General features: G+C 32.6%; 1 long non-coding RNA gene and 1 pseudogene across 1 annotated transcript; one reads left to right on the top strand and one right to left on the bottom strand.

The window, feature by feature from the left end:
- Window positions 1-36,210: 36,210 nt before the first annotated feature.
- Window positions 36,211-117,646, bottom strand: LOC142874784 (uncharacterized). The gene is made up of 3 exons (XR_012922413.1): window positions 117,451-117,646; window positions 38,289-38,368; window positions 36,211-36,294 (listed from the first exon to the last, which is right to left on the bottom strand). It is a non-coding gene; the product is annotated as an uncharacterized LOC142874784 (long non-coding RNA).
- LOC105864349 (chromobox protein homolog 1 pseudogene) lies at window positions 100,641-101,199 on the top strand (annotated as a pseudogene).
- Window positions 117,647-144,179: the final 26,533 nt, after the last annotated feature.

The following is a 144,179-nucleotide window of genomic DNA, read 5'->3' as shown; positions in this document are numbered from 1 at the left end:
AAATAAAATCATGATATTTTGTTAATCAAATTACACTCAGAAATATAAAATTCATGAATTAGAATTTAAAATTTCCAAGACAAAAAGAGATGTAGTTCATCATTTTTAATATAATAATTTAAATACTTTCTAAACTTTCTTATCTCAAATAGTAAAGTTACTCCAATTGAGCTTCTAAACAATTTATCTGTGGCTTTCAAATTTTATCCTATTTTTCTCATCTTAAACATCTGCATTACAGGTCACCCTCTTTGGCGATGCCTATTATTTTCATCTCTTTGTGGAACAATTCATTATAATGAACTCATGCTATTATTTCACCTTCAACCCACAAGGACTTTCTGCTTTATGAACTCTGCTTTAAAGCTAACACCTTCATTTTCCTTGCAGTTTTTTTTTTTTTGATCAAATTCTAAACCTCATTTAAAGTAGCAAAGAAGACTAAGCCATTTGCATTTCAATTTTAATTCTCATTAATATTTTCATTTTAAAAAGAGTTAGTCAAAGTAGCTGAAATTTTGGATGACAATATTTTGTGGGGAGAAATGTATCCTTTTCCATTAATTTCCATTTTTTCATCTCTGTCTCTTCATACTTATGCCACATCATTGTGTAGTCTGATTAGTAATGTTATAGCTAATATGCATTTTAAGGTATGTATTCTGAAAGAGTTACCTTTGAGTTAAATATATCTTAAAATATATTCTTCTATGCAATATTTAAAGAGCTCCAAAAGTATATTTTCAAGTTATTCCTTTAATCACAATCACAAATTTTGTATTTTGAAATAATTTTTCTTCCTCTCATATATTTCAATTCAATGTAATCAATCAAACATGTGATAAATTCACCATAAGTATTGTCACATACTTCTCTAGGTGCTGAGATATCAGAAACAATTAAATTTATTGTTGCCTATAAGGGCCTCAAGGCTATGAAAACCAGACTGATGTGTAAATAAATAATTAAAATTTGATGTAATGAATTCTAAAGCAGGCATGTAAATTTTATATAGGATAACTGAATTAGAAAACCCAATACCATTTTTGTTCAGAAATAGTTTTCAAGAAGAGGTCATGATAGAAGTAGGCTTTGAAGAAAGTTTAATCTTACTTACATTCATCTTCTGCCTCATTTCAAATGTTTTGCAAAGTGTTGACCCACTATAACATTACTCGTGTTGGTGGACACAGATGGCACTCAGTGGAAACCTTAGCTTATGTTTCAGAAGAACAGAAACAGATAATAAAAGACGACTCACTCAGAGCATAAGAGCAAACAATTTATACAACCAGTAATTAAAAAAATACCATTTCCCTCTAAATGTTTAAAATAAAAATTTCAGTTTTATATTTCACATTTTAAAATTACATCTATTACTTTCAAACATTATGTCAAAGTCTTAGCTCACTTCTAACTTAGAGAAGAAAGTTTAATTATCTGAATCATCAGTATGATTGTCATCATAATTGCAAATCAAGTGCCTTCCATTGTTTGGTTTTATTTGATTGGATGATGAGACAATTTTCATTGATTTGACTGATTATCATAGCTTTATAAACACATGTAAACCCATTATAACTTTTTATTCAAAAATGTTTTATTGATAAAATAAAAATATACTTTATCATAAATTTTAAATGAACTAAAACAAAATAAGCATAATGCATATTTCATAATGCTGGTCTTCAGAAACACTACCTTTGAGCCAAATTCATGAGAATTATGGTTGTGCTCAATTATTTATTGTACCCAAACACATCATCCTGATTTATTAATCCTTAGTATCTTTAGATATTCTCTTCTGTATTTTGCAAAAGCTCTCACCATCAATCCATCAGCTAAAGCCCTATCTATCATCTATCAAGTTCTGATTGAATGCAGTTTCATTTGGAAAACTAAACACGTGAACTTTTACTCTTTCCAATTTTTAAAAAAAATTCAGAATATTATAGGGGTACCAATGCTTTGGTTACATGGATTGCTTTTGTATTGCTTGAGACAAAGTTATAAGTGCCCATCACCTGGATAGCATGTATTGTACCCATTAGGTATGATTTCACCCCACATTTCCTCACCCCTCCCACCTGATTGATTTCTATTGAGTTTTACTTTCATCTGTGCTCATGAGTGCTGTTCGGTTATTTCCAATTTAACAGTGAGTATATGTGGTGTTTGTTTTTCCATTTTTGCAATACTTCATTAAGAAGAATGGTCCTGTTCACTGTTAATTACCACCTCTGTAATGTTGCCTCTCAATCTTGTTCATATTTCTTATTTCTCTCTTCTTACTCTTTGTACTGCAATTTTCTTATATTTACCTTATCTTATTTTGTGTGTCTAGTCCTATCAACTGACACAATATTGGTGCATTACAAGTACTAATATTTTGATAAAGGAGTGGAGTACAAAGTAGAGAACACAAAGAATAGAAGTCAAATATGAGAAGTATCAATGTAGGGGCTGTTTAGATTAGAATCTATTGTAACTCAATGATCGGATTTTTTTCAAATACCAGTCACTTGTATATATTTAAATTATGACATATCACTCTATGCTAGCTTTATATTCTTCATTTGTTGAATCACAGAACTTATTTTTCTTGTCCTAATTTCATGGTTATAAAGCATCCTATTGATCCAATTTGGTTTCTGATATCTTTACTTAAAATGAAAACATGTATGTTAACTTGACAAGCTGAGTCCAGTTCCATTAACAGCTAGAAATTTAGAGTAAATTAATCTATCTGTATTGTGTTATTAGAAATAAAACTCACAATTCTTGCTTGTGTAGTGGAAACATGCAGTTTTTGTCTCACACTTTCAGAAAGTGATACTTGTTTATATGTGCTATAGTAAAAAAAGTAATATAATTAAACATATCAGGAGTTTCAGTTCTCCATTGTTAGGGACTTCTCATCTCCTTATGTTTTCTCCACCTGGACTCTCACTCAACATCGATGCCAAATTGCCAGCAAAGCAGGATCCAGAAAAGCAAAAGCTTTCAAGTATAACCCCACTTAGCTACACCCTTGTGTTGCCCCATTCATTTACTCACTCACTCACTTATTCCTTCATTCATCTACCCACTACACAATCATTTATATGAAGTGACAGTGCTAATTAAATATATAAATAAAAATAAGATACTATCACTATCTCAAGGAAGTTACAATTTAGTAGCATAAAAAACTAAAATATGGTGGATGCTTATTAGGAATATGTATGTGGTATGGTGAGGGTACAAGGGAAAGTAATCACTTTTATTTGTTGAAGTTGAGATAAGTGCAAGTAAATATTAGCAGCAATGGCAGTTTGATAATTGTTTAGAATGGAGGTAAGAAGACAAACTCAGTAGCTCCATCATGGAGTATAATCTGTAATCATGATGCTATAACTACATGACTTCAGGGAACTCATTGTAAATTATACCATGTTTTTGGTAACATATTTCAAGATAATGTTGCTACATCTATAATTACTGCTCTCTAGAGGTGTTCTAACATTCTTAGCATTGCAGGTCTATATATAGAGGAAAAGAATCCTCTTTTTCATTGGGCTTCTTTTCTCTTACAGAATGGTAGTGCTGCTGCCTAACCAGATTCATTTGCCTGCTGCCCAAGAGGAAGCCAATATGCTGAGACAGCAGGGTTTATGGCAGAGAAAGAGTTTATTCTCCATAGCACTAAGAAGGAAGATGAGAGAAATTTTTCAATTTTGCATCCCTGAAAATTTGGGAGACAGGGTTTTAAAAACATTTTGGCATAAGCAATTGAGTCCGCTAGTTGCCTGTGTTTGGGCTGGAACCATAGGGGTGTAGAAATTGTCTTCTTTGCTGACTGGGTTTTTGGGTAGGGGTTACAATACCAGTTGAGTCAGTTCCTCAGTATGGTCCACTGGATTGGGTGGGTCAGCTGTTCCACTGGAATTCAGGACTTGGAAGGTATCTCAGAAACTATCCCTAGGTTTCAAAAAGGTGATGCTATCTATGGAGAAAGCTAAGAATCTTTATGACCACCAGCTACATGGCTCCAGAATGGCAATTATAGAGAAGCAAACAGGGGACAGTGACTAACTATATCATTATTTTTAGCTAGGCCTGTGCCTTACATTTAGCTAGGCCCTTACCACAGTTCTCACTTTGCACCCCATTATTAGTTTGTGTAAAGGGCAGTTTCAGTAGAATATAATTTTCAAAATGAACTTTACTTAGAAACTAAGAAAGAATAAAATAGAATTAACACACACACATATATAAGTGTATGATTCACTTGCTGCTACATATTAGTACATGTAACTTCTTGTCAATGGAAAAGAGGCAAAAGTCTGTAAAACAATTTAAAAATATTTATTCTGAGACAAGTTTGAGGACCATGGTCCAGAGCCACTTCCAAGAAGTCTTGAGCAAGTGGACTTACAGTGGTTGGCTTACAGTTTGGTTTTATGCATTTCAAGGGTACAGGAATTACATGTAAAGTCATAAATTAATACAAACAAGGCATACATTGGTTTGACCTGGAAAGGTAGAACATCTTGAAGTGGGGCTTATTAGTCATAGGTGGGTTTAGGGATTCTAGAACTGACAATTGGCTGAAAGAGTTAAGCTTTGTCTGAAAGACCTGGAATCAGTGGAAAGGAATGCTTGAGTTATGAGAAGGATTTGCTAGATTGCTTGAGTTAAGATAAGGGAATCTGTTAATCAGAGGCAAAACACAGACATATACCCAGACTCCAGTGATCTGCTAGTAAACTAAGGACCTGAAGGTGTGGTTTAAACTTTGCCTTGCATAGCCTTAGTCCCATTAATGAGTTAGAAAGGGTATCTCCAAGAAGGGAGGGAGGGCATAATGAGGCATGTCTAACCTCCATTCTCATGACCAGCAACTCAACTTTAGAGTATTTCTGGTGTTCCCTTGACCAAGAGGGGGTCCATTCAGTAAACTGGGGAGAGCTTAATATTTTATTTTAGTTCTCATACTGAACAATTCTATTTGGTTGTCTAATCATAATTTTAAGTCACAAATTTCCACAGCAGAAATCTTAATTTTCAAAGCAAACCTACCAGTTTTAAGTAACAAATCTAAAAATCATCTTTTATTCTCCCTTTTCTGGAGCCCACATGTAAGCCATCAACAAGTGTACTAGTTCTTTCTCCAAAACATCTTAAATTCCTTCTATTTCTGTCTAGCTCCATGACCCTAACCTTAGGGAGATATCATCTGAATAACTGTATTATCTTCCTAATCATCCCCAATTGATTCAACTTCCAATCACCATTCCCTAAAATCCATCCACCACACAGGAGTTAGAGAGATTATTTTAGTTATTATTTAGTTATTAGCAATGTCAACTCATCAACTATACTGTACACACTGACCTCCAGGTTCCTTCAGTAGCTAAGCTGTGATTTTACACTTTCTCTTTTTGTCTTTTTGGATCCTCCTTTTTCAGTTTCATCCTTGACTAATTTATTGTCAAAAATCACTATTACCTTATCCTATTTATTCTGTTTATAGAACTTAGCACATTCTGGAACCATCTTGTTTGTATGTTTGTTTAATTATGTTCCTCATAAAATATAAGCTGCCTGAGGAAAATGTAGTATATTTTTTGCTTACCACCAGGTCCCTAGAAATCTCCATGGTATCTGGGAAATACTAAGGATAAAATAATATTTGCTGAGTGAAGTTATGTATTAAAGATGCTCAAATAATTAAGTCTGGGCTGTCTCCTATCTGACATGTCTTATCGAGTATAGTTTTATGTTTTTTGCTTTCTTATCCACAGATGTCTATTTTATAAGCAAGATTCATCTACCTAGGCACCCAATATAATACTGTTTCATGTAGAAAAAGTAGATTCCAGTGGTAAGATTCTCATTTTCTTCTTAAAGCTTTATTCATGTCTGCTTCCTAGGAGTGGACACTAGACTGCCTCCTCTAGCATCAGGCTTTGCTTCACTACTGCTCTGACTTGACTTATGAAGTCCTTCCTAATCCTTGGCCAACTCAGGAAGAGGAGTCTCTACCACTTGGAGCCAGGATCCTTCTTGACGCAGTCCAGCTAAATCTTTGTGCACAGCTCAACTCCCTTCTTCCTTTCAGGCCCCTTACTAACTGAGAATTTCCAGACATTTAACTTTTACCCCTAATTGCTTCAAGGTGCAATACGCGGAAGTTTCTTTTTTGGTTCTACTTATCAGAACAAAATCATTTGACAGACACTCACATAATGGTCAATATAATTTCAAATCTGATTTTCAAACCCACCTACTTCTCAAACATTCTAAATAACTTTTCCACAAATGATAATGTATTGAAGTCAGAATAAAATAGACAGATCTTTAAATTTAACATTTCATTTGAGAATTACAGAACTGCAATTTGGGACATGCACCCAGACTTGAGGTCTTTTATTGAATGCCCAAAGAACAGAGAAAAAGTTGGAAGTTAAATTTTTACAAAAAGAAATGTCATGCATTGCTTTGAAAGAAAGCCTGTTGACACTATAGAAGCCTTTGGGAGACACCAAGCTAAGATTGTTGAGTGTGATGGTGGGTAAAACTAGTCTTAGAGTCACAGTAGACAATTTCAGCACCACTAGATAAAACCAGTTGTAGGGTTACAGCAGGTAATTTTAGCAGCTGGGCTTGCAGAGATTTCAATTCACGAAGTAGTACTACATGCCCTGAGTGTTTTTTCCCTTGGTCTTTGGGCTCTGATTTAGTTGGGTGTAACATGATTGATCCAATTCATATAATCACTTTCACAAATTTAAAACTGAATTAAAAATAAAACAAACATGTTCTCATTATAGGCGAAGACATGCTAAGGGATCAACTTCCATAAAATATTGGCCACTGAGTAAGGCTAACTTTTGAGCAATAATATACACTAGAAGAAGCTGATTTGTTAGAAATGCTGACAAGTAAAAGATTGTCAGTAAAGCTTGGCTGCAGTAGAAACAAACTCTTAGACATACTTTCTCATTTAAGAGGAGGTACTGAATCACATGGAATGAAAATTATTTCTCCTTCTCTATCCCTTGTAGACTGCATTTGAAATGCACAACAAAAATATTTTCAGTAAAATAATTGATTTACTACTTGAGAATTTCCATATTAGCATACATTTTAGAAATTTGATGACTACTAATATTGGGCTATTATCTACCTATAATAATTTAATAAGGACTCTTAAAGTGATGTGGATATTATTCCAAAACCTCAGAATAATTTTAAATCAGGAGATACTAGGTATACACAATAATAGACCTCTTTTTTGTTTGTTTGTTTTTTAAAAGTTTGTGATTATAAAATCTTAACACATTACTTTAAGATGATTCACCATGAACTGGACATCTGACATGCCTACACTTTTAAAAAAATTTTGCGGATTTTTTTTCAGTGAATAAAAGATTCAAGAAATAATAGTTTGAAAAATAAAAGTCTGTTTTCAGTAAGGAAAGGAATAGAGAAACTCTTCTTGAAAAACATTACATGACTCAGAATGATATAAATTGATTCTTTTACATTGGCAACATGTACTTCATTGTTTTCTTTTCTCATATTAACTGTGAAAATCTGTTTGGAAAATGTGTGGCATATACGTATTTATATTTAAATATAAATATATATATTTCATAGAGCATATAAATGTAGAAAAATTCAGAAAAGTTTTTCAAAATGAAAGTCTTTTAAGTATGTCATTTACCATTATTTTTCTAAGATAAAAAAAATATTTTATCTGTTTCTGCAACAACAGATGTAAATACTAATGAAGATCTTCCCAGTCAAATTCCAGCTAATGCATTTAGAAATTTATCTAAGAAAAAACATGCATCAGCAGAAGGGAGAAGTATTTGATTTTTCAATCATTTTGTTGAAATCTCCCTCATCTAGCTTTTAGCTCTTGAATCAGTGTTTAAATATAATGAACAGATTTAAATGCTCAAGTATGCCAGAGGCAATAAGCAATAAATATATTTAAAACTGAAAAAAATATAATCAACTGACTATGAAGTTAGCTCTTCACCCTCCCAATTTTCACTTATTCTTTAAATAGAGGTAGTCATTTGATGCATCTTTTGCCTGTTGAGCGAAAGCATACTGCAATATATTGGCAAATACAAAGAATAAACACTGAGAAAGTGATCCTTTTTCCTTTGTATATATTACAAATTTTTGTAATGATTTTATAAATACATTTACTAAATTGCTAAATTTTCTTGAACATTTACTAAATGACCACTAGCAAGCTTAGATACATTTGGAAGAAAGCACATATTTAATTATATCAAAATATCTAAGAGATGAATATTATCACTGTCTACATTTGTATAAAAATTTTAAAAACTGAATCTTGGTCAAATTGAGTAACTTTAATATCAATTAGTTTACTTAATTACAAATTGCCAATAGTCCACCATTATAATCCTCAATTGAAATGTGGCACATATTTTTTTCATAATTTTACATAATTTTATTCTATACACTTCCTCTTGGTGATATATTCTGTTACTTATATTTTTATGCAAGTATTTACTAAGTACGTAGGTACCTAACTATCTATGCAAGTATTTACTAAGTGTTCTGGGCATATTCTAGATGCTCATGATAAAGCAACATAAAAGGAATGCAGAGTTTGCCACCTTATATGTCTTCTGTCATCTATACAACTAATCTTCCAGATTAAAATTAAATACCCCATCCTTTTGATAAATTAACTCAATTACAACTCATAATTCAATTATAGCATCATGTTCTGCTACCCATTCCTGTTAAATTCTGAGTTATTGCAAACAAGAAATGTAAGTCCATCAATACATCTCTATCCCAGATCTTGTTAACGCTCTAGGCCTTTACAGCCAACAAAATGGATAAGAGTATTATCCATGGCTCCATTCAATGCATATCCTAAATTCAGGTTTTCTTTCTATTGAAAGTGTATGACCAATCACCACTCATGTTTCTCTTCATTGGGAAGATTTCTTCATTTCTTCCCAATGAAGAGAATCTACATTGGGAAGATTTCTTCTTGCTATAGGCTCTATTAAAATCAACACATTCATGAACCAAGCTATGAACTCTTCTTTTTCCACTAACTTGTCATAGGTAACCTTCATGTGGCATAAATATAAGCACCCTCAGAATGCTCTACATTCCATTCAAAGCTGACAGTCATCCAGTCTACAGATCATAACACTATTTATGGCATGGCATATTCTTCCTTCAGAATCCAGAGGTCCACTAAGCATTGTATGATTTTCCTTATATTTGGAGGAGCGATATAAATAGTATGTCCTCTACTTTAGATGGGACATCACAGCATACTTCAAACCACTGGAATATAAACTTAATACTGATCCCCTAAACCCCTAAATGCCCTTGTGACTTATTTCCCAATCTTTGAAGGGCATGTGTCCACACAGGCCACTAATATACTAGCGATTTCTTTTTCACTTGGCATTATTAGCTTAATGCAATTGATAGAGTGGCCCATGTGAACAGGATATCCAGTTGCTCCATGTTGTTTTAAATTATATTATAACAAAGGAATGAGAGTTATATAGCCCTGAGGAAAGGCTATAAATACATACCATTGAGCTTTTCATGTGAATGCAAAGTGTTTCCCTGTTTTGGGACAAGAAATGCTACAAACATATTTACTAGGTCAGTGACTCAATATCCTCCATGTGTGGCAGTGTTAACTGCTCTACTGGTTATCCATCATCAGGCTCAGAAGCTACAGTGGGGACTACTATTTGCTTGAGATTACAGGAGTCCACTGTTATCTTCAAGTTCAGATGATTTTTGCACAGGCCAGGGTGGTGAATTAATTGGAGATGAAATGAGATGAAATTCCACCCACATTACTTAGCTTAGGTCTTTAGGAATAGCAATTATTTCCAGGATGTGATATTTTTATATTTACTATATTACTTGATAGGAGGACAGTTTTAAAGACTTTCATCTGGCCTTCCACACAAAGATAGCTTTCACACCACACAAGCCAAATAACAAATGTGGAACTTGCATCAGTATCAAGTATGTTAGTTCCAACTATACATTTAGCAGTCAAAAATGACCACTGGGTGTGGCCTTAGAAACTTTGTACCAATTGTGAGTTAGACCTAGGTCAGACTCAATTATTACCTAGCCCACACGTATTCCCACTCTAACTAGAAATTCATGATGACATGTTGAGCCTCTGTGTAACAATATGAGTTCAGGGCCTTGTGTAACAATTTTCAAAATATTTTGTTAAGTCCGTTTCTCAATATGTAATTATTCAAGTAAAATGATCATCAGATCTGAAGGACTGAGGAATCATTACTGTGCACAATTTCTGTTGGTCCTTCTTCCAGGGGTTCTGACTGTTCCTTCAGTTAATGTGTTTTGGGTCCAAAAATTTGTTAGATAATGGAAACTGCACAAGTAATTGTGGCTATCTTTCAAACTGTCTACCTTGATCATCTATTCCTGATGGATCAATTAACTGATTGATTAAATAAGTTCTTTCTTTCTTGATTATAAAGTATAAGTACTATAACCGTAATGGCTGCTCATCTGTCTTGCTGTTAGGAAGATTGTGTTCTATCATAACTCTCTGCAACTTTAGGCTCCTATGGCTGCCACTGTATTATGACTTCTCATAATCATAATTGAGTCTGTCTAATTTCTGATGCTTAAATGACAGCAGATAACATCATTTATTAATGTTTGTTTTTTGGTCAAATGATGGCACTTAACCTTTGCTCTCAGAGAGCAAAGTTCTTTCCCAGGATTTATTTTTTAACATAAGGAAAGCCTTAAAAAGAGCAATGAGTAAACTTCTTAGTGAGGTTGCTCATACCAACATACAGACATGCATTATTTGATTGTGCTTCCCTTTGTGCTTCACAGATATCATTTTTTATTGTTGTTGTTGTTACAAATTGAAAGTTCATGGCAATGCTGTATTGAGCAAGTCTATCAGCACCATTTTTAAGAGCCTATGCTCACTTTGTGTCTCTGTGTCACATTTTGGCAATTCTTGCAATATATCAAGCTTTTTTATTTCTATTATGATATGCATTATGGTGATCAATGATCTTTGATGTTATTATCATTGTTTTAAGACACCATGGAAAGTGCCCACATATGACAATGAACCAAATCAATAAAGGTTGTGTGTATTCTGACTGCTCCACTGGCTGGCCATTCCTGATCTCTCTCCCTTTCCTCTGACTTCCCTATTCTCAGAGATAAAACAATATTGAAATTAAGCCAAGTAATTGCTATACAATTGCCCTTAAGTGTTCAAGTAAAAGGAAGGTCACATGTTTCTCACTTTAAATAAAAAGCAGAAATGATTAAACTTAGTGAGGAAGGTGCATTGAAAGCTGAACTAGGCTGAAAGCTAGACTTCTTGCACCAGATAGCTAACTTGTAAAGGCGAGAGGAAAGTTCTCAAAAAAAAAATGAAAAATGCTACTTCAGTGAACATGTGAATGATAAGAAACAAAAATAGGCGGGGCGCGGTGGCTCACGCCTGTAATCCTAGCACTCTGGGAGGCTGAGGCGGGCGGATTGCTCGAGGTCAGGAGTTCGAGACCAGCCTGAGCAAGAGTGAGACCCTGTCTCTACTATAAATAGAAAGAAATTAATTGGCCAACTAATATACATAGAAGAAAATTAGCCAGGCATGGTGGCTCATGCCTGTAATCCCAGCCACTCGGGAGGCTGAGGCAGTAGGATTGCTTGAGTCCAGGAGTTTGAGGTTGCTGTGAGCTAGGCTGATGCCATGGCACTCACTCTAGCCTGGGCAACAAAGTGAGACTCTGTCTCAAAAAAAAAAAGAAACAAAAACAGTCTTACTGCTGGCATAAAGTTTTAGTGACCTAGATAATAGATCAAACCAGTCACACCATTCCCTTAAGCCCAAGCACAATCCAAAGCAAGACTCAAACTCTCCTCAGTTCTATAAAGGCTGAGAGAGGTGAAGAAACTGAAGAAGAAAAGCTGGAAGCTTGCATAGGCTGGTTAATGAGGTTAAGGAAAGTCATTTCCATAATATAAAAGTACAAGGTGAAGCAGCAAGCGCTGATGTAGAAACTACACCAAGTTACCCAGAAGATCTAGATTAGGTGGCTACACTAACAACAGACTTTCAATGTAGACAAATCAGCCTTATGTTGGAAGATGATGCCATCTAGGACTTTCGTAGCTAAGGAGAAGTCAATGTATGGTTTTAAAGCATGGCCTGCCTGCAATTAAATATTGGGTCTAGTTCTCAGCTTTCTCTGTTCTCCCACTGTAGGAGATGAGATATGAGATATGCTTTGTACAATACCTAAGAGACCTTTTGGCTTTCACTCTTATAGTTAGCATTAGTTGCCAATTAATCACTCTCAGTCTTTTATTGTCTATTCCCAAAGCAATCAAATGTAGCAATTCTACATTATTATAACCTTGTTTGAACATGAGAAGGAAATGAAATAAATACAGGCAGGAGACCTAAATTAATATCCACAGTTATCTGCCATATATAAGTTTCTAATCCAGTTTATATTGCAGGTAGAAAATTGAAATTTCCTTACACTAAACAGAGTTGAACTACTTATCTATATTTTCAGGTACAATGTTCCCGGGAATTTTAGATAATTAATTTATTCATTAATTATTTAATTAAAATAATTGACCACCTATTATCTGACTAGCTCTGTACTAGGTGCTAAGGATTAAAAAATGTGTAACTGAAAAAGGGATCTGCATATGACAATTTATTTCCCATGTGGAGGGAAAAGTAAGCAATACAATAAAAATGTAAACAAAAATTCCATAATTTCAAATTACTATAAATAGTTTGACATAAATAAACTGTGTGATGTGATAAAGGATAACTTTGGAAGGTATTTTAAATAATTTTTCAATATGAGTCAGGTTACTAATAATTAATGTTATAATTTTAGCACATTAAACATTCTTGAGGTCAATTGTCTAGTTTGATCTATATTTCTTCACATTTCCTCCATTCCATTTATAATCCCTTGCTGAAATTCCCATTTTCATGAGTTCTTACCACAGTTACTAAGAAAATAGTAATATAGCACATGGTTACATTAACTCATAGTTTTAAAATATCCTAATCGAAATTAATGCGTCTATTGCTTTTTTCATAGGATCTAAATGCCTGATTTAGGCAATACATTGTTTCTGTATTTCTATAGTCCATTTTGATTCCACTTTCAATATTAATGAAAATCATTGACATATTGTTATTACTTAAAGGATTGTAAGCAATGGTAATTAACAACCAAAGGAAGTAGAGATGAATAATATTTATAAAAATACATAAAGTTGTTTGTGCCTTGTATGTTTATTATTTTTGCTTTGTTGTTTTTCAGTGGCCACTCCCAAGTCATTTTGATTATGTTCCATATTTATTCCTTATAATCCTGTCATTGCTATGGATTAAAACAAAAGGAATCCTTCAGTGTAGCCAAGAAGAGTAATTTGACATACATGGATGATATAAATTCCAAGATATAGAAAGTAGTGTTGGTGGTCACCGCTTCTACCCTTAAACTTTTTCTTAATAAATGAAAGTCAATAACAATGGGCATAATCCAGCAAGAGATATATGACAAAAACAAAAGCCAAAAATTAGTGATACAATTTTTTGAATGTTTTGAGAATGTGTTCATAGTTCTCCCAGATGGAGAAGAAATTCTCCTGAATATTTACATAAATTAATATTTAAGTCAAAATAAAATTTGTGTTTTAACAAAACAAAAATGAAATGGGCTTCATTTCATTTTTTTCTGTAAAAAAAAACTAAGTTATTTGGTTTGTGTGACAATACCATGTAATGGGCCTTCTTTAACATTTGGGGAAAAAATAGCACTTAATTAATAAGTCACAGATTTTAACATGTAATAATTGGCCCATTATTACTTTATCAATTTTAGGCATGTTACTTACCATAAATTTATTTAAAGTTTAAAGAAAAATAGCTTTATTAACATATTTTATTATTAAATTAATATATTAATCTTCACAGGCTTTTTACCTTAATAATTTTTAGAGAAATTTTCTTCTAGTACACTTGTTTTATTATAGAAGTGTGCATACAGTAATAGGGGAACTACTAAAGATTTAATATAAAACTAAATTATTTAAACTTATGTCTACATTAGTAATGTGATTATTTGTTTAGAAAAGAAGATAGTGAAAATAAGATGATTATTTTTGTAAAGAGAGATTTCCTTATATGTATATGGAAAAAATTTTTTTTAAAAAACAACTGTCTACATTTAGATATATGGATAAATATACATTTTAAAATAAATACTTTCAACTTATAGAACTTCTTCCTCCAAAATTCTAGAAAATATTTCAAAACAATATAAAAGTTATAATTACCAAATAATATGAAATATTTCTATACCATGTAGTGATTGATACAAAGTTGCTTTGTTTGCTATATAACATAGTATCATTTTACCTCTTTTTTAAGGAGTGTCCACATTATATTTTATCAATTTTGTGTATCTGTTTCTCTCACCAATCTGTAATATCTAGATTAGATAGAACAATATTTATGTAATAGCAAGGATCAATATTTTAGAAATGTTGGAACATGTTTTGTTCCCAGTTGTACTCTAAAATCTAAAAGAATTACTAACATGAAAATACAATCTTGCTCATTTACTTTGATAAACTCAAAAGTTAGTGAAACTGTGTCTTTAGATATAATTTTATTTTAAAAATTGTCCAAATTAATTTTACCTTAATAATCCCAAGCATATGGACATTTTAATAGGTTTTCTTGAAGGTCTCTCTCTCTCAAGTTTTTTTAGTGATGTTCAAATTAAATCACACGTTTTCTTGGCTACCTTTTTAAAAACAGGTAATTTATTTTGTTAGGACTGTTTGGACTGCTGTAACAAAAAGTCATAGATTGAGGGTGTGGTGGGGGCGTTAAACAATGGATATTTATTTCTCACAGTCCTGGAGGCAAGAAGTCCAAGATCAAGGTGCCAATAGATACTAGATACCGTTCCTGGAAAAGGCTTCTTGATGGCTTGCAGACTGACTGCCTTCTCACCGTGTCTTCACTAGTGGAGAAAGAGAGATGTCTGATTTCTCTTCTTTTTCTTATAAAGACAGCAATCTCATCATGGGGGTGCCACCCTCAGAACCTCATCTATACCTAATTAGCTCCCAAAAGCCTCACCTCCAAATATTATCACATTGTTTGTCAAGGGTTCAACATATGAATTTCAGGGGGAAACAAATATTCAGCCCCTAAGAGTAGGCATCTACTAAAACTCACAGATTTTTTGCTGTTGTGTAGAAAAATTCTTACAATTGGAAGAAACTAATATGGAGATATTTACTGACACCTTAGAGTTACTTCCTTACATATAGCAAGAAGAGATTGTTCTATCTAGGTGGTCTACTTGACCATATAAACAGGAAAAACAGCAGATCAAAGCACTTGATCTACTATATACTAACTTGTAATCTTATGCAGATTAGGTAACTATTTTAGGCTTCAATTTTTTAGTCCCTTAAATGGGTATAAAATGCCCTCTTCCTTCCAATTGTTTCAGTGAGCAAATATAATTAAAAAGGTTAAATCAATTTAAAAAGCAAAGTACTGTAAAATTATCAGTTTAAATTGTTAGTACTTAAATTATTTGGAAGCAATAATTGAAAAGATCAAGATTCATGCATTTATATATACGCATATGTGTGTGTTTAGCTAGCAGTTTATTTTTTACTTACATAACAACATTCACTATTGAACAACAGTATTTATCATATATACATATCCATATTAGGATTAAGTATAATTGTATAATTTCAATTCAAAATAAAAATTCACTTTAAGGTAAGTCATATCTTTAAATCAGTGAGCAAGAAAGTTTCTTTAAATCAGAGAATTTTATCAGTCAAACACAAACTACAAATGAAAATCACCTGTGAATTTTAGGGTATGACAGACACGTGATAAAGTTATTTTTTAAATGACTATATATGTATGTCTTTTGATAATCCACATGGGATTTCCAGTTTCATTATATACTTGAAAAATTCTATGAAAAAAGACCAAAGAGGAAGACGGCTGGACCATAACTTAGCTATACTCACTACATCCATATTGTTACATGAATTTTACCATAGAAACCTCTGAATGTGATAAACTTTCTTTAAAAATAGAAGAGAAGATACCCACCCCTCAATATAAACTTTTTTAAATTGAAAAATCCATTTAATCCTCTCAGGCAAAACATAGTTTAACACAGTATTCTATTTCAATAATTATTTTATCTAATAAAATGGATATATGTGAGACTTTGCTTTACACCTTTTCAATCATGAAACTGCTGGGCTTGATGACATAGGAATGTAGAGGCAACTGACAGGTAGATGAGCTCTCAGAGGCAATTTGTAGAAAGAAAGAAAGGTCACATCACATTTTCATTGCATTTGTTCTAAAAAAGAATCCAGGTTTCCTGAGTGTCTGCACCCCAGCATTCAGTTTAAAGTGAGGTTATTATTTCAGGCAAATAAATTTCCAGTGGAAGTGTTCAGTGTTTCAATGTAAAACAAGAATCTTGCACTGTACCCTCAAGGCTTTGATTTCAGCTGTGTCAGCTGAGAGGATTCTGATTTTGAATATAAAAATCTGATTCATCACAAGTTTGACAAAAGCTGCTTCAAAGGAGCTTCCAAGTCTCATTCAGAGCTGCAGCCTGGCAGCAATTTCATTTTTGTCTTCTGAGTTGTTTTCCTTTCATCCTTTTACTGAGCAGAAACGGGAAAATGATTCTGAGAGGAGCTGCACACTGCGAAAGATGTGTTACACATAAGTATACAGAAACATACAGAGAACCCTAGAAAATTAAGCTAGTGGTAGCCACAAAATCTGTCAATTAACTAGAATTCAATGAGTAAAACAAAAAATAAATATTACATTGATCTTGTTAATCATTATTGGAAAAAGATCTTTACCTCCCAAGAAATACTAAAATCTGTGAAATAAAAAGAAAATACAGTCTATAAGCAGACTATTCTTATTCAATACCAAAAGAATCAGTAGAACATTTTTTTTTAAGTTGAAAGTTTCCCACTCAACTCCCCCTGTAGAGGCATCTGAATTCTTCTTTATACTAAATTTAGAAATTACTTAAATATCTCAATAAAATGAGTACTGTTAACTTCAACTCATCCTGGTTTTATGTATAGTTCATTTCCCTTAGCTCTGTTTACCCACTTAAGCACAATGTTTCAAGGGTGGGGTGAGAGCAAATATGTTAATTACACACAGTCTTTCTTTATCCATAGTTTATTTTTTCAGTACCTTTCCAGTTCCTGCATTTATAATTTTAAAAACTCACATCAATATCCTGTGATCACAAAAATAGACATGTCAAACTAATTATACTTTACCATAAATACCAGTCATTATTTTATTTTTCCCAAGAATATTTTCACTTTAAGGCTTATGAAATATTATCTAATAAGGATTCTGCCTCAATTAAAGAAATGTTAAGCTCCCATATGTATAGAAAGCTCCCATATGTTTCATGAGGTAGGAATTTCCTTCAATAAGAACATAACTTATCTATTCTGACTATAAATTATATCTTCCCCAGTGTTTGGACTTTTAGTAGACTGTTATTTAAACTCTAGCTGAAATTAAAACGATTAAGTTTTATTTTATTAATAAACAGTAAAATATGGCTTTCAAATGTTAGTTTCAGTAATCTAAAAAATGAATTAACCCAAGTTCTTTATTTCCTAGTGAATAGAAATACATGTGTGTGCATATACATATATACACAAATATATACCTTTATATAAAACTAAAATTGTATCCTAATTGTTTTAAGATGCTGACTCAATAAAAGTCAATATGTCACCAGCGAAATGCCTAAAAGTCTCCATGCAATCCAAAGAGAAATTGCATATAACAGAGCCCCAGCATGAAAATATTAAGCTATGTGAATTATAGCTTTGACTTGCACTATGATTAAAATAAGCAAAAGTGATTGACTATACAGAAATAAGGAGTTAAAATTAATGATCTTTACTAAAATAAGTAAAACAATGGTTTTAAACTTGATAAATACTCAATTCTGAGACCCGCACTTTACTTATACCTGATAAGTATTAGAGGCAAATTTTTGAAAAACTGTGTGCTGTACACACTTAAATTTCTTATATTGTGAGATGTTTTGCTCATGTCTGTGTCTTTTTTATTCTATTTCACGTTTCTCTATATTACACTTCTTTAGTTCTTATTTCTTTTTATTTTATTAGTATGGTAATATAATTCATGCTATGATTTATTGACCATTAGACTGTATATTTTGTGATGCAAAACTCTTCTGAGACTCGATTTTGGCAGCCTATATCCCACCTCCACTCCCATATGAAAAAAAAAAAATCAAACCAAAATAAAAGGACATGATAGAATCTAATCTTAATTTAGGAAAAAATGTTATCCACTGAAGCATTTGGAAATTATAGAAGAGAAGACAACTGTAGGACATAGGACAGAGGGTATCTACTTGAAAATTAGTCCCTGAGTAATGAAATATAACTCATTGATATTTGGCTTTCAGTGGTCTGAATGATTCCTTGATGTTCTAGTGATGTCATTACTGTAGAATTAACACCATGGTCAAGGAGGCTGTTCTGTTCTTTCCTCTATGTCAGCTACAAAGAGGGATCCCACAGATGAAAGATATAGCTACTAAATGGATTTAATGTCATGTCATCATCATTATAGTAATACCACTTAAGAAAGAAGAAATAGATGACAGAAACATGGATGACTATGGTCATTTAAAACTCTAATAGGTTTTCAAAACTTAGCCCTATTTACTGCAAAGGTAAAACAAAATACCCAGTATTTAAACCTTAATTCTCAAAAGTTTACTTCTAGAGAAAAAATGCTATATGTATCATGCTAATTGTCATTAAGTTATATGGATAAAAGCAAAAATGTAACTGAAATTTATCAGAATTAATGTTATTATCTACCTAACAAACACTTGAATTATTTTTGTTATTTCTTTTAACAACTCCTTAATCTATCATCATTATACATATTCTGGCTGACAGTCAAGAGAGTGTCATAGCATTTGTAGGTTGGGTGTTTTGGCTGTATTGTGATAAAGAATGCAATAATAAATGTAATTACTTTGAGACACACATTTTCTTAAGTAAAACATCCATTAGTTGGGGGATTGCATAAGATCTTCCCTCTAGTCCAAGTATGTTGGGAACACAGCTTTCCATGGTCCTATACACACACTTTACAAGGTGTCCAAAACAATTCACTGAGGTAAATAAATAAAATAGTAGAGTCTATATTTATATTTTTGAATCTAGAATTTCTTTAAAAAAACCTTCATGGATATTTAATATACAGGTTGTCTTTATGCCATTCATTCACTTGGTCTGTGTCTGGGATCTCACATATCATGTAGGGTGTGCAAAGTATCTAGAAGTTACGGTGGAAGTCCTAGGGCAGAAGACTTGACAGCTGCACTTTCACTGTTCAGCTCCTTCTCTGTATTGTAACTTATTGAAGGTTTCCTATGCCTGGTTAAGTAGATTTAGAAAGTATACTACTGAGTTTTAGCTAAACTAACACTCACAAAACAAGCACATGGGTAAGAAAAGATTTCTTTAAGGAAATCACAAATTGAATACATCTGAAAATACAAATGTGAGTGAACAAAAATATTTGGATGATCTGACATTAGCTATAATTCTAGTATAAGTGTGCTTATAACACTAGTATAGTGTGCTTCAGGCACACAATGTGGTTAAAAAATAATGTATTTAGATGTGATCAGAATTCAGTCATTAAATTAGAAATGTCCATGGAAACTATCTCAAATATGGATTTACAATCACTATTTTTAACAATAAATTTCACCTTACATTCATATTGTACCTTGAAATATCAGTAAATGATATTTAAAGCTCTTATATACACAAACCACTGAAAAACGACTCATTTGTATCTAATACTTTTAAAATAATTTCTGTCATTAAGCAAATGGGTTATAATAAATAAATCTATGTATATTGCAAACATGCTTTCTTTAAGTAAATAGACCTATAGAATTATAGTAAATTGAAAAGAGCACTGTCTCAGAAGTCAGTATACAAGATTTTTTTCATGTATTAGTACTAAGTATTGAGGTCTGAGCTCAAATGTCGAAACAGGTAAACTCAAGAGGATTCCTTGGATCATTCCAGTTAGAAAACATCCTAATCAAGCTTGTCTGTTTATCAGTATCACCTTTTCCTCCTTCGTAACCTATGCTTATCTGAAATTATCTTACTTATTCATTCATTTTGAAGAATGTATGTTTCGGCTTTATGTTGTTATCAATGTGCTTTCTCAAATGCAAGCACTCCACAAAAGAAACTATGTTTTAAATGAATGATATTTTTTTTTTCAAAAAAAGCATGAGTTTTGTGTAATGTCTGCCAATATTATGAGCTGGAGAAATCCTAAGAAAGCAACACATTTTTGTGCCACAGCTTACTTGTCAGTTAAAGAAAAGGTTGTCCTAGAATGTGTCTAAAATAATTCTGGTTCTGAATTTCAAGTAATAAAATATGATGGCTATTTTCAATCATTGAGTTATCTCATTCACTTCTTATTTGCTGCTTGCCCGGATTCCAGATTCTTAGCTGATCCCTTTAGTAAAATGAATTTCTAGCAAAGGGCTCACATATCTATATAATGCAGAAGTCTACATCTCACAGTTCCCACATCTTCAACACATTTATCTATAATGGTCTTCCTCTAGAGTGAGAAATTATTAGGTCATTCATGTAGGAAAAGTTGTAATACATTACAACTTTGTGAACCAAAACTTTCCTCAAAGAAATAAAGATATAATAAGCTCCCTGTTTTTATTATTACAGAATAAAAACCACTTCTGGTTTTCTACCTTCATGTTTCCTGTGACATGGCTGTCATCCAAAATGACTGACCAGTTTTAACAACTCCCTGACTTTCCACAAGGAGTGTTCAGTCAATTGAGCAGGAATTGAAGAATAAAAGCAAATGAATTTTACTAGCTCAACAAATCTATTTTGATATTTTAAATTAACCTTTAAGCTACAGATAGCTAATATAATTAGAATCTACCAATTTCAATAATCTACTCTAAAGGCTAACAAAAATAAGATAACAAATACAAGAATATTTTTGCTCATCAAAATGATTTAAAACAAAACAAGTAAGCTTACTGTTTGAATATCTTATCAACAGAATTGAAATAGAAAGTTGGAAATAAGGCTCATGTAATGTTGTTATTAGAATATATTTAAGGAACTGATTTGTATCTCTTCATCTCAGATGAAGTGGTTCTTTTCCTTACTACTCTCCATAATCATTATTGCTGTCCTAACAACAATAATGAAATACTTGATCCATTATTTCTATTTATATTAAAATAATATATTTTAGAGGCAAACATTTTGTTTGGGCATCACTTACATATTCACCTATTAATTGAAAAGATAAATAGGATTAAATTGTAATATAATGACAGTTCTGCCTTTAAAAAAGAACAAAGAATTGAGTCTCCATATGCTTTCTGAGTCTAAATAACTCTAATTTCTACTCTTTTGTGAATGAATGTGAGGAATTGTGTCTTTTTTTGCAGTCACTGTTCAAAAATTTATCTTGGATTTGTAGAAAGATTTTAGTTTATAATCAATAAATAATATCCATCAGTGTCCTTTCAAGTATAAAAATTCATAATCACTAATACTGAAAAATCTAGATTTACCTGAGTAAATCAGCTTGATAAAGTTGATACACAATGGACAAGGTATGCCTAGTCGAGATAATCATTATAAGAATTCTAAAATGGACCTTTTCCATTGATTAAATCCTAAATAATTTTGGAAATTATTTTCTAATGTAAGTGTTAATTTCAGAAATTCACCAGTACTTTATCTATAAAAATATAGGAAATATTAATCATGAGGCACATATTCCGAGAACTGTGATCATGGTAATTATATAATATCATTATCATCATCACCATCTTCATCATATTAATAAACATATTAATGATTTTCAATCTCTAATCAGTCAATATTTTGAGGACCATTCTCTAATGTTATTAATAGCTTAAAGAGATACAAGTAAATCTACCATTTGATCCAGCAATTCCATTACTGGGAATCTCCTGAAAAGAACAAAGACCTTCTATAAAAAAGAAATATGCACTCTAATGTTTATTATGGCAGCACAATTCACGACTGCAAAGATGTAGAAACAACCCAAGTGGCCATCAATACATGAGTGGATTAATAAAATGTGGTATATATATACCATGGAGTACTATTCAGCTCTAAGAAACAATGGAGACATAGCACCTCTTGTATTTTCTTGGAAGAGCTGGAACCAATTCTACTAAATGAAGTATCTTAAGAAGCACCACATGTACTCACCAGCAAATTGGTTTCACTGATCAACACCTACCAGTTTTATATTTATTTCTCCTCAAGAAGACACCCTAGGGTTTATTTTCAGCAGATGTGTTATTTTTTTTAAGTATGGTACATCAATCTACATTTATTCAAATATAGTTAAGTCGTCTTTTTCTGGAATTCATCATAACTCTCCAAACTTCGAATTCCATCCTGAATTTCTTGTGACTCTATTCCCTTTAGAATCATTGGCCCCAATCTCTTATGTTGAGCAATAGAGCTCTCATGGGGCAGATGAGAAGGGCTGCTCATCTTCTTTACCGATCCCTAACGAAAGGCATGGATTGTGAAGATACACTGTAGTAGCCATGTTTATCACTAAATCTCATTTTCAGGTTAGGGCTTATATTGCGCAAATGCTTAGAAATCCTGCTAGGGCTTATTTTATGGGTAGGTCTTATTTTTGGGGAAACATGGTACCCGCACATATAGGAATAACATTTGTCGGGTGCCTGGCAGATGGGGAGGGAGAAGAGGAGGATGGGTATTTACATACATAATGAATGCCATGCGCACCATCTGGGGGATGGACATACTTGAAGCTCTGACTCTGGTGGGGGATGGCAACATATTTAACCTAAACATTTGTACCCCCAAAATATGCTGAAATAAAAAATTACTTCTTTCAAAATTTCTGTAGCAATTTTATACATTTAGTGACACTAGGCTTATAATTGTTACTATTTATATTATTTTTACAATAAGTTTGTAATATATATAGATTATATATAGTATAGAATTATAACTGTAGCTACACCTGACTTTTAAAATTTTAGTTTTATATTTATATTAATTCAGTTCTTAGTATGTAACTTTTAATTTTCTCATTCAATTACTTCTTTATTTCGATTGATTACTTGGATGAATGTCATTTCTTCTCCCCAATAAAGACTATTTTTGAAGTTCATTTATTTTGGAGAATATATATATATATATACATATACATACATATATATATACATATACATACATATATATATATATATACATATATATATAGAGAGAGAGAGAGAGAGAGACCATTTAAATGATTTAAGAATAAAAACTTTCCAGACATTGATTCACTATCTCTGAGAACTCAAATATTGCTGAAGTTACAAGAATGTTGTTTTAGATCACAATGTCCAAGAAGACACCACAATACTGTTGGATGTGCAAGAGATTTATAGAGAAAAATAAAAGGCAGAGAGGAAGCCAAAGAAGGCGGGGTGATCAGGTCTGAATACTTTGAAAGAGAAAGTGAGGGAAGAAAGTTTAGATAGGAAGACTCTCAGATTGCAAAGCAGTTCAAAGAATGTTTTGGTCAGGCCAGTGGGGTGTTATCAAGCAAATGTCTTTCATTAGAGGAATACCCACCTCACAGGAATAGACCTACTTTTTTATTCCTGCCACATCTTGTCATTGTTTGGAAGCATCTCATGGAAAGCAGAGCTTCTGAGCTAATGTGATGGTGGGTTCAGAGCACATAACTGGGGCTGTCCATCAGTTATGGTATCTGTAGCTAAGGTCTGAGACACACATTTCCATGGTCACTGCAGTCCACCCAGCTTCTCCACCCCACATTGAGGAGCAGCTCCTATAATGGGCTTCTCTTTCTGAGGGGAATCTTAGACAAGAGAAGTTAGTGGGATGAACTATAGCTTCAAGTGCTATAGTTGGTCTCAGGGCTACCCTAGTACTGATTATCTTTCTCCTAAAATATGGTTTTTAAATTTCCCACTTCCTCAACTACCATTTGGGTATGTCTTAGTGGCTTAGCTGATGATATAGACCAAACTTTTATCCCTAAGGAGTCTGAACACTTGATAATTATCTCTTTCATGGGCCCAGATTGCTGTATTTATCCATTCACATTTACTTAAGGGGATGCTAGAAAGCACTCAACCAGATCACCTTTGTTCCAAATGTATTCCTCCCTGTCCCACTTTAGTAAAAGCAACTTTACCTCTTCCTGATGATCAGGATCAATTTCTCCTGAATGTGTGGTGACTCCTCTGTTTTCCTGGTTACACAGTGTTCAAAGTAGGTACACACCAGTAGCAGGACCCTGGCAAGGGAGCACCCTCTTTAACTAACAGAACCTCTAACCCTGCAGAATCGAAAACTGTAAGAGTGAGAGACACAAAATGCTTCAGTGGATCATGGGAATGATAGAAAGTGGGCCTACTGCTGCTTCTACCCTTGGACTCATAGACCCATGCATTTTGTTTTTCTTTTGGGAATACAGCACTACATCAAGGCTTCTTATTTAATATATATATTTACTACATCCTGAAGGATAGCCCCTTCACTCACGCCATTCTTTTGGAGTATTTCTTCCAAGCTGATGCTTCAGATATGTCTTTTGAAAGCTTTTCCAGAATTATATGGGGCCAGCTGCACTGGAATGGTGTGATATACAAACAGTGTATTCCATAGTCATGAGGTCATATCCATCCACACTTCCATCCTCTGGTCAGATGCTATGGTATGTGGGCATTCAAAGGTAGCACTAGCTAGTTATGAGTGATGCATTCCTACACATACATACATATACACACACTTATAATAGGCAATTAATTTTTCATGTTTGAATGCCTAAAGAATTATCTCTTTCTTCCTTGAAATTTAAAAAATTTAACAAAATATTTTTCAAATTGATAACTATATATAAAATTTTCAAGTAGTATAAAATCTTTCAATGTATAAACTCACTTTTTTCCATAATTCAAGAAAATATATTTTCTACTCTAATTTTAAACTTTTTTGGCATCATTTTTTATTGTTTCTTCCCTTTCATATACATTATTTCTTCTTGTTTTAATCTATTTGGACTTTCCCTCTGAATTCTATAAAACAACTTCCACTTATATAGGTAAAGGTAGATGTAAATAAACCTAAATATAGATGTATGCACAGAGATATATAGATATAGATACTCATACACATACATATATAAATTTTGTTGGCATTTTGTTAGGCTATACCATCAGAATGTGTATAGTTTCTAACTCAGGATATGGCTTGTATACTTTATGTTTGAAAGAAAAAATAAGATTTATTTTCCACAATTTACCTAAATCTTTATAGCATTTACCACTGAATTCCTTTCCAAAAAAAAGGTAAAAATAGACAGAACTTCCAATTTTTGAGTACAGGTTTTTAGCAAGAAATGAAGAATTAAATTTGAATTTCCAGTGGCCCTTCTCTTTGGGCCAAAAGCAACATCAATGAAACATAGTATTTTTTTAATTGATTTAAAAAAATTTTTTTAAGATTTTTTTATTATTAAAAATATCTTTTGATAATCATGATACAATATTTTTAGCACCTTTAGAATTCTTGTATCGATAGCAAAATGCTAAGTCCTACTAGATTCTGCGTGCCCCTTCGCCCCTGATTACTATTCTCAGAAAGATCCTGGAATTTTTCTTAGAAGGAAAGTATAATATGTGAAGCACTTAAAAATATGTAAACATTGAGTTTTGCATAATTTCTGCTTCTTTTCTGTGTATATCTAGGTAAAAGCTACACGCAGATTTTTATAATATTTTCTTTTTCCTTTTTGAATGCTTTTGAAATAATATGGCTATGTTTCAAAGGGTTTCCTTTCTTCAAGGTGAGTACTGTTGCTATTTGCCTTTCTTGTTTTAATTATTTTGTTCATTTACCTAGGCTTGGAGTGAAAGGAATACATTGTGGTATAGATGAATATTTCATTATAAGCTGAAAGTCTTCATAGAATCTTAAATGTCATAAAATAAAGAGGATTTGATTCCATGTTAAGGATTTTACATGACATATTAAGTAGTTTTCTGTAAGTAATTAGTTTCATTTAACAAAGTAATTACTTCAAGAAAATCACTAAAATTGTCATAATTTAGGTAGACTGAAGTTACTAGGTTATTGAATAAAAACAAATTTACTTACACTTCTTATGATTTTGAGAGTAAAACATTTTGTAGAACTATTTTGTCTTGAATTTTACCATTAGGAATATGTATTAAGAATAGTAATATAATGCCATCTACTTGTTACTTTGGAAAATGACTTGGTAAAACTTTGCCATGAAAGTCATAATAGACCAAATTATGTGCAATTAGCATGACTACTAAATAACAAAATAATATTATATTAATAATAAACAAATGAGAAATAATTATTTTTTAATAATTCTTTCCTCCTAAAATTTCATGAATCCAGTATTTCTGGTGCTGATATAAATATTAGAATATCTGTAATATCAATTCCCATCTTCTGACAATGGAAATGCTTTTCAGTTTATACTTTTTCTTCATAATGTTTGAATGTTTTGCTTAAGAATACTACCAGACTTAAATCTTCAAATGTAGACAAGGCACAAATGTTTTTATAGGCTCATTCCTTTGTGTTTTATTGGCAAAAATAATTCAAAACAGAAATCTTTTTAAGAAAAATATTACTAATTAAATAGAGTTTAAGATAAATACACATGGATCTGACTTAAATTACATCAATTTATTTATATTCTCCTGTTTAGCTATCATAGATTTCAAGAATAAAAATATTATTCAAAAATAAAAATAACTATATACTCTTCATATAAAGGCTAATCTTTTCCACCATAAGAAAAACCTGTTGAGGACTATGACAATGTATTTCCACCACCTGTTATGCATTCTACATGATTTTTGAGTTCATAGCCTTATTTTCAATGCCTCAAATCTTTGTTGCTTCAAACGTAGGCTTTTCTTTTTCTTTCTTTATATAACTTCTAATGCTCTAATTCTGTCTATATTTTTTAGCTTCTTGAGTAATGAATATGAAAAATAAGATAAATAAGATCCAAATTAAGAATGAGAAATAAAAAGAATATTCCCAAATTTTATGTGCAAATATGTTGCCTAAAACCTAAAATGAGAGAAGTGTAGTCCAACTGAACCTTGCCTAGAGTTAGAGATGGAGGATAAGGACAGGAATACAGCAGCATTTTAGAGGCACACATGGCTAAAATTTGTTGCTATGTAAAATGAGACTATCACTCAAATTCTGTAAACAGTTATTACTAAGTAATATGTTACATGTTTTTTTGTGTATTGTTTCACTTAAGTCTCACAACCCACTTATGTAGTAGGAAATATTATCCTCATGCCACATATAGAGAAACTAAGCTTCAGAAAACCTTAAAACTAACGGTGTGTTCCATTAGAATTCTAACCAAATAATTTTACAAGAAATGCTATACAACAGGAAAAAAATGGGCACTTGGAATCTTAGTTTTCAATGTAGTCAGGAATAAGTGATGAAAAAGTTTAATTACTTTATACAAAGTCCTAAGTCTAATGATATTATACAGAGATATATTGGTCTAAAAATTCTAGAATGAGAAGACAGAGCTCAAATTATTCTTGAGACTGACTCTTCCAAAAATAAATCTTAAAGGTAATGGAATTTGGGCACAAAGAGTCCAGTGTGCATGCCTCTTGGTTAATGGTCCCCTGAAATGCTGTCAAGTAAAGGTCTTAAAAATGATCTTGGTGTAACCCTGAGGACTGTCAAAAGATGCAACCATATTCAATATCTAAAATGAGAACACAACCCTAAATGTACTGTTTAACACAATTAGGGATAGTTTTGCTGATCAAGCAGAGTTTCTTGAAATAGAGCAGGTCACTAATTTTTTACAGAAATTTTTGACAGTGTGGCATCCAAGGATTGGTGGAATTTTACAGGTCAATGGTTTGACATCGTTTGTATAGAGTGAGACTGCTGTTGAGAGGTTGGCATTCATAAGATAGTCCATTTTTAATTGCTTGACTTTTAGAAGCGAGGATCCCTCATTGATTGTCTGGCATGCAAAAGCGTGTTCACTGAGGTGAGTTATTGTTACTTATTGATTAAATTGTATTAAAAATGGTTCCAGTGGCTGTATTTTATCACAAAAATAAAACTTCCATTTATTTATTAAGCATGTTAAAACTGGTTTCGGTAGTTGTCATGAACATGGCTACAGAACAGTCCATCTTTTTCTAGGAACATGGAATATTTATAGTATAGATTAACATTTACTGCTGTTATATTATTAATCTAGGTGCTCCACAAGCTATACTATTATCTGTATGTTTTAACATGTAAAATATGTACTCTTTTAAGAAGGATGCCAGCTGGTTTTAGATATTTCATTTAAAACAAGACTTGTATTTATCTGCTTGAGACTGGTTTCTGAGGATATATTGTATCTTTAACCTGTGTCTTGAGTGAGTGCTTATAGCATAGTTTTATTACTCTCAAGAACATTGTATAAATTTCATTAAGTTAATGAAGATTTCTAAGCCACTATACAGATATTATGAAGTCATATCATGGTGTGTAATGATTAAAAGAATAAAATCTTCCTGAATTGATGTACTTTTTCAGTTTCCAAGTAGGACAATTTTGTTTTCCAATATATCTACAGAATAAGAGCAACTTCTTTTCGTAAAGCTCATTAATTTGAGAATATTGATAACATGAAAAAAACCAATGAAAACCTATGCAATTTATAAAAATTTTTATACTTTAAATTAGAAATATAAACAAGATTAGGCAATATTTATTTTAGTTGACATCAACGACCTTTCAAAGATAAGAGTTTCATGTAAGCCATCAATTAGCACTAATAATTTTTAGTTTTGGCAATTAAAAATCTAAATGGGAGACTTCATTATCCTTCTTAGAGTTAGTCTTCATGAAAATAAATCACATTAACAATATAGTAAAGCTTTTAAAAAATGCAAATAGATCTACATCCAGGTAGTCTAAATTAGTAGTTTTAATGATCATGCTCTCAGAATTAATACAGAAAAAACATTTTAGAATTAGATGCCAAAAGGTCTTGAATCTAATCTCAGCACTGATACTCCCACTTACTTGATTTTTCACAAACCAGCTCATCTTTCTGGGCCTTCAAGTTTTAACCAGTACTATAAATGATTTTTACAATAAAAAAATCAATCTCATACCATTTATTAAATATATATATATATATATATACACACATATACATATATAAACACATAATAATAATCAAACATATAACTCTTTTACATATATCTATATATAATGATATCTCATACTGTTAATATATTTATAGCAAAAGTATTGATTGGATAATTTTGATGTGTGCAATAAAAATAGAATATTCAGCTGATTTAAAATGGCAAAAAGATTATAATTTTTCTCAAAAAAATTCTTACTTTCCATTTATTCTAGCAAATGAAAGGATTAATTATAGAGTCCTGGATTAATAGGCAGAAGAGCTCTGATGTTTGAGAACATTATTTAATATATAAGATGTATTTATCACAATAGCAGATTCCATAGATGCTCAATTACTGCTAACTGATCTTCAGAATAAAATCCAAATTCCTTAGAACTTTATTATCTAATGTGATTCCAACCTATATTTCCTGTATTATTTCTTACTCTTCTTTCCATTACACACTGTGTTTCAGACAAATAAATAATCCATAATTGCTCATTTGTAAGTGCTTCAGTCACATAATTTTTTTCCTCCATGTTTTAGGCATACAGTGTTTTTCCGCTGAAACAACCTTTATCTATCCTCTTCTGTATTTGTCAAGTCTAAAGCATACTTTTCATGAGGCTCTCTTCTTTCTCCAAATCAAAGTAATAGCACTTTTCTCTTCCTGACTAGTATTAAAATTATTTATAGCTAACTCATATAATTTTGATAAAGAGAGGAGATATTAATAAATAAATAACATAATTTGTATATGATTTACTTACAAGCTTATATCTAAGCTTCCTGACTATATGTAAATAGTTACAGTACTCAACTTAGAATAAAGGCAGAAGTATTTTCACATAATAATCAAATTTGGGGAAATTAACTTAATCTATGACTATATGTTAATTATCCACTTCTATTTCTCTGTAGGAAATATTCTTAATATAAAAAACAGCTTAGGAGAATCCACTGGGAGTAAGTGGCTATAAACATAATTATATACAGGATTTGCTAAGGGCAGAGTGAAATAACAAGTGATGCTGGAAAGGGAGATATAAGGTACTAATTATTAATCAGAATGATATTTTGTAGAGAAAAGTCAAAAGATGATCATTAATTTAAATTTTAAATAACAGATTTATTGATCAAGTACAGGGACAAGTTAATACAGCTGAGATAATGAAAAAGTTTAATTTAATTAATTCTTATGTGAATATATCACATTTGCTAAAGCTGCATTTTTTCCTCAGATAAAAACTACCTGAATCATTCCACACTAGGCTTGCGAAAGTCCTAAATGCTGATTAAAAAGCAATGACACAATACATCTCAAAGTACTTTAGGTAGAATGTTCTGTAAATGTCAGTCAGGCCTGTTTGCTATAGAGTTCTGTTTATGTTCATTGTTTCTTTAAGTTCATTGTTTCTTTGTTTTCTTTGTTTTGTTTTTGTTGTTTCTTTGAAGAATCTGTCGTGTTCTGTCAAAGGAGTGTTGAAGCCCTGGTTATTACAGCATTGCTGTTTATCACTTTGTTTATATCAAATAGGATTTGCTTTATAAATCTGGGTGCAGCTAAATTAGGTGCATAAATATTTAGAATTGCTCTATCTTCTTGTTGAATTGTACCCTTCACCATTATATACTGACCATCTTTGTTTTTCATTACTTTTATTGATTTGAAGACTAAGTTATCTGAAATTAAACCTACCATGGAAGCTTTCTTTTGGCTTCCATTTACATTGAATATTATTTTCCATCTTTTCACCTTGAGTCTGAATGCATCCTTGTGGTTTGGATGTGTTTCCTGAAGACAATAGACACTTACTTGTCTTGTGTATACTTATCCATTCAGCCAGCCTATGTCTCTTTAGTGGGCAGTTCAAGCCATTCAAATTTATTGAAGGAACTGATAAATAGGCAGATTTCTGTTCATCCTGTTGAGCTAAACTTTGATGCTTTGTTTTCTCTCTTGAGCCATTGTGGTATCTGACATAGGACCTTTAGATTTTGGGTGATTTTACACTGGTGAGTATTTGTTTTGCTGATCCATGTGTAACACTGTTCTGAGTACTTCCTGGAGGGCACATATTGTCTTGATGAATTTCCTCAGTCTTTGCTTTTCTGAGAAAGTCTTTATTTCTCCTTCATATAAGAAACTTAGCTTTGCAAGGGACAATATTCTAAGCTGGGCATTATTCTGTTTGAGAAGAGTCAGATGGGGCCTCAGTCTCTTCTGGCTTGTAAGGTCTCAGTTGAGAAGTGTGCAGCTAATCTGATGTGTTTTCTTTTGTAGGTTACCTGCTTCTTTTGCCTTACAGTTCATGAGAGGGACTCTTTTGTGTTTATTTTATCCAGTCTGATGACTGTGTGTCGTGGCATCTTTCTGTTTGCAATGAATCTCCCAGAAGTCCTTCGAGCTTCTTATACCTGGATATCTGGATTTTCAGCAAGGCCAGGGAAATTTTTCTCCATTATATCCTCAAATAGCTTATCCGACCCTTGTGCATTATCTTCTTCACCCTCAGAAATGCCTAAAATTCGCATGTTAGGCCTCTTTACTTAATCCTACATTTCTTGTAGGCTTTGCTGTTTTCTCTTATTTCTTTGCTCTATCTCTGCATCTGACTTATTTAATTGAAAGGTGTTATCTTTAATCCCTGAGGTTCTTTCTTCTGTTTGATATATCCTGTTCTTGAGGCTTTCCACTTTGCTATGTAATTCCTTGAATAAATTCTTCATTTCCAGAAATTCTGTTTGATGATTTTTTTAATATTTCAATTTCTTTAGTGAATTTTTCTTCCAAGTCTTGGATTGTGTGTGTATGTGTGTGTGTGTGTGTGTGTGTGTGTGTATGTGTTTGTGTGTGATATTTTTGTATTGGGTATCCATTTTCTCTTGCATATCATTGAGTTTTCTTACAATGTTCAAAATTCTTCTGTCATTTTAGTGTTTTGAATTTGGTTGATAGAGAGATGGTGTTCCCCTTGGGGGGTGTACTTTCAGTTTGATTATTCATACTTCCTGAGTACTTTTGCTGATTCCTTTCCACCTGGAATGGCTGTTGCTCCTTATATATAGCACCTTGTGTATTATTCTGGATAGAGCTGGAGTCCATTCTACTAAATGAAGTGTCACAAGAATGGAAAAGCAAGCACCACATGTACTCACCATCAAATTGGTATTAACTTATCAACACGTATGTGCACATATAGTAGTAACATTCATCAGGTGTTGGGGAGGTGGGAGGGGGAGGAAGGGATGGGTATATTTACACCTAATGGGTGCAGTGCGCATTATCTGTTGGGTGAGCATGCTTGAAGCTTTTACCCTGGTGGGGCAAAGACATTATATGTAACCTAAACACTTGTACCCCAGTAATATGCTGAAATAAGAAATAAATTAATAAATAAATAATAAAGCACTTTAATATCAAAAATAGCTGGCGTAATGGCTAAAATTTTATAGTTTGTGGCCTCCTTCAAGATTTTCTGGTGTTTTTTTTTTTGTATGTTTGTTTTGACTTAAGATCTTGATAGTGAAATCTGTGATGACAGAAATATTATTTTGGTAATTATGTTAAACATAAATAGGATCTTCTTTTTGAATACAAAAAAGCATCATAAGTTTTAATTCTTCTCATCTATTTTGTATTTCAGATATAAGTTCTATGTTAAAGAACAATATGCAAAGTGAAAAACTTAAGCACACATAAAGAATTACCTGAGGTACAAATAAAATGCAGATTCCCAGTCCTTGCTTCCACTTGATCTAATTCATTAGGCCTAGATTGGAGTCCAGAAATCTGCTCCATGGGTGATATGATATCTCTAAGGGTTAATCACCCAGTCTGTTATGAAAACTGTGCTTTATTGCAGATGTTAGCTAGAGACTCAGCACCAACAAGCCAGAGCTCTGGAAAAATAAATCATATTGTGAGAATATATTGTTAGCTTGAAGTGATTAACTGAGCATCTCTGGCTATTCGGTGATTAGATGGATTGTATTTGCCTGCAGGGATGGCCAATCCCATCAACTGAGTAGTTGGGGTGAATAGGGTGGAGACACTCTTGGTAATCATAAATAAACAAAGGAGGCATTTCTAGCCACAAGTCAAGATTCACAACAATTAAATGCATTGAAATTTCTTATAACTAAATCTCATTTATCACTTGAGTATGGTGAGACAGAATATCTACCATGAAAAATGTAAATTATGATAAATTTATGATTTATCTGTAAATTATATTGGTTTTGTTCATTCTTTTCTTTTCCTGGAATAGATTCAATTACAAGGCACCATGAACTAGGAAGAGGAGCCTGACCCATAGTTATTCTCACTATATACTTCCCAATGAGGTCTACAGTCCTCCAGGTTAACTTTTGATCATCTGATCTCCTAGCACTGCTGATATCAGCTAAGGTAGCTATAAGCTCCTACTTTTATCTGCACTTAGGCAAACGTGTCTCCATTTGACCTCTGGTACACAGGATCTTCTTATCACTATCTGAGGCACATGACATTGCTCTGTCAGCCAACATTTGAACCCCTCCATAAGGCTCAGGATCTGGTTTACCCCACTTGATTCTGAGTCTGTAGGTGTAGGTGAGACTGCTTTTTGGTCCATTCACTAGATGACTTATATAGCCATTGCTTTAGGAAGAGAAAGGAACTATGCTGAACCTGAGCTTAGCTGTTGTGATTACCTCTCCTCAAAAGTCAGGGGCATGTGCCTACTATTACAACAAGCAGCTCAAACTGTCTGAGCCTTCTTTTAGATACCACCATCAGAACATTCTCTGATTTAGGGAACTGATCTTCACTTGGTCTTTGAGACACAAATGACTTCTATTTATTTGTCCATTGTTTATTTCTATTTATTCATCTCTCTTTTCCACTGACCTCTACCAAGACAGGGCAAGCATTCACTTCCTCTGTAGAATACTCCATGATGTGCCAGTATAGGGAAAATCTCAAAAAAATAAACATTTCATGTAGTCTTATATTCTGATATACCTGTTGATTATATCAGGACCTTGCCTTAGGAATGCTAAAAAGCCTTTTTCATAAGGTGTCTCTTTATTGCCTTGGTCTTGAATTTCCACAGCTTGTTGGAAAACTGAAAAACTGAGTTTATTTTTCTTTATTTCTCTAATATCAATCCTCTCCTCAACTATCTGTCTTCCTACATCACATAAACTTTAAGACATAAGTTCCAGCTAACCCTACCCTAGTTCAAAGCTTAGAACAGGAAAAATGTCCGCATTAATTGCTCTCTTACCCTACATAATGATGGGCTGCTTGTAAGTAATTTGATTTTATTTAACAATTTGTTTTTACAATAATTAAAAGAGAAAGATAGGGAAAATGATGATGAATGAAATAGCAATGCAGAACAATAATAAAGAGGCAATAATAGTGGCAATGGCTAAAATGTTAATATATTGAGTACTCACATGTGCTAAGCATTTTTCTAAGTGATTTACATGAATTAACACTTAGAATTTATTACAACAACATTATGAGATAGTCATTGTCAAAATTGCCTTTTAACACATTGACTGCCACACAAAATTCAGGAACTTTTCTTTAGGGGCATAATGTTTTATTACAAAAATAGAATAAAAACTTCAAGTATAACTTAAAGGTAAACATAAATAAAAAATGAAATTTATTGGCTTCTATTTATTTTATCTATGTTTTTAGAATTAACTGGTCAATATTAATTGTATCCATAAGAACATCAACAAGATTTTATATATGCTTCACACAGCTCTGGGGTCAAAACTAGAGTGAGCTAAATACAACAATTATTTATTAATTATTAATTAATTAACACAGTTAATGTGCTAAAAATGATGAAATTAAATCAAAATGGTTAAGTAACTTGCCCAACATCAGGCAGGTAGCAAGTGAAATTAGCAGAACTAAGCCTGGCATTCTGGCTCCAGCACCTGTGGATTTAATTCATCAGGTTATACTTCTTACATCCTAATCATCCAGTCTCACATTATGCAATTACATATACATGATTTTTGTTTCCATTTTATCACTTACTAACTGTATGACTTTGGGCAAGCTACTAATTATACTCTGCTTCAGTTCTCATCTGTAAAGTGGGAATAATAGTACCATCTTCAAAAACTTTATTGAAATTCTCCAAGCCTGAATTTATTCATTTATAAAATAGAAAGGACAGAACAATTGTCAAAGATAAACAAAGCCAAATGCTAAAGCAATAAGGAGAGATTTTGATCAGTAATATGTTATTGCAATACACAAGAAAGTCCAGTGTGAACTGAACCCAACTTCAGTTTGTACAGTGGTGACTCGGCCTCTTAAAGAGAGGATCAGGGGAGAAGAGTAGGGGTGAGCAGGAGCTCAGTAGAGTCAAGGAAGTGAAAAATTACAAAGGATAGTCCCAGTCTAAAGGCAATTAGGCCAGCTTTTCCATTATCTGGCAATTATCTGAGTTAGGATACTATCTTCCCACAGAGATTGAGTCAGAAGCCATATTCTTCCTGATGATTACATTTCAAAGGAATGGCTTTCAGATCTTTGAGAAAGACACTTTTGAGTTGTAGGATTTACCTATACACCTTGGGACAGAGAAAGGATTCACAATGATAACCCTTTTAGTAAATGCTCTATAAAGGGAGGTCAATGGCCACTGCTCTTGGCTAGAACAAATAGTAAATAAATTTGACAAACCTAAGCATTTTTAGACAGGAACTCAAAAGGTGTTGGGTCCCAGGGATGTGGCCTTAGGCTGCTGGAAGTGTTTGGTAGAGTCTGTTAATGTCTGTATGGAGACAAGGAGAATATTCTTTAACAACATACATAAAGTGATCAGAATAGTATAGTACCTTCATATTCTAATTGATTTTTAAATTGTATTTCATAACCATCAATTTTTGATAGCTTAGCTTGAGTTAGGTACTGGGTTAACTACTTTATATACACATATTTATTCAACTCCACCTACAAATCTATGAATGATGACAAAGATTCTCTCCTTGACCAAACTCTCCTCAGGCTCTTCTGAGCCCTTTTCTTAACCAGGCCTCAATGTTGGCCTATAAAAACTGCAAATATTCAGCACATAATATTTTGTTTCATTCCCTCCTCCATGTCTGGTATGTTAGACATTTGAAGGCAGGGGCTCACCCAACAGTCACTATTTCTCTAATTTGGGTTTAGGGAGGCAGTCAGCTTGAGAAATAAGCAGTTGAATAGGGCAATAACCACTGGAAAAAATAGTCATGTCATAGACTCGGGAATATGGAGAAAGTTCATTTTCAAAAGCAGTTCAATTTCAATAATCCTGATTAATTATTGTTTCTTCATTTAATATAGGTTCAACTTTTAGTAAGTTTCTTTGAATTTGCTATTTAAAATATGTTTTTTTCAAATTTAAGCTTGAGGATTAACTCTTACTAACAGAAATACAAGTCTGAGGATATGTTTCTACTGACAAATTAGAATAAAATTTAGATGCTAGAGTAATAGTTTTGAATTTTTAGGAGTTTCTGCAAAGAGTGGGTTTCTTTAATACTCATTCTTGGCATATCAACAAGAATAAAGATGCTTCTTTCCTGTAGCTATTGTTCAGAAAGTCGAGAAGGCATGAGATATACTTTAAAGATTCACTGAAGCACAGCTTCAAACAACATAACTACTTGGGGCCTGCTGGGAAACAAGGTCTCTGACAAACCAGCCTGGCAGGTGGCAGTGAGGAGCCACATAAGTGTTTCCAAGTGCAACCTTCAGGAAGAATACAAGGGTCATAGGTGCAGTATCAAACTCTGTGGTGACAAACCAATGGCCACTCTTCATAAACACACAGAGTACAGAAGTAGTGTTGCTTCCACATTGAATTATTTAAAATAATGTTTTACCCCAACATACACTGATATTTATATATGTAAGTATCACATATATGTAAGCAATGTACAATCTACTTTTAACCATATGGACAAAATGGTGGGAGAGGAGAAAACATTCCCCTAGGAATTAGACCAAAAAATATAATAGTCTCACAGATATGGCTGGAAATTTCACTCCTCAGAAAAGTTCCTAACTACTTTAAGTCAATTTAAAATTCATGTATATAAAGAGGGCTTTTTTCTCCAAAAAAGAAATGTCTGTTGTGAAAAGGGAGACATTTTTTCTTCAGAATTCTATCATGAGGTAACTAGGCTTTTGTTTACTATTACCATCTTTCAGGGGCCCAGCATTTAATCTTTGACATCTTTTTCTAATGGAGCATCTTCTCACTGTGACCTGAGTCAATTAAAATCTGACCCAGATTATATATTCCCAGAGCATCACCAGTTCTTTATCTCTCTTTCTTCCTCATTTTCCTCTGACTTTGTTAATGGACCAACTTTGAGCCTTTTTCCAGATCCTAGTGATCAAGGTCTCAAGCTCCCATAAAAAGAGGATATTTTTCAGTGACTTATCTAACTTGCTTTGTATTCCACTGCTCATAGCACACTTCCTTTATAAAATATAAATTAAAATAATACAATTTAATAATTTTCATACCATCGCCCAATTTCTTACTTCTAGATCTGTTTTCATTATGTCTCCCTGGGTTAGTAAATAAAACTAGTCACTGTTCCTTAACACTTTGCTACATTTTTCTTCTCCATGATTTTGTGTGTATCACTAATCTGACATAGAAAATTTACTCTGAAGTGCCACTTACAATAGACTTACCACACTACAAGGACTATCTTAAAGGCCCTCCTCTCTACTGAAATGTCTGATTCTTTTAACCATGTATGATCTTACCTTTATTCATTTATGTAGTGAGTCTTATACTGGTGGCTTTCTTGAGGGTCAACTCTTTCTTGCATGTCCTACATAGTGTTCTAAACACAGAAAAGGCATAATACTTTTTTATTGACAATTATTTTTAGAACAAATCATAAAGTGTTATTAGAAGTTGTCCTGTCTCTGAGTCATCATGGAGACCACACTGTTTACAGAGGGAAAAATTCAAAACTTGTCGTAGAAACATTTCCAATGTTGGCCAGCTGTAGTTGTTAGAAAATAAATTATTAAAAATTTTCAAATACTTGAATAAAACTGTGACACATGAGACATAACTAGTCCTTCACCGTGCAAATTGCTTTCTCTTAAACAAATTCTATAATACTTGTCTATATCTAGAGAGGGCCCATAATCCATCATTATAAACAGAATACTTTGGAGAATAAAAAGGGCCACTGCTAGTAATTATTTCACAAAACAGGTATAAGGTAGGACTGTCACAAGCAAACCAGTATCTGTATCTCTCTTAAAATGATATGCTTGGAATTCAACATGATACCCATTGTCCCATTATGAAGGTAAAATGTGTCATCTTTATGTCAATATCACATGATATGGACTTAGAATTTTGGCCATAATAGTACAACATTTGCTTTATTCATTAAATCATTCATTCACTCATAACTATTCAGTGAGTATTCATCAAATAAAATTACTAGATAATTTTTTATGGGTTTCTGCTAGACTCATCTTTTACTTACAAATTTGGCTTCTTAGACTCAAGTGATCTTCCAAAACATGTATTTGTAAAAGTTTGAAACAGAACAAGATCAAAGAAACTATCCCCCATCATTTCACTGTAAAACTTATACCAAGAGGCCAATAATTAAACAGACAGGTTAATTTTGTAAGCAGGTATACAAATTGTCCAGAGTCACATGGACATGATTGAGATAAAAACAAAGGATAACAAATTCTCATCATAGTTTTCATTCCTTCCATTTTATTAGCTATTATGATACAGGCTATGAAAGGCAATTTCTCAGCAATAATCTGAGCAAACACACGTGATTGGATTTTCAAATGAGACCACACAAACATGAAATCTTATTTCCTAAGAAACTTTACTAATAAGTCCATGCACACATGTAACCTGAATGAGGGAGATATCTGAGATCATTCATTCAGCAGCTTTCTAGGTCCTTTCCTGCCACATTAGCACAAACTCTAATCGAGATTTAATAATCAATAACTGTAAGAGATGCATGCATCCATCACTTGAATAAAAGGAAGCTGCATGACCACAAAACTTCTTTTTATACTCTACTAGTTTAAGATTATTTGACATTTCTTATGAAGCAGTCATGTCCCACAAAATGATAGATTCCAGGTTTCATCACCATAAGCAATTCTCAGCAGACCAGGTTAATCTTTCTAAATCATTCTGTACACAGACACTCTCACCAAATCATACCAACAATACATTTGGCAGAAGGTCTCTCATTAGCATGTTTTCAAGGAGATTTAATGGGGTCATGGGCTCTCTCTCTTTGCCAGGAAATTTCCCAGTAAATGGAAAGACTATACTGACGACCAACTGCTTATCCTTCTCTATCCAATGGTGGTTGATATCATTCAAAAACAGATTTTTGTGTTAGATTTTGAGCAGGGAATCTTTTCCAGAGCAGGTGTGAGCTTCCTGGTTAGATTTCTGTTTAGTGTACAAGAATACACCTCAGCTATACAGGCCTTTGACAAGTGACACCTTAATTTGGATTCAGGATCTGGGATATAAGAAAAAATGATCATTAGGTCTTCATGTTTCTCAATTAGGTAGACACACTACAAATCAGTAAAACTAGTTTTCTCATTAAATTTATTAATACTCTTAATTATTCTTAATTTCTTCCACCTTCAATAATGGATAAGAACTTAGGTTGTTTTCTCAACAAAATTCATATTTGAAGGGAAGTCATTTCCTCTTCCCAAATGTATATTTATTGTACCTTGTTGTTCTGAGTACAACAATCAATGAATTACGCTTCTCTTGTTCCATATAAAGCATAAAATTATTTTTTTCTATATCTGTGAAAAATGATGATGGTATTTTGATAGGGATTGCATTGAATCTGTAGGTCACTTTGGGTAGCATAGACATTTTAACAATGTTCATTCTGCTGACCCATGAGCAGAGAAGACCCCGCATAGCACAATCAATCCTAGGCAATAAAAACAAAATAGGAGGTATCAATTTACCAGACTTCAAACTATACTACAAGGCTATAGTCATTCAAACAGCTTTCCACTGGTACAAGAACAAGAACACTGACCAGTGGAACAGAACAGAGAACCCAGATATAAAACCATCCTCATATAGCCAACTAATCTTCGACAAAGCAGACAAAAACATACACTGGGGAAAATAATTCTTATTCAATAAATGGTGCTGGGAATACTGGATAGCCACATGCAGAAGACTGAAACAAGACCCACACCTTTGTCCTCTCACAAAAATCAACTCATGCTGGGTAACAGATTTGAACCTTAGGTGTGAAACTATTAGAATTCTAGAGGAAAATGTTGGAAATACCCTTCTAGACATTGGCCTAGGCAAATAATTTATGAAGACCCTAACGGCAATCACAACAGCAACAAAAATAAACAAATGGGACCTGATCATATTAAAAAGCTTCTGCACAGCCAAAGAAACTGTTAAGAGAGCAAACAGACAACCCACAGAATGGGAGAAAATGTTTGCAAGCTACACATCTGATAAAGGGCTGATAACTAGAATCTATTTGGAACTCAGGAAAATCAGCAAGAAAAAAATCGAACAACCCTATCAAAAAATGGGCAAAGAATATGAGCAGAAACTTCTCAAAAGAAGACAGAATAATGGCCAACAAACATATGAAAAGATGTTCAACATCTCTAATCATCAGGGAAATGCAAATCAAAACCACAATGAGATATCACTTAACTCTTGTGAGAATGGCCTTTATCAAAAAGTCCCCAAACAATAAATGCTGGCATGGATGTGGAGAGAGAGGAACACTCCTACACTGCTGGTGGGAATGCAAACTAGTTCAACCTCTGTGGAAAGCAATATGGAGATACCTCAAAGTGATACAAGTAGATCTACCATTTGATCCAACAATTCCACTACTGGGCATCTACCCAAAAGATCAAAAGTCACTTTAGGAAAAAGACACATGCACTTGAATGTTTATAGCACCACAATTCACAATTGCAAAGCTGTGGAAACAACCCAAGTGCCCATCAATTCATGAGTGGATTAATAAAATGTGGTATATGTATACTATGAAGTACTACTCAGCTTTAAGAAACAATGGTGATATAGCACCTCTTGTATATTCCTGGATAGAGCTGGAACCTATTCTACCAAGTTAAGTATCTCTAGAATAGAAAAACCAGCACCACATGTACTCACCAGCAAACTGGTATTAACGGATCAACACCTAAGTGGACATATAGGACTAACATTTATCAGGTGTCAGGAGGATGGGAGGGGGGAGGAAGCGATGGGTGTATACAACCAAATGAGTAGGATGTGCAATGTTTGGGGGATGGACATGCTTGAAGCTCTTACTCGAGGGGGAAGGGGGCATGGGCAATATATGTAACCTTAACACTTGTACCACCATAATACACTAAAATAAAAATAAAAAAAAAAAGAATTACGCTTCCAATTTGGAACTGTGTTTAAAGTTCAGTATATATGTGATCCAAATAAACATGACCTCCAAGAGCATTTTAAAATTTCCTAAGAAAAGTAATTCAAGTGAAATTTTGAGAAACTTATTTTAATTGAAATTAATTTTGTAACTGACTGGACACAATATTCACAATTAATAAAATGGTAACATGTTACATTTGTTAGTATGTTGCCTGTAGTAATTTCCACCTATTTGAAGATGAAAACCAATGAACAGTCTACAAATCATACCATTCAAATTGTTCTAACCTGTATTGTATTTCATGGAATGACCCTCTTTGAGAACAAAGAATCTGGCCTTTAGAAATATTATATGTTTTTCTTCTTATCATCTTAAAGGAATGTTTATGGATGATTTCATTTTTTCACTGTAAGTCACTAACTAGAATGTCAAAATATTGCCTATCTAATATAAAGAAGGCTAAACTTTCTTTGAAATACTGATATACAATTTTGGTCTCTCTGCAGTTAGAATTATCATGGAAACCACTCTTATTTTGACTATGTATTTTTAATTTGAAAAATCATTTTTATAATTATACAGAGATCATGACAAAAATACAAATGCAAATTAAAAATCCCTACCTATTCTGCCAGTTATTATCTTCCTTTCCTCCCTTCTTATACTTCTACAAAAAAACACAAAACTTACATTTTCTTTATACCAATTCATACACATATAACTCACCTCTGAGATTTTAAGATACTGGTACAGTGATATAAATTTGTCTTACCATGGATATACTACATCCTACCATCCAAAGAAAGAATTGCTATTATGGAATTTTTTAAATTAATTTTCATTAGAATATGAGTAATATAAAATACTTAATGATTTATAATACACATTTTCAAATCACTTTTCTATCTTTGCTCTGTAACATCAGTATCATCTTGACAGTCTATATAAGTAAACATACTAAATTACATGAATCTACCTGAAGCAAGAGGATATGATATTTATAAAAATTTTCCTAATGACAAACAATTATAAAAAGTATTGTTACACTTTTGACAACAAAATTAAGAATGATGATGCAATTTTTCAAAAACTTCTGACCAACATAATAACTGGCCCCAAACTCAATTCATCAAAATTTATATTTTGTGGAGAACATATCAAGTTGTTAACTCTACTTTTTCATAAACATTAAATTGCAAGTTTTGTTATCTAGATGAGAACAAGCCTTGCAAGAAAAAAAAATATTTTACTAACATATAACATGAAGTGGCAGCTAATAGGCTTCAAGAAAGAAGGGAGAGAGAGAGAGAGAGAGAGAGAGAGAGAGAGAGAGAGAGAGAGAGAGAGAGAATGTGAGAGAGAGAGAGGAAGGAAGGAAGGAAGGAAGGAAGGAAGGAAGGAAGGAAGGAAGGAAGGAAGGAAGGAAGGAAGGAAGAGAGAGAGAGAGAGAGAGAGAAAGAAAGAAAGAAAGAAAGAAAGAAAGAAAGAAAGAAAGAAAGAAAGAAAGAAAGAAGGAGGGAAGGAGGGAAGAAGGAAGGAAGGAAGGAAGGAAAGAAGAAAGGTATGAAGGAAGGAAGGAAAGAAGGAAGGAAGGAAAGAAGGAAAGAACGAAGGAAGGAAGGAAGGAAGGAAGGAAGGAAGGAAGGAAGGAAGGAAGGAAGGAAGGAAAAAACAATACTTTCTAGCACAATACAAAGTGAAAACCATCATGGTATGATTAATCATAGGGAAAAAAACCCACTACCCAATAGTTTGTAACCTACATTGCCAATATTGAATTACTGATAATAACACTGATTTATCAAAAATGATTCATGTATTTTTTATATAATTTATTCATAAGGAAATATGGATACATATGCTGTATGGCATATGTACTATAAATATTACAGCATAAACATATCTTATTCAAAAGGATCATAGTGTTAACACTAGAGAAGAGTGATTAATACAGTAGGGTCTCTGTCAGTTTGAGTTATAATTTTAGATCTAACACTTACGGAGTCTTTACTACTAAACATGTTGCCTAACTTCTATGTGCCTCCTTTTCTCATATGCAAAATTTGGATTAAAAGTAACACATCATAGATGTGTTTTGAGGAATAAAAGAGTCAGTCAATGTATCTAAAGTTCTTAGGCTGATACCTACTACAAATTAATTATCAGCAAATCTTTTAAAAATATTATAATCTATGTGAATAACATAATTTAGTAAATATAAATGTAATGGTTTTACAAATAATAAAACTGAGCTTCTAAAAGACGAATTATATTTGCAAAGTCACATTAAAGTGAAGATTTTAATTTGAACCCTGTTTGAAGCTTGATTCCAAAACCCATAAACTTACCTGGTACAAATGCTTCCCAATTTATATAAATTATTGAATGCATATGAAGAAAATGCATAAACACAAACATAAATAGATTAAAAATACTAATTCACTGATGTTCATATATGATAAAAAGTATGGATTAAGGAACTTTTTCTTTGTACAGGCATTCAATTGTTTTAGCACCACTAATTAAAAAGGCCTTCCTTTTTGCGTTGATTTTCCTTTGCATCTTTGTCAATGTAAGTTAACTGTCTATAACGGGACTCCCTTATGCTGTTGCATGTATGTATGTATCTAATTTAATAAATTTCACATTGCTTTTATTATTTAACTTAATTATAAGTGTTAAATCAGGTAGTAGATTCCTCAAATTCTTCTTTGTCAAAATTATTTTGGGCATTCTAATTTCTTTATTTATTTTATGACAGAGTTTTACTTTGTTGCCCAGAACGGAGTGTACTGGCACAATAATAGCTTGCTACAGCCTCAAACTCATGAGCTTCAAGTGATCCTCCTGCCTCCACCCTCTGAGTTATGAGGACTACAGGTACATGCTACCATATCCAGCTAATTGTGTTTTTTGTTTTTGTTTTTTTTTTTCCAGAGATGGGAGTCTCACTATGTTGCTCAGGCTGGTCTCACACTCCTGGTGTCAAGTGAGCCTCCTGCCTCAGCCTTTCAAAGTGCTGGAATTATAGGTGCTGTTTTTCTAGGCAAATTTTAGGAAGTATGTTGACTTCTAAAATGCACCCTGCTAGGATATTAATTGGGATAGCAATGAATCCATATAATCAATTTGGAGAGAGCTGTTAACAAATTTGAGTCTTCTAATTTATAGACACAACATCCCTCTGTTTATACCTTCCTTGATTTATTTCATTAATATTTCATAGAATTCTGTGTACAAATCTTGAATGTATTAGGTTAGACTTGTCCCTATGTACATATTGTTAGATAGACACAGAGCTAGATTGATAGAGATAAATTAAAATTCTACTTTCTCATTGATACTATGTAGAAATACAATGCAATTTAGGTTCACAGACCTTGTCTCCTGTCAACTTGCTCAACTGAATTATTAGTTCTAGTAGTTTTTTTTTTTTTTTTTGGTAGAATCTTTGAGATTTCCAATGTGGTTATATATGTTTTTAATGAATACATACAGTTTTGCCTACTACTCACCTACTGTCTTAGCCCATTTGGGCTTTAAGAACAAAATACCATAATCTGGGTTCCTTACAAACAATAAAAATTTATTTTTTCACATTTTTGAGGCTGGAACATCCATTATCAAAGTAACAACAGATTCTGTGTCTGGTGAGATCCTGCTTTCTGATCCATAGATAGCACCTTTCCACTGTCTTCACATACTGGAAGTGACAAGGCAGCTCTCTGAAGCCACTTTTAAAAGGGCACAAATGTCATTCATGAGGCTCTGCCTTTATGATCTAGTTACATTTCAAAGGCCTCACCTATTCATACCATCACATTGGAGATTAGGTTCCAACATATGAATTTTGGGGAGACACAAACATTCAGAGCATAGCATTTACGTATCCTCCTTTCTAGAAAGAGATATCTTATTTTTACTGTGGATGTTAATCAATCTTCTGTAAGAAGGTTAAGGAGAAGACTTTATCTTCATTACATTAGAATGTTTCTAGAAAAGGAGGTGTCCTTAATCATTACTATTCTGGAAAGTCTCATACAAATGTTGATCATGAACATGATAATAAGGCTGTAAAAAATAATAATAACAATAATAAAGTCTGTCTCCAAATTGTCTGCATCATTTTCTGAACCTGTTGACATATTATAAAATATGAATAAGTATACTCCCCCTAGTATTTGTGGTAGGGATTAAATGGGAAAAAATTCAGAAATGATCTCTTAGAGTTGCAATTTTCCACAAAATTTTAGAGAATTTTCTTGAACAATTGAGTGGCCCTTTCTGGATCTGTAATATATTTAGAAATTTTTAGTTCTACATTGTCTAAATACCATTAAATTTTGTAGGTCATCTTCATACAACTAAAAAAAGCTGTGAAAATATTAAGTATACAATTTTTCAGGGACAGAAATCAGAATAGCAAGCTGACTTCACTGCTGACCACAATAAAACAAAAACAAATATACAGTGTTGAGATTATCACCAGGAATATCTCAGAACTTAAATATGAGGATGAGACAGTTCCTAGGGCCACAGAGAAGTGAAAAATCTTTGTGCAGATGGTGAAAGAATCAAACTCTTATATCCATGACACTCTTTTCAATCTGCCAGGCACCAAGTGTGTAAAATTTTCCCCTGGCCAGACTTGCAGTTACTACGCTGGAAAGAGTAAGATTGAACTTCTTTACCATCTTGGGTTTCCTGCCAGGATACCTGTCTTTGCCACAAACCAAGGGAAGTACTCTGAGTGCACGAAGGAAGAGAAACTCCTAAAAACAGCCAGAGACAAAAGGGAGGAGGCAGGACTAGCAACCTCAGACTGGGAAATTCTGATGTGTATATCAGCCAAAGCGGTGACAAGTCAAAGTGGCTATTCAGCACCATCACATTGTATGTTCTACAGGTATGTTCTACAGGTCTCCTAAGTGTGAACCCCTAGCCAGCTTTCTCATACTGCTGATATATCCCTTATTTTAATTGTATTTTTTCATCATATTATGGGGGTACAAATGTTGTTAAGGTTACATATATTGCCCTTGCCACCACCTCCCCCACCCCCTTCTGCTGAGTCAGAGCTTCAAGCATGTCCATCCTCCAGGTGGTGCACATCACACTCATTATTTAAGTATATCCCTTTTGAACCCCCCCCATATGGGAAGGGCTGTGTTCCGAGTTTTCTAGAGCTGAGACAAATCTGGACCTAAGGCTCCATCTAGTGCTGAAAATAAATCAGTGACCCAGATACATAAGTGTAATCAAGAGGCATATTGGAAAAAAATCTGAGCAAATGTACTCAATAAAAAAACAAAACAAGCCAGATGAAGAATACAGTAATAACTAACTAATCTTTAAATGAGAAGACATAGATATATATCCATAAGAAATAATGTCAAATAGGAAAACGTCTCCTTCCCAACAGACAAAATAAGGACTCAATGAGTGAGACCAATGAGATGGTGATATGCAAGCTCTCTGATAAATAATTCATAATAGTATCTTAAAGAAAACTCAGTGATCTCCAAAATAACACATAAAGTAGTGCATAAATTTATTAGAGAAATTTAACAAAAATATTTAAATAACAATAATAATACTGATCAAACAGAAGTCTTGGAACTGTGAAATATATCTGCTGAATTGAAAAATTCATTAGAGGTTCTCAACACTCTAATGGCTCAAGCAAAGGAAAACAATCAATGTGTTCAAGGACAGGCTATTAAAAATATTTAGTCATGGAAGAAAAAAGAAAAAAGTATGAAAATATATGAAGAATACCTACAAGATACAGGAAATCACCTCATAACAGCAAATCTAGGAATTATTGATGTTCAAGAGGGAGCTGAGTAAGTACAAGGGACAGAAATCTTATTCAAAGATATAATGAAAAAACTTTCCAAAACCTAGAAAGATATAAATATCCAGGTACAGTAAGGTCAGAGAACACAAAACAAATTAAACTAAAATAAAACCACCCCAAGGTATATAATAATAAAACTCTCAAAGGTCAAGGACAAAGAAAAAAATCCTACAAACAGCAAGATAAAAGCAGAAAATAATATATAAAGGAGATGGCAAAAGATTTCTTAACAGAAATGATTCAGGCCAGGAGAAAGTGGGATGATATATTAAAGTGATGAATGAAAAACACTGCCTACCAAGAATTCTGTCTCTAATAAAGCTTTTTTTCAGACATGAAAAAGAAAAAAGGTTTTTAAAGGCAAAAAAAAGTTACAGAAATTCATCACCACCAACTCTGTCTTACAAGAAATACTAAATGGAGTTCTTTAATCTAAAAAAAAACCAAAAAAACACTATTGTACAAATAGAAAACATGTGAAGGTATAAAACCCAGTCATAAAGATAAGTACATAAGCAAACTCAGAACACATTAACACAGTAATTGTAGCATGCAATCTACTCCTAACTATAGTATGAACAATAAATGACAAATCTAAAAACAAAAACAAAAACAAAAAACCCACAAAACCTGTTAAGAGATACCCAATATAAAAATATATAAATTAAAAACAAGAAAATTCAAAATGTAGGAAAGATGTAATTAAGTGTAGACTTTTTCTTTAGTTTTTCCTTTGTTTCAATTTTTTCTTTATGCTCAAAAATAAGTTGTCATGTGTTTAAAATAACTTGTTATATTTACAAGATGTTTTTTGTAAGTCTTGTGGTAACCACTAAGCCAAATCCTATAATAGATACACTAGAAATAAAAAGCAACAAATTAAAACATACTACCAAAGGAAATTACTTCACCACAAAGGAAGATATTTAAAAAGGAAGAAGAGAGGATATACAAAGCCACCAGAAAACAAGTAACAAAACATCAGTAGTAAGTCCTTATCCATTAATAATAACATTCAATGTAAATGGACTGGGTTCTCCAATTGAAAGACATGGAGTGGCTGAATGTATAAAGAAACAAGACTCAACTAATACGCTCCCAACAAGAAACCCACTTCACCTATAAAGGCATGCATAGACTAGATGTGATGGGATGGAAAAATATATTCCATGCAAGTGAAAACCAAAGAGGAACAGGAATAGCTATATTTATATCAAATAAAATATACAAGTCAAAGACTATAAAAAGAGACAAATAAGGGCACTATATGCTGATAAGGGAGACAATCCAATAAGAAGATATTACAATTATAAATATCTATCCTCCCAACACTGAAGCACACTAGTATATAAAACAAATATTGATAATTCTAGACAGAGAGATAGACTACTCTCAGTAACGGACAGAAAATAAACAAAGAAACCTCAGAGTTAAGCTAAATAAGATACTAAATAGTCCTAACTGACATTTACAGAAACTTTCAACCACCTATGGCAGAATACACTTTTGTTCATCAACACATGAAACATTCTTTCTATAGTTTGGATATTTGACTCTCCAAACCTCATGTTGAAATATTATCCCCATTGTTGGAGGGAAGCCTAATGGTAGGGGTTTGAGGTCACAGAGGTGCATCCCTTATGAACAGATTGATGCCTTCTTGGGGGTGGGAGTGAGCGAGTTTGCATTCAGTTAATTCCATAGAAAGCTGCTTGTTAAAAAGAACATAGTGAAACCACAGAAATACAGAGAATGCATAGAGACTATTACACCTCAACAAACTCCAAAATCTATAAGGAATGCACAAATTCCTAGACAAATACAATTTAACAATATTAAAACCTTGAAGAAAAAGGAAACCTGAACAAACCCAATACAAGAACAAAAGCTGTAATTTATACCAATTCTACTCAAACTTTTCAAAAAAATTGAAGAGAAGGGAACACTCCCAAACTCATTCTATGAGGCCAGCATTACCCTGATAGGAAAACCAGATAAGAACACAACAAAAAAACAAAACTACAGGCCAATATCCCTGATGAAAATAGATAGAAAATCCTCAACAAAATACTAATAAATGAAACTCAATAACACATTACAAAGATCATTCACCAAGATCAAGTAGTATTTAACAGACAGTGTAGAGAGTGGTGAGGATTAAAAACTATCAATGGGTAAACATAGAAAATGATGTCAGTTTATTTCAAGAGATAAAGTTAAAATTTTATCTGTGAAAAATCATTTGTTACAGTTATTGAACCAACATTAATATATCATTATCATTCATATCCATAGTTTACATAAGGATTCATTCTTGGTGTTGTACATTCTATAATTTTGGACAAATGCATAATGGTGTATGTCCATCATTACAGTACAATGTAGAGTATTTTCACTGCCTTAAAAATACTCTATCTTGTATTTATTCCTTCCTCCCTCCCACAAGTCCTGTGAACCATTGATCTTTTTACCGCCTCTATTGTTTTGTCTTTTGCAGAATGTCATATAGTTGGAACCATACAGTATGTACCCTTTTCAGATTGGCTTCTTTCATCCAGTAAATATGCATTTTAAATTCCTCCATGTTTTTCCATGGTTTGATAGTTCATTTATTTTTAATGCTGAAAAATATTTCATTGGCTGGATATACTGCAGTTCATTTATTTATTTACCTACTAAAGGATATCTTGGTAATTTCCAAGTTTTGGCAACTATGAATAAAGCTGCTATAAACATACATTTTCATGTTTTTGTCTGGACATAAGTTTTTAGCTCCTTTGAAAATATCAAGGAGTGGTGATACTGAGTCATATAGAAAAGTATGTTTAGTTTTACAAAAAATTGTCAACCTGTCTTCCAAAGTGACTATATCATTTATTTTTTATTTCCACCAGCATTGAATGAGAGTGTCTTTTCCTTCACATTCTTGTCAGCATTAATATTGTCAGAGTTCTGGATTTTAACCATTCTAATAGATGTGTAGTGGTATCTCATTGCTTTTTAAATCTCATATACCTTTTAAATGACTAGAATGACTAAAATTTAAATGCCCAACAATACTATGTATTAATGAGTAGGTAGAGCAATTAGAACCCTCATATACTGGCAGCAGAAGTATAAAATACTACAACCATTTTAGAAAACTTTTTGTCACTTTCTTATAAAAATTAGATATACAGCTACCCTACAACCCATCAATTCCCTGACTAGATATTTACTAAAGAGAAAAAAATATATAACAGCACACACACACAAAATAAACTTGTACCTGAAGGTTTATTGAAGCAACAAACTAGAAACAATCAAAATATCTAGCAATAGGAGACTGGATTAGCAATTCATAGTATGTTCATGTATCAGAATACTATTAATGACATAATAAAACATAAACTACTAATATACACAACAATATGCATGAACTCAAAGCATTGTATTAAGTGAAAAATGACAAAAATACATTCTATTAAAAACTCAGTTTCATTTTGAGGTTTAAAAATGCTTGAAAATTAGATTGTGGTAATGTTTCAACACCCTATGAATATAATAAAAAAATTGTATTGTACATTTTGAATGCATGAATTTTATACCACGTTAATTATATCTCAATAAACCTGTTAAATAATATCATTCTATTTACAGTCTATTTGACATATTCATATTTATATTAAATATTCTTTTCATGTATATCCTATTATATTTTTGATCTAGATATTTTACTGTATGTAAATTTCCCCTCAATTATAGCAGAATCTTATTATTATATAATCTTGTTATGAAAAATTAAAAGTTAAAATATATAAAATCATTTTTTGATGATATGTTAAGGTTTCTATATACTTTTTATGTATGTATGTTTATATTTTTCTATACAATCCTTTATACTAATTTTGGAAAGGAAATAGGTAAAGTGATATGATTTTTGGTGCTATTGCATTTCATTTCTTTAATAAACAAATGTATGTTGTTTAATTGAAATATAAAATAACTGCAGATAATATATTTTATACCCATAATGCAAAAAAATAGAAATAAAATTTCATCTCACTGATTTCTACTTTGTAACTTCATTTCCCAAATTCTATTTTTGTGTTCTTTCTAATAATTGCCACTCTATGTATTACCCCATATGTCCTTTCTGCTTTTCTAGACTTTATTCCTCTCCCTTTTACTTTCATAGTCACATATACTTAATAACCATTATTTTCAGGGGGTAAGAATTATATGTGTGTGTGTTTAAATAAACCTGTACTCATTAGTTTTATTTTTTTCATGAATATGATTTCTCACAGATAAAATTTAACTTTCTTTCTTGAAATAAACTGACTTCATTTTCTATGCTTACCCACTGATAGCTTTTAATCCTCACCCCCTTTCTACACTGTCTGTCCTGTCATCCAGTGGCTAAAATAACAATATCCTTAACAAGGTTGCCTTCTATATGTGGTCTCTCAGCCTTTCCAACCCTAGGAATCTCTTGTCTCTAATATATATGTAAAACAGGTCACACATATCCTTGCTCCCACAATATGAGCTACACATTACACAAGGGCCTCATTAAAAGACTCCTTTTCCTTTTGAGAGGTCCAGATCTCACTGATAGTGAATGCTAGGTTCCTAAAGAAGGCAGTCAATGGTACTCTCACCTCCCTTACTGACTTCAGATGCAGTTCTCACTGAACACCATGTTACCTTACTTGAAAGGGTCAAACAAATGAAATATGACATTTCAGTCATCAGGTAAATGTCAATATGAGTGTTCCTCTCTCTCCACATCCACGCCAGCGTTTGTTATTTGGAGACTTTTTGATAAAGGCCATTCTCACTGGAGTTAAGTGATATCTCATTGTAGTTTTGATTTGAGGAACACTCCTACACTGCTGGTGGGACTGCAAACTAGTCCAACCTCTGTGGAAAGCAATATGGAGATACCTTAAAGCGATACAAGTGAATCTACCATTTGATCCAGCAATCCCATTGCTGGGCATCTACCCAAAAGATCCAATGATACTCTACAAAAAAGACACCTGCACTCGAATGTTTATGGCAGCACAATTCATAATTGCAAGGATGTGGAAACAGCCCAAGTGCCCATCAATCCAAGAATGGATTAATAAAATGTGGTATATGTATACCATGGAGTACTATTCAGCTCTAAGAAACAATGGTGATATAGCACATCTTATATTTTCCTGGTTAGAGCTGGAACCCATACTACTGAGTGAAGTATCCCAAAAATGGAAAAATAAGCACCACATATACTCACCAGCAAAATGGTATTAGCTGAGTAGCACCTAAGTGGACACATAGGTACTACAGTAACAGGGTATTGGGAAGGGGGGAGGGGAGAGGGGGGCGGGTATATACATACATAATGAGTGACATGTGCACTATCTGTTGGATGGTCATGCTGGAGAATCAGACTTGTGGGGGGAGGGGGGAAAGGGCATTTATTGAAACCTTAAAATCTGTATCCCCATAATATGCCGAAAAAAAATGTCAATATGAAATTATAATAAAGGCCCTCACATCATTTTTGATGTTTGACTTCTTACTTCACGTCTCCTTGTGGCCATCCTGTCCCATATCTGTACAGGTTGATGGGAAAGCCTGGGTGGTTATTCCTTTGTCACCAGTGAGGACTACAAACCATACAAGGGAACCCTCACCCACTCCCATACCCAACCAGCTTACAGAAAAAAAAAGGAACAATCTCCTTTCCTTGCTCTCTCAAGCTATTTTTGTACCTGCTTGGTAGTTGTCCTGATCTTGCCAGAAAGCCTCATTATGTGAGCAGCAAACCTTTTCATATCCTCTTTATATGTGTGTCATCTAAACCAGATATGGAGTTGGAGGTACATCCTGCCTCTGCAGGTGTCCACATTTTGGGTTTTATATACAAGTCCTTTATATTGAGAAAGAATATTGAATCTCAATTGAAAAAAAGAAATAAAGGTTTTCCTTACACTGATAGCACTTCAGCAAACAATTCAGTGCACTTGCACTTAAATTCAATTAACTCAACCCTTCCCTTTGCAATTAAGTAGAGTTAGGCAAACTAAAGAAAAGTGGTCAAGTATATTTTGGTAAGGATAAAGACAGGGCAAAAAATCATACTGCATCATCACTATTCACATTCATAATATAACATGCTTTATGTGTTATGCACTGCCTCTCTAAAGCTGTGACACAAAGCACAGCTAAATCCAGTAGCATAAAGCAATATGTCATTATTTTTCTCTGAGTTCAGTTTGTGTCAGGCTTCTGCAGTGACCTAGGAAGTAGGCTAGGGGCTGGATGATGTCTAATCACTTCAGCTGGGATGAGCTGACCCTGCTACACATGGGCTCTTGTGCTTCAGCAAGTTTGGTTCAAGAAAGGGAGTCACCACACACAATTCCTCTTGAGGGGAAGGTTAAGAACTAGCACACTACAAATTTCTATCCTTTTTTTTTTTTTTGGATAATATAAAACATACAACCACACCAGACCACAATCTAGGTGTGGGGTAATATAACTATTTCCTGATGAGAATACATAGGGACTGACATTACAAAATTGTAGATACAGGGAGTGACAAATCAGAGCCATTTTTGTAACAAATTCTCTTGCTTACATTGAACATAAATAAATGATTTCTTGAGAAACATATTTAAAGTAATTCTCCATGTCCCAGTCTTCAAAATCTTGGAAAGAATGGTGAATTATGAAATTTGAAATAGAAAATTGACATGTGGAAGTTAAGCACATACTCATTAATTGTCTGCTTGAAGAATAAAATGATTTGTAGATGAGAATAAGACTTGATAGTAACTAAATTTATATTATACACATATCTGAAAATAAAAAATTAACATTCAGAAAGAAGTATGCTGAGGAAAAAAAAGGCATAAACGAATGGGGCTGAATTAACAGAAAATTCTGAGAGGAGGTAACACTGACCCATTAATTTGTAACTTTTTATTGCTTGTAGGAGGCACATACATTAGTTTTTGAGTGTCATAATTTACAATGCTTGCCAAATTTTTGTCTTAGTCTGACAGTATGGTTCAGAAGTATTGCCAGATGGCCAAGCAAATGTGGTACAACATTACTCTCAGCATGTTTCCAGGTGATTCTCCAGCTAATATCTACTTTCCCAGTTGCCACAATGTTGTTCCGTTCAAGTGTCTCTGAGTTTACTTTCTGGGAACTCACCTATTTCCTCAGTGATTTTTAAACTATTAAGATGTAATAACGGCTGACAAACAAAAATTAACATGTTATTTCCCACCTTACTACATTCTCACATGCCATCTACTTTGCTTGGACCACCTTACACCTTATTTTCTCCTTTTCCATCTGAATAATTTTTCTTTGCATTTTAGAATTTAGCCCAACATCATTCCCAATGAGAAAAATTCTATAGCTACTTTAACATAATTTTAGTCATGTCTGATAGCCCCAATTCCATACTCCCATAGCTTTTATATTTATTTCTATTATGCTGACTGTAATTGCTGGTTTACTTAATGTCTCCTGTACTATAAGGTAAACTTCCTGAAGAAAAAACTGTGACAGGTAACATTCCCAATGCTTACACTAGGCTGAGAAGAGTGTGTTACTCTTGCCAGGTTGGAAACCCACATAATTCACAGGGCATTGGATAGAGTACAGAGAAGAGTTTTGCTTTCTTATTGAAAAAGAATTAGCCTTAGACTAAAGATGCTCTGGTCCAATCCAACAAATCTTAAAAGTAAGACCCAAAAGGATGAAAGTGTTTCCAAGTAATTTGAATGTTTCACAGACAAATTTCAAGGCATTATAAAATCACAATGTCTGGTATCCAATAAAAGGCATGTAAAAAGGGAGGAAAATAATACATTCTATGGGGAGAATAATCAATCAAAGTTGACTCAGAAATTAAATAGATATTAAGATAATAAACATAAGCATATTAAAACAATTATTAGAATTGAAGTTTATATGTTCAGAAAGTTAAAATCAGTTTTCTCTGATACTTTCAAGTGGCTCTTTTCCAGCCTTGGACAGTTTCCTCATATTTATCAATATTCTGCTGAATACTGAAAGGGAATACTGTGCATATCTCAGAAGTTCTCTCTATGGAGCTGTCTTCTCTCCAGTACACAGTCCTGAATACCATAGCTACCCTGGTCTCCCAAGACTCTCACCTCCATTTCCCTAATTTAAGGAGTTTGCCTGGCTCTATATAGGTTTTCCTTTCCCATAACCTTTGTGTGCCACAAGCTCTCCAAAGGCAATATGGTGAGTAAATAAACAAAAACCACATTTGTTTCCTATCTCTCACAGATCACTGTTCTTTTCAATCTGATGTACAGTGTCTTGAAATTTTTCCCCCATGTATTTTGGCTGTCTTATTAAAAGTTGGGGGTTGTTTCAGATGTGAGTGTTTACAGTTTCTTTCTAGGGGTGGAGATGAGGGATTGAGAAAAGAGAAGACGTAACCTTAAGAAAAATGGAAGAATAACAATTTCTTTTCTGCATTAAGGTCAACTTGAGGTTTATGACAATTAATTTAAATTGAGACTCCTCTCATAGAGGTTGTACTAGTTTGCAATACCACCAGCATTGTATGAGTGTTCCTTTCTCTCCGCATCCACATTAACATTTGTTGTTTTGGGCTTTTAAAATAATATATAGATAATTCAAAGGGCTAAAAGTAGAACTACAATTTGATCCAATAATCCCACTACTGGGAATCTACCTAAAGAAAAAAAAAGATATTCTATAAAAAAGACATCTGCACTTTAATGTTTATAGCAGCACAATTCTCAATTGCAAAGATATAGAAACAATCCAAGTGCCCATCAATACATGAATGGATTAATAAAATGTGGTATATGTATACCATGGATCACCACTCAGACACAAAAAACAATGGTGAATTAGCACCTCTTGTATTATTTTGTATAGAGCTGGAACACATTCTACTAAGTGAAGTATCACAAGAAGGGAAAAATAAGCACCAAACAACACATATGCTCACCATCAAATTGGTACTAACAGATTGACACTTATGTGCACATATGGTATTAATAGCAACATTCATTGGGTGTTGGGCAGGTGGAAGGAGGTGAGGAGATGGGTATATTTACACCTAATGGATGTAGAACACGCTGTTTCGGGGATGGGCATGCTTGTAGCTCTGACTTAAGTGAGGCAAAGGCAATATATGTAACCTAAACATTTGTACCCCCATAATATTCCATAATAAAAAATTGAAATAAATGTGAGCTATACATGCATTAAAGAAAGATTAATAAAAATAAGCAAGATGAAAATAAATAAATTGAGACTCCTTCTTTGTGCTTGGATATTTCTCACCAACCATGTTTAGCTGTACAAATACAGTTAAAAAAATAGTCAATGTAGATTCTGTAAAGTTGTGATTTTGTTGGGAATAGGGAGAATAAAAGATATGTCCAAAGGTGAAGAGTACTTTAAGGGAATGACTAAATATTAACCACAAAATTTAATATGGCTTATGGGGGAAGTGATAAAATCAGATATTTGAGGGGCAATAAAAATGTGGTAGTATTAATAGATTCTGCATCTTTGTGTGCCCAATAAGCATCAAAGTTGAGATGTTAAGGGGAGTGGTCTGGAAAGATAGGAGGCAGTGGTCTAAGAGTGAAATAAAACTAGTGTTTAAGGTAAAGTAGGGGACAAAATGAATAGAGAATTAAGACAAAAGTGTGCTTGGTAAGAAATGAGGGGAATGCCCTGGGTCTTGGGATATAACTGCAATGTTGAGGATCAGTAAGCAAATTGGTAAGAGGAATGATAATACTATTTACTTCCTCCATTTCCCTTCCAACTTCCATCCCAGAACTAATGAAATATACATATACCTCTTTTATAATGTTACAGGATAAGCAATGTCCTCAGAGAAAACCAGGTTTCCATTAGAGGCAAAAAGTAAAAGAAGTGTTTAGAGCATTGATTGAAAACCTAAGGAGTTTTACTGCTAATGACCATGGAATCCCATAAGTCACAGTGGACAGGTTTCAGGAAGTGAAACAGACTAAATAGAGACAGAACAGGAAATGTGAAGAGTGTCTGTGAATGATCTAGTCTTATATTGATCTTGTGGTAATGTGGCAAATCCCAACAGGAGAATCACAACCATAGCAGAGGGACCGTGTGGTTTTGGAGCACAGTCATTCTCTCTTTGGCAAGTAAATATACTCCTTTTCAGAAGTAGCTTATGGCTTGCCAGTGGAGCCTAATGAAGACTAAGTACATGACCACAGGAAACCAAGTGCATGTATTACTTGAGCAACTCAGAACTATTTTGTATTTTGGAGCAAAATGATTCACATAGGCATAAGTGTAGGCATGCTTAAAAGCATGCAACTCAAATTAGGATAATACTAATACCATAGTTGAATAACCTCTAAAAGCTCCTACTGTGAGGAGGCAATTTATAATATCAACAAGATTTCCTACTCCCTGGAAGTCAGCCTTTTCCCCAGCCACCCTGGCAAACACTTCATGGGCATGTGAACAAAAAATCATGGAAGGAAAGATGGAGGCTCTGTATCGCTGGTCTCTACCATGCTACTGCTCCTCCTGAGTTCCCCAAACCTCATCAACAATGATAGTTCCCATGTTTCCCATTTTGTACTATAATCCAAGAGGGTGACATGTTGATTAAATAGATAATTTCCTTTATGGAAGGTGCAGTGAAATTTCCTTATTGAAATAGTTGAGGATTTAAGTTTTCTTTCCTTTCCTGCCATGTTTTGTTTATGCTACCATTTTTAAAGTAGGGATTTCTTTGTGTATTATCATGGTACAGATATTAAAGTAGGCTGAACTATTCTTCCAAAAAAAAAATGTAAAAATATTTTTTGACTTATCACATTTAAGAATTTTTCTTACTTAAGTCATAGTTTAATTTAGGTTTGCTTGACTTTCCGTTGTGATTCTCTTCCAAGCCATTTCCGAGGGATTCCTCATTCTTCCACCTTTGTGTCACTGTAATCTCAAACAGTTGGCTCCCAAACTTGCTGCAGATAGGAAAAGGAGAGTAAGCCTTATTGTCTGAGGAAATTTGTGGGAGGTCATGTGCATAAGTTCTTACTATATCCCATTGGCCAGAATATAAATCAAAAGCCAAAACAATATTCCAAAGGAGGCTGAGAAAATAATCTTCCTGTATACCAAGAAAAAAACCAAAACAAAAAGCTATTTGTGAACTATAGCATTGTCTACACTAGTCTACCCACTCTTCCACAAAATAGAGAATAACCTACACATATATTTTAAACAACTCGCCTTTTCTTTCTGCTCTATGTAATTCATCTTATTATATAATACTATTGGTAAAAGTAAATTTTAAAATATGTTACATGAATAGCAGAATATAAGATAGAATTGGAGCAGATCTTTTGGCAGAGTGGATATCAGTTAGTGACACAGCTCTATTTGAATCTTCAGCAACCCATGAAGTTTTGAATTATCTCCAAAAGAGATCAGTGAATGCATTTTTAGTTTTGTGGTATAATTACATTATATATTTATCTAAAGAAAAAGATTAATTTTAGAAATAAAAATGTTGGGAGAAGAGTAAGTAGATGCTAGTCAGTTAAATTTTGTTATTATTTTAGACTGACCAACATCTCAATTGCTTTGCTCTGTTTGAGAAATTCCTTTCTAGGTGAGCTTTGATGGGAATACAGGATCTCCTTCCCATTATAAAATCCCCCAACACTATATATCATTAATTTTTTCTCTCTGAGGCAGTATTGATCAATTGCATCAGAAGTTTTATTCTAGAGTTGAGGACAGTAGAAAATTCACTACATCAGTATATCTTATAGCTAATTCACTCTGAAACACCAAGGAAGAAATAATGATTCTTGGCTTTTAATATTTCTCCAAAGAAAATGGAGGATTTTATATAATAAAAATCATTAATTGCTAAGACTTAGAAATTCTGTGATCTAATATATATATACACTGGAATATTATTCAAATGAAGTGACATTTGATTTCTGGCCCAGCATCTAAAGGACTTGGAAGTCATCACTTTGATCCTCACGATGAGAAAGAAGTTGAATAAAATGAAAATAAGTGACTCTCTGAGATTCATTAGAGAAGTGAAGTCACAGAGAAAATAACTTCCTCAGAAACTGGAAAGGCAGATGGGCAGATACAGAGAACCACAGCTTTACAGAAGCAGCAGCCCAGGAACAGAAACCTTTGGGGGAACCAGTACAGAAATTATACTTGGCAAATTGCTGGAGGCTCAATGTAGATAATTTGGAGTTAAACCTCCAAGGGCTGCCACATGTTTGTGATATTTACCTATAAGAATTCTATCAATTTCCCACAGTGAAGACTAGAGAAAAATCCCTTTATGTTACTGTCAGAATGAGGGGAAAAGCAGCCATTTTGAAATATGCCCAGAGCATTTTTTTTAATCAAGATCTGCTTTCAAAAGAAAATGTTTTACTAGATTTTACTAGAACCTAACCAATCTGGGGCAAGAAAATGCCAACTCCTAGCCCCCTCTAGACCTCTCATCTCATATAAGGGAGAAAGAATGAAACAAAAAACAAAAACTGAGAAGCATTTGTTAGGGTCACAACCCAGGTTCATAGACTTACTAAAAGACTGAGACCTAATCATAGGATTTCAAACACTTCCTCCCTTTTCACACCTTGCCACTACAGTACAGACACAACTGTGAAAAGAGTCAATGGGCTTAAAGAAATGCCATAGAAACTTCCAAAATTGAAATGCTAAGGAAGAAAAAGAATGACAAAGATATAACAGAATATCAAAGAACTGTGAGATAACTGTAATAGGTACAACATATGTGTAATGGGAATGTAGGAAAGAGAAGAAAAAGAGAACTAAACACAGAGATATTTGAAACAATAATGACTGAGAATTTCCATAAATGAAGGATAGACACAAAACCACAGAGGGGAGCTCAGAGAACAAAAAGGAAGCAAAATATCAAAACAATCACACTCATGCTAATCATATTCAAAATGCAAAGCAGCCAAAGACAAAGAAATAATGTTTTTAAAAAGCTCAAGGAGGAAAAAATCAACATCATATCAAGAGAGATACATAAATAAGAAGTGCATGGACTTCTCTTCAGAAATCATGCAAACAATAAGAGAGTGAGGGGAAACATTTAACGTATTAAAACAAAAAAATCACCAATCTAAAATTCTGTATACAGCAAAATTATTCCTTAAAAATGAAAGAGAAATACAAATTTCTCTGACAAATTAAAATTGAGGACATGCTTTTACCAATATTTCTGTCTTAGTAGAAATGTTACCAATAGACCTACCTTTGAAGAAATTCTTCAAAATGAAGAAAATAATATAGGCAGATACCTGGATTTACATAAAGAAGAACTTTACAGAAAGAATAAGTGAAGGTAAAATATTTTGTTGTTCTTTATCTTAATTGATCTAACATATGGCAATTTCTTTCAAAATAATAACAGTACCAATGCATTCAGTAATTATAGTTTATGAGTAAAGGAAATAAATAACAGTAATGTAAGAATGTGAGGGAAGATCCAAACTTTTGCCATAAACTACACCTTAACAAATATAGAAATCATACAAAGTAAGATTTCTGACCAGAATGTAATTAAACTAGAAATCTTTAAAAGAAAAATAGGTGGAAAAGCCTAGAGATTTAACCAACACTTCTAAATAACACATGCATCAAATACATCTCAAAAGAAAATTAAAACTACTTAAACTAAATTAATATAAAAATACAACTTATAAAATTATAGAATGCAGAAAAAGCAGTTATTAGAGGAAAATTTATACCTTTGAATGCATATATTGAGAAATAAGAAATATCCAAAGTCAATAATCTATGGTTCCACCCTGTGTAACTAAAAAAAGAAGAGCAAACAAAATGCAAAGTAATCAGAAGAAAATAAATAATAAAACTTAAAGAACAAATAAATAAAATACAAAATGAGAAATCAATAAAAAGCAGTCAACAAAACCAATAGCTTATTCTTGATAAAATTCTAGTGAAGTTAACTAATAAATATGGGAAACTCCAGATTACTGATATTAGAAACATAAGAGGGGCTATGGATGCTGATCTCATGAACATTAACATTTTGATGAAGTAATATTATGAAAGCAATATTCTCCTTACACAACAAGAAAAAGATTATCTGAATAGACAGATACCTGTTTAAGAAATTGAATTAATATGTAGTAATCTCTGAAATAGGAACTGTTCCTATTTTCATAACCTCTGAAATAGGGCCCAGTGAGTTCACTGATGAGTTCTAGGAAACATTCCTATTTTCATAACCTCTGAAATAGGACCCAGTGAGTTCACTGATGAGTTCTAGGAAACATTCCTATTTTCATAACCTCTGAAATAGGACCCAGTGAGTTCACTGATGAGTTCTAGGAAACATTTAAAGAAGATACTATATAAATTTTCTACAACCTCTTTTAGAAAATAGAAGCAGTACGAATAGTTCCTAACTCAATCTATAAACCTAAATTTACCCTAACATCAAAACTAGACATAGACATTACAAGGAAGGAACACTATAAACCAATATTTCTCACCAACACAGATGTAAAATTCCTCAACATATTAGCAAATCAAACACAATAGTGTATAAATATCATAAACAAAGGCAGGAAAAATTTTGATGAAATACCTATTTATGATTTAAAAAACTCTCAGCAAACTAGTAATAAAGGGGAACTTCCTCAATTCATAAAGAATATCTAAAAAATATTACAGTTAGTATCATACAAAAGATGTCAATAGTATGGAAACCGGAATGGGGTAGTATTGGTGGTATATGGGAATGGGTCCCTGTACTCAGCGAGAGTACACTAACACTATATTTTTCTGTAAATACAAAACTGCTCCAAAATAAAGCATATTAATTTTAAAATAATAAATTTTAAAGTTAAAAACATGAAGTACAGACACCTGCTACAACATAGATGATCCTTGAAAAATCACACTACATGAAGGAAGGCAGTCACAAAAGATCACATGATTAAATGAATTGTCCATAATAGGAAAATCCATAAGGAATGAAAGTAGGGTAAGGTTGCTATGGGTTGTAGGCAGAGGGTAAGGAAGAGTGATTATAGTCTCTTGGGAGATGTTGACAAAATATTCTAAGATTAGATAGAAGTGATGGTTGCACAACTCTCTCAATGTACTAAAAACTATTGAATTGTACTCTTTAAAAGATAGATTTTATTGCACATGAATTGTATCTCAATATGACTGTTTTTAAGAAAGAAAAAGGGTGTGTGTAAGAGAGATAAAGGAAATTTTCCATGTATACATAACATTATTATTAACTCACATAATATGAATTGAATATTTTTATAATATGGCAAGTTTGCTCTCTATATTCCTATACTTAAAACAATTTTATATCAACAATTTTTGTACAATTACATTTAAACATTTGAATACATGTGCAATTTGTATTGTTTCATTACCAAAAATCATCACACTTTATCTACACAAATGTAATTACCTGTATATGCATCTATTGATCAACCTGCATATGCACACACATATACATCTGCTAAGTAGTACATTTAAAAATGTTTCCTACAAATCTATTTGTGCAACAGTGCATCAATATAAGAAAGCAGAATTGGCAATGTTTTCACATCTTGTGCAAGTATTTTATGAACCTATGTATGGAAAGCAAAATAATGATCTCCCAAAGATATTCACTTCCTAATCCCTAGAACTGGTGAATATCTTACATGGAAAAGAGAGTTGTACATATGATTAAGTTACAGATTTTTAGATGGGGAGATTATTAGGGATTATTCTTTATTTAGCTGAGCCCAATATGATGACAAGAACCCTTTGAAGTGAGAAATGGAGGCAGAGAATCAGATTGAGAGACGGATATGTGATGAGGGGAGCAGAAGTCAGACTGATACAACTGGGGGAATTCAAGATGAAGAGGTCACAAGGCAAGGCATGCAGGTAGGTCATGATCTACAGAAGCTGGAAAGGTCAAGGAAGAAGATTTTCCTCTATCTCCTCCAGGAGGAATGCAGCTCTGCTAAAACCTTGGTTTTAGCCCAGTGAGGCCCATGTTGGATGGATTTCTAATCTCCAGAACTACAAAATAATAAATTTTTGTTGTTTGAAATCAGTAAATTTGTAGCATTTTTAAATAGCAGCAATAGACATTAATACAATATATTTGAATATATATGGAGATATATATCTGAGGTTAATTCATTTTAGTATTATATACTAGAAAAGGGTTGCCTCCCTTTATAAATTATTACATTTTTTCAGATTAAGTTTTACTTACATCTTTATACTTGCGCATTTCAATTTGGTTTCCAAGAAGCCACATAAAATGTGTATGTATCTTGAACTCTGATTTCCAGTAAAATAATTTTCCCAACATTGCCTTATTATACCATGGGCATAATAAATAAATCATTTCCCTAATAGTATCACCTGTTGCATCTGCAATTTAATAACTATATCAAAGTCTTTAGTGGAAATAGGTAGTAGTGAATATAAAAAAAAAAGAGCTTTACAAAGTTAAAAAGTAGACAGTAACGTGATTAATGTAATATTATATATTTATATAAAGGTAAAGGAGTAAAATTTGTCAGATTTGGAATATAGATGATATTTTAGAGGTCACAATTAAACTTTAAAGTTAGTACTTGGGGAACCAAATTGTAACTTTATTTCTCCATAACAGAACTCAACTTAGGTCACATTTTCCCATTTACACTGAAGTCAGGAGAAAAATAAAATAAAACAACATCACATCTGGTAAATTAAGGTCACTTTTAGCCAATTCAAGACTTAAGCTGAGAGAAATTCATGACTCTTTCTTGCCATTCATTTTTTTCCTTTCTCTTAGTGTATGTAGGAAGGAAACATTATTTAATAATGTTGTCATCAGGGGAGTGGTTTCAGGGCTTGAAGTGAATGTAGTTTTTCTTGACTAGTCTGAAATACAGGGCTCATCTACATTGTGTCTGCTACAATTTACTAGGCAGTGTGACTTGTGTTTGTTTCTTAGTGGCCACTCAGGGGCAGTGTGAGTCTGTCCACCCGATCACTTGGCTCCATCTTTTTTCTTTTTTTAATTTAGATTCTGTTTTTGGTTATTTATTACATAGCTTTTGCTCTCATCCCTTCATCCTCTGCCATCATTTCCCTCAGACAAGCACATTGTTTTTTGTTCCTCAATTCTTACCTTTTTATCTGGCGCTCACAGGAGAAGATTAGAGATAAGGATGAACTTTTCAGATCTTTTTATACCTTCAAGGAAATGGAAAGATGCTACTAGAGGCATGGGTGTGTGTGCAAAAGGTAACAAAACTTCTGTTTTTATGTGTCTGCCTCAGGATAGTGAGGAGCTCTCTGGCCTATTGAAAGCACTATTTCATCATTCCCTTGCATCACCCCTCTAACTAGGCTTTTTTGTTGTTTTGTGTTGTTTTTAAATATTTATGGTCTAAATTAGCCAAATTCTGGATCTTAATGCTTAAAAAGAGCCTTTTGAAATTAAAAATAACAAACCAAAACAAATAATTTATTTTCTCTAAATTACATGTTTTTAAGAATAATTGATTCAATTAAGTACTTAGGAAAGGTGAATTTGAAATTCTAAGCTGTTTCTGTTCCCAAAAGAAAAGTCTGAAATTGATTCATTGGCTGAGAGTTATGGAACAATTAGGAATACTAAAAATAGTGGGAACTAAAACACAACAGTTAATATTTCAAGACTAGTGTCCTAATACAGACACAAATAATGAAGTTAAGGGATACACTTCTTTGGAAAAGACCACAAGTAGTTTATTTTGACATAAGTTCATTATAATATTAGAAAACATTCTACTATACAGCATTTTATTTTAATCATTTTACTGTTCAATAACATTAAAGTGAAGGGTCTAGTTTCTAGAGACAGTCTTTTTTTTTAAAATCTGGGCTGGTCCACCTGTTAACTATGTGACCCTATGCAAAATAACTATCCTAAGTTTCAGTTTCCTTATTCAATAATGGCTTAATATTAGTGCTTGTGGGATTGTTGTCAGTATAATATAATCTATATAAATATGTTTATAACATTATTAGAACACCTGTTAGCTATTGTTATTCCTAGTATTATTATTGGTGTGTTTGACATCAAAAGATCACAGTACAATTGTGAATATGTGGATACTTTTCATGCATGGATACTTGTATAAAATACTGTTGAAAAGATTTCTGTTAACTTTGTAGAAAATTTTCCAATCATTCTGCTAGTTATAGGTTCTCTAGTGATCTTTCTTTTAATTTTTTTTTTATTTCAGCAAATGGCGGAGGTACAAATGTTTAGGTTACATATATTGCCTTCGCTCCACCTGAGTCAGAGCTTCAAGCGTGTCCATCGGCCAGATGGTGCCCCCCCCGCCCCCGCACCCATTAGGTGTTAATATACACATCCTCTCCTCCCCCCTCCCACTTGCCTGACACCAGATGAATGTTAATGTAGGAAAATAAATTTATTTGAAAATAAAGACCATAATGTTCTAAGTCCTATACAGTTATAGAATAATATAATTTCTGCCCTTTGTGAGTTTTACATTAAAAAGCAATATGATGATATTGACATTTATCAGCATTCTTATTTTTGTTGAAATAAGTAGGCTGTTTAGCCATACAAAAGAAGAGTCTTCATTCCCATTTAAAAGGCTTATTTCTTTCTAAGTTTTTTGAATTATTTGACAAGCCAGCTGTAAAATTTAAGGATGTTATAAACTTTAAAACATTAAAAGGAAAGGAGCTATATTGAACATTTTAGTGATGAATAATATAAACCAAAGAAGATGATGTAATTTTTTAAGAATAGCAGAGTGACATAACTCAGGATAAATAAATATTTCAAAATTCACCTTTTTAGTATTTTTAATGTTATATATTTTTCCATTCCTGTTCCATTTATTTGTTATCTACTGAAAAAGAAAAAAGAGTAAATTCTATGAGGAAGATTTTTTTTTTGATTGAACAATTCAAAAAGAGACATTTCCCATTTTCACACAATTTGAGAAGTTATTAGTGTGAAGTAGATTTTGAGAAGGGAGTGAGAAGGGTGAATGATTAGGACAGATATAAACACTGTAAGATTTGTAGTTTTGTTTTTTAATAGAGGACCTATTGCAATTACATTTTATCACCATATATTTTATCCTGTTTTTGAAAAACTTGTATTAGTAGCTTGCTTTTTGGAATACTATTATTTAGTGTCTATTTTAAATTTGGAACTTATTTACTAATATGAATTGCTATTTTGTATTCTATTTCTAATTCTAGCCTTACATTATGTTCACAAGAAGACCTATTCTTCTTTTGTCATATCTAAAACTCTTAACATAAAGTTTCTACAAATAAGTTTATTTGGATTTATTTATTGGATATATTGTAATTGCTTATGTAACCCATATTTTGTTATCTTTTATCACCATGCAAATTCTTACCTTTTTCCTGGAGCCTGTTGCTGATCTTGCCAAACACATCCTTAGATGACTTTAGTATACACATGAAACAAGCCCAAAATCATGGGACTTGCCTTCCTTTCCCTGTTTTTAGTTCATCTTCCACTTTGCTACCTGTTACTGCACCCTTCTACCTTTTCTATGCACCATTGCTTCCATTGGGTATTTGAGTTCAGACGTATTATCCACTATTAAGCCTTCCTTTCAGTAGCTGCAACCCCATTGTGTTTGGCTCTCTTCAAATTAGGAGTAGCTGTATGCAGAGCCTTTGACCAAATGGATGTAAGGACAGTAATAAGTACTGATTCCAAGAAAGACCTTAAAAAGAAGCCATATACCTCTAATGTTTTTCTTTACTCTTCACATTGTCAAGTGCACTCTCAGCTATTCCATAAGATAGCAACATGAGAATTTCCATAAGATGAACTTCTATCACATGAGGGAAGGTAGAACAATAAGACACAATAAGATTAAGTGTTTGGATGACGTCATCAAAAAAATAATAATAATTGTTCTACTAGAGTACCTACCAAAGCAGACATTTATGTGAGGTAAATTTATTTTCTTTAATCTGCAGTTCAAGTAATTGAACCACTATCGTATAGCATCTCCACCTTTCAGTTCTCCACTGTCCATGCCATCTCTAAAGAATCATCATCCAAACACGGTTGTAGGCCTTTCTGGGCACTGTCACTACATCTGCTGACCACTTGTGAACATCGGGCCTCTAGGGACACGTCCTATTCTGCTGAACATCATTCTGTACTATGACCTTTTTGCCTATGAATTTCCCAACTGACTGCCATTCATGTGGAGTCACCAATGTCTTGGAACCCTCTGTTTCTTGAAGTCCTTCACTAGTAAAATGAAAATAATGCCACCTTCTATTTTGTTATATTTGTAACCTTGTGATTTATCAATGAAATAACATTTTGGTTGCCTGTTTCTTTTAGGGGTTTGCAATTAAAGGGCCATTTCAGCTTATATTTTACAGTGCTTTACTCCCTTAGTAATAAAACATAAGTCTTTGGGAGTGAGAAACAAATCTTAGAAAATCATGATATAGCCAGAATTATTCCTTCATTCTGGTGTCTAACATCTCATGTTTGAGTTTCTCTTTCCATGTAGAAATGCCCTCCCAGGGAATATATTGACTTCTGGTGGTCTCAACATAGTAGTCAGATATGACCATAATTATCTCAACATGAGCTCTAGGTATAACTTTACAGTCAAATAGGAATTCCTACTAAGGAAGTAATTTTACTACTCAGAACATTTATCTCTTTAAACAATGGGGCCTAAGGATGGTAAATATCAAGCCTCTACTAAATGGCTCTAACTTCACAGGTCAGGAAACCCATATGAGGGTTCTGCGAGCTGATAGATATTCTATCCAAATTATGCATTCAGGAATAAGGAAAATTATGGCTGGTTAGATTTTTGAACACTTTGGGACCACTGTGAGGTGGGGATTAAGCCAGAACTACTTTATCCCTTCACCTCCATAAGCTCTAACTCCAACAAGGGAAATCATGGCATGTCAGAGTCCCTTGTGTCAGTGCCAGCTTAGATACTTTATTTTGTAGCCCTGAATGTTTGATTATAACTCTCTACCCTGTGCCTTTATGTGGCCTCAAATTCCTTTGTTCAGAAAAGGGTCAAGGGGATAATTACTGTATATGCTTTTGTTGACATTATAGTATATTTCCTTAAGATGACCCACCACTCTACTCAGTTAATGGGCTCTGAGTCTGTGAACTGTATTAGATTTAAAAGAAAAGTGAAAATAATGACTATTTATTTAGCTAATATCTGTACTTTAGACAAAATATTTTTTTCCAAGCTATTCACATAACTCTTGTTAGACATCCTACACTATCGTCTCTCTAGAAACACCACATCTGTCTATGGATCAATAAACGTTGATTGGTCTTCAGTTCTTGCTATACATAGGGTGATTACTTAATTTTCCTGTTTCTATCTTTCTGAAATATTATTAACATCATTGAAACTAGATATCCTACTTTGAAGGCAGCATTGAACTTCTATGAATTCCAGCACACAAAGATCAAAGAACACCACTAAATATTTTATGACTTTGTCCACATCAACAGTAAGTTTCTTATTACCATAGTGTTAAAAACAATCACAAAATTGAGCCAGATTTGTAGGAACTAAGATCACTATACCAAAATCCACAGAATTTATGCATAACAGAACAAAATAATATATACAAAGAAATTTCAAAAAGGATGTAGCAAAAGAAAAAAAAAGAAAGAAAGAAAAAGGGAGGGAGGAACAGAAGGAGGAATGAAAGAGAATAGAAAAGAATTTAAAAGACAAGAAAAAAGAGGAAAGAAGAGAAGGAAGGAAGGAAAGAAAGACTGTTCTCTGGAGCTGGAAAAAAACTGCAAATACTTCAGGGAGAAAATCATGGAGAAAATCATAAACTTTAACAAGAGACATTAAAGAAAAAAACCTGTTTAAAGGGTGATGACATATACCATGTTCATGGAGAAGAAATTCCAATATTACAAAGGTCACAAATGTTCCCAAATTTATCTCTATATTTTTATCACTCCAGATCAAATTCCAGATGCATGTTTTATGAAAACTTTTAAAGCTTATCCTAAAAATAAGGGAATATAAAGAAAAAAAATTAACCAAGATACTCTTAAAGAAGAAAATGTTGGGAAGACTGGCAATGCTAAACATAAAACCTTCATATAAAGTTACATTAATTTAAAAAAATTTGTAATATTAGTGAAGTTAGAAGAAATAATGAACCAACGGGTCTAAATGGAAAATTTATCAAAGGGTTTGTTCCCTTGCATATTTTGGGGCTGGGGTGACTAAAGACTAAGAATGTCAATATCTGCCTACATGTAGCTTCTCTAAATGGCTTCCTCACAACATGATAGCCTTAAGGTAATGGAATTTCTTATACAGCAACTTGGGTCTCAGGGCTCCAAACCCAAGTGCTTGAGAGGCCAAGGCAAAAGCTGCATCAATTTTTATACCCCAGCTACAGAAGAAACAAAGCATCACTCTGCCATATTATTTTCCAAAGAGTCAAAAGTCTGCCCAGATTGAAGGTGCAGAAACATAGATTACACTTTTTGATGGAAGAGCAGCATATTTACCTTATAGAAGAGCATATGAGATGGGGAGTGTTGTAGAAATCATCTTTTATAAGTATACTCTGCCATAATGAACTTATTAAAATTCTAGTGCCATTGGGTAGCCATGGGTGAGGATGGGAGAAAGCCTTACATGCTTATTTCACATATACAAAACAGTCAATTCTAGGCAGATTAAAGATGTAACTGTAGAGGGAAAAATCATAAACCTTTTAGAATATAATAAAAAAGAGAATGACTTCAACTCTTGTGAAAGGATAGTATTTCTTTAAAAGAAGAAAAATAATCATTAGTTCTAAAGAAAAAAAGATTGCTATATTTTACTACCTTAAAATTAAGAAACTCTTATTTTTCAAAAGATAACATTAAAAGAGTAAAAAGACAACAAACTGAGAAAATATATTTTAAACACAAGTACTATAAAAGGATTAGTATCATGAATTTCATGATGTTTAGAGTGTTAAAAATCATTAATAAAACTCAAAGTATTAATAAAAAAGATTAGTATCTAGGCACTTAAAGAACTCTTATAAATTAATAAATTAAATATAAATAATAAGCAACCTTTATAAAATGTACAAATGCCATGAGTAGGCATTTTATTATTGAGAGGAACCAAAAGATACTCATTTACTACTTATAAGCATAATGTAAGTTATAGCCAAATGCATATTACTAAATGAATATGATTCTAAAATGCATATTACTAAGTGAAAGAAATAAATCTGAAAAGGCTACATACTATATAATTTCAACTATATGACATTCTTGAAGAGGTGACACTATGGAGTCAGTAAAATTATTGGTGGTTGCCAGGAGTTGGCAGGTAGGAGGGAGGGTAGAAGGATTGACTAGATGGAGCACAGAGGATATGTAGGGCAATGAAACTACTCTGCATGATATTATAATGATGAATGCATGTCAGTATACATTTGTCCAAACCCATAGAATCCATAATACTAAGAGTAAGCCCCAGTGTAAACTATGGACTTTTGGCGATTATAATATGTCAATGTAAGTTCATTAGTTATAACAAATGTCTCACTCTTATAGGGGATGTTGATAATGGGGAAGGCTATACAGCTATGGGGGTAAGAAATATATGGGAAATTCTGGATTTTCCTCAATTTTGGTGTGGATCTGAAACTGCTCTAAAAAAAATGAAGTCTTAAAAGCAATATTGTAGTTCTTGATCATATAACTTATGAGATATATGTAAAAATCTTTCAAAGCAGTTTTGCTCGTAGTATACAAGAACTAGAAAGAAACCAAATTTCCAACAATGGTACAATGGAGAAATAAATTTTGGTATATTCACATCTTGACAAAAATGGATTCCAGCTAAATATATTAACATAGGTGAATCTCACAGATAATATTGAGGGAAACATTAAGAAGGGCAAATACTATGAGATTGGATTAAGGCGATTCATTAATTTAGATGTTGAAATTGACTCAGATGATCATGGAAACCAAACAAGAAAACTTAAATGTCAAAAAATTTAAAGAATGCACCATAGAAGTCAAAAGATAAAAACCAAGGGGTTAGACTATATAATGTTATAACAGAAATAAAACAGGGATCAAATTAAAGGAAGATTTGTAGCAATGCTGTAAAAATAACCTGGAGATAGTGATGTTGATCCAGTAGATTTAAAACATGGTACCTAGTCCCAAGGCAAATAGTGTAGAAATAAATTAAAACCTTCAAATAATGATAATTTGTAAGGAAATTCTTACTACCCTGATAATTGTTCATTTACTTTTAGAAAAGTAAGTGGTTTCCACTTTTAGAGTATTATTAGGTGCTTTTCTTCTTTAGATTTCTAGTCAATGCTGCCATATCAAAATTATTAATTTTTTCTAAAGAATGTAATACATATAGCAAAGTAACACTTATTATTTCTTATATTTATGTTGTCTAGAGACAAGGAATAAAGATAAAATAACTTGCTTTCTAAAGGAACACAATATTGACAGACATAGAAATTATTTACTTTGAGAAGCCTGATATCTTTATTGATAAATTATTTAGTTTATTGTTTGAATACCGGCATAATATCTAGTCTTATAGTATTTCTATTTAGAATTACCAAATAAGTTTGCAGTACTATTCATAATAGTCAAGATAAGGAAGCAAGCTAGGTGTCTATCAGTAGATAAATGGATAAAGAAATCGTGGTACACATATACAATTTTTCTACTTTAAATGTTGACTTATTCTGCTTCTCATTTCTATGTTCTCACTAAACCATTTGCACAGTTAAGAAGGAAAAGCTGAAAGGAGAAAGCGGTGGTAAGTTTGTAAATAAAGAAGGGTGTGAAATTTGTACGTGAATTCAGAAAACATTTATCAGGTGCCTAATATGTGCTAGATATTATGGTGGTATTACATATTACAAAATTTAATAAGACATGCTCTTCACCCTCCATGAACTTTTAAAGACACTAAAATTATAAACAAATTATAATATATGGAAAGTACAATAGTAGGAAATGTTCAATGTGCTAACTGGAGTACATTAAAGGGTTAGGGAGCATGTAATATAGGAGATAAAGATTTGTTATCTTGTATTTTATTTCCCAATTAATTCTTTTATTTTTATCACTAGAATCTCTGAGGTTTTATAGGCTTTACATGTAATTAAAGTCATTTCTAAGGGATTTGTTTTCTCCCCAAGTACTCATGTTTGAGGTGGAATAGATAGGGAGTTTAGGAGAGAATTCAATAAAAAAGCAGTTTCTTTTTATAATATCTTCATCAAACATAGAGATGTGTTGTCCAAATTCCCCTTCAAGGAAGGATTGGCTATCTTTAGCTTTGGAGAGTTCAGTCAGCAGGAAGCCAACCTGTAGCTATCAACTCCCTCAGGATCTGCCTCAGCAGTAGACTGCTGACTAGCCTGAGGTCAGCCCATATCTGGTCACTAAAAGAGGCAGAAGTATAAATACAAAGCTATTGTGGCCTAATCTGGGACACCCTTATGGACACAGTCATTGTTCCTGAACTCCCTGCTGGGTTCCTTGAGTTTTTTATGTAGCTTCACAGTCAGAGCTCTTTCATTGCCTGATCCTTCTTCTCACTGCTTTCTTCCACATGTGTTTGTACCTAACAAATATGCTGCAGTCGATACTCCATCACAGTATCAATGTCCAGAGAACCCAAATTGCAATACCATTTGGCACCAATGGGAACAAGTACAATATGGTAAAAAGAACATCAAAATTGGAGGCAGATGTGTTTTTCCTTTATGTCCAAAGGACATGTTTTAAAAAGTGACTAAAGTTCCATGAGACTTCTGTTTCTTTGCAAGTTTAGCATTATGATAAGATAAAATAACATGTGACAGTAGTGCAATCTTGGACTAATATGAATACCATAACTCAACAGTAGGGGTGGTGGACAATATTTAATGGTAATGTTTCAAATCATGTTTAGCATTATTTAATTGGGCTGTTTAATATCTTCTTCTTCTTTTTATTTTTTTTTTTGGATATAAAGTGAGGATCTTTTTGTATTTGTTTCTTTTTTTCATATATTTTTATTTTGGCATATTATGGGGGTACAGATTTTAAGGTTTCAATAAATGCCCATTCCCCCCCTCCCCCCACAAGTCTTAGTCTCCAGCATGACCATCCCCCTGATGGTATACATCTCACTCATTATATATGTATATACCCGCCCCCTCCCACCTGCCCAATACCCTATTACTGTAGTACCTATGTGTCCACTTAGGTGCTGCTCTGTTAATACCAATTTGCTGGTGAGTATATGTGGTGCTTGTTTTTCCATTCTTGCTCTAACCAGGAAAATATAAGATGTGCTATATCATCGTTGTTTCTTAGAGCTGAATAGTACTCCATGGTATACATATACTACATTTTATTAATCCATTCTTGGATTGATGGGCACTTGGGCTGTTTCCACAGCCTTGCAATTATGAATTGTGCTGCTATAAACATTTGAGTGCAGCTGTCTTTTTTGTAGAGTGTCATTGGATCTTTTGGGTAGATGCCCAGCAATGGGATTGCTGGATCAAATGGTAGATTCACTTGTATCGCTTTAAGGTATCTCCATATTGCTTTCCACAGAGGTTGAACTAGTTTGCAGTCCCACCAGCAGTGTAGGAGTGTTCCTCTCTCTCCACATCCATGCCAGCATTTATTGTTTGGAGACTTTTTGATAAAGGCTATTCTCACTGGAGTTAAGTGATATCTCATTGTGGTTTTGATTTGCATTTCCCTGATGATTAGAGATGTTGAGGATTTTTTCATATGTTTGTTGGCCATTCTTCTGTCTTCTTTAGAAAAGTTTCTGTTCAAGTCCTTTGCTCACTTTTTTTTTTTTTTTTTTTTTTTTTTTTTTTTTTTTTTTTTTTTTTTTTTTTTTTTTTGAGACAGAGTCTCGCTTTGTTGCCCAGGCTAGAGTGAGTGCCGTGGCATCAGCCTAGCTCACAGCAACCTCAAACTCCTGGGCTCAAGCGATCCTTCTGCCTCAGCCTCCCAAGTGGCTGGGACTACAGGCATGCGCCACCATGCCCGGCTAATTTTTTCTATATATATTATTTGGCCAATTAATTTCTTTCTATTTATAGTAGAGACGGGGTCTCACTCTTGCTCAGGCTGGTTTCGAACTCCTGACCTCGAGCAATCCGCCCGCCTCGGCCTCCCAGAGAGCTAGGATTACAGGCGTGAGCCACCGCGCCCGGCCCTTTGCTCACTTTTTAATAGGGTTATTTGATTTTTTCTTGCTGATTTTTGTGAGTTCTAACTATATTCTAGTTATCAGCCCCTTTTTTTTTTTTTTTTAGGGAAAAATCCATCAGTTCATAAGTAACTCAGTAACTGAGAAACTAAAAATCATACCTTTGGATATATTCAGTTTCTGTGGGATTACTGGATCATAAAACAGAAAAAAAAAACCTATTGACGTCAACATCAGCCCTGCTGAGGATTCTTTATGTCATTAAAACTAATCCATTGATACAGTGTTAGGGGAGATAGCTAGAGAGATTAACTAGAGTCACAAACATAGGATTTATTTAAAATGAATTTGGTACTTCAAGGCACTATTTGAAATGTGAGATCCATTGACATTGAAAACTATTAGAACAGGTTGGCACTTCCCTTTGAAAACTGTCTTTCCCTAACTGATAAATTTTTACTGCTTGAAGTTGGTGGCAGAACCTGGGTTTGGAATTTAGCTCAGGCTGACATCGGAAACTGAGTAGATTTTTAGGTTTCCAAATATTAGACAAAATATTTCCTATTGCAATTGTCATATTTAAGCCTTTTTCACATTTTAAATTCTTTCAACTCAGAATAAGGTTTGTAGAGGTCACCCATGTAAACTGCATTTTGTAAATATGATATATCATAGTAAAGGAAAAAAGTAGAGAAATACTATATAAGTAAAAAAAGAGAAAAATATATATTCCACTTGTAATATGACATGATTATATAGGTGATAAAGCATCTAATTTTAGTAGCTTTTTCCATAAATTTTAAATTTACTAACACTACATCACAGTTAAGATTCATTCACTTGTTCATTTATTTATTCCTTGGTATATGTCAAGCATCATTACACAAATCAGAAAAACAATTATGCTTATAGTTCTGATGCCTTTGTAGATGAAACAGACAATAAACAGTAACAATTACAAATTATAATTACATGATATAATTTGTTAAACTTCACTAGTATTATGGGAAAAAATAGAATAAGCAATGATGTGTATCAGAGAGCAGTTTGCAGTTTTAACTGGGCCCATCGGGTGTTTATTGGTCTTCAAACATTATAAACCATCCCCAAATTTAGTGGTCTAAAACAACAACTATATTTTATTATTTCCAATTTTCCTTATTTCTTGTGCAGTTCCTTTGCTGGTTTTGCCTGGGATCATTATGCAGCTGTATTCAGATAGAGGTAGTGAGCTGAAAGGTGCAACATGGTCTTTCACAGCACCAGCCGTAGGTGCTGACTGTTGACAGGGACAACGCAGTTCTGCTCCATGTGGCTGCTCACCCTTCAGTAAGAGAGACCGGTTTTCTTACAGGGAGTCTAAGAGCAGTATCTCAAAAGAGCAAGAAAGGAAAGTGAAGTATTTTTATGCCTTAGCTTTGAAAATCACTTAACATCACTTTCATATGTTAGTCTAAGTAAGCAAGACTAACTCAGATTCAAGATTTGGGGGGGGGAACCCCATCTCCTGATGGGAAAAGTAGGAGAGTCACATTGCAAAGTGACATGCTTAATTTGGCCACATTTATTACCATATTTTGTAAATTGCCTTGGCCTGGTCTGCCTTATGACCATTATTATTTCCACTTATTTCAATGCAAAATAAAACCATCATCTCCAAACCCTCAAAAGACTCATTCAATAAAGTGTCAGGTTCAAGGTGTAGAATCTTGTGCCTTGCATCTGGTCTAAACAGAGACAATGCTTATTAGAAGGACCCCTTCAGCTGTAGTCCTCTGTGTTAAGAATAGACTGTAAAGGGTCAAGAATGGAAGCTAGGATATCTCTTAAAAGTCTACAACAGAAATTCAGGTAAGAAATAAAGGGGTTCTGACTAGGGTGACAGCCTTGAAGGTAGGAATAAGAGGTCATATTTTGAATAGTATTTAGAATGTAGGGGCAAAAATTATATTGATGTGGGATGTGCAAAAAAGAGAGGAGCCAAGAAGAACCTCATGGGTTTTTGGTCTAAACTGCTAGAATAATGGAATTATTATAACCCAGGAAGTGGAAGAGAGTGAATAGAAGAAATCTCTGGTAGCTCAGGAATTCCACTTGGACATGCAATGTTGTTTATTATACATTTTTGGGGAGATATCAGTTAAATAATTAGATATAAAGCCTGGAGTTGAGAAGTTCTACACGTTTGAAAATTATCACCCTATTGATAATATTTAAATTCATAAATCTGGATAACATTACCAAGTGAGTGAATGTCATTTAAGAAGAGAAGAGAAATAAAGATTGAGCACTGGAGCACTCTTATATTAAGAGACCAGGTAGGAAAAGGAAACAATACAAGAGACTGAGAAAAAAACACAAGTTGAACAAAAACTAAAAATGTATAATCTAAGAAACTGAGCAAAAAAAAATTTACAGGTAAGAGATAGTAGTCATCTACATCAATTACTGTACACAATTCAATTATGATAAAGAATAAAATTGACTGTTGAGTTTAGCAGCCTGGAAGCCATTATTTCAAATGTGGGTATTAGCTCACATTTGCTGCTCATATTCAGTGTTACAAGTATTTTCATATATTAATTGGCCCTTATAGCAGCACTATGATGTTCAGAAAAAAATACATAAATTATGAGGGCATTTAAACATTATGCCTACTGGCACTCCATTACATTACAATGTTTTTATTCCTAGTGGCAAGAAAATTGGATTGAAAATAAGTACATCTGGCTTATATTTCTGATACAGCGGCCAAATTAAAACATACACACACACATAGTTCATATAAACAATGCATATAATTCATATATGCACATATAATATATAATTCCTATGTACATATGTAAAATACATATATATAATTCACTATATAATATATAAATAAATAAATTCTCCTCTCAGGATCTAAGTTTTACAAAATATAACTTTAAAAAGGTACATTATAGACTGGACTATCTACCAGTATTTATTTTAACCTTCTTATTTCATAAGTCCAGCTCCTGAATTTAGGTGGAAACATGTTCACCCAGTTTTAAACTTCATGTTACATCCTATGTTGCAAATAGATGCAGCCATGTGACTGAGGTAAGGCCAGTAAGATTGAGCAGAAGTAGCAAGTTCAGAGTCATGAATTTAATAGGTATATGCTCCCCAATTGTTCTTCCACTTTCCTGCAGGCTTATATGCAAATATGATATTTCCATCAAGACAGGACCCAGAAAGAAAGTCAAGTCAGGTTATAGAGAAGGGGGAAAAAAAACAAAACAAAACAAGAATAGAGATATTTTTGATAATTATTTTGATAATTATTATAAAATAAAAAGACAATTCCATCACATTGGATTCAATAAATTTTAGTTGTGTTGTTACTGTTGCTGTCATTGGTTGTTTAGATTATATCAATTTCTAATAAAAATAGTATAAAATTTTTAATGTCTCAGATCTCTGAAACAGCTACAATCTTTTATGACATCTGGACTTTTATAAAAGTTATAACAGTTTGTTAACTAAAGTTAATAACAATATAGTGAGTATATGGTAGAAAAGTGTAAATATTGGAAAGACAATAAAGCCACCTCCTCATTTTAAGTGAAGATATATTTTTAAGTATAGAGAAAGTTATTACCCTATAGAACAAGACAAACCCTGAGTCATTTCTGCTCAGTTCATAAGCAAAAGGAGAAAAATTACAATCCTGAAAAAATTTCAATAGAATTCTTTTAAAGAAAGTACATTTAACATTAGCCTGTGTTACCAGAAATGCAATGTAAAATGAATTCATTTTTATTTCAACCATTTTTAAGATCTGAGATATACTACAAATTTCAAAGGAATAAAGAGATAAATTTACAGCAGTGAAAATAAACATATATTTATGTAATTTTCCCAAATGGCTTACTCTTCCATATGCTTTAACTAAGCAAACATACTTAATAGTAATAGTTAATTTCTATAAGTTTACCCCATGTCTAAAATACTTTGTGAAAATAAAGTATCCTGATTATTCCTCCTTTGAGGATTTTCTAAAAATTTTTGAAATAATTATGATCTTTAGTAACACCTAAACTGTCTTTTGTTGGCTAAAACTCAAACTTTATAAACAAAGGGTAAAATTTAGGAGGTGCTTTAACTTCTCAAATTTGTTTTCACTGTCAAACATAATAAGTTAAAACTACTGTCCAAAAATGGCTGAAAGAAATTAAAGGAGATCTAAATAAGTGGAAACACATTCCATATTAATAGATTACAAAGACTAATTATGATTAGAATGACAATATTCTCCAAATTGATTCTCAGGTGAAACATGATTCCTACAAAATCTTCCTCAAATACTTCTATGGAAATCCATATGGAAATTCAAGGACCCAGAATAGTCAAAATGATCTTACAAAAGAACGAAATTGGAGAACTCACATTTCCTGAATTCACAACTTAACAATAAAGCTGCAGTAACCAAGACTATGGGGTACTGGCACGATAATAAACAAACATATTAATGGAATTGAATTGAAAGTTCAGAAACAAATGCTCACATTATATTCAATTTACTTTTGATAAGTGTACCAAAACTATTCAGTGGAGAAAAGTATAACCTTTCAACAAACTGGGTTGGGACAACTGGATATCAACAAGCAAAAAAATAAATAAAGTTTAACTCCTATCTCACACAAAAATTAACATGCAAAAATTAACCAACATTGATCAAATATTAATATCTAAATGTAAAAGCTAAAACTATAAAACTCTTAGAAGAAAAAATGTGTATCACTATTTGTGACTTTAGCTAGGCAACATTTCCTTATATCTGACATCAAAACCACAGCAAAAGAGTTAAATAATATAGTTATCACCAAAATTAAAAACTTTTGTTTTTCAAAGGATACTAGCAAAAAAGTGAAAGATGACCTACAAAATATGAGAACATTTTTACAAATTACATATCTCATAAGTGATTTGTCTCTAGAATATATAAAGAACTACTAGAACTCAATAAGAAAAAGACAAATAACCCAATGAAAAATGGACAAAGAATCGGAATAGGTAATTCTGGAGAGATGATTTATAAAAGTGGTCGATAAACAGGTGAAAAGATTCATGACATCATTAGCCATTAAGGAAATACAATCAAAGCTACAATGAGATATCACTTCATGCCCACTAGGATGTATAATAAAAAATACACATTATATCGAGTGTCAGCAAGGATGCAGACAAACTGGTACCCTCAACTACTACTAGTAGGAATAGAAAATGTTATTGTCACTTTGGAAAATAGTCTGGCAGTTACTCAAATGAGTAAACATAGAGTTCCTATATGACACAGGAATCCCACTCCTAGGTATATACCCAAGAAATATTAAAACTTATGTCCACACTAAAAACTTGTACACAATGTTCATAGCACCATAACTCCTAAGAATCAAAAAGTAGAAATAATCCAAATGCCTATCAACTGATAAGTGAAGAAATAAAGTCTAGTAACCCATACAATGGAGTATTATATATCCAAAAACAAAATAAAGGTCCCAATATATGCTACAATAGGGTGAATCCTTTAAAATATCATGTGAAAGAAGTCAGTCATAAAGCACCACATATTGTATGATACCATCATATCAAATGTCCATAATAGGCAAATCAATAGTGACAGAAAATAGATAAATGGTCGTTTAGGACCAGGGGGTTTGTGGGTTGGGGAGCAATGGCTAAGGAAAAAGGTGGCAGCAATTATAAAAAGTTGGTAACTATTCGAATAAATGGGAATTTTTATATATCTGCATCATTTAAGAAAGAATGATAACATTGAAGTAAAAATATACAAAATTCACATAGTTCAAGTACATATTTTAATGGAGTATCAAAATGTGTGTAGCCAGGCAACCACCAGCATATTGAAGATATAGAACACTTCCATTACCCTAAAGGGTTCCCTTTTGCCTCATGCCCTAACAAGCAGGAAACAATTGATCTACTCTGTCAATTAAGATTAAATTTTGTCTGAAAAGAGTTTCCTAAAATGGAGTAACTCCATCTTGGAATGGAATGAACAAACTCAATCTTGACATATGGTTTCTATCTCTGAGATGTTGGGATGCATTCTTGTTGTTAGGTGTATAAATGACTCATTACTTTTTATTGCTGAATAGTATTTCATTCTGTTAATGACTATATCACAATGTTGATTCATTCAACTGACAGTGAACATTTTTGTATTATTTCCAGCTTTGAGCTATTTTATATAAGGCTGTTATAAAACAACTGTGCACATATCTTTGCATGAACATAAGTTGTTATTGCCTTGGATAAATACCCAGAAACAGAATTTTAGGCACTCAGACTACTAATATAAAATGTATGGAATCAGTTTCTTATGCAGACACATTTAAAATGGAAGAAATTGGACCCTAATACTACTGGATGCATAAATTCAAAAACACTATTGTAGACTAAGGTAATTTCTCATTATCACCTGGTGTAAGTCTTACTGACACCAAAAATCCATGATAAAAAAGGAGACAAGAAAGTCAAGTCTAGTTATATCTTAGTAAAGAGATAAATTTTTTATAAAGACAAGATAAGTGCTGTCATTTTTTTAAAAGTATGATTATATTCTTATTTCAGGAAACCTTTTAATGGTTCCTATGGGTATAACAAAGAAATTTCTCAATTAATATTCTGACAGTAATAATGAGAAGATCAAAGTTCTGAATACAGACACAGAATATATGGAACCTGTGGATAAATGTGTGACACAGCATTGGAAGTGACAGCATGTTTTAGTTATGCTTTTGAGCACATTTTAAGTCTAATTTTAATGAACAATACAAATTAATGCTCATATTTCTAAATACACTGTACCTCCTAAGGCTGATTCTATAACATACTATATTTTCTTAATAGTATCATAGAATTCAACAACACTGTTTTTACAAGTGACCTTGAAGTTACCTAAATATCACATGTTATCATGTGATAAAGGTCTCCAACCTTTTGTACATGTAAAATGAGTGAGCTAATAATTTGATAAATTTAAAATTCACTTTAGTCTTCTTTTATCTGTATGGTCAGATACCAGTAAAATAGTGGTTGTTATCCCATAGAGAGCAATATGAGGTTTATTATAAAATGAAAAAGTTTTCATTTCTTTTTCAAAAAGCCTTTATCCAAAATATACCAAGAATTCTTAAAACTCAGCAACAATAAAGCAACAACCCAATTAAAAACTGTGCCAAAGACCTTAACAGACACCTAACTACAGAATATAGACAAGGCAAATAGCATACAAAAATATGCCCCCATCATATATTATCAGGGAAATGCAAATTAAAATAGCAATGAGATACTATCACACTCTTATTTAGAATGGCCAACATCCAGAACATTGACAACAGCAACTGGTGAGGATTTGGAGTAACATATATTTTCACTCATTGCTGATGGGAATGTAAAATGATGCAGCTACATTTAAATGCAGTGGCAGTTTCTTACAAAACTAAACATTCTCTTAATATATTATTCAGCAAATGCACTACTTAGTATTGACACAAAGGGATTGAAAACATACATCCACACAAAAATCTGCACACAGATGGTTATGGCAGCTTTATTCATAATTGCCAAAACTTGGAAGCGGCTAAGATGTCCTTCAGTATGTGAATGAATAAATAAACTGTGTTATTAATATATCCAGAGAATGGAATATTATTCAGTGTTAAAAAGAAATGAGTTATCAACCATGAAAAGACATGAAAGAAATTTAAATACTGTTAAGTGAATGAAGTCACTCTGAAAATGCTACATACTGTCTGATTCCAACTGTCTCGCATTCTGGAAAGGGTAAAACTATGGAGACAGTAAAAAATCAGTGGTTTCCAGGGGTCAGAGGTGATAGAAGTATGTGTAAACAGAACATAAAGTGTTTTTAGAGCAGTGAAATTACTCTATAAGGTATTATACTAATAGACTCATGTCATTATACATTTTTCAAAACTCATAGACTGTGCAACAAGAGTGAGCCCCAATATATATTATGGCCTTTGGGGGATAATGATGTGTCAATGTATGTTTATCAATTATAACAATTATACCGCTCTGGTGGAGGATGTTGATAATGGGAAAAGCTATAAATATGTGGAGCCAGGGGGAATATGGGAAATTTCTGTAATTTCCTCTCAATTTTGCTGAGAACTTGAAACTTTTCTAAAACATAAAGTTTATTTCAAAAAGCCTTCAAACAAAAATATTTATTTATTTATTTTTATTTTAGCATATTATGGGGGTACAAACACCCAGGTCATGTACATTGCCCTTGCCTCACCTCCTCCATGGAGTCAGAGCTTCAAGCATGTCCATCCCCCACACGGGGTGCATCACACTCACTATGTATGTATATACCCATCCCCTCCTCCCCACTCCCACCTGCCTGACACCAGATAAATGTGTTTTTTGTTTGTTTGTTTGTTTTAACATTTTGGTTACATTTTATATCTTTGCCTTTCTCTAGCAAGGGTTAGAGGTATGCCCTTCCTCTCCATAATGCTCACCATATCCCTCAGATGTGGGTCTACCCCCCCAACCCACTAATCCCTGGTGAACACCACCAGGGATGAGTACCATAGTGTTAATCAGTCAGTTTTAATTTGATGGTGAGTACATGTGGAGCCCATTATTCTGATCTTGTGTTACCTTACTTTGGATAATGGGCTTAAGCTTAATTCAAGATAATATGCGCAGTGCTAGGTTGCTGTCGTTTCTTAGAGTAATACCATTGCAAGCATATACCAAATTTTAATAATCCACTCATGAATTGACGGACACTAGGTTGTTTCCACGTCCTTGCAATAGTGAATTGTGCTGCCATAAACATTCAGGTACAGATGGCTTTATAATAGAATGTCTTATGCTCTTTTGGGTAGATGCTCAATAATGCTATTGCTGGGTTGAATGGTTTTTCTATTTTTTAAAAATAGTTGCTTTATAAGTTATTTTATAACAATATAATGAATTTTCTTTACCATTTTGAGATATTTTAATATATAGTGATATGATAAAAATATTTTACTTATAGTGCTATATAGAATAGTTCTGGTTGAGCAAGGCACATAGACATTTTATTATTTCATCTATTTCAAATCTTGAAAGGAATCTAACACGAGAATAGTTACAAAATGTAGTTTCAGCAAATTCCCCGAGTTTAGGCAATCATTCAGATAAAGTAAAAGCACACATGAAATAGTTGTTATAAGAACTCTATCTAGTCATTGGTCAAATTGCCTGATCAATTCTATTTTGGAGTCTGTCTATATATTAAAAGAGTTTTGGGGGAGACATGAATTTGTTAAAACACCTTTTTAAAGTCATGCTATAATGTATTTGATGTTCAAAAAAGTGAAACCAAAATAAATAAATCAACAAGTACCAAATTCTTAAATTCAACACTTCCTCCTGTCCTGATTCCAAAGAAGTATCTCACCAATTAGCTATTATTACTAATCCCCATGATATATATTTCTTCCATTTGTTTACTAACATATTCATCATTTGTTAATTTACAACATACAGCCAAAGTAATGGAAGAAAATGTGGAAATACTTTAGAATATGAATTAGCTTAAGACAAACATGAGTTCAATAAAACTATAATTCAAAGATAAGCTGAAAAAAATAACAAGGTAACATGAACAAAAATATACTACTAAGATAAGGAAATAAATTGAGGAAAAATCAAACATTATTATAGATATTAACAAATTAATTGAAATATCAGAAAATGCAGATTGAATTACAGAAATAGAAAAAGGGTGGAGAAGATTATAGTGTGTGAAAAAAAGAAAGAAAAAGTTTAAAATACTTAGGAAGATAGTAGTAAATATAGAAAACAAAGACTTTCCAAAACATGGACAACAGTTATCCCTGTAAAGAAAACAAGTGAATTGAATAAAGGGCATTGGAATATAATAAAAAAATATCTGGAAATAGTTTGAAAGAGTCCATATAGTCCAGATAAAATGAATACAGATTAATATACATTAGGGCACTTACTTACTAAATTTTAATGATCCATTTTTAGCCATCTAGAAATAAGAAAACAAATTATCTACAATCAAGAAAAGAAAGAAAGAAAGAAAGAAACAAGCTACTTATTCAGGTCAACAACATTAAAAATCAGAACAGAGTACAGCAAGGCTGACAAAATTATCCATGAAAATTGAACAGGATGTATTATACACACCAAATTTTGGTACATTTTTAAAGGCAGTGGACATACATAATAAAATGTATAAGAACTGGACCAGCAGAACCTATGAGTTCCTTTTGAAAAATATTAATCGAATATAAAATCACCCATACACACATCTACATCCACACACAAAGAGAAAATACAACAAAATAGAGCTTCAATATTTTCCTATGAGTAGCACAATATTAGACTTCATTTAAACTCCACCCTCTTTCTACTTAATCTATTTCCTCACTTCTTGAATTCAGTGAGGACTGACCTATTAATATCTGAATGTGTATAGCAAACCATTGCTACAGAGTTAAGTACAAGAAGCAAGTCATTTTATTTTTTATTTTTATTTTTTAGAAACTGAGGTCTCACTCTGTTGCTGATCTAGAACTCCTGGCCTCAAGAAATCCTCCTGCCTCACCCTCCCTGGTAGCTGAGATTACAGGTACACGCTGCCACACACACAAGCAAGCCATTATTACTGGTATTTAGGACAAGGAGTAAAAGGTAAGCATATATTTAGGAAAGAGTAAGATGAAGATGTAGATACTTCAGTTGAAATATCTGTAGCTGTGATAAAATCAAATTGAGGTAATGGAAGAGGAGGCCAAGATGCAGTAATTTCTAAAATCAAGTAAAGAAAATCATGGTCATGGAACTGAACTCAGAAAACCTGGAATTTAACAGTAGAGTTTATTGCTCTTTTTATTTTTCCCTATCATATGGAAAAGTTTTAGGTAAAGAATTCTTTTGTTTTAGCTCAACTGGCAATTTTATGAATTCATCTGACTAAAGAATTTTTACTGTTTCACCTGCAGTTTTGGAGATTAAAAAAGGCTATGTTCTCTTTCTTCCTTTTAGTTGAGAAAGTATTATAAGTAAGTGTGACCTGTTGGGTATTTTTACTTTCAGGAAATCTTTCTTTAGAAAGTTAATTATAAATGAGGAAGACAAGACAGATTGTGTTGGATGCATTGATAAACAGAGACTATGTCAGAGTCAGGTGGTCATATATGAGTTAGGAACCAACAGCAAGGGGTAATTTGAAGACTTTTTCCAGTAGATCTACAAATGAAAGGTGATATTTCCTATAGGTGGTGTTAAGAGAGGAAGGAATCAGAAAAAAGAATGTAATATTAAAAGGGAGAAAATATATCATAAAAGGACAGAAAGCCAGGAAATTGTGGGTAAGTTAAAAATATTTTAAATCATATAATTGCACTGTAGCATAAAAACAAATATAGTACACTGAACAAACTGGAATAAATTATAAGACTAAAATTCTAAGTATGATGGAAAATAAAAAGAACTTTATGGAATAAAAGTCTTTGTATAATGTGGCTTCTTAAGGGCAAAAAAGCAACAATTGTATGAGAGATAGCAGAAGTAACTTTTAAAAAATTATTTATCTTGGAGAATTTATAGCTCTGATGGTACTATAACTGGTAATGTTGAAGAGTTTTTGATTTTTAAAAAAGGAATTAAATCTTAGAGTTAAAGTAGTAGCGATCTAAAGAGTCTTTTACTAATTGGAATTTATAAGTGAAAATATAAACCTTTTTCTTCTTAATCTGGGTTAAAAAGCATTTAGAGAATAATGTCACAAACTATGTATATGATTTAGTATTCAAAAGTTGTATGAGACATGAAATAAAAATATGCTGGCTGCTGTAAATTTAATTAATGCACTTAATGATAAACATCAGGTATGCTATAGAATGGTCTCTTTGCTTTACTGGAGATAACAGCTAGTTGTCCCAACTGGAAAATTATGTGATTAAAAGTTAAGGACCTTTTTAATTACTCATTAACATTCTTCACTGATGCTTATAACTCATATCATAGATTATGGCATTATAACAATCACCTATGTTTCCATGACTACACTATTTCTAGGCTTAACTATCATGAAAACTTATTTTTTAAAATACATGATTGAAGCTTACTGAGTTGTTATCATTTAAACATTGAAGTTCATTTTTTTCTTTAATTTTTTGGCACACTATTTTCTGACTATATTATGACTAGAGAAAAATTAAAATGGTTCTCTCAACTGGTAAATATAAAATAAAAGCCTCTTTTTACAAGTATTATTTTGTATCCAGAATTTTGGTTATACTCCAAAAGCAATAGTCAATTATGTTGAAAATCTGAATTAATTTTTCAGCATCTTAGAATCATCTTTTATAAGTATATCTTTATTTTTGATTAATTTTGTTTTAATCTAGCTTTGTTAAGGTATAACTGACAAATAAAAATTGTATATATTTATGGTGTGCTACATGACGTTTTAATCTACACATATGTACACACACATATAAAAACATAATTGAATCAATTATGAATCAATCAATTGATTGATTCAATCTATTCAATCTATTACCTCACAGACTTATCATTTTTGATAAAAACACATAAGACACACTCTTTTAATAATTTTCAAGTATACATTATTATTAACTATAATTAGATACCATGCTGTGCAATAGATCTCCAGAACTTATTTCTCCTAACTAAAACTTTGTACTCTTTAACCAACATCTTCCCATTTACCCCATACCCACTGCCCCCTGGCAACCACCATTCTACTCTCTGCTTCTTGAGTTTGACTTTTTTAGATTCCACATATAAGTGAGATCATGCAATATTTTTTCTTTCTGTGCCTGGCTTATTTCACTTAGCATAATGTCCTCCAGATTCATTTATGTTCTCTCAAATAACTGGGTGTCTTTCTTTTTACAGGCTTAAGAGTATTCTGTTGTCTATACACCACATTTTCTTTATTCTTTCATCCATCAATAAACACAGGTTGATTTCATATCTTGGCTATTGTGAATAATGTGCATCATAATGCCATTTATTAATAATAAAATAGAAATTAAATTATTATGCTTCAGATTGAGGATTCACAGCAATAAATATAAATACTATTATTTTTCATGTTTTTTTCAATTTATTTCAGTTTTTGAATTAAATATTAAATGCACATAGTAAAAAAAATCCACAAAGATACTCTTCATCTCTATTGTGCTTCAAGGCTCATAATTTCTAGTTACCAGTTTCTGTTTTGCTTGTTTGAATACAAACAAGCAAAGCAATCCAAGGTGTAGCAATCCAAAATACTCTACCCTTTTCTTTTAATACATCATGAAAATAGTTTCATACAGTACTTGCAGATCTGCCTAATTTTTCAAAGGCTAAAATAATATTGTATTGTATGAAAGTACCATAATTTATATAACTAATTTCCTAGAAAATGATTTAAATATTTTTAAATTAAATGATATTGTATTTTTACACCTGCAATGTAAATGTTATGGAATACACATGATCCAACTGAGAAAATCTTCAAGCGATTTTTGTGAAATATGCATTTCAAACTGCTTTATTGTATCTAAAGTAAAATATTTTTCTGTTGAAATTACACATGCTGCTTCACTTACCTGAGTAATTAAGTTGAAATTACAGAATTATAGCAGCATCCAGTGAGATTATATCTAGTCTGATGACTCCAAAAAATGCATTATATGAGAATTTAGGAAAATGCTGAATTAAGCAAAATGAATATATGCCTATCTTGACTGGTGTTTCTCCTCTAAATCAAAAACAAAAATAAAAAAGTTAAGAGATCATTTTTTAGTTCTCTTAAGGCTGTTACACAACTAGTACCATTCTAGATACACAAGAAAGAAGTTAATTCATTACGTACAATCGATGTCTTGGTCAGGAAGGCTTAAATATCAGCAAGAACGTTGATAAAGAAATGACACTATTTAAGAATGACTATCATGTACATTATAAATATATTGAAAAGAGTTGGCAAATGATGAGCTTTCTTTTTCCAGGAATATCTTCTAAATATAATCAATTTTTATAAAATACTATAGATGGACTCTGAGAAAAAGAAAGGTAAGGCAAATCATACAAAATTACCTATAATAATATTATCTCTAATATCCCAATCCCACCGGACTGATATTTTAATCCACATTTTACTAATGAGAAAATTGACATTCAGAGATATTTTCTCCACCATCACACTTACTAACTGCCAGACCAAAGATTCAAATCAAATCTTTCTGGTATAGGCAAGAGCTTCTGGGTCTCTCATAAAGCTGAAGGAAAAATCACAGTGCAGCATAGGCAGCTAAACTGAGAGTAGCAAAGATTTCAATAGTCCACGTTCACACTACAGTGTTCTTCTACAAGCTTAAAATTCTGAATTAGATCTTATCACAAAGAAAGAATAAATCACAAAGTGTATCTCTGTTGGAATGTAACTACTGTCAAATTCAACAGATCATAGTGTATCATATTTCATCATAAAATAGCATAATGTGATAGAATTAATCAAAGAGCAACTACTACTCTTTGATGAAAATCCTACAGCTTGTCAAACTTCATTACTGTGTGCACTCTGGAGTACACTGTTGCTTATGTGTTCTCTTTTCTTTCTTTCTTTCAAGTCCTCTTGGTTCCTTAAGCTTCCTGTTATCAGTTATCTAACAAAATCAATTTAAACTCTTCAAAGTGTGCGCCTTCACATTCATAAGCAGGGTTTAGTTTCTCAAAATTGTTTTTCCCCTTAATTTCAATTTGATACTACAAGTGAAATCCGGGAATATAATGTGGGCCCAACTTCTTGGTATCATGATTTTAATTTCCCCGATGAGATTTAATATCTTCTACTCTATTTTATCTAAGTCTTCTCTAATTTCTCTCTCTTTTTTTTTTTTTTTTAGAAGGAGTTTCACTCTGTTGCTCTGAGAAGAGTGCCCTGGAGTGAGCTTAGCTAACAGCAACCTCAAAGTCCTGGGCTCCAGCGATCCTACTGTCTCAGCCTCCTGAGTAGCTGCCTGGCTATATATATATATATATATATATATATATATACATATATATATATATATATACATATATATATATATATTTAGTTGACCAGCTAATTTCTTTCTATTTATTTTTTAGTACAGACGGGCTTTCACTCTTGCTCAGGCTGGTCTCAAACTCCTGAGCTCAAACAATACACTCACCTGGGCCTCCCTGAGTTTTTACAGACCTGAGCCACCATGCCGGGCCTTCTCTAAATTTTTGTTGTTCCTATCAGGCACCGTACCCATCTGCAGAGTTCAGATCAATTTAATACACAATTTATATTTTCTATTTATTTTCAGAAACTGCCAAAGGAATCAGATAACATAGAGTTTGATTTTCAGCTAACAAATATGCTTTACCTCTTACTTTTAAACATTGTAATGTATTTTGAATAGATTAACTTTTTTCATGGTATTAAATTTTGCTTCATTAAAATAAATGCATAAGAAATGCAATATCCAGCGATTTATGATACATGCCTATATAGTCCTATATAAAGGGATGTGCATTTATGACTTGTCTATAGGAATAACATCTATCGGGTGTCAGGCAGCTGGGGGGGATGGGTATATACATACATAATGAGTGTGGTGAGCACTAACTGGGGGATGGACGCGCTTGAAGCTCTGACTTGAGAAGCGGGGCAAGAGCAATATACGTAACCTTAACATTGGTACCCCTATAATATGCTGAAAAAAATAAAAAAGTAAAATAAAATAAAAGGAGTAGGCATATATTGTCCTTCACTACTCAAGATAATCTATGGTTTCAACTATTCATTAAAGGTTTTGAAATTGAATTTAAATAATTTTGCTTTTAAAATTAAATCTCAAATGGAAGAGAGCAGATGGGTATTTGCATATGATTTTAATAAAAATGTATTCCAGGTTCCCATGACAATACATTCAATATAAATACAAGGATAAAGTCGCATAAATTTATCATAATAAATTAAATTTTGTATATAGTGTTTTTGAAAATTATTATTAAATATCAAAGTCTCAATATCTTCTATATGGCAGTAGCATAATAAGCTTGCCTAAAAATAGCATACTATAGAATAAACTATGCTAATATTGGCAATCCATATAATTTTTAATGAATCACATTAACATTTAAATTGTAATACATTTATAGTCACTGTTCAAGCTTTCAAATTATCCAAAAAGATAGACACAAAACCCAGTTAACTTCAAGTGAAATTTTGAAATTAAAATTATTAATAACAGGAAAACCCAAAGATATGTGTAGTGAAATTAGAAAATGAATTGAACACAAAATATCCTATAACTGTAGTTGAAGAGGATGAAAAAATCAAGTAAACAACCAAATTGTCTTAATGACTATTCAAAGAGGATCTTAAATGTAACATGTCCCCAAAATAACCATGAGCAAGATACTATTTGTTAGAAATAAAAAGACTTAAACAAAAGACTCAAAACTATAAAACTGCTAGAAGAAAACACAGGGGAAGCATTTCAGAACATTTGACTAGGTATAAATTGTATGGCTAAGATTTCAAAAACACAGGCTGCTAAACCAAAAGTAGAAAAAGGTACTATCTTAAACTAAACAGCTTCTGCAAGCAAAGGAAAAAATCAACAGAACAAAGAGATGATCTGTAGAATGGAAAAAATATTTGCAAACTATTTATCCGGCAATCAACAGATAGGCAGAATATACAGGAACTCAAACAAAAAAATTCCATTAAAAAATGGGCAAAGGATATGAGTAGACATTTTTAAAGAAGACAAACAAATAGCTAGCAGGTATATGAAAAAACTGCTCAAATCAGTAATCAGCAGGAAAATGCAACTCAAAACCACAACAAGATATCATTTAATCACAGTTAAAATAGCTATTATAAAAAATACAAAAGATAACAAATGATGGTGAGATGCAGAGAATAAAGAACTCATCCATTGTTGGTGGAAATATAAATTAGTACAGTCATTATGGAAAATTATATGGAGGTGTCTCAAAGAATGAAAATTGTCATTATTATACAATCCCAATAATGAGTATTTATCCAAAGGAAAGAAAATCAGTATATCAAAGAGATACTTGCACCCCCCATAATTATTGAACACTATTCAAAATAGCCAAGATATGGAATTAACCTAAGTGTCTATCAATGAGTGAATTGATAAAGAAAATGTGATGTATTTGCACACACAATAGAATACTGTTCAGCCATAAAAATAATGAACCCTGTTATTTACAGCAGCATAGATGGAACTAGAAATCATTATGTTGAGTGAAATAAGCCAGGCACAGAAAGACAAATGTTGCATGTTATCACTCATATGTGGAAGCTAAAAATGTTGATTTCTGGAGGTAGAGAATAGAATGGTGGTTACCAGAGATTGAGGTGAAGAGTTGGGGATGAAGATAGGTTAATTAATGGGTAAAACATACAGTTAAATAGAAAAAATAAGTTTTCAGTGCTTCATAGCACAGTAGGGTGACTATACTTAACAATAACTTATTGTATATTTCAAAATAGCTAGAAGACAAGTTTTGAAATTTTCCAAACAAAAAGAAATGATACATTTTGGAGGTGATGGAGTTATCAATATCCTGATTAGATCATTACACATTGTATGGATGCATCAAGATATCACATGTACCTCATGAATATACACAATTGTTATGTATCAATAACATTTTACAAAGAAAATATGAAGTGGAGAGGAAAGAAGTGGAGAGGAAAATTGATCACCTGGCATACTTGTATTAAGAAACAAGAAAAAATAGTATAAAGGATGTCAGCATCCAAATTAAAGCTATCGCAGGAACATTGAAAATAGTCTTTAATAAAATTTTATAAAGATAAAAACAGAAATGAAGCCAGGCAAACTTCATAGAAATAATTTGCAATTTTCCTCTGTTCTCAGAAACAGTTAAAAGGACATTAGAATTATCTCTTACTTAAATTCCTTGTAGTATTATCATATGAATCTGTTTATTCAAGTAGTTTGTTTCAAAATGAAGAATTGTATTTTTGACTTTATTTTTCTATGATTTTCTGCTCATATATCTGCACTGATAGATAAATCCTTTTCATCTACATTTATCCTAAAAATGTAGACATAACCTCTAGGCTTTCAGAACTATGTGCAAATAACTCATGATTCATTGAAATAATTCTCTAACTGGTTATTTCTTCATTATAACTTCCTGTTTATGAATTTTTACTTTGTCCCCTTTTTTCCTGATGTGATAAAATAGGTATATTTATTTTACTTTTCTTAAGCAGATCTGGGAATTTTTGATAAAAGCCATTCTCACTGGAGTTAAGTGACATCTCATTGTGGTTTTGATTTGCATTTCCCTCATGATTAGAGAGATATGTTGAGCATATTTTCATATGTTTCCTGGCCATTAGTCTGTCTTCCTTTGAAAAGTTTCTGTTCATGTCCTTTGCCCACTGTTTAATGGAGTTGTTTGATTTTTTTCTTGCCGATTTTCTTGAGTTCTATATAGATTCTAGTTATTAGCCCTTTATCAGATGTGTAGCATGTGAATATTTTCTCCCATTCTGTAGGTTGTCTGCTCTCATGATAGTTTTCTTGGCTGTGCAGAAGCTTTTTAATTTGATCATGTCCCATTTATTTATTTTTGTTGTTGCTGTGACTGTCTTTGGGGTCATTTTCATAAATTCTTTCCCCTAGGCCAATGTCTATAGAAGTTTTTCCAACAGTGTTTTCTAGAATTCTTATAGTTTTATGCCTTAGGTTTAAGTCTGTTATCCACTGTGAGTTGACTTTTGTGAAAAGTGAGAGGTAAGGATCCTGTTACAGTCTTCTACACGTAGTTATCCAGTTTTCCCAGCACCGTTTATTGAATAAGAATTCTTTTCTCCAGTGTATGTTTTTGTCTGCTTTGTCAAAGATTACATGGCTATATAAGGATGATTTTATATCTGTGTTCTCAGTTCTGTTCCATTGGTCTACGTCTCTGTTCTTGTACCAGTATACCATGCTCTTTTATTTACTATAGCCTTGTAGTAGAACTTGAAGTCTGGTAAATTGATGCCTTCCAATTTGTTCTTTTTGCTTAATTGCTTTTGCTATTCAGGGTCTTTTATGGTTTCACACAAAGCATAGAATTATTTTTTCCAAATTTGTGAAAAATGATGTTGCTATTTTAATAGGAATTGCATTGAATCTGCAGATCACTTTGGGTAGTATAGACATTTTAGCAATGTTGATTCTGCTGATACATGAACATAGTATGGCTTTCCACCTGTTTACATCCTTTAATATTTCCTTCCTCAATGTTTTGTAGTTCTCCCTGTAGAGGTCTTTTAACTCCTTAGTTAAATATATTCCTAGGTATTTTATTTTCTTTGTTGCTATTGTGAAGGGTATTGAGACATCTGTACTTGAATGTTTATAGCAGCACAATTCACAACTGCAAAGATGTGGAAACAACACAAGTGTCCATCAATACATGAGTGGATTAATAAAATGTAGTATATGTATACCATGAAGTACTATTCAGCTAAAAGAAACAGTGGTGATATAGCACATCTTGTATTTTCCTGGATAGACTTGGAACACATTCTACTAAGTGAAGTATCTCAAGAAGGGAAAAACAAGCACCACATGAACTTACCATCAAATTGGTATTAACTGATCAACAATTATGTGCACATATAGTAGTAACATTCACTAAGTGTCAGGCAGTTGGGTGGGGAAGAGGATATGGGTATATTCATATCTCTTGGGTGTGGTGCGCATTGTCTAAGGGCTGGACATGCTTGAAGCTCTGACTTCAGTGGGGCAAAGACAGTATATGTAACCTAAACATTTGTACCCCTGTAATTTTCTGAAAAAAAAAAAAGAAGAAGAAGATCTGGTGGGTTTTGTGTTTAACAGAACTACATTTTTTAATTTTTGTGGTGGGGGGATTGAAAGCCAGATGTCATGTGCAGAATTGTAAAGACTGAAGCAAAAATATATATTTTTCTAGAAATAATCATTTTTATGTTAAGATTTAGGTGAGTATTTGGCAGAGAGGTTAAACAATCTAGTTAACAGTTGAGTTAGTTTTATGACTTTGTTTTTGCGAAATTTATAAACCACCACTTACAGAACTAGTTTATTGTTTGAGTTACCTTTATCAGTTCTTTAGATTTTCCAGATGTACTGTTTTATCATCTGAAAATTAAGATAGTTTTACTTCTTCATCAAATGTTATGTCTTCCATTGATTTATTTTGGTTCATAGTTGGCAAATTTCTTGGCTAACATTCCTAGTTCCTTGTCGAATAGCAGTGAAGACAGGGAACATTCTTGCATTCTAGGGATGACACTTTTAGTGCATGATGAATAGGAATTCATCATGATCTTGGTTTTATATATTATCATGTTCTTTAAGTAGCATACATGGCAGATTGTATTTTTCAGTGATAGCAACCACAATATTATCTCTACCAAATGCTCTATTTACAATATGACCTTGAAACTCTTTCCATAAAACGGTAACATCTATGTCCTTTCCTTAAATATAGGTGGATTTGTAACTGCCTTGAATAGTAGAGTGTGATCAAAGTGATGCAATATAAGACTAATTTTTCAAAATGTCTTGTATTCTTTTGTGTTTTCTTAGGATTGTAAAGTAAAATTCAAACTTATTAATTAAAATAAAGATAGAACAGTTATGAGTATATCAGCCCCAAATAACATACTGACCATGTTTATAAAATAAAAACTACAGAAGATTCATGACAAAAATAGATAAAACCATATTTAAAATAAGAGATTTTAGCACATCACAATCGGTATGAGGCAGATCTACAGAAGTAAAGATATAAAGAAAAAAATAATCAATCAATAATGTAGCATTATGACTATATATTTTAAATTCCCTAATAATAAAAAATGCAACTTCTCACAGGAAAACAAAACATCATACAAATTGATCATCTATTAGGTCACAAAGAAAACACCATTGAGTTACATAAAGTAGAAACATTGCAAACAACACTCTGATCACATTGTAATAAAATTAATAGTTATTCCTTTCACTTGTTTGATAGGGCTTGGATTTTACTTTGTCTACTATCTTTGACTTTTTAAAAATTATAGTACTGTCAGGTTTACAAAACAATTGAGCAAAAAGTGCAGAGAATTGTCACATAACTCATTTCCTCTAACCCACAGTTTCCCATATTTTTAACACATTGTATTTGTGTAATACATTTATTACTGTTGATAAACCAATATTTTGACATTATCATTAACTAAAGCCCATAGTTTATATTAAGGTTCACTCTTTGTGTTATATACCCTATGGGTTTTGACAAATGCATAGTCATATATTCATTATCAAAGTATCATACAGAATAGTTTTGCTTCCCTAAAAATCCCCTACCTCCACCTATCCATCCCTCCTTCACTTCTCTCTGGCAATGACTGATCTTTTTAGTGTTGCTATACTTTTGTTTTTTCCAGAGTGTCATATAGTTGGAATTATACACTGCATAGCCTTTATACACTGGCTTTTGTTCTCTTTTTTAAAAATATGTAGTTTCTTCCCTGTGTTTTTCATGGCTGGATAGCTCATTTCTTTTTATTTCTGAATAATACTCTATAGTATGAATATACCACAGTTTGTTTCCCTATTCACTTATTGAAGGCCATCTTAGTTGCTCACAATTTTAGGGCATTATGAAAAAAGCTGTCATAAACACTTGTGTGTAGGAGCACACATAAACTCATTTGGATAAATATTAAGAAGTGTGATTGCAAATCATAAATTAAGCTTATGTTTAGTTTTGTAAAAGACAGTCTTCCAAAGTGGCTGCACCTATTGCTCCGTATCCTTGCCAGTATTTTCTGTTATCATGGTTTTGGATTTTAGCCATTCCAATAGAAGTGTGGTAATATTTATAGTTCTTTCATTCTTGTTTTTTAAAAATTATTTTCATTTGCTCAATGTATCTTCATCTACCCCTTTAGTTTTAGCCTTTCTAACTCATTTTTCTTCAGGTATGTATGTCTCTTATATGCAGCAAAGAGTTGGGTTTTGCTTTGTATAAAAATTGAAATGATTTATTTTAATAAGTTAAGCTTGTCCAAATTTATTGCTATAACTTACGCAATTAGTCTCAACTTTGTTAAAATATTTTATAATTAAGTATACAATATGATAATTTCTCTATTTCTCATTTGAAATATATTAGTTTTACCTTTTTAATTTTTTAGTCATATATTGAATTTTATGATATTGTTTCAGGTATTTATTTGATCTTATGCCTAGTAATATGTATTAATCATCATTTTATTTTTTAACTTTTACCATTTTATTTGTCTATCTTTTAGATTGAATCCTTTAACTTAAAATTTACTTTTTCCAAATTTCCAGCAGTTATCAATTGTTGGCATTTTGGAATGAGAAATCCAAATTATGAGGAATTCTCATGAATTCCTAAATCATAAAATATTCTTTATTTTTGTAACACTTTATTTACATGTCTAATAAAAAAAATAAGTTTAGTAGTAGTTGCACAAAATTGAGTACTAGGAAATTATCAAACACTGATAAATGTCTATGTCTTTGAAAATGTTATTGTGTAATATTCAAGCAGCATAACTTTTATTTAGTATAGCAAGATTAAGAGAACTACAGAATCACATGACATAATTGCCTTAAGGACAATTCACATTCAAAAGTTGTTAATTTTGAAAGGACACTTATAGGATTTGTATAAAGTATACGCTATGTACACATTTGCTAATATTCATCTTATTGCCAGAATGACTCACTGTTAGCAGCAGACAGGGTCACTTAAAAAACTGCAAGCATTATAAACAATTTCTTGTAACTAGATAATATTAATAAAATGTTTATATATAAAATTCTAGTTTTTTATTTCCATTTTCTAAATTTATCTTTCTGAATCATAATAAATGTAATTATCAAATGTATTTTAGACAATTGTCAAAGAAGGAAAAACAATAGCAACCTTATGACAGAAAACAAAGTATCATGACAAAACATACTGCTTATAAACCCTGCTGCCCATTTCTAATCTTTATCTGGAAATTCACTTAAGTAGTTAAAGTCAAGTTGTCTGATATCTTTTTATGAGTAGGATAGGTTAATGAATAAATTAATAAAGTAAATTTATTGCATAGTTGTTATCAAGGTAAATATATCATTGCAAATTCTACTTTTTATTTAACAAATTCTACATTTTACTTAATGGTATTTTAGGTAGAATTTTCTTTTTACAGTGTGTATATATAATAATTTTGATGGAATTTTATGTCACAATTTATCTCTAGTCAAAATAATAAACCCTATACTAAACCTTGTACCTTATATAAAAATTAAATCAAATTAAAATGTTTAAATGTAAATTCTAAAATACTTAGAAAATAAAATAAACTGGAGGAAATTTTTAAGATCTAGGGCTTGGTAAAAATTCGTTAGGCAAGACACCAAGAGCACAATCCATACAAGAAGAAAATGGATAAATTGGACTTCATAAAAATGTAAAAATTGTAACCAATAGAAGGGAATGGGTAAAGGGTATGCATGACATCTCTATACTATCTTTGCAACTTTTATAAATTTGTAATTATTTAGAAATAAAAGATTTTAAAAAGTAATATGTTTACCATGAAAGTGAGAAAATCATAAAATTTTTAAGACAAAAAGAAAATCACAGTAATGTTAATATTGAAAGATCGCTACTATTAAGATTTTAATGCATTTTACAGTCTTTTATATGCATGCAGTTGAATTCATATTGCTTATTGTATATACAATGAATTATTTTTGTTATTTATTTACATAATAATTAATGATTAATAAACAATCAATCTACAAGGCTAAGAACTTTTATTTTTCAAACAAATCTTTTATGCAAAAGTTAGTAGCCAGATTATAAGTGTTTCTAATTAGTTGCTCACATTCTATGTGCAAATATATTGCATTTTTCAATTTGTTGATTAAACATGAGCCAAAAGGAAGAAAAAAAATAATAGCAGAATAGTTTTTAAAAAGCAGATCAAATAATTAAAAATATTATATAAGGGATAACAGAAGAATATACTCCCCTAAACATCCAATATACTTAATTATAGCAGAAAATTTACTAAACTGTATAGATTAAGGAGACATTCAGAAACATCTGAATAACACAACTTTAAATATCATACATTAACTAATTTATGACAAAAAATAAAGGGATAAAAAATTTCAGAACAAACAAAAAACCCAATTACCTTATCAGATTATACTTGTTTACAGAACTCCTTTGGATTTTGTTGGTAGTGGCCGTAGGGACAGAATAAGAGGCAAGAAAATGTTTGCTATCATTCAAGAGTTTTCTTGTTAATTGTACAAAGAGAATTAGCACAATGCCAACACATAAAAGAGAATGCAAGATGATGGGAAATACAATTAAATGTGAATCTTCTAGTACCATTTGTAAATTATATTACTGACCCTGGCTGCTTGTCAGGAATTGGTAAAATAATAGGATTATGAGCTAGTTGCACCCTTTGCAAGTCATAGTCCAGAGAGCTTATCATAGAAATAAAAGCTTTCCTAGCACTTGTCAATACGATATTAAAAGAGAGAGTCAGTCAGGAAAGAGAGATGCGGTTGGAGGACATTATCATCATTCATGCTAGAAGATAAATTCCACTAAGGCAAAAACTACGTCTTATCTCTAGGAAGATTACACTATAGTAAGAAAGGTAAATATTTACATAAATGGTTATTTATGTGAAGTTTCAATAAAACATGATTTAAAAAATAAGGTTAATTCCAAGCACAGAAAAATCTTCACATTTAAGCCAGTTGTTGAAGAATGCAAAATAATAGATGAGAGAATACTTTTTGAGATAGATGATAAATCATACAAATATATCAAAATAGATAATCTCATGACATATTTAGAGAATCGTGAGTAATCTAGTAAAGTAAACTTCTATAGAAGTTCTGAGAAATGAGGCAGGAAATGTGGATTAAGTTTCAAAGTGAACATTAGATAATAAAGGGCTATATTCAGATTTTGAAACAGAAGAGTGATATGATGAAATACGTATTTTAGATAAAAATGTTTAGTGCTAGCATAAAATATAGATGAAGCAGTTCAACAGAGGAGAGAGGCTTTGCTTAGGGCCTGTGATACAGAGCTTCAGTTTGGGGCTCCAAAGAGTACACCCAGAGTGTTGCTTTCCTGGTGCCAGTTCTCTGTCCAGCCCCATGACATGCCATAAGCAGGACATCAGTTCCTCTCCTGGTTCTTGGGTGCTGCTCTGAGCAGCATCACCTTTTGCACCAGAAAGCTGTTGGGTACTATGGGGGGAAAACAGAAAAACAAGAAGAAAGTGAAGGATGTGCTAGAAGAGAAGGAAGAGAAACGTGTGGTGGAAAACATTCTCCACCATCCTGTGGGAAAGGGCAAAGTGGAGTACCCCCTGAAGTGGAGGGGTTTCCCAGATGCAGAACACGGGAGGCAGAAGAGAACCGGGACTGCTCTGGCCTCATTGCTGAGTTTCTACAGTCACAGAAAACAGCACGTGAGACAGAGAAATCAGAGGGAGGCAAGTGCAAAGCTGATTCTGATTCTGAAGGTAAAGTAGAGGAGAGCAAACTAAACAAACAAACAACAACAAAAAATAGAATAGCCACGAGGCTTTGCTTGGGATCTGGAGCTGGAGCAGATTATTGGAGCTACAGACTTCAGTGAAGAGCTCATGTTCTGGATGAATTGGAAAAACTCCATGAGGCTGACTTGGTCGCTGCCATGGAAGCAAATGCAAGTGCCCACACGTTGTCATATCATTCCATGAGGAAAGGCTGATATGGCATTCCTATCCCTCAGAAGATGATGACAAAAAAGATGACAAGAATTAACTTTCCGGGGTACCAGTTCCTTCTACTTGTCTTGATAGCATAGAGGTGACTTGATAAGATGTCCTCTGAAGAGCCAGTATCATTCTGCAGCAGCCCAAATGCTTTAAAACCATTACAACTGTGTGTCATTTGTACACCCATCCCAGTGGAGGGCAAGGTGGATAATTGCTTCAAGGCAACCAGTTCTGCACTTTCCTGAGAAAATCAGGGCCTGCTGTGAGGGGCAAAACTTGCAGAATTGGGTGTGTGGGAGAGCAAAATGATATTACAGATTTCAAAGAGATCTCTACAACCTATATCCTGCTTCCCAATAGCGATAACACTGCAATTTTACAGTGTAGCATGTATATAGTTTTTGGCTCTTACTATTTGGGTAAGAGGGTGGCATGGGAAATGAGAAATGGATAGGATCTTTTTGATTAAAATGCCGGGCCACATTGGGGAAATGGTGAGACAAAGGAAAAGAACAGATAACTAATGATTTGGTTCTATATCCAAAATATTTTACCTTTCCAAAGAATGTCATGGGCACCATAAATTAGGAAATGAGATGGATAGGATCTTTTTGGTTAAAATGTGGGGCCACATTGGGGAAATGGTGAGACAAAGGAAAAGAACAGATAACTAATGATTTGGTTCTATATCCAAAATATTTCACCTTTGCAAAGAATGTCATGGGCACCATAAATTAGGACTGTAAGAGATTGGTTAAAAGCTGTGAATGTATTAGTCATCACAAATAAATAACTGGCTTTTGAGTAGTTTGTGGACTCGCAGAAATTTACTGAGCAAGTCCAATTCAGCCAGTCTTGCGTTTCATGGTAGGTGTCCTAACTATTGATCCACACCATGACCCTAAGTGTGCCAAGAAACTGGCTGGCTCACTGGACTGCCTCACTTTCACAGAGACAACAAAAGGCTTAGGGTACATCAGAGGGGTGACAAGGTGAAGGATTCCTCTTCATGAAGTATCACATTTACTGCTGGGCAACTTTCATGGTCAAAGGGAAAAACTCCACTCCTTCATTATCCCTCCTGGAACATATTAACAGTTCAAGAAATCAGGAAAATGAAGAGTCTGAAAGTGGCCTGGTTATCTGAATCAGGGTCAAAGGAAAGAATATATTTGATTTCAATTTATGAACTAGCTTATCAGTGTTTTCAAATTCAAGAAAGTCAATTTAATGTGCTGCAACTAAAATTTTTTTAAACAAATTTATTTGGACACCTATGTTCATAGCAGCATTATTCACAATAGCTAAAAGGTGGAAGCAACCCAATGTCCATCAATGAATGAATGGATAAATAAAATGTAGTGTATACATAACCATGGAATATTATTCAGCCTTAAAAAGGGAGGATATTCTGACACATGGTGCTACATGGAGAACCTTGAGGACATTATGCTAAGTGGAACAAGCCAGTTACAAAAGGAAAAATATGATTCCATTGAAATGAGGTGCCTACAGTGGTAAAATTCAGAAACAGAAAGTAGAATGATGCTTGCCAGAGGCAGAGGAAGAGGAAATAGGGAGCTATTGTTTCATGGATATGGAGTATATCGAGTTTCAGTTTGGAGAGGTCAAAACTTTTCTGGAGATGGATGGTGGTAATAGTTATATAGCAGTGTGAATAAAATTAATGCCGTAGAACTGCATATTTAACATTGCCAAAATGGTAAATTATATGTTATGTACATTTTACCAAAATAAAAAATAATAAAATGAAGCAGAATAAAATATAGGTTACATGTAAAAAAATAAAAATTAAATTTAAAAAAGCTGTGAATACCAGAAATCTATAAGTCAAGGTACTCCCTGCCTGAGCTTAATGCTGTTCCCCACAAAAGACTAAGCCAGTGCTTAGTCTAAGACTAAGTTACCATTGGGAGTTACCAAAAGCTGCCATTTGGGAGATGGAAACTGAAGAGGGAAAGTTTTTTTATTGAAGAGTACACACAGGAAGATAACTCTGTCTTAGAGGTGCTAATTCTTAAAATTAGGAAAGAATTAGTCTAATTTTCCAATTATGAAGTTATAAATATCAACTTGTCAATCCAAGCCACTAACTGAAGTGTTAGGGGAGGAGAAGAGGGCAGTATAGGAGATGGAAAAGTAGGTGGAAACAAAAGCCCGTGCTCTTAGGGTGAAGAACTCTTGTAACCACTGTGGTTTTTGAAGTTTGAACTTTGGTGACAAAGTTCCATCCTTGACAGCACAATTTTAATTGAATCAATTCAAGGGTTAAATGATTTCAAAAGTCCTGGTCTAAGGAGAAGATTAAACTTTCATACCAGGGCAGTGGTTCACCTAAAAACACACATATATGCACAAATCAAACAAAAGACTTTTTTTTTTAATTCTAAGAATTAATTGATACTGAAAATGCTCTGTCTTGAATCATGAGAACCATCTGTTCTTGACATAGCCTAGACCTGCATCCACAGCTATGTTGTAAAATCTTTTTAGGTGGTGTTAGGTTTCTGTAAAAACATTGTTTAAATGTAAACTTCTTCATACCACACTGCCAGTTTTTGTCTTAATAAAACTATAGATTTATAATTCTCTAACTAAAAAAAAGACAGAATGAGAAAAAAGATACTGAAGTCACGGAGACACATTAGGAGGTGGCTGCACCAGTAGGCCAGATTGTAGGAAGTAAGAGCAGCTAAGAGAATAGGGGAAATGTATAGGAGAGATATGGAATCCTTCTCCTACAATTTTAATATGAGATGGAGTGCAATAGAAAGGACAAGCTAAATATATGATTGTTTGCTTTGGAGATAACAACTGTAACTATGAAAAGAGATGAACTCTGAAAGATATAATAACCATACATAAGACTAAAGCTTATAGTAGTAACTTTGGTAGAAGGGATGGTAGAAGAGGAGAAGACAGTATTTACAAGAAGAGAGTAAAAGCAAGAGGATCATAAGTAAGAGTCAATAAATATTTTTGAAGGTTATTTAGCTATATTCATTGTAGTTTTTCATTGAGAACATCAGTGAATGCATTATTGTCCCTTCCCCTGAGGAGCCCATGTTTTCTTTATGAAAATGAGATTAAAATTATAATAAACATGATGAATGTTTAAATAGAAAGTCAATAAATCTCCATGGAATAAAGAAGCTATTTACACCTGCTCTGAGATGAAGAAGTTAAAAAAATTTAGAAGTAAGTTGATATTTGAATAAATCTGCTGAAAAGTTTTCAAATTGTATATCACTTAGATTTTGCAACCATCAAACCATCATTTACATAAATTATAATTATACTAATTTTCAGAGCTCTAGATAATGCAGTGACAACAAACACATTTGTATGTGAAAAGTACTAGTTTGGTTTATATTCTATATTAATTGAAAATAATTTGAAGAAAGAAAACTATATGCATTATAGAAGCAATTACATCTTGAGAATTTATAGACCAAATTCTGTCTCAGCTTATTTATACACACTGATTAAAGCATTAGTGTATTAACTGTGGCATGTAGATGAACTTGAATGAAAACTAATGAACTGAACAAGAACCACTGGCCTAAACGAGATAAAATATTTCTTGCTTCCATATTGCTGACAAGCAAAAGCAAATCGCTTAATGCTTTGGAAATCCTTCTTCATCCAAAAATCAATTTGCCATAGCGTCTGATAACATATTTTTTATGCAATCAAACTAAAAATGATTAAATTCATTTTATAAAATATTTTTCTGGACTCTTATATTCAGTATAATATGCAACTTCAAATGCATGAAAAAATAAGTATCTGAGATGCCTAAATTCTAAAAGATATTTTTATTGAGTTCAATTGAACAGACATTATTTTTCTTCTCAAATCTCCTAATACTAATTCTAATTCTTTTGAGCTGTCACAAAAAATAAAAGTATCTGAGAAGTAGCCTTAAATAAAATATGCAGTTGTGCTATTTCACTTCTTAGAAAGTAAGCATTGATCTGATTCTGGGTGTTAGAAATGCATAAAAATGATGCCAGATAATCTATTTAGTTCTAGGAAATACGAAGTGTCATGGAATAAAGAAGGAATGAACTAACTCACTTCCAAGCTCTGAATTTTTTTCCTGGTATCTGTTAATACATCATTTAACAGGCAAAGAAAAAAATCACCTAGTTTCGATATGGCATTTGGAGATACTTCAAGCTCACAGGCGTTGTATTCCATATGTGTTCTCCATTTCTGAAATAGTGAAATGAGAGAGCACCACAAAGAAGACCCTAAGGAAATAAAGTCTGCAGTCTTCCTCACTCCTACCTTCATCCATGCAAATCTGGAAGTACAGTTCAAGAGAGTTTCAAGAATAATCATATTTACTTCTCTCTGGAAGCATATATAAATCATAAAGTTTACTACCTCCTCCCAAGACTGTTATTAAAGAACACATGGATGCCTCCACTACTTGGCAGCTGATCATGGAATGGTACACTGTGACCTAAACCATTCATTCACACACTGAACACTATTTAGTCTCTGGAGAACACTTCTAAACATCTCCTGGTTCCTTTTCTCAAAAAAAAAAAAAAAAAAAAAAAAAAGTGCCTGCTTCCAGATGCCCTGAAAGTCTACAGTTTCTTATTCTGCTGCCATCAAAGATGGACTCAGCTAATCTGAACTGAATGATGGATTTGAATGCAGTAATTAAGTAGCAGAAAAGTCAAGTTAACTTCTCAAATCCCTCCTTTCAGAATGAATATAATCAATTCTTGTAGAAAATAGTATGGTTTATTGTGGTGCCATATATTCTCTTTTCTTTTTTATTTATAATCTAATTTGTAGCTCATCTTCAATAATTTTGTGAAATATGGTTACATATGTTTTCTATTTTATTGCTATGAAGATATATTTTTCAAGCTAGAGATCATTTTACTTAAAAATTGATGCCTTAAAAAAAAAATTGATGCCTTGATTTATAACTTGTAAATAGTTAGGCACAGTATGTGTCCCTTCATTGTCACTGTTATCAATGGCTTCTTCAGGGCCAAATCCAGTGTCAGTGCTCAACTTCCTCTTATATTAATATAATATCAGCTACATTTGATACAACTGATCATTCACCCTTTCTTCCAATACTGTCCTTCCTGGACAATAGGACTGCTTTCTCTCAATGTTTTCACTCTTCTGGCCTAATGAGCTCAATGTCCTTTGGTTATCAAGACTCAGTCCCTAAATCATTTCAACTCTTGTTTCTTGGCTGTAAATATCAAACTCACTGATGATGTCCACATTTATAGTGGAAGCTCTCATGCCTCCCTTGAATTTTAGAGACTTGTCTTTCATCTTCCCTTCTATGTGTAATAGACATCACAAGTCTAAAATATTCAAAACCAATTCTTTCCTCCTGTCCCTTAAATATGCCCCTCCTACAGTCTTCCGCATTTCAGCAAATTACAAGTCCATTCTCCTCCAATTTCAAAGTCTAAAACCTTGAAGTCTCTTGTACTTGATATTCATAGATATAGCTTTGAAATTTAGATTTAGTGTTTAGATATCCAGAATCTAAATACTTCTCATTATATCCATCACAACATCTAGCCTAGCTACAAACACCCCTCATCTCAAACAGTCTCCTATTAGTTTCCCAGCATCAATCTTTTTCTACCTGTGGTCTATTTTTCACACAGAAATCACACATTACCTTGAAATTAAAGTCTGACCATACTATCCTGCTCAAATTTATACAGTGCCTTTCGTGCATTTTGCCATTAATGTTAATGTATTTTCCAGAGTATAATCATGCATTTCCCTTATCAATTCTCTGTTTATTGTTGATGCTTCCAATTTTTATTTTACTAAAATTACTTTTGTCAAACTTAATATTTTTCTACCGATATTTCAAAGGAGATTTTATATTGTTAATTATTTAAATATGATAAAATATTTGGTACATAAGATATATAAAAGCATAATGATAAACAAACACCTATAAATCAGCCTTAATTTTATGAATTAGAAAATATTTAATACTATTAATACTATGCATGTATTCCTTTGTTATCTTATCCCATTAATTTTGTGCAGTGTTCATCATTCTATTTACTTTTTTGGTTTCATTGGTCACATATGTAGTTCTCCTCAATAAACTACTTGTTATTTTTGTGGACACATAGAAAAATGCTATCATACTCTCTGTAATCTTCTTGAAGTTGTTATTACTCTTGACTGATTCTAAAGTCTGTCTATGTTGCTGCATGTAAGTCTAGCTCATTCATTTTCACTTCTGCATAATAATCTATACACCGTAATATATTTATCCATTTCCCTATCGATGAATATTTCAGTTTTTTCTAGAATTTTGCAATTGTGAACAGTGCTGATAAGTGTGTGCATGTGTCATAATACACATTTGCAAGAGTTTCTTTGGGGTGTATAACTAGGAACAGAATTGGTGGTGGGTTAGACAGTATATAAATGTTCAACTTCAAAAACTAGTGCTACTTTGTCTTCTAAAGCATCAATCCCCAACATTTTCTGGTACCAGGGACTGGTTTCATGGAAGACAAATTTTTCCATTGATTGGGGTGGGGTGGCAGGGAGGAGTGGCCACAGTGTTCAGGCAGTGATGTTGGTAATGGGGAGTGGTTGAAAATACAGAGGAAGCTTTACAGGCTCCCTGGGGGCTCACCTTCTGCTGTGTAGCCCCCCCCCCCCGAGTTCCTACATTTCATGTAAGATAATTTTTCCACAGGTGGAGGGCTGGGGAAGAGGGGAGCTCTGTGACTCAGTCCCTAACAGGCCACAGACTGATACCGGTCAGCCTCCTGGGGATTGAGGACAGTTCTAAAGTGCTGAGCCTACCTGCACTCTCAGCAGCATTGGATAGGTGCCCTGTTTATCTACATTTTTGTTTTTCATAATAAATATGACCACTTTATTATTCCTTATAATATAAAAGAAGACCAAACAAAAATCCTCCCAATGACTTCACATTTCATTCAGAGTAATAGCCAGTAACACATCCGCAAGGTCCTAGGTGATCTGTCCCTGCACACTATCTGGCCTTATCTCCTACTCCTTGCTTTCTTCTCTCCAGCATACTCTCAACTCAAGGCCATTGCACTTGCAGGTACCTGGGATACTACCACCATTCCCCTCTCCCTTCTCCTGCTCCATACTACACTGTCCATACTGTTTCCGCCATGGCTCCAAATGGCTTCCCAGACATTACTAAACCAAATAGCCCCCAGCAATACCATTGTTCTTTCTATTCTTTTCTCCTTTAATATTTTTATAGTCCTTACCACCTAATATGTTATGTATTATCATTTTTATACATTTCTGATATACAAGAAGAGTTACATGATGGCATGGATGTTGATTTCTTCCTTCACTGCTGTATTAACTAGATAACTGCCTGCACATGGTTATTTCCCAATTAAAAAATTATGGAATGAAGGAATGATGACAGATATGATCAAAAAAGCCTACTTTTTAAATGTTTAAACTACTGAGCCCATTATGCTATGAAACCAGAACTGAACTCTATCATATAAAATGGATTCATTTTCCAATAAACAAAATCTCTTCTTAGATGGATAACCTTTCTGAATACTTTAATGATTAGCAATAAAACATATTTAGTAGAAGTAAATATATTTAAATATGATCATGTAAGCATTCAAAAACATATATAATTAAACATAATAAAATAAAATTATGAATAATTTCCCCTATTATTTCTGTTTAAGGGAATGAGATTAATATAAGTGCCTGATGAAATTATAAGTACATTTACTCAAAAGGATCACAGTTTATGACACTTAATATTATATGACTTGTATTCTATGTAATGCCTAACAACTATATTATTCAAATTATAATTAACTTTTTACAAAATATTTTCTAAGTACTATGCAAATTGCTGTCAAAAATAAGAACTATTTGCAAATAAGTACAACATTTTCAATAATTGTTTTACTTTGAACATATTTTTGTTTGTTTAATTTACATGTATTTTACTGAGGTACCTAATGCAGTTTTAAAAAAAATGAATTTGTGTTGTGGTAATAGAACCAAACATATTTTATAACTTGAATCTTGTATCTTTGCTTAAAATTTTTTGAGTTTTGGAAACAGGAGAAAAAGATTTAGTGGCTAGTGGTCACCCAACTTAGTTTATACTCCTTCTGACAAAAAATAGGTGGGGGACAATCTATTTAAAATTATTTTCAAAAGATAAATAGCTATCAAATATTTGTGGATTATACTTTTTGTTGTCTAGATTATTCACTTAACCTTGCTTCTAGTATCCTTTCACTCTACAACCTCTGAGTACCTACTATATGTCATGTACTTTGCACCATGATCAATAAATGTATTTTTAGTTCAAAGAGGTATCACTTATTTTCCTTTGGTTAAGAATATCTTATAGATTTTTTTTTCTTTTTCCTACATATAAGCTCACTATCACAATGTTTGACCTATTCTGTTTGTTACTTAGATGAGACCAAGCATATCTCCTCAGTATCCATTGCCTTGTGTAAAATAAAATTGTATTAATCATAAACTCACAGTAAGAGTGACACCCTATATCATCCTAATTATTTATCTCAAAGTTTTATTTTAACAGCCTAAAGTATCTGGCCCTCTGATTTCTTCCTTTGGCCTTTAAATTTTAGCATTGAGCTCACTGATGTCCATTTCTTTTTCATAAAAAATAAAGTATTTTAAGTATGCTGTGCTACAAATATTTACAGAAAAAATATTTTATGTATCTTCTTAAAAATAGAATACGTATTAATTGTATAGGGCTACATATGAAAGTATAACAATTGAAGGGAATTCTGAAAAATTACTGAGTCCGAGGAAAACAGAATGTCACTTAAGTAGATGCAAAAATTGAATACAATTGTTTCAGACTGCTAACTGAACCTGTTTGAGATGTGAACCAAAATAAAATCATATGCTCCCTAGCCAACTGAATGGATCCCCTTTTTGGCCAAGGATATATATATATATATATATATATATATATATATATACATATATATATATGTATATATATATGTATATATATATATATATATATATATATATATATATAACCCTTAGAGCCTCCTAGTTTGCCTTGCCCCTTTTGAAGTTATTCCTTGTAACCTTAAGATATAAAATCATTAACATTCCTAAGGCCACGTAAGAAAAATGTGAAAACACATATGCAGGTCATCAATTTACTTAACAGATCACTTGATTATCAGTATGTGTCCTGCCTGCGGTTTGTCTATGATTAACAGACTTCCTTATCTTAACTTAAAACATTCCAAGCCTTTAGACAAAGCTTCATTTCTTTAACCAGATGCAAATCAAAGAATCTTCAAACTCACCTGTAACCTATAATCTTCTGCTTTGAGATGACGTGCCTTTTTGGGCCAGCCCAATGTACACCTTCCATGTATTGATTTATGACCTCACATGTAATTCCTGTCTCCCTAAAATGAATAAAACCAAACTGTGACCCATCTGTAGCAACACCACTTGCTCAAGGCTTTTTGAGCATGGCTCACTTGGTCACGGTAGCACATACTCAGCTCAGAATAAACCTCTTTAAATTATTAATATTTTTACAGAGTTTGTGTTCTTTTCTGTTGACAGAGAGCACAAACTAAGGCAGCTGCATATTTTTATTTCTTTTTCAGGGCTTTACATATAAGTGTTCAGCATGTTCACTTTAGAAAAAAAGAATTTGAGATGTTATTTATGAGTCTGGACATGTAAAATGATCTCAACGTCAGGCAACAGAAGCAAGAATGAAAGGATATATAACAGCAAGAAATCTGTTTAGACTGACTAGGAGGGAAATAAGTAGAGAATAAATAGGGTTATTACCACTATGAATATTTTGTTAAAAGGCGCTAGGATGTCTTTCTCTGAAGATGCACTGGGTAGTGTAGCATATTCTGTAAGTCTTTATTCCATACCCTCTACCTAAAAGATGAGCTTCTGGATACAGAGAACTCTTCTCTCTCAATCAGGGTATTCACAAGTGGATCGATACCCTCTAATTGATAAGTATGCATAAAGTGTTTGTGAAAGCAAAAACATTGCATGCTATGACACAGTAAAACAGAAAAAGGAAGCACCATGTTTAAGGATAAAACGATGAAATAAAAGATCTCTCAGGGTTCTTAGAATTTCTGCATAGCTAACTCAATGTAGCTTCTCAGGAGCACGTGAGACTATATCAATTAGCATATGAATACCACTTTATATTACCTTCTCCAAACATAGTCTTAGTCTAAGTGAACAAAAATTCTGGCAGAAAGGTGTTATTATACATAAATACATAAAGTGATTTGTTTTCCTAAGGCCACACTACATGTAATGTGCAGAGTCAGAAACCCATCCTGGGTCTTCTAACTTATGTGGTTTATCACAGGCTGATTAGCTCAAATGGGAATGCACATTTAAATTAGTTTAAGAATGACCAGCCATGAAGATATAGGTCAAATGATTTTAATGCAATCTTTCATTTCAATAAGCAATTTAGCATTTATTATTTTAGTAATAACAAATGACCCGAGGAGGAGCTCAGAAAGCCTTTGAAACTGATTAGTAGAGGAGATAACTTCTGCAAATTGGAAAATAATAGTCTAACTTTGGGTAACAAAGTGTTAGTCATATAAAATATAGTAGAAAAAAATGGAAATTATTTCTAAAATCAAATGTATAATGAGGAATTAGGACAAAGCTTAGAAAGTATCTGAGTAAATACCTCTGCCCCTCTCCAGGTTTCTTTCTGAGGGACCCATAAGCATCTTTTTCATTGTAAGAATCTATTATTTTTCATATTGTAAATTTTAGGGTTACAAAATACATACAAAGAACAATTTAATGCCATCATAGGTGTGAAATAATATTGAACTATTCAGTTAAAACATATATAAAATGAAGTGCAATGGTATTATTTTTAATGGTTTTCATTTTTTAAACATGTGTCCTCTAAGGTGTAATCTTTGTATACTAAAGCATTGATCTTTGAGACTCAAGATAGAAGGTCCTTTCCTTCTCTCTTGTAATACATATATTGGGTTCTGGTAAACAATGTAGAGAATGTTGACACTTTCAGTGAAAACCCATCACATATGCCACAAATGTCACAAGTTGCATGTGTTGTAGGCTCAAGAAAAAGATCAGTTATTTAGATTATTAAGCATGAAATGTCTGATTTCCTTAAGTACTAAGTTTGACAGTTGATATTTCTGACATTTCACTTTCACATCTCTTGTTTTATTTTTATTGGGAAGCTATCTCCTCAGTCATTCAAACAAATGTTTTGGCTTGTGATTATCTTTCAAATTTTTTAGAGCAATTTTTGTGAAACTATAAGTAAAAAAATTCATGTTATTTTTGAATGCAAGTTCTGTCGTGGGACCAATGCAGTGCAGACGGCTTGAAATATCAGGAAGTGCTTCGGAAGAATGTGGCTAATGAATGCACAGTATGTCAATGGTTTGAGAAGTTCCATTCAGGTGATTTTAATCTTAAAAATGAGCAATGTGGATGACCAGAGACCAAGGTGTATAATAATGAACTAAAAGCTGTAGTGGAAGCAAATCCATCTCAACCCCAACATGAATTAGCAGAAGGTTTGATGTTACTATTCCAAAAATATTGGACCATTTGAAACAAATCGGTAAGGTAAAGAAGTTGGATAGATGTATTGCTAGTATCATAAATCAGATTGTAAAATTTGGGCATTTGATACAAAATGAAATTATTCCAAAAAAAAATCAGGAATACTTATTTGAAGAAAGAGAATAATAGTATGTTTGGAGAACATAAACAACTGAAAATCATTAAGAGTCAAAGTGTCATTGTCATTAAAATTAAGGAACAGGGCAAGATGCAAGGAAAGCTAACCATTATATTTTACCTTATAAGCTAACCATTATATTATAATTTTGTTTTATTTTTGTTGATATTAAATAGCATTTTGAATAAAATAGAAATGATTCTGGCACATCATGAATTGGTGTCTCTGCTGATTGTAAAATTATCCCAATACAGGCATTCACAGAATATAAAATGAAACACTAACAATTTATTTGAGCAATCTGAATTTCTGTGTTGACACAATAATATTTCATTAAACAGAACTACTATCTTCGGGCTGCCCTTTCCCTGACCCTCAAGTTTATCTTAATTTGTTTTAGATTTTGAAATGAAAGAAATGCAAATAAAAAGATGTTGAAACATGGGGTTGAGTATAGTGCATTCCTGTTTGCTTTCAATCCCTCCTCTATAAAGCTTTCCTTGGCCAATCCTGACTGGAAATTTGCCACTCCTCTGAACTCCTAAAACACTGGATGTCTTTTTGCTCATTCAGTAATTTGGTATTGTCTTATGATGTTTTAATAATAATCTCATCTTCGTTCATACACTAGTTTATACATGAATGTACCCGGATCTTCACAATAGTCCAGGGAATTTGAAAGGGCAGATAATGTTTTTCACACTGTGAAGTGGAGAAAATAGAATTTCACATGTTTGTTCAAGGTCAACTGGCTTTTAAGAGTCTGTGGCAGATCTAGTGTTATAAAACATTGAAATACTATTAAATGCTAAAATTCATATTGATATTTGAACTTTCCAATTGGAATTCTTTATCTAACTTATCAATTTTTAATGGTTAGCAATTTTGCATATCAATTAAGAAATCTTTGCCTATCCCAAGATCAGGAAGATATTTTAAAATGTTTTGTTCTGGGACAGGTGCAATGGTTAATGTCTGTAATCCCAGCACTTTGAGTTCAGGCAGCAGGATTGCTTGAGAACAGGAGTTCAGATACAGTAAGCTCTATCATGTCAGTAAACTTTAGCCTGGGAGATAGAGCAAGACCTTGTCTTTTATTTTATTTTATTTTACTTGATATTTATTTTATTTTATTTTTATTTCAGAATATTACCAGGGTACAAATGTTTTGGTTACATGGATTGCTTTTGTACTGCTTGAGTCAATGTTATGACGGTGCCCATCATCCAAATAGTGTACATTGTCCCCATTAGGTATGATTTCACCCATCCCTCCCTTCCCCCTCCCATCTGCATGGTTTCCATTGGACTTTTACTTCCATCTATGCACATGAGTGCTGATCATTTAGTTCCAATTTAGTAGCGAGTACTTCAACAGTGTACAATTTAATAGTGGTGTTTGTTTATCCATTCTTGCTATACTTCACGTAGGAGGTGGCCTCCAGTTCCATCCAGATTGTTGCAAAAGGTATTAATTCATTTTTTACAAGTGAGTAGTACTCCATGGTGTATATATACCACATTTATTAATCCACTCATGAATTCATAGGCACTTAGGTTGATTTCACATCTTTGCAATTGTGAACCGTGCTGCAATAAACATTCTATTGCAAGTGTCTTTTTGATAAAATGACTTTTTTTCCTTTGGGTAAATACCCAGTAGAGGGATTGCTGGATCAAACAGTAGTTCTACTTTTAGTTCTTTGGGGAATCTCCATACTATTTTCCATAGAGGTTGCAGTAGTTTGCAGTCCACCAACTGCAAACTAGTTTTAAATTCACCTTTAACCATTGCATTAGCTCCAGCCAAAAGTTTTAACAGGTGGCAATTTCATTACTTTGCAAATATATTTCCTAATTTTTATTGTAATTTCTTCTTTGACCCACTGATTATTTATAATTGTATATTTTAATATCCAAAAAAGTGAGAATTTCCAGTACAACTAAGGTAGAAATCAATAACTGTCCCTCCAAAAGCTATTGATTTCTACCTTAATTGTACTGTGGTCAGAGAGTGTACTCTGGGTGATTTCAAATCTTTGATATGTGTTAAAACTTGATTTATAGCCTAGACTATGGTCAATTTTTGTCAATTTTCCATATGTACTTGAAAAACACATTTTGTACTTGTGAATGTGATATTTTATAATGTTAGATCAAGTCTATTCAATATGTTTTTCAAATATTATGTGTCTTTACTGCTATTTTTGTCTATTTGTTCCGTCAGTTACTGAGATGTTTTACAATGTGCCAATATGATCATAGATTTTTCCACTTCCCCTTGTAGCTCTGATAATTTTTGCTTTATCTATTTTGAGGCCAGGTTATCAGGTGTACCCAATTTAGAATTGCAATATAGTCCTGGTAAATTGAACCATTTAAGGTATCAAGTGCCTCACTTTACGTCTCTGTCAATGCTTTTTTCTTTAAGGTCTGCTTTGCTTGGTATTAAGATCACTGCGTCTATTGAATTCTGGTCCCTTGTTTGTGTATTATTAACTTTCAGTGCAAGTAAAGTAAAAGGTATATCTTGCAAATATAATAAATACTAATAAATAGTTATATTAAAAAAATACTAGCAAACCAAATGCAACAGCACATCAAATAGATAATCCACCTGGATTTTTCTTCCCTGTGATTGTCTCATGCTTGTGTTTTCCTATTCATTCACTTATCAGTCCTGCTATGTACTTTCTCAAAGAGAATTTCCCTTTCCCTTACTTTTATCTGCCCCTCTAACTTTCTACTCCATTATCGTATTTTAAGTTTTTATAACATTTTTCGGATCTGGAATTATCTTAGTTTTTGCATAGTTGCTTTTCATGTAATTTATTATTCATAGTATTAACACATTAATGAACATATTATTTCAGTTTAATGATTATCCATCTACTATTTACTCTGTATTTAGTGTTATGAATTTAAATCTCACTAGGATAGAAAAGTAGGTTTCTCCATCTTAATATGCCCAAAGGAAATCCCCGGCTACACACCTCTCACTTTCCATTCTCTACCAATTATCAATGTTTAGAAAAAAGTGTCTGGCATAGAAAAAATGCTCCATTAAAAATTATGGAAAAATTATTAATGAATGAATAACAATCCTTGGGATTAGGTTTTACCATTGTACAGGTGACTGGTACTTAGTCCAAGAATCATGGAATTGAGGAAAATCATTAATTTTATTTAATTTCTCTTAACTCTAATACTCTGCAAACATGTTAACATAATAATAACAGTCACTGTGAATATTAGTTATTAATATGTCCATGTTCTCCTTTGGTTCTCATTGTCATGAAAATATAAATTCATATAACTATAACCATAGTGATTTTTGATAAATAGTTTCATAATTCTAATTTAGAGGAACATACAGTATTCTACTAATTAGTTGAACCAGAGGGTCCCTACTATTAACAGATAGTTTAGTTATCAATAATATTCAATACAATGTGCAATACTTATACATTGTCTTTCATTAACTTTTATAATTTGCCGTATTTCCTAGTATTAATTTCTAAAATTGCATAAATCAGCTAAAGCTTATACATTTTTATGGCTCTGAATATCTATTATAGCAGGTGTATAAAATATATTATAAAGATTGTTGCATCCCTAATTCACTAACTGGAATGTGATAAACATTTAATGAATGTATGATTAATGTATTAAAGGGTGTTATCTAAATGATGTTTTCCACAGTCACATGATAATAAATACTGCATATTAATATCAATTGATAGTTTAGATTTTTAATGCAAAAGGTATCTGATTAATTTGGAATATTTAGTAAAATATATTTCAATATTTAACATTGTGTTTAGTACTGCCTTTAGACAGATACAAGTGAAGAACTGTCCTAAAACTTGCATCTCCTTGAGTATCATGCTTTTCAGTGCCTTTTTCTAATTTTTACAGTCTATTTGCAGTGCCTGGTACTGGACAAGTACCACTCGCACAAGGCACTGCAAGACCACATGTGGTACCACATAGATCCTGGTTGCCAAGAGTTGCCTATCAAAATGTTCTAAATCTATTTCCACTGCCATGGACCAGCTGTAGTGCAATGACCTCTGGGCAGGTGGCTCTGCACAAGAACTGGAATTGGCATGGGCCCTGTCCCAATTTTTCTCCTTTGGGTCACTCCTTAACCATATATCAGGTTGACCAGATTCCATGAAGATCTACAATAATCATAACTGTTTGGTTTTGCAAGGGCCCCATGGCCCGACCCTGCAGCTTTGTTTCACAAAACTTTGTGAGATTTGGATACCAGAATAGTTTAATTTGATTTGAAGTGGTTCTTACTCACCCTATTCATAGGATGAGTTCAGGGTTCTGGGCTACCAGTGATTTGCCACCTTATCTTGTGCTTGAGATAGGTGTCTGGGCCTATGTTTCAACTCCTACCAATCCATGTAGGAACCATGATATCAATTTTAGTCTACAGCACCCAAGAATGATGAAGGTGGTAGCAAGCATCCCTTACCTTATGTTTCCTTGACATTGCAGTCAGAGTAGTTATTCTGCTGTTTCTGTGGCCTCCACTTAACGTATTAGGCAGTCCTTCTGGCGGTGATCATGACTGCTTCCTCTGAGGGCTTTGAGACAGTTGTCCTGCAAGTGCAACAGGCCTTTTTGTTTGGTGTCCTCACTTGCCTCACATTTCATGGTGATATCACACTGTCCTGAGTTTGCCTAAAGTTATGCTGAAAGAGAAACAGACATATTTTGTACAAGTGGCCACTTTTAACACCCTGTCCTGGACATCTTACTATTCTCCTATTGCAGGTCCTGTGTGAAAGGCAATATTGAAAGAGATCACATTCTAAGAATGCAGTGTTTTGTTTTTGTTTGTTTGTTTTTTTGAGACAGAGTCTCACTTTGTTGCCCAGGCTAGAGTGAGTGCTATGGCATCATCCTAGCTCACAGCAACCTCAAACTGCTGGGCTCAGGGATCCTCCTGCCTCAGCCTTCCAAGTAGCTGGGACTACAGGCCTGCGCCACCATGCCCGGCTATATATATAAATATATATATATATACTAGTTGGCCAATTAATTTCTTTCTATTTATAGCAGAGACTGGGTCTCACTCTTGCTCAGGCTGGTTTCAAACTCCTGACCTCAAGCAATCCGCCCACCTTGGCCTCCCAGAGTGCTAGGATTACAGGCGTGAGCCACCGTGCCTGGCCAGAATGCAGTGTTTATATCTAAAGAGTTTGAAGAAAGATGAGTATATGTTATGAAGTTCCAAATGGTAAATTTAATATGATCAGAAAATGAATTATTATTCACATAATTCTGCATATGCTGGGTATGTTTGTATTTATTGTCATCATCACCAAGTACAGTAACAAATGTTTAGAGAGCAATTGGAGTTCAGTACTCAAGGATGTCAGAAAGCACATCAGTGTCAAGAATAACAATGCATTAAATAAATAGCATTAAACTACAAAGGCATGAATTTCTATATTGTTTCTATAAAAACAGGATCCAAACAGCCATAGCATTGTGAGTAATGCCAGCATTGCTAACCTGTTTCTCACTGCGAAAGATATGAAATTAGCCAGGAATGACACATTTGATGGTTCCAACACAAAGAGGTCCTGGACCTGAAGAGAAAGAAGAGAGTGTCTGATTAAACAATAAACAGGTATACAAGCAATTCTTCTCTACCCTTTGTTTTGTCTTTTGAAACAAAAAACAAACAAAAAAATCACTTTACATCTCATGAGACCATGAACATCAAACAAATTTAAAATCAAATTGTTCATATAGACACGTACTTGAAAATAATATATATTTGCTTGAGGTTTGCAAACCCCAAGATAGCTTGTTTCTATTCCTTCTAAAGCTTCCGAATTTTCTATTTATGTTAATTTACTATTAACCTTTTTCCATGGAGTATACATAAACCTATGTCATTGTGAGGAAAATTATAGGTAACCCCATGAACCTAAGATAAAATCAAATATTAGGTTTACTGGAATTTGGTTAAGTATAATGATACCTATATTGATTACATATTAAATAACTATATGTGTTGTGAATGAACAATTTCTTTTTACTATTTCTATGCTAGTGGGTAATAGGAAGCTATCAGAATGCTTAAATAGATGGGTAAATTACATAATTGTAAACAAATTCTGGATAATTATTTGCCAGGTAGATATTAAGTCAGGGTAGCAACAAGGAAAATACTTGTGGTATAATATTTAAAAACAATATCACTATAAAACATATAACACTTATTGAAGAATACATAAAATATTTGGATCTATTACTTTAATCATGATAAAAATCAATGCTTATTATGTGATTTAAGATATGATTTTTATAAACTTCAAAGTCTTTTTATGCCCTAATCATCTCTCATATACTCTCCCAAGAAATATATGCTATCCTAAATCTAATGTTACTTTTCAAAAATTTTATACTTTTAACATATCTGTGTATTTCTTAATAAAATGTGTATATTTTGTGTTCTTTAGCAATGTGTAGTTTATTTTTGCCTGGTTTTGATATTTTTTTTCTTTTATTTCATTATTCATTTTCTTTTATTTCATTTTATTTCATTTCATTTCATTATATCCCCATTATATTATGGGGATATATAACTCTAACAGATATTGTTAGAGTTACATATATTGCCCCTGCCACCCTTGCCCCCACACAGTGCCAGAGCTTCAAGCGTGTCTAACCCCCAGGTGGTGTGCACCACACCCATTGTGTAAGTATACACCCTTCCCCTCCTCCCCCCCACCTGCCCACCACCCCATAAAATTTTTTTCTTTTTTTTTTGGCATTTTGGTTACCTGGTATATCTTTGCCTCTCCCTAAGAAGGGTTAGAGGCACTTCCTTTCCCCCCCATTGCAATGCTCGCCACATCCCTAGGATGTGTATTTCCCCCTCCCCCAAACCCTGTTGAGCACTACCACCATTTGAACACCATAGTTTTAAATAGTCAGTACCAATTTGATGGCGAGTAGTTGTGGAACCCATTTTCCTGGTCTTGTGTCGCCTCACTTTGGATAACAGGCTTAAGCTTAATCCAGGATAGCATAAACAGTGCTAGCTCACTGTCATTTCTTAGAATTGAGTAATATTCCATTGTGAACATATATCAAATTTTAATTATCCACTACTAAATTGATGGGCACTTGGGTTGTTTCCATGACTTTGCAATAGTGAATTGTGCTGCGATAAACATTCGGGTACAGATGTCTTTATAATAGAATGTCTTATGCACTTTTGGGTAGATGCCCAACAATGCTATTGCAGGGTCAAATGGTACTTCTATATCTCGCTGTTTGAGGTATCTCCAAATTCTTTTCCACAAAGGTTGCACTAATTTGCAGTCCCACCAGTTGTGTAAGAGTGTTCCTGTCTCTCCACATCCTTACCAGCACTTGTTGTTTTGGGATTTTTTTTTTATATAGGCCATTCTCGCTGGGGTTAGGTGGTATCTCATTGTGGTTTTGATTTGCATTTCTCTGATGATTGGAGATGTGGAGCATTTTTTTATATGTTTGCATGCCATTATTCTGTCTTCTTTGGAGAAGTTTCTGTTCCATTTCCATTGCCCATTTCTTGATGGAGTTGTTTGATTTTTTCTTGTTAATTCTCTTAAGATCTAGATATATTCTTGTTATTAGATCTTTATAAGAAGTGTAGAGAGCAAATATTTTCTCCCATTCTGTGGGTTGTCTATTTGCTCTAATGATAGTTTCCTTGGCTGTGCAGAAACTTTTTAATTTGATCAGATCCCATTTGTTTATTTTTGCTGCTGCAGCGATTACCTTGGGGGTCTTCCTCAAAAATTCTTTGCCTAGATCAATGTCTGATAGGGTTTTTCCAACATCTTCTTCTAGGATTCTTAAGCTTTCATGCCTTAGATTTAAGTCTGTTAACCATCTTGAGTGAATATTTGTGAGAGGTGAGAGGTAGTGATCCTTGTTCAATCTTCTGCATGTAGTTAACCAGTTTTCTCAGCATCATTTATTGAAGAGGGATTATTTTCCCCATTATATTTTTTGTCTGCTTTATAAAAGATTAGGTAACTGTATACTGAAGGTTTCATCTCTGGTATCTCAGATCTATTCCAGATATCCATGCTTCTGTTCTTGTGCCACTAATAAGCTGATTTAACTATCATTGCTTTATAATATAGTTTGAAGTCAGGAAGATTGATGCCTCCCAGTTTGTTCTTTTTACTTAAGATTGCTTTGGCTATACGAGGCTTTTTCTGGTTCTATACAAAGTGAATAATTACTTTTTCTAGATCTGTAAAGAAGGCTGGTGGTATTTTGATGATTATTGCATTAATTCTGTAGATCACTTTAGGTAATATTGACATTTTAACAATATTGATTCTACCAATCCACGAACAAGGTAGATTTTTCCATCTGTTTAAATCATCTGCAATTTCTTTTTTTAGTGTTTTGCAGTTCTCCTTGTATAAATATTTCGTATTTTTCATTAAGTATACTCCTAAATATTTAATTTTCTTCAGGACTATAGTAAAGGGTATTGCATTTTTGATTTGAGTTTCTGCTTGATGGTTCTTGGCATATATGAATGCTTCTGATTTGTGTATGTTGATTTTATGACCTGAAAATTTACCAAATTCATTTATTAAATCTAGAGTCTCTTGGATGAGTCCATGGGGTTTTCTAGGTATAATATATCATTGGTAAAGAGCGAGAGTTTGATCTCATCTGCCCCCACTTGGATGCCCTTAATACCCTTCTCTTGCCTGATTGCTATAGCTAGGACTTCCGAGCACTCTGTTGAATAGAAGAGGAGATAGTGGGCAACCTTGTCTAGTTCCAGTTTGAAGAGGGAATGATTTCAATTTTTCCCCATTTAGAATGATATTAGCAGTGGGTTTGTCATACATGGATTTGATAAACTTAAGATATGAGCCGTCTATGCCTATTTTGTTAAGATTTTTTATCATAAAGGTGTGTTGGACTTTGTCAAATGCTTTTTCTGCATCTATTGACAGAAACATATGGTCTTTATTCTTTTGTGACTTTTTTTCCTTCACAATATATTTTGTTTGGTCATCGATCCATGGTGATATTTATAGTTATATTTCATTTATTTTAGTGTTGTATAGTATTCCTTAGTACAAATACCCTAAAATTAATTTATTTTGTTGTTCTCAGATTTTTCTAACAGAAATAATGCTGCTGTAAATATTGACATGTCTCTTAATACATATAAGTAAGTGTTTTTCCTGGGTTATGGACCAAAGAGTGAATTGCTATATTGTACGCAATATTTAACTTTACTTGATTTTGTCAAATTGTCTCTCAAATGCTGTGTCAAATTGCACAGTCACCAGCACTGACTGGTAGTTCCATTCTTTCATATCTCCTGGCACTTGGTGTACCAGAGTTTTTAATTTTTGCTTATCCCAATAGTTAGCTAATGTATGTAAATGAAAATGAAATTAGTAATTTCAACAAGCATATGACTTTGGTGTTTCTATTTCTCCAAAAATAACCAACAGTAAATTTAATAAAGCTAGATTTTTCCCCTTTTTCATAAGCAGTTGCTTAAAAAAAATATTTCTACTCTGTGGTCTTCTCCATTTATATACTGCCCAAAATTAACATAACTAGACTTTTAAATTTTTGTCAGTCATTTAGACATGAAATAATATCTCACTGTGGCTTGAGCCTGTATTTTCTGATTTACTAATGACCACCACCCAGCTCAAGAAAGACAGCATTGAAAACCACCCAAGAAGTTCCTCCAGGCATTCAATCCTAATCTCAATTCCCTTAGTTCCTTCAAAAGTCATTATTATCCTGACTTTTATAATAGTTTACTTTCTTGAATTTATTTAAAATATTATTGCCAAATGTACCTCCCCATAACCACAAATAAATATTGCCCATTGAAAAAACAAAGTTTTTTAAGTCTCTTATCCTTTAGGCTCTCCCTCCTTCCCTTTATTTTTCTTAGAATATATCTATTGAAAAACAGAATTTGACTTGTAGATTTTTTCACAGTGTGGATTTTGCTGAATTATAAGCATACAATTGGGGGTTGACATAATCCTTTGTTCTTTGTTTTTCCTGAAAATTGGCAGCAGGATCCAGGGACTTTATTAGATTCATACTTGGTGACTTTGGAGACTACTTTGCTTTTTAAAGAACTTTATAATATCTGCTTGTCTTTCTTTTGTGATGTTCAATATGCTGATGATCCTTGACTTGGTTGGTTAATTTGGAAAATAAAAAGTGATGATATTGTAATTCTATAATTTTTTAAATTTCTTAATCAGAACACTTTTATAAAAAGCTAATTTCCCTCATCTAATATTTGTTTATTTATATTAGAAAGCCAAGAAACATGTCTAATTTTTTCTTTTTACTTATCAGTTTTCAAGATAATGAATTAATTTGCTATTATTCTTTGTAGGTAAAATATTATTTTAATAACATTATTAAGTCATAGATATAAACATATTTGATAGCTTTCAGTCTATTATAATTATTTTTTGAGGCTCTTCATGTCTCATCTTTCCACCAGCCAAAATCTCTGAAAGTTTGTTTCTGAGCTTTTTTGACATGATTCTAATGGTTTTTGATGACCTCCTTGATATCTGATGTTCTAGGCTTACCTTATACAAATCTTGCTTCAGGAATGAAATGAGCCATTTATCCAAGGAAGCCTGGATATCCTTTAGTGGACAATATTCAAGACAAGGAATTTCTTTGTCATTGGGCTAGTCAATGTTTCTAGAGCTTTTTTCAGGACAGTTTCTGGGGCCATTTCTTTCAGTCTCCAATGTCTCTTTCTCTGTCTGTCTCTCTCCTTTTGTGATATTAAAGTTATTGTTGTTCCATGACTAGACTAATTATTTTGGGTGATTCAAAGTGTATGTCTCTCTTTCTCTCTCTCACACACACACACGCAAAATGCATGCACACCTATGTCTGTGCATGCATATATTATATATATGTGTGTTTAAATAAAAATTAAAGAAAAAAATGCATCATGAGTTTCTACTGATATAACCAGAATATAAAACTATAGGGATTTTTACTTATACTTGTCTCTATTGTATCTTTATCTCTCTTTCTCCACAACAAAATCCTATTCTTAATGATAGATAATGATAAACTGAGAATATCATATGATTGCTCATTTACTTTATTCAACATTAAACACATGACATTCTCAAAATGGCAATACTAATATTATCCCTAAAATATAATTACTAAGAACAGTTAATTTTGTTTTGCATATGTTTTCCTCATGCTCTGAAGCAGAATATATACAAAAAAAAAAAAAACAACCCCCAAAACCAGGCAATTTAGAGTCAAACTGCTGAACATTGAGACAAAAATTTTAAATGAATCCAGGATCAACTACAAGAATCATGCCTGTTTTTCCAAGGCAAACCGTGAAAGGAGAATAAAATGGAATGACATTTTGACTGCACTGAAAGTAAACAAAATGTCAACATAGGATTCCATATCCAGAAGAAAATATCTTTCAAAATGGGAGTTGAAAGAACAATGTTTTCAGACAAAGAGAAGCTGATAGACTTAATCACCACCAGTCTAGGGTATTTAGTTTTACTCTTTAATCTGTATTATCTAAAAGTACTAAAAAAGATTTTTTTTTCTAGCAGAAAGAAAATAATTCCAAATGGAAAGAGAGAAATGCAGAAAGAAATGAAGAATTCCAGCTACAGGTATAGCAAACATAAATGAATATTGACATTTTAAAAACAAAAATATTTCCTTAAGAGATTTAAAATATATACAGAAATTAAATACATGATAAATAAGCACAAAATGCAGGAGGGATGTCAATGGTGCAACATTATTGCACTGTTCGGAAAGTGGAAATGTTTAAAGATAGATGGACTATAATAAGCCAAGATTATGGCATGTAATTTGTAAGTTAATTGCTAGAAGCAAAATAAAATAAAATATTATTAATAAGCCAGTAGTGAGAAAACAATGAAATGATAACACTCATGTATATAACAATACCAATTAAGATATCTAATTAAGCCATTAAAAGAATAAGAATTAAGGTGAAATAAAGAAACGAGTAAGAGAAAAAGTTAAGCAAAGAAAGCTGTCCTTTAGTATTGAAAATCAACAATTCAAAAGTTGTTTCTTTGAAAGAATTATTTAAGTTGTTAAATCTTTAGTAAGACTAATTAAGGAAATAAGACAGAAAACATAAATCAGGAATTACATACAAATAGATATGATAATAGATCTTTCAGATATTAAGATGATAAGAAGATATTATCACCAATTTTATGGCAAATCTGACAATTTAAATGAGATTATCAAATTCCATGAAAAATACATTTCCCCAGAAATAGACAGATCTTTGACAAAAGAGAAAAGGCAATACCATGAAATAAAGATGATATTTTCAACAAATGGTGTTGGAACAACTTGGCATCCATATCTAAAACCATAAAGGTAGACATGGCCCTATACCCTTCATAAAAATTAACTAAAAATAAATCATAGACCAAAATATAGAATATAAACAAAACAATAGATGACATTTGGTTTGGTGATAACTTTTTTAGATATGAACAACAAAAATATCCATGAAAAGAAAGAATTGATAAGCTGGACTTTATTAAAATTAAAAGCTTCTGCTCTGCAAAAGGCACAGTCAAGATAATGAGAAGACAATTTTTAGATTGGAAGAAAATATATTTAAAGGACATATCTGAAAAATGTATACTAACAGTTATAAAGACATATTATAAAATTACTATAAATGAAGTGGAGGTGCACAGAAACAAAAACAAACCAAAAGGAAAATATTAGAAAGTCTAGATAAAGATCCACGCTTACTAGCTACAACACAGAAAATGTATGGTACTACAGAACATCAAACAAAATAATTGTCTTTTCGATAAGTAAATCAGATAGTCCTGTGTGGAAAATACATAGACCTTAACCGCTATCTCAAACTACAGTTGACCCTTGAATAAAATGGGTTTGAACTGTGTGGGTCCACACAGATTTTCTTCCACCTCTGCACCTCGAGACGGCAACTCTTCCTCTTTCTACTATTCCTAGGCCTACTCAGTGGGAAGATGATGAGGATGAAGATCTCTAAGGTGATCCATTTCCACTTAATGAAATGTAAATGTATTTTCATTATGATTTTCGTAATAATATTTTCTTTTCTCTATTTTACTTTATTGTAAGAACAAAATGTAAAATACATATAACATACAATGTGTGTTAATAGGTTGTTTATGATATCGGTAAGGCTTCTAGTCAACAGCAGGCTAGTAGTAGTTGTTAAGGTTTTGGGAAGTCAAAAGTTATATATGGATTTCCTACAAGGCACAGTGTCAGTGCCCCTAACCTCCATGTTATTCAAGAGTCCACTGTATATTTAAACTACTTATATGCAAATTCCCAGAGGTATTGAAAAGTAAACAATTAAGAATTCAGAAAATATATAGAAAAGTATCTCCACAATATTGGAGTATAAAAATATTTCATATACAGGGAACAAAACACTAAACATAAAATAATTTGGAGGCTAGGTGCAGTGGCTCATGGCTGTAATCCCAGTGTTTAGATAGGCCAAGACAAGAAAACTGCTTGAGGCCAGGAATTCAAGACCAGCCTCGAAAACATGGTGAGACCCTATCTTTACAAAATAAATAAATAAATCACCACATATGTTTATCAAAGGATACGTGCAGAAATAATCATATTAGCTTTAATACTATTAGTCAAAATGGAAATGACAGGTATGTTTAGCAACAGTAGAATAATTTGACAAATCATAGGATATTCTTATAATGGAATTCTATCCAGCAGTGAGAAAACCATAAATATGGCAACATGCAATGTGAATCTATCTCACAGATATAAGCCAGAAACAAAGCATACAGATCATGATAATATTCATATGATGTTTACCAGTAGGTAAAATTAACATATGGCAATATAATTTTAAAATTTATTATAACATATATATGTTAATATATATAATATTGAGATATATAATTAAATGTATACATCATGTATTTTTCTCAACTAAAAACAATTAAAAATAAACAAAATGATCTTTTTTGATTGATAATTCCAGTATGAACACCAGATCTGCATTTATTATTTCCAAGCCGATAACATATTTTTTATTATACCTTCCAGTTTTGTTCCTTAGAACTCAACTGTCAGTCTAATTTTCACTTCTTGTGTTTGTTTTTTGTTTTTGTTTCTTTTAATTTTGGAAAATGCACTGTTTTTTTTTCTGATAGCTTTTAAAATCTTTGTGTGTGTGTGCATATGTGTGTGTTGTAATTTCAATTCAATATGTCCAAGTGAAAGCACATTGCTTGGGATTCATTGAATTTCCTGAATATGAAAATTGATATCTTTCATAACTTTGAGAATATTTTTTTAGTAGAATATTGTCATTCACTTGTTCTTTATATACCTTTTTTATAAAAGAAAAATCTCCCTAAGGTTCTGGTTAGACATGTTAAATTTTTTCCCTTTAGCTACATCTTTTCAACCGGTCCTACATATTTGCCACCTCTTTGTCTATCTGTGCCCAGTCCTGGGTAATTTCTTTAGGTCTGCGTTCTAATTCTCTAACTTTCTTTTTCACTTGTTCTAATCTTTTCATCTTTTTAAAAACTTTACATATTAAATGTCTGACTTTAATTATCTTAATTTTCATTTATAGGTATTCTGTTTGGTTCTTTTCCAATTCTGTTTATTTTGATGGTTTTATGTTTTTCATTCCTTTTGACTACTTCTTTTATACTCTAAATATTTTCTATATATTTATTTTATCTTTTGCCCTGATAATTCCCATACTTGTTGGCTTAAGTTATCTGATTATCTGCTTTTCTTGTTTCCCTTGCTCTGGCATATTATGTCCTACTGGCTTATGTGTTTGTGACTCTTGTTTATGAATTTTTACTTCTTGGAGCTTTTATTTGAAAACATCATTTAATTTTATTAAAAATATACTTCCTTGGAGGAATGGGGGGGTCATTAAAGCTTCCATTTCCTTCTACCCAGCATCATCTGTATTTGATATCAAAACATGAGTTTTATTTTAGAGGTTTTAAAGCTATAAATTCAGCTTGACTTCTCATCCAAAACATTACTTGAAAAAATGCTTACAATAGAATCGTTTCAGGAGAAATTTTATTTTCCTACACCCAGAGCAGAGGCTGAGTCAGGTAAGTATATCTACCATTTCCTTTAGTTCTGCAAGTTGCATTCTGATATACCTTCTAGATATTTTGTCTCCAAAGTTTCTTGGTCTTCCTTAGGTTCCTGTCTAAATCATCAATTTGATCTGCCTTAGTAGAACTAGGCTTTACCTTCTATTCATCATGAAAAATCTATTAAAATTTAAGCTAGCAGTATGGACTACCACTCATCAGTATAATTCCTCAGAGCAAACAACAGTTTAGCAGCCAATTTCTCTCTTGATTCATAGTTATATCTTCTTTTGTCCCTAAGGTTTTATATGGTATTTCTTCTAGGTGAGTCATGCATTTTAAAACAATTTTTATACTAAAAATGCTAAGTAGTCTATATAGAGAAGCTTTCTATTGTTGTCAATTTGTTCACATGGAGAGAACTAGCCACATTTTCACTAATCTTAGAGTAAATAGGTTCCACCTTTGGCATCTTCTCTTCTATATACACTCCTTTCATGTGCTAAATATGTAAATTCTATCTCTATCAAATGTATATTTACTATTTTAAGTTCAACATTTTAAAAATCCCATTGCATACTCAATATGCATTTGATAGTCATTTTAAAATTAGCATGTCCAAGACAGAATTATTTATTTTTCTCTTAATATGCTGGCCAACCACAAGTTTCAGTCTATTAATAAATATCACTCCCTTTGTTATTCAGATAAGAATTTTAGAAATCATCCTTTACACTTTGCTTTAGCACCCTCCATCTAATCTGTTAGTATATCACCCTCACTTTATCTTAAAGTAAATTCAAACTTCTAACAATTTACCCTACTTATACTGTGAGCAACTATTTCTCCATTTTCATCTCACACTTTCTGCTTCGCTAATCACAAAAGTATTGACAGGGCTAACAAGAACCAGTAAGGCATGTTGAAGCAAGTATCCAGAGGCTAAAAATAACTGGAACCAGCTATTTCCCTAGAGCTACAGAGGAGATACTCTTAGCTGAAACTGGCTGAAGAGACTTAGGCCTTTAGGTAAGGGTTGCTGGAAAAGAGCTACATCTTCAACAAAGGAACATAATACCTTATAGTATTATAGGGAGAGAACAAAAGAAATAAATACTCCAATGACATATGACATTCTCCTCCAATAAGCCGATCTTGTAAAAGTACTTCCTATTTTCTCAATTGTAATGAAACTGAAAGGGCAAAGGAACTGCTTTTAAATGGTCGCTGGAGGCACAAAGTAAGGTGGAAGATAGATCTGTAGAGGCAACAAAAAATATCCAGCCTGTATATCTAATTTTATGTTACAAGCATACATGAATCACCGAGTAGATGATCTTTTCATTCAACCGTTATGTACTGAATGCCAACAATATCCGTGGCACTCTTCTGCACACTGGGGATATAATGTTAAACACGACAGACCATGTACCCTTCCTCACTGAAACTATACTCCACTGGGGATCAAAACACTGAAGAAATTAATAAATAAAGAAGGTATTTTTTTATCATATCAGTTAACATTCAGTGCTATGAACTAAAATATTGACATTCAAGATGGTATTTGAACAAACTGTAGTGAGAACATCAGACTTTGAAAATTGAAAAGAGAAATGTTCTAGGTAGAGGTAGAGCAGTAACTAAACATTCTTAATCTTTTATAAAACAGATGGGTAAATATTATTTTTGCTGTTATATTGAACTATTTTTTTCATAGATATTATGTCGTCCAATATTCTAATTAGTAAAATAAGATTGTTATCCCTAAGCCATAACGTGTATGATAGGATTTAGCATAATATATGATGTACAGTAAGAACCCAATAATTATTAGCAAGTTCTCTATTATTATTGTTTTGATGGTGATGATGATTATGATGATTACTATATATAAATATATATATATTAAGGTCAAGATTTTTATTGGTATACAATTGCTTCTTTAAAAATGTAGACTGTAAGAAAAGAAGGAAGAGGGAAATAATATTAATTATTCAGACAACATCTATACATGCAGCTGGAGAGAAATAAAAATATTTCTTTTGTGGTTACATTCAGTAGCTTTCATAAAGATAAGTCAGGTTATATGTTTTTAATGAAACAATATGTCTAGAATTATTCACTAGTAGCAATTACTAAGCACAGACAAACAACCTTTAATAATTTAATCAATTCCAAGTGTCATCAAGTATCCAGTTAACCAGTGTCATTTTAAAATTTAAATTTCAATGCCTTTTTACTATAAGGTCCAAAATTATCTTTGTTATTATAAAATAATTACATTTTATATCATAAGATCACATGCTTATGATAAACATTGACATGTGTATTATTGAAAAGAAATTATTCTTAGCATTTATCACTACCACTACATGCTCTATATTCTTATCCTGATTCTTTTTTATTTCTTTTTTCTTAACAGTCCTGACATTATTTATTTTTGTTTATATTGTTGTCTAATTCTATTGTATTCTCATACTACTTTTCTCAGGTAAGTTAGTCCTATTAATGGTTATAGATCCTAGACTAAATTATACAAGAGAATTTATGAATACCAACCATACATACATGGGTATGAATTACATATGGAGATTACCTGCCCTAGTTTTTGATCCAGTCAGATAAATTGTTAAATATTTTTGATTGCCAAGTGATCAATTCTCTCATTCTATTATAATAATATTTAACTTTAGATAAACTCCTTTGAGTTGTTAACAAATGATTATGGTTAAATAAGATAAAAATACAACAATAATAATAGTTACTAAAGCTAATTTCTTTTACAGACCACTAAACCCTTCACAGTTATTATATCTCATAACTTAATGCTTATGATTACATTATGAGATAGTTTTATTCCCATTTTAGAAATAAAAGTACTGAATCCCTCAGATTAAGTACCTTAACTAAGACATAGTGCTAAGAAATAAAAATGTTTAGATTTATATATGTGTTCTATCTGCAACCAGAGTCTAAGCACTCCACTAAGCTGTATTAAGTAGAAATATATTTATAATGATCAAAATCAGAAATGTTGGCACATGCACATATTCTTCCAAGACTTCTATGAATGGTTTGCTTTATATTTAAATGTTTTGTCAAAAATATTTTTATATTTTTCTTATAGTATCTGGTAATATCTGAAGTATTAATTTCTTAAGTATACTTTAGTGGTTTAATGGATGCAATGTGCAATACTAACCATAGACAGAATTATTCTTTGAAGTAATTACTCCATAATTTTCACTCTAATAAAATGAAAATAACTATATTTTTGTCTTTGCTTAATTTTTATCCCAAATATCTATGGAGTTAGTTTATCAACAGTTATAATTTTATGTATAAGTTTTTTTTTTTAATTATTTTTTTTATTTTGGCATATTATGGGGGTACAGATTTTAAGGTTTCAATAAATGCCCATTTCCCCCCCTCCCCCCAAAAGTCTGAGTCTCCATCATGACCATCCCCCAGATGGTGCACATCTCACTCACTATGTATGTATATACCCGCCCCTCTCCCCCCTCCCACCTGCCCAATACCCTATTACTGTAGCACCTATGTGTCCACTTAGGTGCTACTCAGTTAATACCAGTTTGCTGGAGAATATATCTGGTGCTTGTTTTTCCATTCTTGGGATACTTCACTTAGTAGTATGGGTTCCAGCTCTAACCAGGAAAATATAAGGTGTGCTATATCACCATTGTTTCTTAGAGCTGAATAGTACTCCATGGTGTACATTGTATAAGTTTTTAATGGGCTAAAGCAGAAACTGATACTATTTTCTTAACCTTAGAGAAGATGATAAAACATATTTTGAAATTAACCACTTGCACAGATGACATTTTAAATATGATGTTATTTATCATCATGACATTTTTAATTGAATTAAAAATTTTGTGTACATTGTCTCTGTAGTAAGACTTCTTGTTTTCAGAGAGCAGTTTGTAAATAGTATGTATGAATTTATGAGTTCTGAGTTTGCTCAATTTGCATATATTATGTTTATATTTTAGTATGTTTTCAAATGCTTTTTAAGTATTATTTGGGGCTTTGAAGGCTATGCCTTTTACAAGGACAATAAATTACTCCTTATTTTGTGAATCTGTTAAGAATTAAAGAAATGTGTCTTTTGGAATCTACAAAGAAGACCAACAATTAAGAGAAAAATCTAAAACACAGCTTTTAGATTTAGATATCCAAATGAAATACTTTTTTTACCGAATAGTAGAAAATGCTAGTTCTCTATGTAAGGTGCAGTAATGGGGCAAATATAGCTGTATGATTTGCTAGAAAAATAAGTAAGATCTAATGTAACGACTTATAGACATTTTATTATTTGTGGTTATCACAAAATGAAAATGCTCTTTTGGAGTTTTTTATAAAAACAGTTGTTTTACTTATCCAGCCAGTTTTGAGGGTTTTTTCTTTTCAATTATTTTCTAATCTGGTGGAATAAAGTTGATTCCAACAAGTAATTTAACTGTTTACCCAGAGAAGGACTAATATTCTTAGTCTCTGTCACTTACTCTGCAACTTGGATACAATTATAACTATTCAGTTCAAGAAAAATTATAATCAAAAGGATTCCAACATTGTTCTGGAACTGAGTGTATAGTTGCAGATAAAGCTTTGGTCGCAGGAGCATCTAAATTAAACAAAGCTATTCAGAAGTTCAAGCCCAAGGTGTGGATGGATCAGGATACTTTTGTGAGTGACATTTCCACTACAAATAAAGCTAATAAAACTGTTGAGAAAAACTGCTCCTGCCCCAAACATTGCAACCCCAAAAATAGAATGTAGTGTCAGGCAAGTGAGATAATAGAAGATGCATCTTTCCAATTCGTATTGAATATCACTGGCTTGGACAATTATAACCACGAGCAATTTTCTACTACAGGACCCACCATCTTATCATAAACCTGACCCCTGCGCAAACACTTTATTTGAGTCACTCTCAACATCTATTATCTACAATCGTTTTGATGTGTCCCAGCTATTTTTGAAAAACTACTGGTCCAGAAATAGAAATGATAGGAGAAGATATTTCATGCTGTCACTGTAATAATCGCCACGAAGCTTACATAAGTTGTAGTAGACCCAGAAAGAATGTTAGTATTAGGACATACTCCAATAATACATTTTATGCCTACATCAGTTCAGAAATTTGAAGAAAAATTCAAGTTTCTTCAAATTTCTGAACTGATGTAGTGCTCTGACTCAGGCATTGCAAAGACAGTATATGTAACCAACGTGTTTGTACCCCTGTAATATTCTGAGATTAAAGAAAAAAGGAATTGAAAGTATAGAAATAAAAAAAATTAAAGAACAGCTTTAGGTAATGGAAGAGACTATATAAATATCTTCTCAAAAGAAAAAAACATATGAGGATCTGTGCACCTTGATATGCCTTACAGAACAATTATAAAAGAAGAGATCTACCAAAAACTAGAGTTTGGTAGATCAGATGCCAAAGAAATACTTTGTGATTAAAAAAAAGTTTCTAAATCTTTTGTAACTCCGAGATACATGAAGTAGAAAAAATAAACTGGCATGTACATTAAGAAAAGTTAATGTCAAAAATTAAAGGGAACATTTTTCTGAATTTTTGGAATAATAATTTATTAAAAACTCAAAGGATAGATTATTTTACCCACAAGTTTAATATTTTCCTTCTCCCTTAAATATATCCTTCAGAATTCCTTTGTTCTGAATTGTTCTGCTTCCAGATAGTTTTTGTATAAAATGTTTTTATTTCATTCTGGTATTGAAAGTTCTTTTCTCATGGTATAAGATTCCACTTACTATTTATGTTCTCATTTAATTGAAGAGATAATGCATACTAGTGTGGCTTTGTTATTTAAAAGTCAGCAACAAATCTCTGATTCTAATGTAATAGGTTTTTGAAGATATTGCATTTTTTTCTCTCAGGATATTTATAAGATGCTTTTATTTTTTTTTTTTTTTTTTTTTTTTTTTTTTTTTTTTTGAGACAGAGTCTCGCTTTGTTGCCCAGGCTAGAGTGAGTGCCGTGGCGTCCTAGCTCACAGCAACCTCAAACTCCTGGGCTCGAGTGATCCTTCTGCCTCAGCCTCCCGGGTAGCTGGGACTACAGGCATGTGCCACCATGCCCGGCTAATTTTTTCTATATATATCAGTTGGCCAATTAATTTGTTTCTATTTATAGTAGAGACGGGGTCTCGCTCTTGCTCAGGCTGGTTTTGAACTCCTGACCTTGAGCAATCCGCCCGCCTCGGCCTCCCAAGGGCTAGGATTACAGGCGTGAGCCACAGCGCCCGGCCTATAAGATGCTTTTAAACTCGATCTTCTGCAAATTCACTATGATAGTTCTATATGTAGGTTTTTTTATTTTCAGATTCATTAATTTGATACATATAAAGAGAATATTTTCATTTGCTAGGTACTTCTCTGGGCACTAGGCAAACATTAATGAACAAAAAAGACAAAGATATATGTCCTTATACATCTACATTTTAGGTGGAAGAGTTGGGGCAGACAATAAACAAGACATAAAATCAATGTCTATTTAAGTAAATTTGAAAGTAATAATTATGCTGATAAATTAAAAAAAAATAGAGCAAGGAAGAAAATAGTATGTGTGGCTAGTTGGGGCAGGCTACCTTTTTAAACAGAGTGACCTATATAGTCCTCCTTCAGAAAGAAACTTTTAAGCAAAGACTGGAAGGAGGTAAGAATATTATCTACATGGATATCTGTGGAAAGTGTGTGTCTGGGAAGGTGAGGAACCAGTATGAAGACCCTAGAAACAAGTTTGCCTTGAATGCAGGAGGGCCAGGTAGAAGGAAAGTGTGAACAGAACAGAGAGAGCGAAATAAAGAGTAGAAGGAGATGAGGACAGAGGGAAAGGGGAAAGCAAAATTCCCAGGGTTTTCTGGGCCATTAAAGAGACTTTTATATTTGCTTTTACATCGACTAAAAGATTATTTTGCAAGCATTTGAGCAAATGAATAACTTGATTTAGATCAAGTTATAAAGTACTATTCTGGCCACTCTGCTGACAAGAGAGTGTAGGCAAGTTAGAAGAAGAGAAACTATTTCTGTAATCCAAGCAAGAGATAAAAGTAGCATGAATCAGGGTGGTAGAAGTAGAAGTAGAGAAAAGTGGTAGATTCTGCATATATTTTAAAAGTTAAGGCAACAGAATTTCTTGAAGTGTTTGATATGAGGTGTAAAGGAAAAAGAAGAGGTTATGATGATTCTAAGTTTTTTAATGAGAACAACTGGAAACATTGAGTTGCCAATACCTAAAACAGATGCATTTGAGATAATTTTAGATATCCAAGTGAAAATTGTGAGTAGGAAGTTGCATATATGTGCTTGAAATTTGATAGAGAGAATGATCTAGACTAGAAAAAAATTTTAAAACACATGTTGACTAAAATTGATATTGGAAAGATGTCAGGATTTATATATCCTGACATATATCCAGAGGCAATCTATGCACCAATTTTTGTTCCCATTTTTATTCTTCCATATGTTGCTGATTCTCTGTTTTTTCTGTTCTTTCCTTACCAAAAATATTTGTCATTGTCTACTCTATCTTCTCTATTATTATTCTCCTTGAAAATTTCAGGGTGCACAATGTGGCATAACAATGGCTCTACCTTTTATTATCTTGTTACTTTCAGATTCACTATAACTAGAATATATATATATCCTAGCAGTCAATTCCTGAGACAGAACCTAGGTGAAGTTTGGAAAGAGGTTCTTTTTCAGTCAAGTCTCCATATAAGAACACAGTATAGCTGACCTCTTGACAGCAGCCTTGTCAGAGACCCTGGGTAGAGAACCATATTCAGCTATTTTCTGAATCCTGACCCACAAAAACTTTGAGACAATGAATGTCTGTGTTTTAAGTTACTAAATTTGTGGTAATTTGTTATGCAGTGATGCATAACCAATTCAAGGACTCTCTTTAAGAAAATAATATGGAAGTAAAAACAAAAAAATTAGATAAGTGATTTATTATCATTTAGAACAACAAAAAAAATAACAAATTACTAACTTTAAAATGTTGAAAACTACCACAAACAGCTTATAATTCCAGAAAGATAGCATAATATTTTTATTAACTTCCAGACATAATTGTTAAAATTCTTCCCAATTATGGGAGGAAAGGCAGAGAGGTAGTAAAGTAGGACTCTACAGAGATCATCCCCACACAGAAAAATAAATTTGAACAACTATCCACTCATGAAATTTCCTTTACAAGAGGTAAAGAAACAAGGTGAGGGATCACAGTACCTGGTTGTAGCACAATAATGAGATAAGCCACATTGAAGAGGGTAGAAAGGACAATTTTATATTACCCATAGCATCCTTATACTAGACCCAGGTAATATATGTCTGCTTGGGGAAAAAGGGAAGTGACCAGAGGACTTTTCCTTGGACCTAAACATTGGAACTGCCACAGTAAAACCCAGCACTGGGCAAATACCTACATATCCCTGTATCCCAAGCCAGTACCTGCAGACTGAACCTCTAAACCTGTCCCAGCACTGGGGGACCACACAGCTCCAGGATTCAGGCTTGCATGGGAGCCTCAATCTCCTGTTCATACTACCACCACACACTGTTCCTTGTGGGCCTGAGGCTTCTGGGGCACTTCAGTGTCACATCTGTGACATGGCTCACTCAGACCAAAAACAATACACAAAATTTGGAATAAATATTTACTCAAAGTAAATATGGATGCATAACCACAAAGACCAAAAACAATCAGGGAAACATAACATCACCAATTCAACAAAATAAATGTCAGTGACTAACCGTAAAGAAATGGCGATATATGAATTTTCTGACAAAAATTTAAAATAACGTTTAAACAAATCAGTGAATGTCAATAAAATACAGGGAAACAATTAAATTAAATGAGGAAATGATAATTTACCAGAATGAGAAATTTAATACAGAGACTGAAATACTTAGAAAATCAAACAAACAAAACCCTGTAGTTGAAAAATACCCTGAACAAAATGAAAAGAGCATCAGTACCAGAATTGATTAGGCAAAAGAAAGAATATGTGAACTGAAAGACAGATTATTTGAAAATATACAATCAAAGCTGAAAAAAGTTAAAGAAATGGAATGAAAAAAGTTTTTAAAAGTTATAGGAAATCATAAAAATAGCAAAGTTTGAGTCATATGAGCTCAAGGAGATGAGAAAGATAAAGTAGTCAAAAGTTTATTTAAAGAAATAGAGGCACAAAACTTTCCAAAGCTAAAATAAGATGTAAATATCCAAGTACAAGAAGGTAAAAAGTATCTAATCAGATTCAATCTAAATAAGTCTACCCACCATGTATTATAATAAAGCTGTCAGATATCAAAGACAAAGAGAGAATCTTGAAAGCAAAAAAACAAAAGAAGAAAATAATATATAAGGGAGTAATATGGCCAGCCGCAGACCTCACAGCAGAAATCCTACAGGCCACTAGAGAGTGGGATGATATATTCAAAGTATTGAAGGAAAAAAGCTGCCAAACAAGAATACTGTACTTGGCAAAACTCTTCCTCAGATATGAAAGGGAGAGAAAGTTGAGAAAGATAATTATCACCAGCCCTATACTGTAAGAATTGCTAGAGGAAGTTCTTCAAGGTGAAAGACAAAGATGCTTATAAGTAACACTAAACCATCTCATATTATAAAACTTACTAGTAAAAGTAACTAGTAAAAGTAACAGTTAAATTCAGAATACTAATATTATAATGGTGGTGTGTACATCACTTATATTTTTAGTATAAAAATTCAAAGACAAAATTATTAAAAATAATAGCTATAATAAGTTTGAGGAATATGCAATCTAAAAAATGTAAATTTTGACAAAAATATTCAACATATGGGGGGAGGGGAGTGAAGTACAAGTACAGAGGTCTTTATTGTGATCAAAGTTCAATTGTTATCAGTTTAAAATAAGATGTTATCACTATGTTTTTCTGTAAGCCCCAGAGTAACCACAAAACAAAAACCTATAGTAGATACATAAAAAATAAAAAGCAAAGAAACAGAACATATCACTAGGGAAAATCACTTAACCACAAAGAAGACAGCAAGAAAGAAGATAGAAACAAAGACTGTATAAAACAACTAGAATAAAGAATTAACAAAATGGCAGTAGAAAATCTTTACCTATCAATAATTGCCTTGAATGTACATAGATTAAATTCTCCAATCAAAAGACATAGAGTAACTGAATATATTTAAAAAATAAACTGGGCTGTATGATGCCTGCTCTTGACTCACTTTAAGGACACATAAGGCTGAAAGGGAAGACATAGAAAAAGATATTTCATGTAAATGAAAACCAAAAAAGAGCAGGAGTAGCTATATTTATATCTGATGATGCAGACTTTAATGTAAAAAAATTGTACAATGAGACAAAAGACAAATCATTATATAATGATAAACAAGTCAATGCAATAAGAAACTATTAACAATTGTAAATATACATGCACCCAATATTGAAGCACTTCAATATATAAAACAAATATTAATAGATCTTAAGAAGGAGGTAGACTGTAATACAATAATTATAGGAGACTTAAACACTTCACTTTCAACAATAGACAGGTCTTGCAGACAGAAAATCAATAAAGAAATATTGGACTTAATCTATATTCTAGATCAAATTTGACCTAACAGGTATATACAAAATATGCCACCCAATAGCTATAGAATATACATTCATCTCAAATTCATATGAACTATTCTCCAGGATAGATCATATGTTAGGCCACAAAATAAGTCTTACAAATTTAAGATGATTGAAATTAAATCAAGTATCATTTTGGACCACAATGGTATACAACTAGAAATCAATAACTGGAGGAATTTTGGAAAATCTAAAAATGTAGGTATATTAAACAATGTACTCCTGAGCAACCAATGAATCAATAAAAACATTAAAAGGGAAATTTTAACAATCTTGAGACAAATGAAAACATACTGAAACCTATGAAATATAGCAAATCAGTTTAACGAGTTAAGTCTATAGAAATAGAGACCTGTATCAAAAAAGAATGATCTCAAATAAACAACTTACTATTATTACCCCAAGGAACTAGAAAAACAAGAACAAACTAAGTTCAAAGTTAGTAGAAAGAAGAAAATAATAAAGAACAGGGCAGATAGAACATAGCAGATAGCATTTATTTCTATAAATGAAATAGAGTCTTGAGAATAGAAAAGATCAAGGAAACTAAAAGTTTGCTGTTAGAAAAGATAAAATCAACAAATATTTAGCCAAACTCACCATAAAGATCAGCTCAAATGGATAAAATATTTAAATGTAAGACCCCAAACTATGAAACTACTAGAGGAAAACATAGGCAAAATTTCCATGGCATTGATCTGGGCATTGATTTTTTGGATATGACTCCAAAAGTACAGGCAACAAAAGCAAAAATAATACAAATGGGATTGCATCAGCCAAAAGGCTTTTGCACTGCAAAGCAAGCAATCAATGGAGTGAAAAAACAACTTACAGAATGGAAGAAAATATCTGCAAACCTTACATCTGATAAGGGGTTAACAAGAAAAATATATAAGGAATTCAAACAACTTAATTGAAAGAAAACAAATAACCAAATTTTAAAAAATAGGAAAAGATCTGAATTGCCATTGCTTAAAAGAAGACATGGCTATGGCCAACAGATATATGGGAAAAAATGTTCAGCATCATTAATTAAGAGGTAAATTCAATTTAAAACCACAGTGAAATATTACCTCACACCAATTAGCATACCTACTATCAAAAAAACAAAGGATAACAAGTGTTGGCAAGGATAGAAAGAAAAGCAAACCGATATAAACTGTTGGCGGTAATGTGAATTAATACAGCTTTTATGGAAAACATTATGAAGGTTCTTCAAGATATTAAAACTAGAACAACCATATAAACCAGAAATCCTGCTACTGGATATATTCTATATCCAAAGGAAGTGAAATCAGTATGCCAAATAAATACTGTATTCCTATGTTTGTTGCAGCATTATTCACAGTAACCAGGATATGGAATCAATCTAAATGTCCATCAACAGATGAATGGATAATAAAAGGTAGTGTTTATACATACACACACAATCAAATACTGTTCAGCTTTATAAAAGAAGGAAATCAGCCATATCTAACTATACGAGGGAATATACAGTAGATATTAAGTGAAATAAGCCAGACATAGAAAGACAAATACTACCTTATTTCCCTCCTACATGGCATCCAAAAAAATTTGATCTCCTAGAAATAGAAAGTACAATCGTGGTTACCAGGGAGTTGGGATGTTGGGGGTGACAGCTGCTGTTGGTGACAGGATACAAAGTTTCATTAGCTAGAAGGAACAAGTTCAAGAAATGTTTATGCAACATGGTTATGTAATATAGTTAATGATATTATATTCTTGCAAAATGCTCAGAGAGTGGATGTAAAGTGTTCTTACCACATAAACGATGACTATGTGAGGTAATACATGTTAATTAGCTATATTTATTCATTCTACAATGTATATAGATTTCAAAACAATATGTTGTACACAATAAACATACAATCTTTTTATTAAATTTTTCAATTAAAATAAAAACTTGCTTCCCCTATATTTTTGGCCACAGTTTCTTTCATAACATCATGTGATAACTTTTGATACTATTAATTTTTTATACAATGAGTATAAAGATAATTCAATTTTTACTATGGTTGATCACATTTTTATATCATTATATCATAAAGTTCATTCCAGCTTACTAACTGGATATGCGTGATGTTATATAAAGTTTTAGGATTCAATTCCAAATGAAATTAGTAGTTTATTTCATATATCTGCTGTTAGATTTTAGGGCATTTCAAACTTATTGATCAGTGACTCATTTGAAATATTCTGACTTGACAACAGTCAGCAGATTTTAGTATTCTGGGTCAAATTAGCAATAAATATTTTCCAGTGTGCTCATTTAGTTTATTTCTTTTCATTAATAATTATCTACTCAAAATGTATATCTTTAATTTAGTTATATTTTCAAAATCTGTCTTTAAAAAATCATCTATTAAATGATAACTTCTGTCATCATATCCAGCTAGCATAAGAAAGAGAAAGAGAGGAGTGTGCATCCTCCTTTTAATTGCAGCTATTAAAATTTTCAAATGGGACTCACATTTACATACTTTGGTCAAAATTTATAATAGAACCATTCCTAATTACAAGAGAAATTAGGACATATAGTATTTTATTCTAGAAAGATCTCTATTTAGTTAATGAAAACTGCAGCTTCTATAATTTTAGAACACAGGAAGAATGACTATTAGAACAAAAACAGCATCTGCTGCAAAATACATACTTTCATCTTTTTGGGGTAGAGAATAAATAATTTATTAGATTTTTTGTTTTGGTTGGAATTCATTTGCAGATAAGTTTTAGACAATTAAAACAGAAATAGATTTAGTTCAAAATATTAGTTAACTAATATAATTTTTGAATGCATAGTGGCCATGTAATCAATCAAAAGAGATGTACCCAGGAGGAATGTCCAGCCATCTGATAAGATTTTTGCAGGAGAAATCCTCTTGACACCCTCCATAGCCACAGACCCTAGAATCTTTGCCAGAAGCTACTGCAGAAAAAAAATTAAATGACTACATGACTATCTTTGCTAGAAGAGCTATTAAGTTTCACTAAGCATTTACATCATCATTTCTAATTCTTTTTATTTTTTCCAGAATATTATGGGGGTACAAATGTTTAGGTTATATATATTGCCTTTGTAACACCTGAGTCAAAGCTACAAGCATTAAAATACTATCTTGGATTAAAGTTCTCCATATAAAAAAGTTGCAAGGGATGCTGGGAAATGTAGTTTGGGGTTACAGCCTGAAAAAAAAAAAGAGGGTTCACAATAAGGAGGGGATACCAAAATGGCAAACTATTTAAAATATTTTGTGTGTAGAGGCAACATTGCTCATTTCATAAGGTATCCATGACACACTAAGATGAAAAAAAACTACACTATACAATTTTTTGGAGACAGACATAAAGATATTAAGAATTCACCCAAAAATTTAATTTTGAAAGAAAGAAAAATTTGTATTTATAATCTGCCCAAATAATATAAACTGAGAGTAAACTAATATCAGGAAATATTTGCAATAGATTAGATATTCAAAGGTCTTACATTCTTAAATTGTACATATCCTTTTTGAAAGAATAAAATATGTATTAAACTAACAAAATAGGTAAAACTAATAGATATATTAATTATACATTTGTAGTCATAGACACTGAAATGCATAAAAAAAAAAAAGAAAAAACAAGGAAAGATTTTATTTTTAATCTTAAAATCTATACTTCCTACCAAATTCAGAAATACCATGATTGGTTGATCAATTATTTCATTACAAAATAAAAATAGCTATATTACAGTGAGAAAAATTTCCTAGATTTAAAGTAAAATATCTGGAGTCAAATTTTTTTCCACTAATTTATTTCTTTTAACTTTTCTGAGGTTCAGTTACATGACTAAGAAAATATGAATAATAAAATCTACTTCATAAGTTTATAAGTTTAATTGAAAGAACAAACAAATCAGTTTATAAACAATTAATAATACATATCAGTACTTTTTAAAATTTCTTTATTCTTTGCAACACATATGTGTTGCTTTATCCTTACCTTTGTTCCAAAGTCCATCCTCTTACAAAAATCCTATTAACTCAAGATTCATTCATTCCCTCATTTTAGTTTCTCTTTCCATTGTCCTAGATTAGATCCTCTTCACCTCATTCTTGATCTCCTTTCCTAGAGTCTCTCTCTTCTCTAACACATTTTATATTCCAATTCCAGATTAATTTCACAAAACATATTCATGACAATAAACTTTATTGCTCAAAATGCCTTGGCCTGGTATGTCAAGTCCTCCATTATCTGGCCCGGATTTTGTAAATCACCTTCTCAAACTAAAGTCACAGATACTACTCCCTTCCATTCCAATGAAGCTAGATTTTTCAATAACTTCCAAGCATAGTATGTTCATACCTATGCTTTGCTCTTCCCCTCTTTGAGTAAATTATTACTTGGCACTGTGTAGGCCCTCAGAGAATTCCTTCTGGATTTAACTTACATTTACTGAATGGTTTTCCAAAGTAGGTTTCTTGGAGTACTAGATGCATGTGAAATTACAATATTTTATTAATGGGAAATATGCTTTTTCAGTTTAAAATTTGATAATCTCCATATTAAAATTTCAAGACATGTACAATTAAAAGTTGAAATAATATATTACTAAATATTTATTTGAATATTTCATAGGTAAAGGGATGGCTGACAATTTTTGTAAATCACAGTTGATAGATATTTTTATTTGTTTCACTGATTATTAACTTTCTATAAATAAATTCATCTTTGTTACTAAAGCCTAGATAAATTGTAATGAATCTATGGAATCAAATAGCCACTGTATTCCTCCATTATTTATTTGACTCTTTTCATATTGTCTGAGAAATTGGAGGTGTTTACTTGAAGCTTACAAAGGCAAAGCCCCACCAATATAAACCCCTGACTTTGCCAGGTCACTATGAATTCCATTAATGTTGATTTTGAGACCAAGAAGACTCAGAAAGCATGAATGGCATCTTAGCAGCTGCCATTACATGAGGTGATAGAAATGGCCATATTTAGCCAAGTATGAAGAATGTCAAATTGTGACAAAGCAGAAAGAAAACAATGATTTATATCACTGACATAAGAGCTCTGGTTTTCTAGTAAGCAAGCAAAGGGAAAATCTTTCAGGCATGAGAAACAATGTCACTTCAATCAAAACAAATTATAAGTATTGATTTTAAAAATTGATTATCTTCAATAAGTTGCCTTCCAGGGAGGGAAAGACTATGTTTGAGTGGCATTAGATATAATAATGCCAAAAGCAAAAACACAAAATTATACTTTTTCATCTTTGAGGAGCTGTCATTGTATCACTGTTTGTTTCTTTGTTT

This window comes from Microcebus murinus, chromosome 1 (genome assembly GCF_040939455.1).
Source record: "Microcebus murinus isolate Inina chromosome 1, M.murinus_Inina_mat1.0, whole genome shotgun sequence".
NCBI classification, from domain to species: Eukaryota; Metazoa; Chordata; class Mammalia; order Primates; family Cheirogaleidae; genus Microcebus; species Microcebus murinus.
The sequence above is the reverse complement of the archived record's forward strand: the minus strand, read 5'-3'. Positions and strand labels throughout refer to the sequence as shown.